Source organism: Ochotona curzoniae, unplaced genomic scaffold, assembly GCF_017591425.1.
Source record: "Ochotona curzoniae isolate NIBS_2020 unplaced genomic scaffold, NIBS_Ocur_1.0 contig_291, whole genome shotgun sequence".
Classification (NCBI taxonomy): domain Eukaryota; kingdom Metazoa; phylum Chordata; class Mammalia; order Lagomorpha; family Ochotonidae; genus Ochotona; species Ochotona curzoniae.
In genome coordinates this window covers 4,532,853-4,677,031 of record NW_024465649.1, presented here as the reverse complement: position 1 = coordinate 4,677,031, position 144,179 = coordinate 4,532,853, and the positions used below count along the sequence as shown (strand labels likewise).

Sequence of the window (144,179 nt, the reverse complement as noted above, 5' to 3'; positions counted from 1 at the left end):
TGAATAAACACAACTTGGGCACTAGGAGTCAACTAGGCAGAGGAGTGAAGGTAGGGCTAGAGAAAGTCAGGTCTGGAAAGCACCAAGCTTTGACACAGGCAGAATAATTTAGTGTGACTCTACAAAGGGTCACGCTAGAGGAAGGAACAGAGGGAAACTCTTTGGTGATCAGAATCCAATTTAAGAAGGGTCTTTCATGTTATGCTCAGGAGTTGGTTTCTTGGTAACTTAAAGATTTATTTTTAATTGGAAAGTCAGATATATAGAGAGAGGATGAGACAGAAAGATCTGCTGCCCACTGATTCACTCTCCAAGTGGCCAAAATGGCCAGAGCTGAGCTGATCTAGAGCCAGGAGCCAGGAGCTTCCTCTGGGTCTCCCACATGGGTACAGGATCCCAAGGCTTTGTGCCGACCTTGACTGCTTTCTCAGGGTAAAAGCAGGGAGATGGGTGGGAGACAGGGTGGCTGGGAAAGGAACTGGCACCCATACAGGATTCCAGTGCGTGCAAGGCAAGGACTTTAGCCACTAGGCTACAGTACTGGGCCCAAATTTGTTTTTTGTTTATATAATCTTTTCCTGTGTGAGAAATAGTCTCGGAACCCCATGTGGTGCGTTAAAATTAGATTCATTGCCAGGAAAGCCTTGGCCCTTCCAAATGTACTGAGAATCACAATTAAGTGTCTTCACACTGTGACAACCTGGAGTTCCTTTATGAACTGGGTTTCAATCCTGCAAGCCTCCTACCCTCAGTTACCACTGTTCTCTGGATGCAGAGCTGCCCTGGAAGTCCCTAATTTTATCACATTAACTGAGGCTTTAGTGAGTCCATTGTTGGGAAAAGGAAACATTTGTGCTTCAAGTACAGGAAATCACCAAACAATTAACTTCCCTGGACTCATACAGCTGGGTCAAATGCCTCAGTGTGATTGTCTTTGCTTCATGTAAAGCTATTGAGGAAATGTTTTGTAGGCATTGCTGTTTTTGTTTGGGGTCAGAGTAATAATGGCTACAGGAAGATATGAACAGAACAGTCAGAGGTCTACCGCAAGGAAGGGAGGTTTTCAGAGAGGGTGGAGAGGGTATGCTAAAAAACAGTGTAATTTGAGTATTCAGGGAGGGGGAGGACTAAGCATGGAGTGCAGAGAGGAGCCAGCGTGGGACGATGGGGCAAAGGAAATTGTTATTACGCGCCGAGGCCCGGGAAGAGCAGCCCGTTGGAAGCAGAGATGGCATGTGTAGGACACAAGGCCAGTGTCGGGGAAGGCAGAGGCGGCTCAAGGACACCGATCCAAAAAGCAGCAGCATAGAAAGCCTCCCCAGGAAAATCAAACATCAGATGAAGTGAAATGATAGGGTCAAACTGCCCCCATGTCACAGTATTTTCCAAGAAATTATTTTAGATGACTCATTTTATTGAATGAAGAAAACTACTCATACTCTGAGACAATGTTACCTATTTTTAAAATGGTGGTAACTTTTATTACTATTATCATTATGATTCTGAATGAGAAGGAAACTAGGAATTAAGGGTACAGGCTTAGTATTAGATAACAAGCTAGCTACAAATCCTGGCTCTGTCACACACTAAGGATGTCACTTTGGACAAGATGTTCAACTACTCAAGCCTTACTTTGCTTATCTGGAAAAAAAAAAAAAACATTTATTGGGCCCAGCGTGATAGTGTAGTGGTTAAAGTCCTTGCCTTGAATGTGCCGGGATCCCATATTGTCGCTGGTTGTAATCCTGGCAGCCCCGCTTCACATCCAGCTCCCTGCTTGTGGCCTGGGAAAGCAGTTGAGGACAGCCCAAAGCCTTTGGACCCTGCACCTGCGTGGGAGACCGGGAAGAGGCTCCTGTCTTTGGATTGGTTCAGCTCCAGCTCAGTGGTCACTTGGGGACTGAACCATTGGACAGAAGATCTTCTCGTCTCTCCTCCTCTCTATATCTGCCTTTCCAATAAAAATAAATAAATCTTTGAAAAAATCATTTATTTAAAAACATTTGTTGAATAGCTACTATATGAACAGAAAATAAAGTACTAAACTGTGCAAAAAAAAAAAAAAAAAATGGGGCCAGCACTGTGCCTGGGCCTCTGCCTGTGGTGCTGGCAGCCCTTATGGGCACAAGTTGGTGCTCCAGCTGTTCCACTCTGATCCAGCTCTATGCTTATGGCCTGGGCTCAGATCGGTCCAGCTCTGGCTGCTGTAGGTGGAAAGTTTCTTTTTCCTTTCCTTTTCTCTGTAAATTGACCTTTCAAATAAAAATATATCTTAAAAAAAAAAGATAAAAAAGAATGCTAATATGACAACTGTAACTATAACTATATAAGTTATTTAAGTGTTTTTAATGAGCTTCTTAATGTTAGCAGATGCAATGTGATTCTGTAGCTTGTGGTATAAAGATGGCCCCGCTTATCCTCCATTCCTGGTATGCATGCTCTGTGTTAGCCTCTCTGCCTGAGTGTGGGCAGGACCTGTGATTTGCTTGTAATCAAGTATGCGTGATAAAGGTAACGAGATGTCTAAGTGTGACTGCAGAGCCCAAGGCCATCGTTTTGACCTTACCTACAAACTTTACAGATTCTCACAGGATAGCGCAATCTAAGCCAGCGTGCGGAAAGGCTTCTGTGACAAGGAATTAAAGGTAGCTTCCACTGCACAGTGGAGGAGCTGAGTTTCTCAACTGGACAACCTGTAGGGGAGTGGATAAGTCAACAGCCAAGAGAGTTTGGAAGATCCTTCCCCAGTAGAGCTGTAGAGGAGACCCCAGCCCTGGCTGGCATCCACTGGAAGTCTTGTGAGAAACCCTGAAACAGAGGCTAAGCAAAGCCATGCCCAGATTCACAACTCAGGAAGCACCATGACATAACAGATGTCTGAAGGTTTTAGTGAGTGACGTTTTAGGCTATCCAGTTTGTGATAATGATGCTACAGTATTAATAAACTCAAATGCAGGAAATCACATTTCATTAATTTTCTACATTAAATTTAACCCATTGTTTTTACTTTATGCTTAAGAAACTCTAAGCCTGGAACTAGCATTGAAGTTTGATGGGTTAAGCTATCGCCTGCAGGTCCAGCATTCCATATGTGTGCAGGTTCAAGTCTAGCTGCTGTTTCTGATCCAACTCTGCCAATGTGCTCGGAAAGCAGCAAATGTTGGCGTAAGTCCTTGTGTCCCTGCACCCATGTGGGAGACCTAGAAGAAGCTCCTGATTCCTGACTTTGGCCTGGCCCAGCCCCAGTCATTGCAGCCATATGGGGAGTGAACCAACAGATAGAAGACTTCTTTCTCTCTGCCCCCCTCCTCTGTAACTTCAAATAAATGAATTACACCTATCGAATAAAATAAATCTTAGAAATCTGATGTGGGGACATGGTGTATAAAGGATCCTTAATCTGCTACTTGCTTACAAAAATGTATATTGTCCAGTTCTATGTGATCTGTTTAGAGGTGGCTGCCTCTGCCAAGGACATCACATCTACTGCTTTGGCCAAATTTGACAGCTGACACCCTTATTCTAACAGAAAGGTGCTCGATGTCAGGGACGTAGTACCACACCCTTCTGACCCCTGGCCACTCTGTTGAAGCAGACAGTCCATTTCCTCAGCCGAACTCCCACCACCCTTCTTCCTATTCTGGACACATTTCCCTGCTGCTGCTCCTTCACTCTTAACATTGGCAACTCTTTCCCCTTTGTCAATTCAGTGGATCCCCAAGAACCTAGATTTTACAAATGATATTCGACCTATGGGAAGGAAACCCGTATCTAGCCAAACTGAATACAAAGTCCTCCTAGTTCTTCTGTCCCAAGAAAGGAGGAAAAATGATCTCATGCTTTTGTGATGACTCTGCAGTAACCAGAAATTGTTTCATTACTAGCCACACAGTTGTCCAGGGCAAGATGAAAACACAAGCTCAATCATGAAGCTGTAATTACTGCGGAAGACTCGATTTCAACACACACACACACAAAAACAGACTCCCCTAGCTCTCAGTTCTCCAGGGAACTTTTCATTTCAAGAAATGAAATGTCAGAAGCACCAAGATTTCTAAGCTCTGATCTACTTAAGGTCTGGACTCAAGGGAAGCCCTCATAGTTGGGATCCTGGGCCCTGAGTATCAGAAACAGCACCCAAATATGTTTGAGATAAGGATAGGACTTAATATGTGCTAGAAAGTTGAAGACACGCGGAAGAGATGTATGAAAACTGAATCAAATGTAGACATTAGCATTTTCCTAGCTTTGAGAAAGCACACTGAGCTTTCATTTTAGTCTAAGCTGTTATGATTTCTGAGGTTTTTTTTCTTTTTGCCTTTGGAAAGCACTGGACAGCATTCCAGAGATCAACTATACCACGTCCAGATTCTTTCAAAGAGATACGAATTGATTTTTAGCTTCACAGCAGTTCCAGGACATTTCTTTTCTCCTGCCATTTTCTCTGATAATGCTGTATTATTCTTCCCACTCGGAAGCGAAGGAAGACTTTCCAAGTGTTTCCTCCCCCAGCACACTCACAGGAAAGAATAGAAACAATTCTATCAACTCCAGCTGGGACAGCACAAAAGCCAGGAAGCTTTTCTTACATTTCTGAATCCTGCATGGCTCTTGCTGCAGGTGCTTGCAGGTGCTTTCCAACAATTTGGTTTTTCTTTTTTTTTCCAAGTTTGTTGTTGACATGGAAGCCCTCCGTTGTCTAACCGTGGTGGCATTTAATTACCTGTGCCAAGTTGAATTCCAATTCTGTTGTTTGGAATGTTTCAGTGACCCTGGAAAAAGTTTCTTTTTAAGATTTTTTTATTTTTATTGGAAAGGCAGATATACAGAGAGGAAGATCTTCCGTCCAATGAATCACTCCCCAAGTGAGCACAACAGCTGATGATCCGAAGCCAGGAGCCTCTTGCTTTCCCGGGCCAGGGAGCTGGATGGGAAGTGGAGCCGCCAGGATTAGAACTGGCGCCCATATGGGATCCCGGGCGTGCAAGGCGAGGACCTTAACCACTGTGCCACCACGCTGGGCCCTGGACAAAGTTTTGTAAACCTTATTTTGTACAGTGGGAACTGGTTGAGGAAATGAGTCAGGCCCCTTACCTACCTGCCTTTCAGTAAAATTGGCTAATTTATTTTGTTTTATTTCAGAGTGGAAACCAAAGACAATCCAACAGACAGGAGCCTCACACTTGACCCTGCCCAGTTCAAGTCAAATCCGCAGCACTGTGGGAAGCTGCTTGCCTCACCAGGTGCGTGTGCTGCTCATACTCAGGCTCATTTTAGGTAGCAAACAGCCACAGATGTATTACATCTTGATAATTATGCACTGATTTTGCTATATACATATAGAAGCAATATAATAACATGTCGACTCAGTTTCATGGATATTCATGTTTACAATGAAACTAAACAAAAAAGATTCAATACAAATAGGAAATAAATGATTGTATATCATTATCTACCACTTCTAGCATGCAAAGAGCTGATGTTTAAGTAATATTGTCCAATCAAATATTGGAAATGTCTCAATACACCTTTTTTTTTTTTTTTTTTTTGGGAGATGACCTTTATTGAGCTTATCCACCTGGGTGGAAATAATGTCTGTACAAAACCAAATGTTTGTTACTATAACTTCTGCATCACAATTAAATCCCAAACAGTTTTTTTTAAAAACAGTCAACTCAATCAAAACCCACTACTTCAGAATCAATAGCTTCTTTGAAGCCACAGTTTAACACTTAAATATGGTTAAGACTTGAATGCAGAAATTTGGTTGGTTGGAAAGCTAATTAAACTTCCAACTTGCTCAAATAGAATTACAAAAAGGCAAAATCGTGTTTTTCACAGAGATACAGTCCACTGGAATCACCAACACTGGACAGTTGTTAGAGTATTTAGAGTCCTGAGAAAACAAGGAATCCAGGCAGCCTTTAGACAGTCTTCTGCTGTCCTTTCTTCCCGATCAGAGACTTGTGGATGTGCGGGATGACACCACCACCAGCAATGGTAGCCTTGATGAGAGAGTCCAACTCTTCATCTCCACGAATAGCCAGCTGCAAGTGACGCGGGGTGATGCGCTTTACCTTCAAGTCTTTTGATGCATTTCCCGCCAGCTCAAGTACCTCTGCGGTAAGGTACTCCAGGATGGCTGCGCTGTACACAGCGGCGGTCGCGCCCACACGTCCGTGGCTGGTCGTCCTGGATTTCAGGTGTCGGTGAATACGGCCCACCGGGAACTGCAAACCGGCTCTCTGCGAGCGGGAAACCGCCTTTGTCTTGGCCTTTCCGGAGTCCTTCCCAGCCTTAACGCCAGCCATTTCGAATTCTGCGGAAGCTCAACCAAGCAAGGCAGAGAAAAAGGGCTGATGCGACCCCCCCCCCCCCCCCCCCCCCCCCCCCGGCGAGACCCCAACCACCGACTCCTCCGGCGCACCGCGATTCAAACTGCCTCAATACACCTTTTTAATTCTCATATTTTTATTGAGTAATTGGGCACTTTTGATAAATTCACAAACCTAAGATTCAGTGTTTTCATTTGTAACACATACAAGCATAACTCCAACCTTATAGAGAATTGAAAGAAACAAAGCTACTGGATTTGAATCTGGGCTTTATATCTAGCATAATGCTTGCTCATTAAGTAAAACATTATCGGATTCTTCCTCCATTTCTTGTCACTTACCATAAGTAAAAATGTTGTAGCCTGGGCCCGGCGCGGTGGCGCAAGTGGTTGAGTCCTCGCCTTGCACGCCCGGGATCCCATATGGGCGCAGGTTCTAATCCTGGCAGCCCCGCTTCCCTTCCAGCTCCCTGCCTGTGGCCCGGGAAGGCAGTCAAGGACGGCCCAAGGCTTTGGGACCCTGCACCCGTGTGAATCATCGGACGGAAGATCTTCCTCTCTGTCTCTCCTCTCTGTATATCCGCCTTTCCAATAAAAAAAAAAAAATGTTGTAGCCACGAAGTAACTAGCCCTTCTGTGTAACATTAGTGACAGAAAATGATGATGCCCCTGAGAAACTGAAAGTTAAATGAATGAGGCACTGTTGAAGGATGTGGGCAATTTGGCTTTCTCCCTGAACTTACTGCCTAGGTGACTTCATTTACATCAGTCCCATGAAAATCAAACACGTGACTATCTCCTTTGTGTCTAAAAAAGTAAACTATTTCATTCGTTGTGTTTGATTGCTTGGAACTGCTTTCAGAACCAGGAGGCTGTGACTCAAGTTCAGGTCAATGTTTTTATTCAGTGCTTACTCTGTTTTAGGTCCTGTGGTAGGTTTTAGATATAAAAATGGAGAAGCTTTTGGTGCAATGATTAAGACCCTACCTCTGAGGCCTACATTTAAAATTTTTTAACATGAAAGTTATATTTACTTAAAGAGAACTTGAAACTGGATCATAAGCTCTTACAAAAAAAATTATAGCAAGACCTTTACCTCATTCACTTTTAGCTATTTCATAAATACTACAGGTGACAGTGGACGGTCTGTGATGAAAAGCATGCAGCTCTCATTTCCACAAAGCCCAGGGGTCAGTCTCTCCCCCTGGTTCCTCCTTCAAGGGGCTGAGGTCTGCAGTTCTTCCAGGCTTTGGGTTACGTGGGTGGTTTCCTCACTGAGCAGGCTCTCCAGGTAAGCGGTGCCCGCACAGGGCTTCCCCATCACTGGGTCTATCACCCTTCCCACTTTGAAAATTTTCTTGGCCAGTTTGTGCTTCACGTGCTTTGTCCGGGGCACAGGTAAAGCTTTCAGGAGCACAATATCCCCGACCGTGCACTGCTCAAGGGCATCGTGGGCAAAGTAGGTCTTTCTCTTATTGAAGTACTTTAATGGATAGGATCCAGGACAAGCCTGGTGACTCTCACTTTAGCAGTTTTCTGCATTTCTGTCTCAATCACCTTCCCCACAATCCATTTGGCATGGACAGATGAACGGATAACTGACATTATGTGGCTCTGGTCACCTCTCAAGCCCACAGCCCACAGCCCGGGGTCGCCCCACATTCTAAATCTATTTAGAGCAATGGCCTAATAACTAAAGTCCTCGCCTTGAATGCTGGGATTCCATATGGGTGCTAGTTCTAATCCTGGCAACACTGCTTCCCATACAGTTTCCTGCTTGTGGCCTGGGAAACAGTCAAGGACGGCCCAAAGCCTTGGGATCCTATATTTGCATGGCTGTACTTGGCTCAGCTCCAGCCGTTGGAGCCACTTGGGGGAGATTCTTATTGGAAAGGTTTATCTGCAGAGATGAAAGACAGGTATCTTTCATCCTCTAGTTCATTCCCTAAGTGGCTGTAATAGTGGGTTAAGGCCCAGCTGGAGTGGGTGAGGGGTAGCCTAGGAGGAGGCTGAGAAGGGTGGCTGATAAGGCTGCACCAGGGTAAGGCAGCCCCCTCCTCGGCCTCCTCAACCAGCAGTGACATACACTCTAGCAACTTATAAGGCACATTCCTTTGTCCCAACCCTTACGTTTACAGCTCCCTGATTTAAAATAACCCCTCAGATCCCCTGGGCGTGATTTCTTTGGCCCACTGTCTGTATCAAACCAGTGAACCTTGCCCGGGAGCAACTAAAGTCTGTTTTAAGCTGAAATCTATTCTGTGTGGATCTCTGGTTCTGAATATGTACTTGAACCTTATAGCCGGAGCTGAACTGATCTGAAGCCAGGAACTTCTGAGTCACCCTTTCAGATGCAGGGTCTCAAGGGTTTGGGTCACTCTTGAATGTAAGTGGAGCAGCTGTGACATGAACTGGTGCCAGTGTGGATCCCAGTGCTTGCAAGGTGAAGATTTAGCCAATAAGCCATGGTACCGGGCCCGACATCCCATATCTGTTTGCTGGGGTTTGGGTCTTAGCTCCACTTTTATGTAGCTTCCTCTTAACATCCAACTGAGGAAGTAACAGGTGATGATTCAAGCAGTTGGGTTGCTGCCACCCACATGAGAGATCCAACTAAGTTCCCTATTCCTGCCTTCAGCCTGGCTCAGACCTTTCTACCTTTCAAATAAAAGTATTTTTAGTAATGAAAGCAAGAAGTAAATAAGGATATATTTATTTACTCATCTGTTAAGTAGTTATGGGCAGCCTGCTAGGTACATAAAAAGTTTTAGATACTCAAATGGAAACAGGTCAGCTTTCATAGAATTAATTAAAGAGAAGGGTGGAAGTTGGAAAAAAGATATTTTGAAAATCAGTTCTCAAAAATAAAAGCAAAATTCTCCAAAAAGAATGCATATGTTAGGCCTGCTATAGTAGCCTAATTGCTAAAGTCCTTGCCTTGCATGCACTGGGATCCCATTTGGGCAACGGTTCATGTCCTGGCTGCTCCACTTCCCTTTCAGCTCCCTGCTTGTGGCCTGGGAAAGCAGTAAACGATAGTTGAAGGTCTTGGGATCCTGCACCTGCGTGGGAGACCCAGAAGAACCTCCTAGCTCCTGGCTTCAGATTGGCTCAGCTCTGGATGTTGCAGCTGCTTGGGATGTGAATCAGCAGATGGAAGATCTGTCTCTCCTCATCTTTGTGTATCTGCCTTTCCAATAAATAAATTTTGGGCCTGGCCTAAAGTGCCTAACGTATTCACCTTGCATGTGCTAGGATCACATATGGGCGCTGATTCTAACACCAGCACTCTGCTTCCCATCCAGCTCACTGCCAGTGGCCTAGAAAAGCAGTGAAGGATAGCCCAAAGCCTTGGACCCTGCACCTGCATAGGAGACCTGGAAGAAGTTCCTGGCTCCTGGCTTCAGACCTGCTCAGCTCTGGCCACTGCGGCCACTCGGGGACTGAATCATTGGATGAAAGATCTTCCTCTCTGCCTCTCCTCCTCTCTTATCTGACTTTCCACTAGAAATAAATAAATTAAAAAAACAAATCTTAAGAAAAACATTTCCTTAATTTTGGGAATTGTTCATAATTTAATCACTATAGGCAAAATAAAGTTTTAATTTGCATTATTACCATTTCTATCCATTACAAGAACAGTGTCAAATCCTTATTTGTAATGTCTTCTGATATTCATGGTATAAATTGTCTATAGTACTATGGCCACTTTTAAGTGACTAAATGTCTTAATGGGATGTAGAGCTGAAAATTATATTCATCTCATCATTGCTGTTCCCTCTATAAATATGATAAATGTACATAATCAAGAAGATAGATAATAGTTTCACTAAAATAAAGTGATAAATATTGAGTATTACTAATAAATATTTATAAAGTCTATTTAACTTAAATTTTAATAAAGTTTATTGAACAATTGGCTCACAAAATTATTGTAAACTAAGGCATTCATTCTTGTAAGCTAATATAAACTAGATACAGCACTGTGGGAAACATTAAGGTAATATTTTGAAATTTTAATATTTTTGCCTTTTAATTAATGTTTGTGTTTGATCTTTTGCCTATAATTTAGAACTATCCATGCTGCCATGAGATGAAGTACTATTGTTACAGCTGAATGGAGATAACCCGAGAAGTAGGCATTCAGACAATTTCTAACACTAATGAACACATCTGGGGCCCAGCATCATGGCTCAATGACTAAATCTTCACCTTGTAAGTACACGGATCCTGTAAGTGTGCTGGTTCGAGTCCCTGCTGCCCCACTTTCCATCCAGATCCCTACTTATGGCCTGGGAGAGCAGCGGAGTGTGCCCCAAAGCTTTGGAACCTTGCATCTTTATGGGAGATTTCAAAAGAGGCTCCTGGCTTCAAATCAGCTCAGCTCCATCCACTGCCGCCATTTGGGTGAGTGAAACAGCAGATGAATGACCCCTCTCTGTGTCTTTTTTTCTGTAAATCTAATCTGCCTTTCCAATTAAAAAGAAAAGTAAGTAAGCAAACAAGCAAAGAATAAGTTGTCTGTGTCCTATTTCAGCGTGCCTGGGTTTGATACCTGGCTCCCGCTCTTGACTGCAGCTTTATGCTGGTACAGAATATGGGAAGCATGGTGATGTCTGGAGATTGAGTTCCTTCAAGCCACAGGAGACAAGCGGGTTGCCTGCTGGGCTCTTGGCTAAAGGCCAGGACATTGCTAGCTATTGTGGGTGTTTGGATTTCTCTGTCTTTCTATTGTCTGTATTTATCTAGTTGTCTCTGTGTGTGCCTCTTAAGTGTTTTTTTAGAAAACAAATAGAAACAAATGTCCTGATTATATTCCCATGTGATAGTTTAACACATGTGATCACCACAGGTTCCTCCTGAAACTCTGGTAAAGTGACCCAGAAAAGGCAGAAGCCAAGAAGGACTCCAGAAACGGGGGCAGAGACGATATAATACAGTTTGAAGGTCGGAAGCACTTATTTTCCAGCCTAGCAAAAGTACAAATTAAAATTTACAAAGGAGCTCGTCCATCTGTGCTGTGGACCTCCTCCTCAAAAAGCTCAGGCATAGGGGCAATTAGAAGACATAATTAATTGTAGGACAGCTCTTAGAACGTATAACCAACATTTTTTAAAACTGGAAAATACGAGGCTGGCATAATGATCCATTTGGCTAATCCTCTGCTTTGCATGTGCTGGTATCCCATATGGGTGTTGGTTGGTGTCCCAGCTGCCCCACTTCCCATCTAGTTCCCTGCTTCTAGCCTGGAAAAGCAGTCGAGGATGACCCAAATCCCTGGGACCCTGCACCCACGTGGGAGACCTGGAAGAGGCTCTTGGCTCCTCATTTCAGATGGGCCCAGCTCTGACCATTGCAGCCGTTTGTCTCCCCTTTCTCTTAAATCTGACTTTCCAATAAAAACAAATAAATTTTTAAAGGAAAAGAATACGAATGACTTAAATCAGGGTCTACACAACAGAAACAAAAAAACCAGAGTGAGCTAATTAACAAATTTAGGAAACCTAGACCCAAAGGACATGCCTGTCTAGTGGGAGAACTCACTAAATGATCAACACAGTAGATTAAAAGCAAGCCACACCAAGGCACCCCGTGAAGAACAAGTGGAAGTTTCTAAACACTTCCCAGGAGAGAAAGAGAGGCCAAAGAAGAGAACTGTATATAGAAACTGGGTGTTCAACAGCAGCGCTTCACACCAGATGATGGAGCAGTGTCGACTTAAAATAGTCTCATTCTGCAATTCTATCTTCAGCAAAACGATCATTCAAGTAGAAAAATAAAATAGAGGTTTGCATATACTCATGTTCTTTTTTTAAAGCTTTATTTTTATTGGAAGGTCAGATATGTAGAGAGGAGGAGGAGACAGAGAGGAAGATCTTCCCTCTGATGATTCATTCCCTAAGTGACCACAACAGCTAGTGCTGTGCCGATCTGAAGCCAGCATCCAGGAGCCTCCTCCAGGTCTCCTATGCAGGTGCAGGGTCACAAGGCTTTGGGCCATCCTGGACTGCTTTCCCAGGCCACAAGCAGGGAGCTGGATGGGAAGCGGAGCTGCCAGGGTTAGAACCGGCGCCCATATGGGATCCTGGCGTGTGAAAGGTAAGGATTTTAGCTAACAGGCCCTATGTTTATGTTCTTAACATTGGAAATTACTGAGAAAAGGTACATGTTTGGACCAAAGAATGTGCTCCACCAAGCCAGGGAAGCAAACAAGATATTTGATCTAGAAAACAGAGGATCAGTACAGGGGAAAGAAAGAAATGGCTTGGATGAACATGAAGGAGATACCAGAGTATTACAGCATTGTTAGAAGGAAATATATTTACATTGGGTCAGGGGAGAGGCCTGAAAGAGAAGTTGTCACAAAATGAGACAATCTGATGTATTTTAAAAGATTATAATTTCAAAAAAATGTTTGAGGAATGGAAAAGTATAGGTGTATGGAAAAGCAAGCAAATAGAAGCTAATATTAATTTCAGGGAAAACCCCAAATAGTATAAGTAAGCACATGTAATCAAGTACTCCATGTTCCTGGTAAATTGATCAAAATTATGGCATAATGTAAACTCATGGGAAAAATGGAGGAAAAGAATGTATGTGAATGTGTGATGAGGGATGGGTTGGGAAAATTTTTTAATAATCAGTTTTCATCTCCCATAATATGAAGCCAGAAAAGGAAAAAACCTAACAATCTCCAAATGGTAGCAACACAGCATGTTGTTTAGGAAGACAAAGCAAATACTAAAAAGCAGTTAACATAATAGTAAAAATATAATGAAAAGCACTGCCTTTGAATAGAAAAGAAGGAACAGTGTACTGCTTTTTTCATTGTGAGTCTTATAGAATTATTTTACTTTTAAAACCCTGTACAAATAGAAACTTTCAGAAAGCAAGAACTGGCCAACATTCCATCCCTCCTTCCCCGGTATAATCTTTTGAAAACGAAGGGGGTGCTGAGAGGGAAGCCAATGGTTTCTAAAGAAAACTTCAAAGCCTGAGAGTTAGGTAGGACTGGAAGCAGTAATTGCCATCTTTGTTATAAAAATAATGACGCCGTTAAGTGTTATAAAGGAAAACCACAGGGAATGGTTACTTCTAGCAGGGAAACTGAATCTCATCTGTAGTTGGTGGAAGTTTCCATACAGCAACCAACAGTGCAGCCAAAAAGACAGGCTACAGTATAGACTTTCAACACAAACATAATATGTAGAAATGACAGGTATCTGCATAAGGGCACTGAGAATACATAAGAAGGGCTCTAAACACAGGTTGACTGGGTCAGGAAAGACTTCCCGAGGTAAAGAATGCCTAAGAATACAGAGGAGGTGGAGAAGGACTCCGAGCAATTGTTAAATCTTTCAAAAAGGCTATGAACCTTAGCATGCATAGATTGAAAGTTTCTAGACAAATGATTTTGACAACAATAAGAATCATAATTGGTTTTACTATTATATCATCCTTTTACAGATTTGGTAAAGAGAAAGGAAAACAGGTAGAATCATAGTGTTTGAATAAATAGTATAGGAGAAAATTTGTTTTCATCTTGGTATATTTCTTATCATATTCTTTGTATTGCTCCCTAGAAATATGAAAAAACAGCAAGTGGGAGGGATCAAGATATTCAAATTCTCATGTGATAATCAACATGGGTGGGGTTCTGAGTCCAGTGATCCAGTTGCCAGGGGTGGAGGAATCCCCAAAGAAACCTTGCCAGAGGTGACCCCAACCTGAATTCTGTGTGTGCCAACTGCGGCGGGATCCGGTTCAGTCTATCACTGATATCAGCCTACACAAACACACTGGTGGTTACAGTTACCTGGTCAGTTCTGTCACCAGCCCCGTCTTATACACAAATCAATGAATGCTGCAGTCCAGCTTAACCCTGGCCACCACACACTCTACCCTCATATACACCAGTAGGAACTCTAGCCTAGCAGAGCAATCCCCGGTAAGGCCCCAGTAATCCCCATTAGACCTGCCCATAACCCTGAATCCAGTTCATACTGGTATGTGCAGCAGACTAGTCCAGTCTGTCCCACATCCCATTCAGCTCCTATACATAGCAAAGGACATTGGAACCTAGCACAGCCCAACCAACCCTACAATTCAGCCAACACTCAAGTTGGCAGATACCACCGCCTGTCTAGCCAGGACTGCCCCCAGTTCTGGTTCTCATGCTCACCAATAGTAGTTGTGGCCCACAAGAGAAGTGTGTATAGTTTTCCTACTGGGCTACTCCCAGTCCTGGATCTTGAAGTTTCCAAGTGGTTCTTCGGTTTAGCTTGATGGAACTTGCCCCAAGTCCCAGTATTTGCTGGCTGATGCTGTGGCAAAGCCCAACCAGCTTGCACTTACTCTGGCTCATGCATGCACCAGCGGATATGGTCACTTAGCTCTGCCCCAACGCAGCACACATGCGGGCCAATGGGTTTGTAGCCTTGCCAAACCTGGTCTGCTCCCATTTCCAGCTTTCATGGCCCCTATCCTGGGACTTAAATGTATTGGTAGGAGATAAGGCCCAAACAGGCATGTCTTGGGTCATCTTGGCATCCACCAACAGGTGTTACAGCCTGGCCTGTATTAACCTGCCCCCAGTTCCAGCTTATGCTGCTGGGTACTACAGCCTAACCCAACCCAGCCCAGCCCAGCCCCGCCATCCTCGAGTCCAGGCTCTAATCTGAACTGGCTGGTGTTATGGCCCGACCCAGTCTGTCCTGTACCATGCCCTGGTTCTCACATCTACCAGTGCATGTTATCAACTGACCAGTCTGGCCTGCCCCCAGACATTACTCACGGGTACTGTAACTTAGCATGGTCTAGCCTGCTTCTAGCCTTGGTTCTTGCACTCAATTTCAGGAATTGTATCCTGCCTGAGGAGTCCCCCAAGCTCCTGTTATCAGATCACCTTCCAGTGGCAGATCTCACACACACTGGTGGGTCCTTGGTCTAATTTGATTTGGCCTGTCTCCTGTGGAAAAAACAGCCTTGCCCAACTGGCCTACACCCATTCTGCCTCTTACTGTTGGGTTTTACAGCACAGCCTTGCCTGGTTAACCCCATACCCAACTCTCATGTGGTTCAGTGGGTAAGGAAACCTAGCCCACCCTGTCCTATAGCACCAATGAGCACCACTAGGTGCTAGAGCCGAGCCCAGTCTTGCATACCCTACACCTAGTTCACACCTATGTTGAGGGATGCTGTAGGTGTGTCCAGCCCATTTTACCACCTCATTCCAGTTCTTGTACTCACTAGTGTGAAGTGCAGCCCAGCAGGGGCATCCCCTAAGCTCCCCAACTAAGCTCGCTCCAAGCCACAGGTCTTACACATGCCAATGGTTGCTCTGATCTAGCCTGGCATATCTTATCTCCCAGCTAGTCTTTGTTGTCAAATGCTGCAGCCTGGCCTGGCCTGCCCCAGGTTCAAACTCTGGTGGGTGCTGCAGCTTAGCCCTGCCTAGCCTGCTCCCATCTCTGGCTTTCACGCAAACTGGTAGGTGTGATAGCTTAGCCTAGCCCAACATGGCCCACACCCTATTCTGGTTCCTGCATATGCCAGTATGCTATAGCTTGGCCTTGCCCTGCCAGGTCCGCCTCCAATCCCCACATCTGCCAACAAATGAAGTAGCCCTGACCGGCCTGACCAACACCCAGCTATGATTCACACATCACCAGTAGGCGATGGCCCACCCAGGGAGTTTCCTAAGTTCTCCTGCCAAACCCACTCAAATGCTTGAGTGGCAGGGGTTCAAGCACTTGGACCATCTTCTGCTGTCTTCCCAGGCGACAAGCAGGGAACTGGATGGGCAGTAGAGCAGCTGGACATGAATCAGTGCCCATTTGGGAAGCCAACACTTCAGGGTGGAGAATTATTAGCATGCTGTGGCACTGTGCTGGACCCCATAGCTGTTTTCTACATTTCTTTTTAAAATTTGAAAGGCAGAGGGAAAGAGAATGGCCAAGACAGAGAGATCAATCTTTCTTTTACCCAAATAGCCTCCATTATCAAGACTGAGAACAGCAGCCAGGAACTCCACCTGTGTCTTTCACAAGGTTAGCAGTGAGCTAAGCATGGTCTGCCAATCCAGCAGGATGCTAAACTGGAGCTGGAACAGCCAGGAATTGAACTGGCACTCTGGTATGGGATTCCCATGGTTACAAATGGCAGTTTAACCTGTGGGGCCACAAGGCTGCTACGCCCTATATAGATTCTTAACATTTACAACGTTCGTTCATCTTCCTGATTCTGCTATGGCTACCACTGTATCAGCCTGCTAGGGTTAAGTGTTCCAAATATAGTGCTTGGGCAATTATCTTTTCTAAATTATATATAAAAAAAAGAATGTACCTGAATAAAAAGATTTTATTCAAATATAGGAATTCATTTTCAGGAAAATCTTCCAGAGATATGAAATAAAAATCCGATGGAGAAATACTCTGTTATGGAAAAACAGAAAAATTAGGTCTTTTTTGGAAAATCTGGGCCATTGAGTTGTTGGGAGTAACATGTATTACCCTAGGGACATAGGTCACTTTCAGTATTTGCCAAGCATTAGATCAGCCAGACACTGGTCAACATTTGTAAGCTTTAATAACTGAGCTGCTGAAACATGTTTTAGTACAAGTTTAAAACCCCTCTGGCCATTTTTAAAGCAAATATGTTTCTTTGGCTATGTAACATCTCTCTCTAATGATAGAAGAACTGTTATGGGGTGCGTGTGAGATCACACCAGACATGTCTAAGGTTTTATTAAGGAGTCTTTATTAACTAAGCTTGGTAATAACAGAGCATGCTAGAAATAGCAAATCACGAGTCCATATGGCAATCCAACCAATCATAATCCAACCAATCATAATCCAAAGGGGAACAAATGGTCATTATCCTTAAGTCCATCTATTAAGCTGAAAGCCTATGTCCCAGCTTCCCCAACAATATAAGTTATCCTAAGAGAGATGCAACAAATAACCGGGACACACTCACAAAGCTGCAGACATTCACCTTTCTTTGGCTTCTCTGCCCACATTCCATTACTGCCAGGCCTCACCTCTCCTGGAACTCCTGATACTACACAAACCAGAAACAATGCTAATATATCCATTGTCCCACCTAAGCAGTACACAGGGACCATGCTCAGGGGATTACCTGTTCTGGATCAGCCAAGGGTTGAGGTGCCAGAGTAACGAAAACACCTGACCAGAAAGAGAGTGAGCCCCTACTTCATGGGCCTTTTAAAGGGGCTTGTGAGGGGCGTGGTTACACAACAATGCAATTCCGTCCCCTCTCAGTTGATAGATGAGTCACAGGTGGGCAGGAGCAATACCTAAGTGTTGTGAGTTAAGGAGTTAATTGGCGCTCATTGGGATGGGCAGGAACAGGAACTGGGCTTGTAGCTAAAAAAGACTGATTGGACTCATCTGCATCCAACATCCCTGCCAAATTAGGACGTGGCGGGGAAAGTACAACATAACATTGCCCTCTTCTCTAACATTTTAGTCAAATCATTGACTCAGTCACATGTAGTGCAGAACACTGGCAGGGTCCTAAAGTTTAATTTTCAAATGCTTGTATCCCAGAGTTCCCATTCATACAAAATAGAAGAGGCATAGCTTGAGGTAGCTGTGCCTGGTGCTCTGTACTAATGCACTGCCCATCTCCAACCAACATATCATAAGTCAACTGATCTCCTCCAGGGTGTTGCTGACCTGATGCTCCCAAGGATCACAATTTTTTTTTAGTCCTATCACAGTACACAGTGGCTCTAGTGAATTTAACAAATTAGCACTCAAGTGTGACGTCAGTGATCACCTGAGGCTGTTGATGCACATGCTACACTGTGGAAGCCTCTTGAATCCACAACACCCCCAGAGTCCTTAGTCAAGGCCACACACAAAGTGGAAGTTCTCTCCTCCAGTGAGAGTAGCCCAACCATCTTTGATGGCTGTTTCTTGCACTTGGGCATGGACCACTGAGATTCTTCATGGAGGGACATTCTTTGCAGCAGTGTCCTGGCTTTCCACACCTGATATGCTCTCTCTCGTCCTGCCAGACCAGAATGCCTTTTGGGCTGATTCTAAGGCCACTGAGTGCTACTGAGATTGTCAGTCTATGAGTTTGCTGTAAGAACTGCTTCCCATGTTGAAACATTTTAACATTCCCTGATGTCTGAATTATCATTAACCACTTACCCAATTAGTTGTTCTCATACAAATGAGATAACCATGAGAACTTAATGAGACAGAATAAATATTACCTCAATAATTTAACAAACCTAAAAGTGAAGTAAAAAATAAACTTACTGGATCTGGCTGGGAAGTCAACAGTCATCAATTAAACAGAAACTTACCAAAACTTCTGAATAATTGCCTCAAAGGAAAGGAGCAAAGGGAAACATTTTAACTTTTACATTTTCTAAAAAATTAACTATTTTCAGATATTTACTATTACACCTACATATTAACATTCCAAAGAGCCTTTTTACAGATTTCAAATGAGACTTCTACCAATTCAGGTATTAGCATATCAGTAAAACTCATTCCTCAAATCTATTCCAGGGTAATAACCATTCTCCTGCAGAAAAAGCATTTAAAAGTCCCAACATTTTTTAGAACCCCTCAACCACTGATGAACCATATTCCATCTGCCAATATCCTTGATTTACAATTTGAAACAATCCTTCTAAATAAAAGCATGACAAATTTGCCCAATTTATACTTACTAACAGTATAAAGATGACCCAGGAAATATGCATAATTATGTTACAGAAAACTCCAAAACCTAGGTTGCAGCAATGAAAAGGTTTAACACTCCTGATCAGCAAACACACTCAGTCCACATGCTAACAATTTCAAGATTTTCCTAAAGCAAGTCTAGGTGGAAGAAGAGGCACAAGGATTGAGATTACAAATTCATGGCATCTTCGGTTTCAAAGAGTTCCGAAGCAAAGCTCTGTTGCTGCAAAACAAAACCTTTTCTTTCGCAAAACACACATACACTTAACAAAAAGACAGACAAGACAGACATGTGGCCACACAATCCAGAAACCAGATGTTGAGAGCCCAAAATTCGGACGCCCAACCCAGACGGCCCACACAACGTCTTACATGGTCTGGACTCAAGTTAAGCCGTGTCCAGCCTTCTTTATGAGTCCCATTGTGAGTACTCCCAGAAACAGAATCAGATCAGAACAGATGGTGAGCCCACTTATGGGTAAAAACTCACCAGTGGTCGTACAGAACTGAGTGACTCCTCCTAAGGGTCAGTGTGAATCCCGTGAACCAAAAAGCCAGGATCAGGTGCTAGGGCTGTGTTAACCTTCACGGTGGCCTCTCCAGTCTACCGAGCCAGGTTTGGAGCACAGGATGGCCACTCTCTTCTGACCAGGGATTTCTTATATTGCTGGGACCTCCAAATGCTATGGGGTGTGAGCGAGATCACACCAGACATGTCTAAGCTTGGAGATAATAGAGCGTAGTAGAAATAGCAAATCACGAGTCCATATGGCAATCCAACCAATCATAATCCAACCAATCATAATCCAAAGGGGAACAAATGGTCATTATCTTTAACTCCATCCATTAAGCTGAAAACTTATGTCCCAGCTTCCCCAACAATATAAGTTATCCTAAGAGAGATGCAACAAATAACCGGGACACACTCACAAAGCTGCAGACATTCACCTTTCCTTGGCTTCTCTGCCCACATTCCATTACTGCAAGGCCTCACCTCTCCTGGAACTCCTGATACTACACAAACCAGAAACAATGCTAATATATCCATTGTCCCACCTAAGCAGTACACAGGGACCATGCTCAGGGGATTACCTGTTCTGGATCAGCCAAGGGTTGAGGTGCCAGAGTAACGAAAACACCTGACCAGAAAGAGAGTGAGCCCCTACTTCATGGGCCTTTTAAAGGGGCTTGTGAGGGGCGTGGTTACACAACAATGCAATTCCGTCCCCTCTCAGTTGATAGATGAGTCACAGGTGGGCAGGAGCAATACCTAAGTGTTGTGAGTTAAGGAGTTAATTGGCGCTCATTGGGATGGGCAGGAACAGGAACTGGGCTTGTAGCTAAAAAAGACTGATTGGACTCATCTGCATCCAACATCCCTGCCAAATTAGGACGTGGCAGGCAGGGAGGGGAAGATAGAACCATTCACCTAGGGATTGTTATTGTACCTGTAGTATGCATGCAAGGTATCTTATGTAATAAAGTTGCAATGGTTATAGATTTGAATGAGGATTTGGAGAAATAGGGGTTTGTAATCTCAATAGGAAAGCAATGACTTATTTAACAGATTCAAAGTATATAATCTTCACTTCTTCAAAATTCAAATCATAAAACCCAAAATGAAAACTAGTAAGTCTGGTGTTAACTAAGGAAGCAGGCAGAAAAGATAAACTAGTTTGTTGTATTTTTATGTTTATAAACATTAAAAATAGCAAGTAGTCCTTTTTTATTGTTTAAGAAAGACAGCTTGCATATGCTGGCTTACTCCCAAGGTGGCTGCAACATTCAGAACTGAGATGATCCAAAGTTAGGAGCCAGGAGCTTCTTCTGGGTCTCCATGTGAGTGCAGGGGTCCAAGGACTTGGGCCATCCTCCTCTGCTTTCCTAGGCCACAAGCAGGGAACTGGATGGGAAATGGAGCAGCCAGGACATGAACCAGTGCCCATATGGGGCGCTGCACTATGAGGTGGAGAATTAGCCAGTTGAACCATTGTGCTGGCTCCCATGTTCTTTTAGTAGAGAAACAGAGAGAATGTGAGCTGTCCTCTGCTGGATTATTCTCTGAATACACACAACTGCCAGAGCGGCACCAGGTAGAAACCAGGAGGAAGGAACTCCGATCTGCTGTCTCCCATAGATGGCTGGGGTCCATTCATGAAGTGTTGTCTTCCAGGGTGCACACTAGCAAGAAACTGGAATTCAGAGCTGGAGCGTGCATTCATACTCAAGCATTGTAACACGGGATGTGGCCGAGTGTCTGCCCCATCATCCCTGCTTGTGTGGAGCACAAGATTAGACTGTGAAAAGGTCATGGATGGAGCTGGTTCCAGGACAGCACGATCCAGCTACATAACGCTGTGAGATGTCCGGTCTCTGTGTCTCTCTGTCTCTTTCTGTATCTCAGGTCTCTTTACCTTTCTGCTCATGGGTATCAATCTTCTGCAGATGAAATGAATTCAAGCAGAATACACAGCCAAAGCAACCTGGAATTCATTCTTTCAAACTTAGTAATTTTCAAGTTTAGTCATTTTAGGAGGAACTAAACCCCTTTCTTTTTCTTTTCTTTCTTCCCCTCAGCTGCCGTCAGTTTGAAAACTCTCTGGAAAGGAGCCCAGGTCCATGCGTTGGGTGAATCACTAGCAGCATGAGGACCTTCCTTTGAGCAGACTGGATCATGTGTTTTCATTCATGGCTCTGAGATCCGGCATCTCTCCAGACAAGTGCCACAGGGGAATCATCAGCTGATCGGTCATCCCAGTTTTTGTCTACAATCCTAGGCATAAGAATTTTTGGCATTTTGAGAACCACTCTGAAATAATTTTACACTTCGACCCATTCACCAGTTGTTAGTATTAATGTCAGATATGTATCCAATGTAGTGCTCAAAGAACCTGAAGTAAAAATAACTTTAACATTTGAATGATTATTGGACAGATAAACACTACATTACAGAAAGAAACATACTAGCCTCCAGAAAAATGAGAAACACCTCTAAAGGATAAAGAAGGGCTCTGTAAGCTTAGTTTTGGGGGAAAAATACCAAAAAAGAATCCATGGTGAATTCATTCATGGACCCAAGAGCTGCAAAGTTTTCAAATGTTTAGGTCAACTGTGTCTCACACTGGAGACAAAACTTTCATCTTGGAGTCATCAGTGCCTGGTACTACCATGGTTTATGGTTGTCAGCCAATTGAGTTATTACGTGCTGGCTACTACAGCTTTTAAGCATCACTTAAATTTGTCTTGGAATCTGCCTACTTCTCTCAGCTTTCACTGACTTCTCCATGTCCAGGTCATTCTCACTTGCTCATCTGGATTACTGCAAAATTCTTCTAATTGGCTCCTTTATTCAGGTTCTGCTTCCTGTGACAGATGTTTCTGTTTGTTGCTCAGTATCCATTTCTGATTTTTCTTGATAGTGGTATCCTAGATTTCCTTTAAAAATTTTTTGTTCATTTATTTTCTTTTTACATTATTGTTATTTTATTTTGATGATCTTTAAATAGTTGTTTAGGGCACAAAGGGTCAAGAGCTAGAGGAATATAGATAAGACCATTGTTTTCACATTCTCTTCTTTCCTTCGTGCATCTGGGGGAAGCAGGGGAGAAGCCACACCCACCATCCCTAACGTCCCAGGGTCCCCAATGTGGGGCATGCTCTGAGGACACTGATCAAGTGCTTTTGTTAGTTTAACAGTTCTGAATGTCTTCCAATATCACTATTGCAAGCACGATGAAATCTCGTGACAATTCACTGGCTGACACAGTCCACCTTAGAGTCTCGTTTGCCCAGATTTTTACTGCCAACACGTGGCTGGGGTAGTTGATCAATTTGTTCTGTCCTCTGTCCTCTGTTGTGGTACCAGGTGTCCTCTGCAGACTCCAGTGCACTGCCATAGCCTCCATGTGCACTTGGATATGCTGCCCAATGCTCCATCTGAGCCACTAAGAAGGCTCAGCTCTGACATATGCACTCCGTGGTCAAACCGTGAAACCTGCACTTCTCTTCATGATTGGAGTTCTGAGTCCGGCAGTTCAGTTGGAGGGATCCCCAAAGAAACTTCATCTGAGGTGATTCCAGACCTGATTCTTGTGTGTGCTTGCCAATACAGGGTCTGGCACAGTCCGTCTCCCCAGTCAGCTTATGCATATGCTGGTGGATGCAATTGCTGGGTCAGTTCTGATTCCAACCCTGTATTCTACACAAACTAATGGGTGCGGCAGTCCAGTTCGATCCTGCCCACCACACACTTGACCCTCACGTAAACCAGTGGGAGTTGCAGTCTAGTAGGAGTGACCCACAATAACTCTCATCAGGCCAACCCCCTGTCCTGGTTCTTGTGCTTGTAGATATGTACAGCAAACTGATCCAGTCTGTCCCACATCCCATTCAGCTTTCATACATGTCAATGGTCATTGAAACCTAGTTCAGCCCAACAAGCCACACTATCCAGCCCACATATGTGCTGGTGGGTGCCATTCTCTGTCTAGCCATGATTTCCCCAGTCCTGGGTTTCATGCTCATGAATTGGAGTGGCAGCCCAAGGGGGAGGTCCCACTATTGCCCTAATGGGCCCACTTCCACTCCTTGATCATAGACTCTCCAGGTGGTTCTGCAGTTTAATTGGACAGAATTAGCCCCCGGTGCCAGCATCTGCCAGCTGATGCTGCAGCAAAGCCCAATCAACCCATACCCACTCTGACTCATGCTTGCACCAGTAGGAACAGTCAGCCCAGCGTGGCTTTCCCCTGATCTAGTTCACATGAGGCCAACAGGCGTTGTAACCTGCCTGGTCTGGTCTCCCCCATCCCAATTCATGCTCTGTAGTGGGAGTGGTGGTCTAGCAGGAGAGTCCCATGCATCCCTTTACCAACTTTGCCCCTTCCCCCTCTAATTCTTACATGTTCTAGTTGGGTACTGAGGCTCAGTCTGGCATGGCCCCCCTTGCCTCGACATTTGCCAATGGGTGCTGTAGCTTGGCCAGGCGTGGCCCACCCCCAATTCCAGCACAGGTTGGTGGGGGCTACAGCCCAGCCCAGCCCAACCAACACCCAGTCCTGGCCCTCATGTGTACTGGCATGTATTGTGACCAAATCCGGCCTGACCTACACTCTATTCTGGTGCTTGAATTCTCCATTGGGTGATGTGAACTGGTTCAGCCGGGTCTGCCCCCAACCTGCGCCAAATGTATGCCAGTGGGTACCATTCCCTGGTGTGGTATGGGCTCCCCATTCCAATTTTTATTGTTGGGTGTTATAGCCCAGCCAAATCTGGTCCACATGGAGACACAGCACACAAATGGCTCAGCAGGGCCATAAACCTAGCCTAGCCTGTCCTACACCTACCCTACTCCTCATAAACACTAGTTGGTGCTGGAATATAGCACAGTTCAGTGTGCCCAGCCCCAGTCCACACTTGTGGGACGCCATAGCCATATCCAGACCAGAATGCAGCTCCCACCAGGCCTCCGCACTAACCAGTGGGAACCAAAACCCAGCCAGTGTGTTCCCTTAGCTATCTAACCAGAACTGTTCCCAGCCATAGAGCTTGCGTGTGCCAATGGCTGCTCTAACTCAGTTTGGCATAGTTCCTCACCTGTCTTTTCCTTTGGCTTTGGATGCTGCAGCCTAGCCTGACCTGGCTTGTCCCAAGTCCCAACTGTTGCTGGCAGGTGCTAGAACCTGGCCCTGCTCAATTTGCTCCCATCCCTGGCTCATGAAACCAGTAGGTGTTGCAACCCAGCCTGGAATGACCTGTGCTCCAGCTTGGTTTCTGCTCTTGCTGGTGAGCTAAGGTTCGCTCAGCTCTGCCTAGAGTAACCTCTTCCAAAAAACCAACCCAAACATTTTCCCATAGTTGGAGCTACTTTGCCTAACTTGCCTGACCCCAGGCCTGGACCATGCGATCACCAGTGGGAGTTATGACCCACCTGAGGAGTTTCCCACATCCCCCCCACATCACCCACGCCCAGATCCAGATCTCATACATGCCAGTGGGTGTTAGGCTCTTGCCTGGCATAGCCTGCCCCTCTATCTTCGCCTTATATGAGCTGGTGAACGTTGTGGCCTGCCCCACCCCACATCCTGTGTTAGAATGCACATGTGGGTGCTGCAGCCTGGACCTGTCCCGTCTGTTCTTGGTCCCTGTACCCGTGAGTGATGGCAGGTTCCATGATCACACCTAGTTTGGCCTATCCCAATCCAAATATTGAGCTAACCAGCAGGACTTGTGTTTCCCCAGGGTTGGGCCTACATATCCCCTACAGAATCTGTCCCTGGCCCTGATTCTCTTGCGTATTGGTTGGTGTCATGCCCTGCCTAATGTGACCCAGCCTCTGTTCTGACATTCAGTCAGGTACTAGGATCCATCCCTGCTAGACAGGTCCACAGCCCTAGCTTTCGAATGGACTGGCAATGTGGTCAGCAATGTTCCATTATACCAAGCCCTACTCTGGACTCACATGTAGGCTGGTATATTAGTCTGGCCCAAACAGTTTGTCTAGTCACTACCTTCAAACCACCAGGTTTCAGTCGCCTCACTTACCTACAAGTACAGTAACCCTGTTGTTGGGAGTCCCTCAGGATTTATTACTCACCTACATGCACAGTTGTATCCATGCTTGTCTCTAGGCAGCAATTCCACAACCCCCAAGACCCCATAGCTCTCTGCCGGTTGGCCAGTGTGCCTCTAGCTCCCAAGAGGCCCTTCTAGCTGCAAGATGATGGTGGCGGTGGGTAGAGCCAGGGCCTGCCTCTAACTCCCAAGAGATCCCTTCACATCATACTTACCATGAAGACAGAAACCTCTTGGGCCCAGGCAGGCCTGGGACTTGCTCACCGCATGGCAGTGGTGGCTATGGCAAGGGCCCCACACATTGAGTCTGACCTGCCAGGCTGCTGGAAGATCCCACCACTCAAGCCCCAAGGTTGAATTCCCCTAGTGTTTATTTATCTTCAAAGTCACAGTTACAGATAGAGAGGGAGAGATGAGAGAAATTTCCATCTATAGGTTTACTCCCCAAATAGGGTTAGTGCTGGACCAGGTAGAAGCTGGGAGCCAGCAGTTTCATTTGGTTCGTTCACTGGGGTACAGGGACCCAAATATTTTGGCCATCTCCTGATGTTTTTCACAGGTCATTAGCAGAGAACTGGTAAGAAAGTGGATCAGGCGGAACTCAAACTGGTGCCCATATGGACTGCTGGTGTCACAGACTGAGTCACAGTGCCAATCCCAACTCAAAAGTCATTTTGAGAGAGAGAGGAAACAACAACAACAATAACAACTCTTATTCTAGAATATATAATTTGAGTGAAATTTAACCATATCCTCAGTTTCAGGAATCTGGTTAACTTTGCTATCGAGGGAATTCCTATTGGATTTCTATTCACTTAGTGAATTCACTTATTCACTCACTAATACTCTGCTTTATAATACTGACTAGTTTAGGCCAATGAGACACAATAAAACGCTTACTAGGGGGCCTCTAGGAAGGCTTCTATGGGTTGTTTCAAGAGAAAAAGTTTCAGGCCCGGCACGGTAGCCTAGTGGTTAAAGTCCTTGCCTGAATGCACCAGGATCCCATATGGGCACCAGTTCTAATCCCAGCAGCTCCTCTTCCCATCCAGTTCCCTGCTTGTGGCCTGGGAAAGCAGTCAAGGACGGCCCAAAGCCTTGGGACCCTGCACCCATGTGGGAGACCTGGAAGAAGTTCCCAGCTTCGGATTGGTGCAGGACCAGACCGTTGAGGTCACTTGGGGAATGAATCATCGGACAGAAGATCTTCCTCTCTGTCTCTCCTCCTCTCCGTTTACCTGACTTTCCAATAAAAAGAAAATAAATCTTAAAAAGAGAGAGAGAGAAGCAATTTATTTTCCTACAGGACATGAATAAAGAACCAGGGAAACCTCTCTCTCTCTCTCAGTGTTGGAAGCCACTCTCAGATAGTGTGAGGAACCAAACAAATGAGAAAGTACACAATGAAAAGAAAAACGATGGTTCACCCAACCTCTAAGCACTTTAATCACTACGCCAATAGACTCCTCATCTGGGTAAGCCATCTTTAGCTAGTTTTCCTATAATTTACAGCCAAGAGCATTCTAACTATATGCTCCTCTAACCCATGTTCCATTCAGTATTCAGGGACCTGCTTACAACAGCACCCATCACAACACATCACATCAGTGTGTGAATGGCAGTTGGCAATGACATGTGTGCCTCACCAATACTGGACTTACTCTTCAAACCTTACAAAGCCTTCCTTCTGCCATTAGAGAACATCTACAGAACTCACCTGCGATGCTGACTTCATGGTGACAGGCTGCTAGCCCAAAGTTTCTACGTCCCTCCTTAAATCCAGCTCTACCTACCTCTTCAGACTCTGGCCCTGTAAGTTCTTTCACTTTATGTTGATTCTTTTTCTCTTTCTGGAGCTAGCTTCTGTCTTCCTTCGGGTTCTGTGGGAATATTCACTTTCTCAAGGACATCTCTTCTAACCTCACAGTTTAGGTTACCTAGCTTTGCTATGTCCTCCCGAAAGTTATATTTTGTAATATACATTGTATTTGTAATTACTTATCTTAAATCTGTCTTCAATTTTAAGTGCAAATTCTCCCAGGGGTCAGGACTTTCTGTCGTATTCTCAGCTATATTCCCGGAGTCTAACACACACAGTTTGGAACCAATTCCATGCCAACTGTATCAATAAGCCAAGAATGAACGTGGATTTCAGAATTATGGTGAAAATGAAAGTATATTTTGAGAGGAAATGAGGATTTAGTCAAGTCCAAACGCTATTCTAGAGGTACTTAATATCAAATATATCTGTTGACTCAACTTTTTTGGGTTAAATTACAATTTAAATCAGGCTTAGGGATGGGGAGGAATGTGACAAAGAGCCCAAATACTATGCCTTGAAAGTCAATTTTTGAGGATCCTTTTCTTATTTAATGAGCTCTGTGAACTCATCATGTGTTGTCTATCATTATGGAACTTTCTTATTTATTATTTCAACATATATTTAGTCACTATCTCTTTTATTTATATATTACTATGGGTGCTAGAGATGACAAACCATACATGAGAAATTTGCAATCAGAAAAACACACACGTAAAAAAGTAAGTTATAATATTCACACTGTGATAAGAGCTGAGTGTAAAAAAGCTGTGGTTATGGGCCTTCTTTTCTTCTTCAAAAGACAGGTTTGTTTTTTGTTTGTTTGTTTGTTTCTTTTTTACTGGGAAGTCAGATACACAGAAAGAAGAAAAGACAGAGAGGAAGATCTTCTGTCCATTGATTCACTCCGCAAGTGACCTCAACGGCCGGTGCTGCGCCGATCCAAAGCCAGGAGCCTATATCTTCTTCCAGGTCTCCCACATGGGTGCAGGGTCCCAAGGTTTTGGGCCATCCTTGACTGCTTTCCCAGTCCACAAGCAGGGAACTGGATGGGAAGTGTAGCTGCTGGGATTAGAACTGGCACATGGGATCCTGGTGCATTCAAGGTGAGGACTTTAGCCACTAGGTCACTGCGCCAGGCCCAGAAGACAGATTTTGAAGTGGTTTCTGAACTGTACCTCCCAGATGCCATCTGTTGAATGGAAGTACTAGGTTTCCTCAGCTTCTGTGAGATTCTTCTGCTAATGACTCAAAGTCTTAGTGAGTTACCCTTAGGTAACCCTTAGACAAAAGAATACCCCTCACTCAAAATCATGCCTCCTTCCTGGGGATGGCTTGCCTGCAAAGACTAATTGAAGAGGGGGGTACAAATAACATATTTTAAGAACTATCTCAAGATGTTGCTCTTAGCAGATTTGTCCACTGGAAAAAGGATAGAGTTTATCTTTTTATTCCAGAGATACAGGAAGAAATATTATGAAGCAAAAAGGAGGAAAAACAAAGTGAAACCAAAAGACTTCCAACTAGTGGAAAGACCGAGCGCTTGGCACAGTAATTCCAACCCAGAACCCTCTAGATCATCATCATCAGATGTGGCGGAGGAGGGAGGGAGGAGAGAGAGGGAGGAAAAGTGTTTTTGTTTATTGTTTTCTTTTCTTGCAGTGGAAGCCAGTGAAGTCCTCCCTTCCGTTGTGGACTATGAAAGGACGGAACTGAGGAGCACAGGCATATTTAGGAGTTTAGAGATGCAATTCAGAGGACAGAGGTTCTAGAACTTTGCAAAAGCAGTGGGTGTACTGTGGACTCTATAGGCTATAAAGGCAAAGCTGGTGAAGATACCTGTGTCTAAGATAGCAACAAATATCTTGGAGCACAAGGTGTAACATCACGAAACATTTGAAGAACTGGCAGTAAAACTAATACATACCAATGAAAGAGAGTGTGATAAAATAAAAGTCAAACATTGTAGGAATGGAAAAGTCCTGACCAACTAATGTGTTCCTCAAAAGTTAGATTTTTAAAAGTTATGGCTTCATGTTTTAATACAAAAAAAACCCAAACAAACAAACAAACAAACAAAAAACTAAGAGAGGAATTAGCTAGGTGTAAAACTACAATATAGGCCAGGCTCTAACTCTCAAGAGTAACAACTGAAATGTATGTAGGCCAGCTGAGCAACAACACTGTACCTGCCAGGACAAGAGGTAGACTAAGTTAACCTTGGCCAAGGACCCACTGGTGTGCATGAAATCTACCACTGGGAGGACACCTGATAGAGGAGCTTGGGGAACTCCATTGTCAGGGTCTCTGAAGATGAGCCAAGAACCAAGGCAAGGAGCAGCCTAGATTGTGCCAGGTTATAGTACTTGCCAGCATATATGTGAGTCAGGTCTAGGGCTGGGCCAGGCTGAGCAAGGTCATAACATCAACTGGCAGATCTGAGAGCCAGGTTGGGGTGCAGGATGGGCCAACTGGGACTGCAACTCTAGCCAGTCCACATTAAGGCTCTCAGTGCAGGCTGGGTCAGACTACGCTGTGGCACTCACCAGCAGGAGATGGAAATGGGAACAGGATGGATCAAGCCAGGCTACAATACATGCTGGTAGATGTAGAGATGAGGTGAGCCATGCCAGTCGGAGCACAGAGGGTGTTAGGTCTGTGAGCCTCAAGGTGCAGAGACTCCAACGGGGCCTTAGTTTGCTTGTGCAGTGGATGCCAGGTCCATGAGCCCCACGGGTGAGGGATCAAGCTGGGCCCAGGTTGCCTCGCTTGGGTCCTTGGGCCCACTTGCAAGAACTGTTCTCCTCAGGGGAAAAGATGGAGTAGTGGGCAGCTGGCCCAGATGCACAAGGAGGATATGGCAGCCCACTGAGGCCAACGGAGAACATCTGGTACCAGAAGACATCTGATGCAAGAAGGAGGGCAGAACGAATTGAGCAACAAATATAGCCAAATGATGATAGCAAATATCTGGGCAAATGGAGAATCTAAGGTCGACTATGTCAGCCAATGAAAGGGTTCCCTCATCCTTGGATCAGCGGATCAAAAGCATTTCAGAACTATCAAAACCTACCTAGACAGAACCCTCAGAGATTGTACCACGTTGGAACCCTGCACTGATATTGGGTGGCCATTCCCCAACCCCGGGTAGTGGGGTGGTTGGGAGGCTGGGTATGGCTTCTTGCTTCTGCCCTTATTCCCTTCCCCTCCAACAACAGCAATAAAAAAGAAAAAAAGGAAGAAGAAATAGAAAATTTGGAAATAATGATCACACCCACTTTTCCCTAGCCCTTGATTTTTCCCATCCTGATCCTGCCCTGATTATGTTAATGTCATCTAAAATTAAGTAAATAGCTATTTTAAAAGGCTACAATACAAAAAATGAGATAGCAAGAAAAACCATAAATTCACTGTTTTAGGCTTTTTTTTTTGAGGCTGACTTGGTGGTACAGCAGGTTAAATAGTCTTCTGAAGCAATGGCATGCTATCTGAGTGTTCAGTTTGAGTCCTGTTCTGCTGTTCATCCAACTGCTTTTCATCCAACTGCCCACTAATGTATTTCAGAAAGCAGTGGAAGATGGTCCAAGTGGTTGGGCTCCTGCACCCACGGGAGAGACTTGTATGGAGTTCCTGGCTCCTGGCTTCAGCCTGGCCCAGTCTCAGTTGCTGTGGTCAGTAGGAGGATAAAGCAGCAGGAGAAAGATATCTCCCTCTCCTCCCTTCTTTCATGCTGTTCGCCTCTTCCTTTCTCTGTAGCTTTGCTTTTCAATTAAAAAAAAAATCTTGGTTTTTTTTTAAAGTATATTTATCATGAGAAAATAGCTAAAGTCTTAAGCTCCAATTAAAACATTTCCAAAAGTGTTTCCTTGCATTTTATTAAGAACAACAACAACAAAACATAACTGAGCGGTAGCCGTTGTGTGGCAAATCCTACTGGATAGGCAAGTGAATCAGTTCCTGAAGAGCTGGGTCTACTCTTCACTCCTAACTTTCCCTTAATATTTTTTGATGGTGCAATTTGAAAAAGCACAAATCTGACCAAAAAATAAAATAGCAACTAAAGAGAGCCATCTACTGGCAGATCATTGAAAGGTATTTATTTAGTTAGATTTCTGAGTCAAATTTTCTTCCATAAATAATACTGGAAATGACTTTCAGCATAATTTAGTTTGTCCATCCTTCACGCATGAGGGAGAATATATTTCCTTCTTTTGAAGCATACACAATTAATTAATTAATTAATTAATTACATATTGTTAGCATAGATGAAGGATGCATGCTTATATGGGTTTCAAGGGTCAAGATATGGAGGAAGGCAGGTGGGCAAGACATCTCGATTTTTTTTCCTCCTGTGTCCTCAGTGGGTGCAGGGGAACTACTCATTACTGTCAAACTACATAAGTATCTGGGGCTAGGAGATGATCCTTTGATGATTCCTTAGAGACCCTGATACGTGGAAGAGTATTCCAAGGATGTTACTTGATTGGTTTTGATAGTGCTGAGAGATTATGGGCTTCATTACAACAGAGTTAAGAACATCTTCCCCAAGGTCTGTTGGCAGACTGGGTTGACCTTAGCGATCCACCGGCCTAGAAACATGCTACAAAGCTGGGCCCGGGAAGCGGTCTGACATGTTCTGCTTTCCACCCTCTGATGAGACACTCTTAGACATCCTCTGCTGACCTACATGAGCTGGCTGTCATGTCCCCTGTATGCATCTGGGCATGCTCTCCACTGGACAGGCATCAGCAACTGAGGAGGCTCAGTTACAAAACATACATTCTAAGGTCAGACCCCAGATCTTGTGATTTTCCCCTGTGGCTGGGATTTGAGTCCAGCAGTCTAGTTGGGGAGTTCTCCAAGAAACCTCATCTGTGGTGACCTTGACTATCATATATGCCAGCCAGTGCAGGATCAGGTTTGATTTGTTACTTGCACCAGCTAATGTACATACCAGTGAATGTAGCTGCCTGGTCCATTCTGCCTCCAACCTCATCTCTCATGCAAACTGATGGGTGTTGCAGCCTAGCCTAGCCCAGCCTGCCACAGGTCTGGTCTTCATGCCACAAGTGGGTGGCTCAGTCCAGGTGTCCCAGGTGACCCACACATGTCTTCTGGGTTCCCTCCTCTGTCTACCTGTAAGTGCAGTAACCTGGCTCATGGAAGTTTCCAGAAGTCATTCCTTCCCTGTCAAACATGCCCTCGGCCACTCTCACAGCAATCTGTAGCCCTCCAGCCTGAGGGACAGGTTGGCATGTCCTGTCCTAGGGTTCCCCACCTTCCCCACACATCTTTTTTTAAGAAATAGGATAGGCAACTATGCTAGCACACTGGCATAGTTAACACAAATTTGGCACTTTCCAGGCCAGCTATTGGCTGCCTTTCTCTCTCTCTCTCTTTCTCTCTCTCTCTTTTTCTCCTTCCTTCTTTCTTTACTTCCTTCCTTCCTTGTTTCCTTGTTTCTTTCCTTGTTTCTTCCTTTCTTCCTTTCCCTTTTTTGGGGGGGATACAAGGAAATGGTTCATTGACAATAGCACCAAAACAGGGCTCCAGTGGCGCAGTTACTGCCTGGTACTTATATGACAATAGTACCAAAAAAAAAAAAAAGTATGTATAGCTTTAACAAGAGAAGTATAAGATATACATGAAAACTCACAAAAATTAATGAATGAAGAGGATCTGGTACAGTGGTCTAGTGGCTGAAATCCTCACCTTGAACATGTTGGGATCCCAAATAGACGCCAGTTCTAATCCTGGCAGCTCCACTTCCCATCCAGCTCCCTGCTTGTGGCCTGGGAAAGCAGTTGAGAACGGCCCAAAGCCTTGGGATCCTGCACCAGCGTGGGAGACCTGGAGAAAGTTTCTAGCTCCTGGCTTCGGATCGGCGCAGCACTAGCTGTTGCACTCACTTGGGGAGTGAATCATCAGACGGAAGATCTTCCTCTCTGTCTCTCCTCCTCTCTGTGTATCTGACTTTGTAAAAAAAAAAAAAACTTAAAAAACAAAACAAAACAGAACAAAACAAAAAATCCCAAAAATCAATGAAGAAAATCACAGAACATTTAAACAAATGAAAAAACATCTAATCACGGATTAGAAAGTCTAAGGGGAGGACTAATCAATTGAGCTATCACACTGGGCCCTCATAAATATTACTTTTAATAAACATAGCTCATATATCTTCTACTTATTCTGCTTTTCAGAAAGAGAGTAAGTCAAATCGTGTTCATAAACATTTATTCTGTTAAATTTTATCTTATTCCAACTTTGGATTCCTCTGAATCTAAAAATAACATCTTGTTCCTTTTCTAGATTTAACAGTAATGATTTTTGTGATTTGGAATCCCTCAAAATTAGTGCAGTTTGAAGAGGAGGAAAGATTAATATTGGCAATTCTGGGCCTGGTGTGATGATTCAATAACTAAATCCTCACCTTGCAAGTGCTAGGATCCTGTGTGGGTGCCTGTTCATGTCCTTGCTGCTCTACTTCCCTTCCAGCTCCCTGGTTGTGGTCTGAGAGAGCAGTAGAAGCTGGCTCAAGACCTTGGGACTCTGCACCCACATGAGAGACTTGGAAGAAGCTCCTGGCTCCTGGCTTTGGATCAGCTCAGCTCCGGCCACTGGCGAGTGAACATCGCGGTTCTAAATGTGTGTATAGCACCCATAACCCTGCAGCAATGAAATAGTTTACAATACTTACTCCATATTTACATGAGTGCAATAAATGCTAAATTATATATATTAACAAACTAAACTTGAATCCAAACAAATAAAAAACAAACCCCAATGGAACAACAACAAAACATTGTATATAACAAAAAAACATTTCCAGAGCCAGAATTAGTTCAACGCAACAGACTTCACTAGTGTTTAGAATGCTTGTGCACAGACTGAGTCAGTGAGAGTTGATTCCGTTACTGCCTTTAGAAGGAAAGGCACCAGCTCCCCACTCTCCTGGAGTTGGACTCATCACCTGGACAGCACCTCTTGGTGGGCTGTGCTACCTAGAAACCGGTGAGTGATTGTTACGGTTGGAGCCGAGTTTGGTCACGGTGGTAAATGGTCCAGGTTTCTTCAGGAAAAGAAGCGCATGCATGCCCCGAGGACAGGGGGCTTCTACTTTTCTGTTTGTCTTCAGGGTGGTTGATTCTCACCAGGAGAGACCTCACAGAGGTGGAGAGAGGAAGAGAAAATAGAGGATCAGAAAGAAGGTCAAGAACCCTCAAGGATGGATTACAGTTTTACATTTGGCATTTTAGGTGAAAAGTAGAAAAAGGAAGTAAGGCCAACAGACTTGAGAGAACAGCCTTCTGGCCAGAAGGGGAGGGCAGTGCTCACGTTCAAGGTGGGAACATGCTTTCTTGCACATGTTATTATTCAGCAGTCTTGGAGGTTGACAGGCTCGCAGTGGCAAATGCCATGTTCTCATCTTCACATGTTTATCAGTAAAAATTGCCACACTGTTTCTCTTCAAGTAGCAGTTTCATACTATTCATTGCTTTAAAAATTAATTAATTAGAAACAGCAACAGGAAGAAGACACATGCAATTAGAGAGAGAGAGAGAGAGAGAGAGAGAGAGAGAGAGAGAAATCCTCCATTGTTTGGTTCACTTCCAAAAACGCTAAAATAGCCAGGTTCCAGGTTCAAATCAGGAACCAAGAACCCCTCCAGCCCTCCCACATAAATGGCAAGGGCCCCAACACCTCAACCATTCTGTACTCTGCTTACAGGCACATCTACCGGAAGCTGAGACTCGAACTGGCACCCCAGTAGGGGTGCCAGGATGGCAAGCTTCAGCTTAACTCACTGCACCACAATGCACCTCATCATCCTCTTTTTTCTTAAAAAAAAAAAATTACCTTTTTTTTTAATTGGAAAGACAGATACATAGAGAGAAGGAGATATCTTTCATTTGCTGGTTCATTCCCCAAGTGGCTACAACATCCAGAGCTGAGCCCTTCAGAAGCCAGGAGCCTGGAGCTTCTTCTGGGTCTCCCACGTGGGTGCAGGATCCCAAGACTTTGGATCATTCTCCACTGCTTTCCCTAGCCCACAAGCAGGAAGCTGGATGGGAAGTGGAGCAGCTGGCACCCAAACAGGAGCCCATATGGGATCCTAGTGGATACAAGATGAGGATTTAGCCACTAGGATATCACAATGGGCTCCACAACATTCATTTTTACATTCTGCCAAATGCCACAGTCTGAAAAATGCCATTTGCCTGTCAGATATGCTTTCATGTAAAAATGCATTCTAGAAAAAAAAATGCCTAATTTAGCTGTCAACTAATCATATCCAGACAAACTTCTATGTTATGGAAGAACTGCTTTTTTCATATTTTCCATTTGGGTAACCAAAATTCTTGCATGTAATAATTGAGACTCAATAAAGGCCACTGTTCTTGTTAGCATAGGAGGTGGCACCATCGACAACCCTACTGAACTGCTGAACTATCAAAACCACTTGAGCAGTGCCCTCAGAGCATGCCCCACATCGGGGACCCTGGGATGGTTGAGAGGCTAGGTGTGGCTTCTCCACTTCTTTCTCCCCTTCCCCAAGACACAGCTCACAAATGGCTCAGCAGGGCCATAAACCTATCCCAGGCCATCCTACACCCATCCTGGTTCTCATGATCACCAGTTGGTGCTGAAGTCTAGATAGTTTGGCATGCCCCAGACCCAGTCCACACTTGTGCCGAGGGACACTGCAGCCATGTCCAGACCAGACCACATCTCCCACTCTGACCCCCGCACTCACCAGTGGGACCCACAACGCAGTCAGGGCGTCCCCGTGGCTCCCCAAGCAGGCCTGATCCCAGCCATTGATCTTGCAGTGCCAGTGGTTGCTGTGTCTCTCAGCTTGGCACAGCCCCTCTCCTGTCTTGGCCTTTACCTTTGGAAGCTGCAGCCTGGCTTAACCCAGCTGGTCCCCAGTCCCAATTCTTGATGGTGGGTGCTGCAACCTGGCCCTGCTCAGTCTGCACTCATCCATGGCTCATGCAAACTAGTAGGTGTTGCAGCCAAGCACAACATGACCTACATTCCATCCTATTTTCTGCATTTGCCAGTGGGCTATGATTTGCTTGGCCCTGTCTGTCCCCTCCAAAACCAGCTCACACACTTGCAGACGAATGGAGCTACCCTGCCCAGCCTGCCCAACACCCAGGTCTGGACCATGTGCTCAGTGGAAGCTATGACCCATTAGGGGAGCTTTTCAGGCTCCCTGCTTGGGCCACTCCCAGACCCAGATCTCAGGCACGGTTGCGGGTGCTCGGCCCTTACCTGGCATGGCCTTTGTATGAGTTGGTACAGCCCGGGCCGCTCCACACCCTGCTTTAGGGTGCCCATGCAGGTGCTGCAGGCTTGGACCTGCCTCACTTGTTCCATCCTCAGCACCAGTGAGCATAAGGGAGTTAGGTGGCCATACTTAGTTCAGCCCATCACCATCTCAAATTCCAAGCTAACCAGCAGGACTTGTAGTTCCTTAAGGTTGGGCCCGCTTGTCCACAACAGAATCCAACCCTGGATCTGGGTCTTGTTAGATGATGACTACTGATTGCCCACCCGCTGGTGGAATAATATCAGCAAGTTGTCCATAGTTGTAACAGAAGCTTTATTGGAAAATCTGCTCCTGGGCCCCCTTCATGCAGAGCAGAAGGAATAAGGAGGCGAAAAGGGCAGATGAGATACGTGTCCGGGAGTTTTGTACTCCTGTAGACACGTGGGCTGGCAAAGAGGATGTCTATACCCCAATTATGTAAGGAATGTCCGTTCAGGTGTGCCATTGGTCTGCTGGAATCCCACCAGGCAGGTGACTTAACTGGCTCCTGTGGCCCCTCCCATTCCAGACTGAAGCCTGGGAGACTTGCTGGGTCTGAAACAGATCCAGTCCCTCACCTCCAGTGCCCTGGGTAGCCATCAGTTCTCTTGTGTGCTGGTTGGTGTCATGGCACAGTCTGATGTGACCCATCTCCTGATTCGACATTCACTGTCAGGTACTGGGATCTAGCCCTGCTGGACAGGCCCCAACCATAGTTTGCATATGCGCTGGCATGTGGTTTGGATAGTCATAAGCATGTGGGTCATCTGATTTTTTTTTTCAGCCTTATTTTAAATATTTGTTTTATTTTCATTACAAAGTCAGATATACAGAGAAGAAGATCTTCTGTCTGATGATTCACTCCCCAAGTGACCACAATAGCCAGTGCCATGTCAATCCGGAGCCAGGAGCCAGGAACTTCCTCCAGGTCTCCCACATGGGTGCAGGGTCCCAAGGCTTTGGGCTGTCCTCGACTGCTTTCCCAGGCCACAAGCAGGGAGCTGGATGGGAAGTGGAGCAGCTGGGATTAGAACCAGTGTTCACATGGGATCCCGCCGCTTTCAAGGTGAGGACTTTAACTGATAGGCCACCGTGCCAGACCGGGTCATCTGATTTTTAACCAGTAGGAACATCATGTGGGTGAGGAGACTGATCATTTTGTCTGAATTTTCTTAAGCCTTGTCATCATTTATAGTCCATTTAAGTTGACATCTCAATGTCTTTTTTACTATTTGAACTTGTCTATTGTATAAAACATATTTTCTCCACATATTTATAGAATCATACTCTGTACTACACAGGGTCCAAAATGTCCTGTGGCTCCATCAGGATCTTGTTATTGTAGGACCCTGGCACTTTCATAACCATTTCCCAGTGAAGTCTACCCTCCTCTCCTGCTCCCAGGCCTTTCATTTGCTTTAATAAGCAGCCACTGATGAGGACATTAATCTTATGCAATTATAGTGATATCAGCTCATGAATCAAGATTGAGTTCAAATTGCTATCCCTGAGTACTTACTGCAGAGTTACAGAGAGAGGGTGGGTTTGGGACAAGACAAGAGAGCTCTCACACTGCTGGTTCTCTCCCCAAATGGCAGCAATGGCCAGGGCAGGGCCAGCCTGAAGCCAGAAGCCAGGAGCTTCTTTTGGGTCTCCTATGCGGGTGCAGGGGCCCAAGGTCTTACATCACTCTATGTTATTTTCCCAGGCAATCAGCTGTGTCAGAAAAGGAATAGCTGGAGCTCAAACTGGTACCCATATGGGATGGTGGTGCCATAGGTGGAGTATTAATCCACTACACCACAGCACTGGCTCCTATCCCAGAGTGTTATGGCACATAGCTAGCCTTTCTTTGGTTGTTTGTTGGGTCCTATAAGCATGAGAATTGTCAAACTTTCATTGGCTATATGTACACACATACATAGTGTTTTCCTCAATAATTTTATTGGAAGAATGAGTTTATGTTATTTTATTTCAAGGAAAATATAGCTGGATTGCTTTTGCCATGGTCTTAAATTTTTTTCTGTATAATCTGAATTGATAGCTCCTGTGAATACAGAAAAGCCCTTGCAATATGCAACCGCTCTTTCCCATGAGACTCAGTGTCCCTAGACGTGATGGACCGACCACACACTCCAAGAGGTATCACCTGCATTTACTCCCCATTGTGCTCCTCACACTGAGGCTGGTGCTTCTTGAGCTGCCTTGGAGGAGGGTATCTACTGTGGGGTGGAGGCAAGACACACCAGAGAACCCTGGGATGGAGGTGGGATGTAAGCCCCCTGCTGCTAATGGGGCTGCGAAGGCCCATCTCCAGCTTCCCTGTGCCATAGTCTCAGGATCCATCCTTATGGAGTACAGATCTACACGGATTGGCCCAATGATTTCCCTTATTATAAAGCTGACAGATCCAGGCCCGATGGCATGACCAGAGGCTCAGGAACAGCAGGAGTCAGGCGTGCAGCTGGAGGTCCTTTCACTAGAGCTGTACACTGTGCACAGATGTGGCCTGTTTGCCTGCAGTTAAAACACCTTTGTGTGCATTCACTCACAGCAGTGGCCAGGGACAGACCCTGATAAGAGTTGCCCATAACCTGACAGGTATGTACTATTTCAACTAAAGTACCACTCCTTTTAAGGCATGCCATGGGCCTCGGGAAATACTTGTTGACATTTTCATAAGCAAGCTTGTCTCAATAGGATCTCTCTTGTAGGAGAGGTACTCCAGCCACAAAATTTGTAAAAAGGATCCTAAGGGCCTTGAAAAAATTTGTAAAGCTTCCTGGCAAGTCACCCTTGGGCAAGGCCAACCAAGTGGCCTGGCCATTCTCCCTGATGGTCCCCGTCCTCCCAACATGTCAAAAGTGAAGTGACCCCGGTTATTTCTATTTTCCCTATCTTGTTTTCATGCCTGTTCATGGTGTTTCCTTTTCCACAATAAGTAATCCTCTCCATCCAAGCAAAGCATGCCAAGTGCATCCAGTCAAGAGGCATTACCCAGTCTCCTGGCCTGGGTCCTGGGGCCTGCCTACTTGGTGGGTGTTGGGTTCATGAGCCCCAGGAGTGGGGGATCCAGTGGGGCTTGGGTTGCCTGACCCAGGGGTGGGGGATCCAATCATGCTTGGGATGCTTTGCCTGGGTCCTTGGACTCACCTGCAAGAATATGTTCTACTTAATGAAAAAGGTGGAGCAGTGGACACAGGCCCTGTTGTAAAAGAATATGGCAGTACATTTGATGCTGTAGCAGAAGGAGAACAGAACTAACTGGACAACTACCCCAAACAAACAATGACAGCAAAAAATCCTGGCGAATGGAGCCAATGGTCATTGGGAGGGTGATGTCATCCTTGGATCGGTGAAATAGGCAGCATTTCAGAACTATCCAAGCCACTTGGACAGAACCCTCAGAATACGTGCACACTGAGACTCTGGGTTGATATGAGGTGGCGATTCCTCTTCCCTGGGTGCTGGGATGTGCGGAAAGTTGTGAGTGGTTTCCCCCTTTGTGTTTCCCCTTCCCCCTCAGGAACAAGAAGAAATGGCAAATTTGGAAACAATGAGTTCACCCAGTTTTCCTTAAACCTCTATCTTTCCCACCCTGATCAACCATGTAATCATTATAAAAATTAAAATAAAAAAAAAACAGGCATTACCCAGCACACCAAGATCCTTTTACACAAGGGCAGTCATGAAGGCTGCATTTGCTCCACTCCATTCTCCTGTAGGCTGTTTTTAAAATTTATTTTTATTGGAAAGTCAGATATACAGAGGGGAGGAAAGACAGAGAGGAAGATCTTCCATCTGATGATTCACTCCCCAAGTGAGCCCAATGACCACAGCTGAGACGAACTGAAGTGTAGGAGCCGGGAGCTTCTTCTGGGTCTCTCATGTGGGTGCAAGGTCCCAAGGCTTTATAACATCCTCGACCACTTTCCCAGACCACAAGCAGGGAGCTGGATGGAAAGTGGGACTGCCAGGATTAGAACCAAAGCCCATATGGATCCCAGCATATGCAAGCTGAGGACTTTAGCAGCTAGGCTACCACACCAGGCCCCTCTATCAGCTTTTAAACAATGTCCAACCCAAACCTGTATAGTCCCCAATAATTTGGTTAGCATTTTGTGGAACAGGCCTCAGTTACTGGAACAGCTAATCTGTTGTCTCAATCCATCTTGTTAGCATCTTCCCTAACCACCTGCTGAAATGTGGTTTCAAAAAGTCTGGAGAGAAACGTGTTTAAGACTCAGCTCCTGCCTTTTAGAAAGTGTGTTCAACTATTACAGCGTCGCCGTTAACAAGCGCTTGCTGTGTCCCTCAGAGGCAGTGGCATACCTTTCCATCCTGGTAAAGCTCTCTTCTGGTTTCCGTTTTCCTTTGGACGCGTCTCAGTTACCAAAGCTGTGTTTCTAGCTGCTTCTGGCGCTGAGGCAGAGGGCTCAGTTCATAGTGCCACCGACAGGGCGTGTGTCGCACGGAGATGACCTCTTGGGAAGCTGGCAGCTGATCAGGAAATCTCAGGCAAATTTAGAGAAATCCAGTCGCGCATTACCACTCTAAGAATCTCTTCACAAAATGTAGCGTCTGTTCATAAGTTAGGTACTCCTTTAAACTCTCTCCTGTCTTCATTGAGCTGTTCAAATTCACAGTTGATCATTGGAACTGCTTTAAAAATGCATGAATTAAATATTTAGCATACTTCAAAAAGATTCTCTGATACTAATAAGTGAATGTAGGGCCTGGAGCGACAGCCTAGTGGCTAAATCCTCGCCTTGCATGTGCTGAGATCCTTCATGGGAGCCAGTTCGTATCCTGGCTGTGTCACTTCCATTCCAGCTCCCTGCTTGTGGCCTGGGAAAGCAGTAGAGGATGGCCAAAACCTTGGGATCCTGCACCTGTATGGGAGACCCGGAAGAAGCTCCAGGCTACTGGCTTTAGAAGTGGTCAGGGCAGGCAGGGCTGCAGGAAGTGTGAATGAAATCGAGTGAGTGTTAATACGGGGAGGGGCTGCAGTGTATCCGAGCTATACTCCTGTTGCGGCCACTCGGGGAGTGAACTAGTGCATGGACGATGTTTCTCTCTCTATCTCCTTCTCTTGGTATATCTGCCTTTCTAGTAAAATATCTTTTACAAGTGAATGTAACTATGTGCTTTTTTAAAAAAAAATTACAAACATCTAAGAGTACCAGGTAACCTAATACAATGTCAGCCTTGCCTTTGAATCATTCCAAAGGGACTGTCCCTTCGCACTAGAATCACATTGTTTGCTTTTTTACTATGGAAAGCAGCAGACTGTTCTCCATAACTGTAGATTTTAAATATTTACAGGCTAGTGCTGTATAACTTAGCACATTGGAATCAAAAAGCAGTTTGTATGGTAGCCGTCAGTGGCGTCCTGTCAGTGTTACAGAATACACTGTCCCTCCGGGATGTCTGTGTGAAGCGGCAAAGACGGGAGGTTATTCTACAGCCTTGGCCCAACCCATTAAGATGTGCAGTATACACGTGGCGATGTTTTTTTTAATATCATAGAGTAGCCTTAAGCATCCAAACACTGGTCCCGGTGCAGTGGCGTAGTGACTAAAGTCCTCAGCTTGAACGTGCCAGGATCCCATATGGGTGCTGGTCCTAATCCCGGCAGCTCCACTTCCCATCCAGCTCCCTGCTTGTGGCCTAGGAAAGCAGTTGAGGATGACCCAAAGCCTTGGGACCCCGCACCCGTGTGGGAGACCTGGAGGAAGTTCCTGGCTCCTGGCTTCAGATCGGCACAGCACCGGCCATTGTGGTCACTTGGGGAGTGAATCATCAGACAGAAGATCTTCTTCTCTGTCTCTCCTCCTCTCTGTAAATCTGACTTTGCAATAAAAATAAATAGATCTTTTAAAAAAAAAACAAGGTTTTTTTTTTTTTAAAAAAGAATCCAAACACTGTTTCTCGTGGCCTGCTAATGCACAATGCCAAGAATAATATATACATATTCATTCTTGTAGTTCAAGTCTATATGGAAGTTACAAAAAGGCAAGCAGATGGTTTGTTAAATACATGCTATCTCCTCTTATATAAAATCATAACGATTTCCGTATTTCAAAATACAGAGCCGCTACTTATACAAGTTATACAAGACATAATTTTCAGTTGCTCATAGTAATAAATGTTCCATTTATGACCCCGTCATACTTTTTGCTTGATTAGTTAACTGGCCTCCACCACATCAATAGGAACTGTTCTAGCTACCGGAATAAAAATACTAAAAATAATTTAATCACCGCATACACTGAAGAACGGAAAACCCAAAGTTTGTTTTTGAACTCCTTCATACCTCTTCCTTCTGGAATACTTCACTTCCACGTGGCTCAGTGCGGTACACAGAATGTGAACTGTTTACTGTTAGCTATTACTATAATGGACTGCACCTCAGTAGCAAGTCTCAGAGTCTGCTCGAACAAATATCCGGGGTCCCGCAAAAATGAAGAAAGGATTACACTTGCCAATAATTTATAATTTTCTTTAAGAATCCTTACGAGCGATGGTACGCTTTCTGTCATAAAGTCTGTAAAGGCTGTCGCTCCGTTTCATTCAAACCTGAATGTGGAGAAGCAGCCTGTTGTTGTCTTCCTACCACTCTGCAGCCTGCGGCCCGTGCCAATGAGGCTTGGAATACCTGCAGAAACACTCAGTGTTTCACTACCAACGTGCGGCTGGGCAGGAGGCGTCTGCGGGTCAGGGACAGGGAGGCATGGACAGGCGGTGCCTGCTGGATCTTGTAGTTCCTCGGACCCAAGCTTGCTCACGACTGCGCACGGCATGCTGGTAGTTGAAGTCCGACTATTTAAGAAGCTCTGAAGCCGCGCGAACGCGGCTTGTTCATCAGAGAAACCTGCTGCTCGACGCACGCTGTGTTGGGTGTCTGCGCTGGCCGCTCGGGTGGGTGAGGGCTTCTTGTGGCGGAGGGGAAGGTGGGGCAGCGCCGCGCGGAGGCCCGTGCCCGCCGCCTGCCCGCAGCCCCGGTGCCCCGGAAGTGGCTGCCGGCCGGCGCTCGCGCTACGGCGGCCGCGGCGCCGAGGTCTCAGGCAGCTGGTGGCGGGTGCGGGCTGCGGTGTGCCCGCGCGCGGCTCAGCGTTTCCCGGGCTGGTGGCGGCTCCCGCGCGTCGGTTCCCTTCTCCGGCCCTCCTGCGACGACGGGGAGGCGTCGAGCCGAGGCCGACGGGGGCGCGAAGGTTGGGCTGGAGTGGTGGGTCCCTGGGGAGCGGGAGGCTTCGCTGAGGGCCAGCTCCCCGGTTATCCGAGGGTTCTGCCCACTCCCTCGGCTGTCGGCTCAGGCCGCGGTGTCTTGGGACTGCTCGCCGCCCCGTCCTCCGCCGAGGGCAGCCGCTCTTAGGTGTCCCAGGCACGACCTTCAGGTCCCCTGAGCTGTCTGTCGCCTGTTGCTGGGTCACCCCCCACGACCCCTTTGCTGTGGTTTCTGTCAGCTCTGTCTCCTCCCAAAGCCTTTTTAAGAGGAAAATGCAGCAATCAGATTCCCAAGGACTTGATCATCTCCGTCGTAGCCCCTTCCTCCTTTCAGTCTTGGTTACTGCTTCCAGCGGTGACACAGGTGCGGCCGCCCCTCGTTGACTTCATTCACTCTTCCCGCAGCCCTCCCTGCCCTGACCACATTTAAAGGTTGGACGTGCAGAGGACTGCCTTTTCTTAGGCTGACTCTGAATTCTGGATTTCACCTGTCACCGCAGCCTGACTGCGGTTCTTACTTTTTTCCGCTCACTTTTTGATTTTGTGTGGTTTTCCCCCTTATGGGGTTCACGGATATCCTGTCATTAGGTGGTACCTGGGCCTACAGCTTTTTATAGTTGAATTGCATATACGGTTTCTTTTCTTCCTTTTTTTTCTGCTTGAACCACAAGTATTGTGTTGAATTTTTGTGATGATTTTGTGTCAGTTAATAGCTGAGAGACACAAAGAAATGATTGTTGCTTGCTTGTGATTTGTTGTTACATGTTATGTCAGTGAAAGTTCCCCCAGCCCTCAGGGATTGGGAAGGCTTTGGAAGTTAACTTCTGCACTTTTTGAGTTAGAAAATAAAAATCAAATAAAATAAGAATAAAGCAGAGTTTCTTATTAACCAATAATCTGATGTTATTTTGAATTATCAGCACATCTGCTATAAAACTTTGAAACTTAAGAGATAAAAAGTGACCAGTATCCAGACTTGCATAATTTAGTCAGGCATTTGAAAACCGTTTAATTATGCTCCTTTTCTGTAGAATGGATGCAAGTGTCTGTGTGGTAGCTGATTATGAAGTGTTGACAGCCGTGGTGAAGCGCATTGGACTGTATCCAGTAAAGTTTTGTAACCAGGAATTCTGTACTGTGTTCAGGGAACGAACGATGTACCACCAATGAGTTTGCAGTGTCTCGTCTGTTATTACTGCTCTGTAGAGATTCTAATAGTAAGATTATTAATCAGTAAAATCCCGAAATAACTTCTGTTAAGTTGCTTTTATTTCTAGTTAATCTGAGGTGTTTTCAGCTGTGATTAAGATTTGGCGCTATGTATAAAGTATTTCAGAATCAATTCAGTTAGGGGAATCTTTTTTAGAGAAAAGGATGAGAAGCTAGATGTGATTTGAACTTTTTCTATTTTTCTTGAGATTTTATTCATTGATTGGCATTTTTTTGAATACTTACTGGTATTTAACAAAATCACCAGTAACTTACTGAGTAGAGTGTCTGCTTGCTGTCTGGTGCTAGGTCCTTTTAACACGTGAGCTCAGTTAATCACAGCTGCTCAAACTGCTGAATATTGCATCCAGCTGGTAAGCAAGCAGGAACTCCCGAGTCTTCAAGTTGTTTCATCTTTTTCTTTCTGACTCGTCCTACTGTAAATGCTTGTTCTGATCTCTGAAATCTGTACATTCATTCAACAAAGGCGTGCCGGGTAGCAGTTATATAGCAGAGACCCTGAGCCGGGGGAGGAAACAGCAGCAAGCATCAAAGACAAGGCAGGTTTGTACCCTAGCAGAAGGCCTTCAGGAAGCAGGAAATACGGCCAGTGTGCAGAGGCCTTTAGTGTTTTATGGTGGTGGAATAAGGTTTCAGGAAGAAAATCAGGCAGACTTGCTTGGTGGATAAGGGTGTGAGGTAGGTGACAGATGATTTCAGAAAGACACACAAGATGAACCATGAGGGGGAGAGGTTAGAGGGAGGGCCGGGTTAGTAGACTGCTTTATATCTTGTTTTCTTACACATTGAAGGTGCACAGCATTGGTTGAATTTGAAAAGATACTGTTTAAATGTATAACTGACAAGAGCTCTGTTAGGAGATAGCAAGATGTTACATAGATCTAGAGTGATTATCCTGTGAATGGAAGACAGGAGTGGACTTGAGAGCTGTGAGTTACTGAGTGTTGGGGAGAGGTGGTGGCCATGCGAGGAACGAGGCCAGCTTACCTGGGAGTGGATCTTGTTTGATCCTGTGAAGTGGATTGGAGATTCAGCTGTCTCATTAAACACGACTCTGTCTTAATTCGAAGATGCACCGATTTTATCAATTACTCTGAGAAAAAATGCTGGCGATGAAATAGATCAAGGTTGTCAATTGTAAGATAATATGTTAATTTCAAACTTAAAAATTGTAAAATTGTGTGGTCTGGAATTGTTGACCTATTATTGCTTATAATGCATGGTGGTCTTTTAGGTTTGTTCTGGACTGCTGATTAAATTTGTAATCTTGGACAGTCATTTAATCATTTAACATTTATTAACTGTGTTGTCTCCTATGCCACTTGGTGTGGCAGTGAGTCGTCTACACTCACACAACTTACCCTGTAACACGGGAGGCAGGTACAAATCAAATAACCAAGGAAATCTAAAGCTGCAGTGATGATACGTCTGTTTAAAGAGACTCAATGCTGTTTATACAGAGGAAAACCTTGTTGACAGAGGGGCTGAGGGTGGAGATGAGCAGAAGCTAACTGGGAGATTGGTGAGATAGCCAGGATGAGAACTGGCACTATTCTGGATAAGGTAGTGGTGGACATGGATCAGTGGAAATAGATGGTTTCCAGAGAAGAATAGCAAGTGGAACTGGTTGATGAGCTAGACAAGGGGGATGCGGGAGAAGATGCCATTGGCTGCCCTGGGGTTTTCTGGTGAGGCAGTTCACTGAGAGAGGTCCAGACTTGGTGTGTATGTGTGTGTGTGTGAGGGGGATGGGCATGATATGCATTTTGATACTTTGTTTTTATTGTGGCAATACTTTTTAAAAGATTTATTTATTTTTACATATTTTGAGATCCCTGCATATATTCTGTAATACAGCTTTTTTTTTTTTTTTTTGTTCAGTGACTTCAGTCAGTGTTTGCATTGTTGGTTGCTGAAGAGTGATTTCCCAGGGCTGTCTTCAGAGAAGAATTGTTCCTCCTCACTCCTTTTATATTAGTGTCACTCCTTCACTCCTGCATACCTGAGATTGTCTAATCAAAATTTTTGCAGTGTCTCATCTTCATTTTTTGTAATTAAGTTATTGTAAATTTGGCCTGTGGTGGTCCCTGTAAGCTGTTTCTGTGGCATATAGAAGTGTCCACAGTGATATTTGAACATTTTATTTTTTTTCTGGGTGTATTAAGGAGTCTTTATTAACTAAGCTTGGCAGTGGTAGGGCCCACTAGAAATTAGCAAATGAAAAGTCACCCTAGCAGTCTAGTCTGAATGGAAGCCCTGAGAAGAACAAATGGTCAGTACCATGACACCCTTCTGTTAAACAGATGGTTTATGTTCCAGCTTCCCCAGCAATATAAATTATCTTAAGACACGTGCAGTGAACAACCTGGACAAACTTAAAAAGCTGCAAACATTCGCCTTTTCCTGGCTTCTCTGTCCACATGTTTTTGCTACTAGGCTTTACCTCTTCTGGAACTCTTGAAAAGCGCACAAATTAGAAATGTGAAACATGTTAGCTTTTGCAACTTCACTGATTGTCCCAAGCAATGAGCAGAGGGAGAGAAATCCAGACCTATGTGAGCCATGCTCAGAGGCTACCTGTCCACAGGAAGCCAGAGAGCAAGTGGTACTGGGCAGGCCTAGGGTCAGAGTGCAAGAGCTCCAGGAGTGTGTCACCAAGAGAGAGAGCCCCTCCATACGTGGGTCTTGATGGGGGCTTGAGAGGGGCGTGGTTATGCCACAGCCTGAGGCTGCAAATTAGAAATGAAGATCTGGTCATGGACAGGGTAATTGCTACTGGGGTAACATTGTTTCTCGGTGTTTTAAGTGGGCACACCCACACATTTTGAAGAGAATGAGTTAATATGGTGCTTTCAAATGAAATTCAGTGGTACAGAATTTTGTTTACCCTGCTTCAATTCATACTTGTGACTCCTTTTTCCCAAAGGGGGACTTTTGGTTCTTGACTGTCTCACTTATGTATTCAGTTAATCCATCCTATAACACATATTACGTAGTTTTGGAATTAATAGATTACTGCTGTCCCCAGTAACAAATCTACCAAATAAAGATTTCTTTGTTTTACATTTTTGGAATATATCCCGCTGAAGGTGTCTGATGATGTGAGTAGGGGTTCAAAGCTGTGTGAATTTTTTTCTCTGAATATGGTATCAGTTTTAAACAAAGTTAAATGTTTACTAAACTGCTTTTTAACAAGATTCCACAAAGTCATCTGTAGAACTAATATTATGAATATAATTAAGGCATTCTAATATATAGTTGTACAGAATTCTGTAACTGTTATATTAGCTGAAGAACTTATCATTCTAACTGTAAGGATTATAAATTTGTAGCTCTTTTCTCTAATTGATGTTAAATTTGGGATGACAAGAAAAATTACATTAAGTAGTTCCATTTGTCAGCCAAAACAATTGTGTTTGTGAGCATTTTAAACAATGCTTGTCGCCTGACTGATGACACAATTCAAGCATCAGTCTGTAACAATAGACTTAGTTGTTGACTTTAATTCATTTGTGATACTTAACTAATTCGTAAGTAATGTTTGATGTTTTCTTGTACTTATTTCCAGAAAAGGTTTCTTTTGTTTGTATGTTCTTATCCTTTTATTTAGAGGCTATTAGTTATGATTGTATTTTATCCTGCGATATTATTCGTATGTGGATATTCTCATTAGAAAGAGAAAAAAGTATTTCTCTTAATATTGCCACACTTTGTATCTGTAGGATGAGATATAATCATTTTACCCTTGTGTGTAGTTAGTTCTGTCCGTCTTGCTTATTAGACTGTGAGGGCAGGAACAGAGTGTGATGGCTCCTGGTGTCTTTTTTTGCTGCTGTGTAAGAATAATTACTTTGATGCTTTATGTTTAAGCCGCAGATACTTTGTTAGATTCAGTAAGAGACATTTTTCCTGGGAAGACTAACTGCTGATATGGGACTTGGAAAATACTACATCTTACTGATTACAAATTTCAAAATCGCTTTTTGTCCTCCTGAATTCCCTACAGCCTTCTGCACATGGATTCCCTGTCCCTGGAAGTGGTGTACTCCTGACTTCAGCCTGCAGGCTCCGAGACATGGTCTCCTCTCTGGGCATAGAGGCACACAAATGTTTATTGTCGGTTGCTAGTTCTGTCATCTTTTACCAGTACCCTGACTGAGGTCTTTTTACCCCTCCTACAGACTTTTAATTAGTTGGAGGAAATGGGGGTGATAATGTGGAGAATATTGTAGGGGAAAGGAAATGGGAAATATGAACAAATAGTTTCAGAAGGCACAGCAAGAACCAATTAGAATTAATAAATATAAGGAGACAGTTCTGGCTCCATAAAGTATATTTTTAGCAAGTATAGTTGTTAAAAGTATCAGGTATAATGTAGCTAATATGGATAATTTAGAACAGTTATTTTGGTGGAGCGTAAGCAGTTTAGAACATTGTCAGGTGGCAGGGATTGTAGGGCAGTGGTTGCAAAGCCTGCAACCTATTCCAGAGTGCCTGGGGTCAGTCCTGCCTACCTCCTGCCCAGCTTTCTGCTGACGTGCACCCTGGGAGGCAATGGGTGTTGACTCAAGTTCTTGAGCTCCTGCAACTCATATTGGCGGCCTGCGTGGAGTCTGGATCTTTGCTTCAGCCTGGACCAGCCCAGGGTGGCATGAATATTTGGGAGGTGAAGCCAGGCAGTGTAAGAGCTCTCTCTCTGTCTCTCCCTCTCTTTCCCTCTGCTACCTTTTAGACAAAGAAAAATAGATTTGAAAAATTATCAGATGTTTAAGCTTAACAGTTTTTCAACTTAGTGCAGCGCCCATTAGTGAGCTCCTGTTCAAGAATTGTTGAGTGGAAGATTGATAGATGCTTTTGGCTTCTTTTTACTGTGGGTAAGGAGGCTAGTTGAACCAGATTAATAGTGATTGATTAGTGAATCTGAACCAAGAGCAGACCAGATTCCTTGGGACAGGAGTGGGCTTCCTCTCCCCACCCCCACTGTTCTTCATCTGTGCACCATTGGTTAGGGGATTTCACAGACTGTTGGAATGTGCTGTGTGAGACAATGGTCAAGAATTACTGTTAAAACTTACTCGTTCCTACATGTTTTGTAAATTGCCTTGCAATCCTGAGGTTGTGGCAATCCTTCAATTCTTGTAGGAGTTGGTTATATTTTGTCGATTAGACGGTTTGTCCTGATGTGTAGCTTCTTACGTGTAGACTGCATGTTTCATTGCTTGGGAAGTTTGATACTTTAAAATATGAAGGCTTGTGGTTTCCTTGTGCTTTTTGGGAGTCTGTGTTAGAAAAATCAACTTTCTGTTCCTCTGTCTTCATACCCTTAGAATTCACACAGTGTGTGTCTGTGACCTCAAAATAAGTGTGTGGGTGGGGTGTGGGGTGTTGTTACCCCGCCAGTCATAAACAGTGGGTAGCAGCAGACACCTGTGGCTGTTGTCTGATTTAATGCAGGCAGACACTGTCTTCTTGTAGATCCCACAGACTAAGCGCCAGTGTCCAGGACTGCTTCTTGATCCCTGACCTCAGAGGCCAGTCACGATCCCATGCTGTTTTGCCTGAGCTTGTGTCTAGCCAGCTCTAATTTGGGGGTCTTCCAATCCTGATTAGGTTCATTTAATTTTCTTGAATTGCTTACAGAACTTGCGGAAGTACTTGTACTGGTTTGTTCAAGGGTATTACAAAGAATCCAGCTGGCGAGGTGTGAAGGAGGGGGCCTTGGAGTATCCACGGGTCCTTCCAGGAACCTCTATGTGTTGAGCTCTGTGGAAGCTTTCTGAACCCTGTCCTTCTGGGTTTACATATGCACTGTTATTTATAACAGTTATAGTTATTACATATGCTGGCTAATAGACCTGCTCACATTCTTCTTGGTTCCTTTGTGTGGCATTTCTTCTTCTGGGTTATAGAACATGACCTGTTCTGAAATGAAGTCTGATCTATCACTGGGCAAGGTTGGTCAGAAAATGACGTGGAAGATGAGTGTTTCTAAGAGCCACATTTGGGAAAAGAAAATGTAGATTCTGTCACCTGCCTTTGGGGAGGGAGTTATGAATTGGGTACTATGGAAACCAAATATAATTATAAAACATAAGTTAGCATTTATTTATTAAATCATACTATTATGTTCTTACAGATGATCTTCAGGCCTAAGACATTGTTTTGCTGGTCTTCCCTTCAGTGAGGTCATTTAGACTTTTTGTCCCACAGGGACTGCACAGCGTGTGAACCTGTGATGTGCCCATGTTGGTACCACCGGCATGTGTGAGGACCTTTGGAGAAGTCCTGTGTGAGGGTAAGAAGAACGCCTACGTGTTGTGTTACCTGTGGGGTTCTTTGATGCAGTGTCAGTCTGGGTAGCTGGAGAACCCTAAGGAGACCTAGGAACGTGTGTAAGATGTAGCTTTGGGACAAAGCTATCTTATTGGTGGCTTGGCTTCACCTTTTTAGTCCTCTTTTCAAGGTAGTTTCTGAACACGAATATACTGGCTTTATTGTGTTGTTCCTTTTGCGAATTTTTCCATCTTTATGTCTCATTGTCATCTACTTTTCCATAACCATTAGCTCTAAAAGTGTTGATCCACATAAATCATCATTATTCTTTTGTTTGTGTTTGCCAGTTTTGTTTTTGGTAAGTATACTTGGTTTTTGAGTAGCAGCTCAATGCATGAAGATAGAAGATGGGAAAGTATAGGAAATAGAGGAGGATATAAATGAATCATTAATTGATTTCTCTGTAGATAAAGAACTGAGATGCAGAGAAGACATAGATACTTGGAGTGATAGCCCAATGTGTTGAGAGACCTTCAAAATCTGATAATGGTTTGATATTTGTTGTAGAAGGTACAAGCAAGTAGAAAATGTTAGAATAAATTACAGCAGACCTCACAGTTCAGTTGATTTATTGATTTAGTTAAAAGCACATAAATTATTTTTGCCAATGGAACTGTGTCATGTCATAATAAAATTAAAATAATTATTTAAAAAGATTTATTTATTTGAAAGAGTTATAGAGAGAGAAAAGGAGAAATAGAGAGGGACTTTCCATCTGCTGGTTCACTCTCCAAATGTCCAAAATAGCCAGAGCTGAGCCAGGCTTCAGCCAGGAGCTTCTTCCAGGTCTCCCATGTGGGGTGCAGGACCCAGGGACTTGGGCCATTTTCTGCTGCTTCCCCAAGTGCGTTAGCAGAAGCCTGAATCAGAAGGGGAGTAACCACAACTCGAATAGTTGCCTGGATGGAATGCAGGCTATATAGTTTAACCCTCTGCCCTACAGCACTGGCCCCTGTTTCAGAAATTCTGAATGGGTATCTGTCTTTAAGCTTGCTACACAATATCATTTTAGGAAGATGTACACATAGATGCAAATCCCAGAAGTCTGCAGTGTTTTTATGCTTTGTGCTGCGTGACTAAGATATGCTGTATTGAATCAGTCTAACAGTGTGTCAGTTTATACTTACCACTTAATAACTTTGCTTTTCCATAAGAGCAGCTACTGTGGAGAGAAAGGGAGGAAGGAAGGAAAGGAGGGAAGAAAGGAAAGAGAGAGAGAGACATAGACAGAGACAAAGAAAGGAAAGGAAGAAAGGAAGTGTGAGGAAGCATTTAAGGGTGTGTGAGGGAGCGTTTCCATTCTCTGGTTAACTCTGTAAATGGTTGCAGTAGCCCAACTCTGCCAGGCTTGAATCAGGAGCCAGGAACCCCCATCTGTGTATCCCGCTTGGGTGTTAGGAACTCAAGTTCTTGGACCATTATTTGCTGCCTCCTGGGTGCATTAGCAGGAAGCTGGTCTGAAAATGCAGTTAGCCAGGACTGGAACTGGCACTCTGAGATGATATGCAGTCAGCTCTACCAAAAGACTTCCTTGCATGCATGGCATTGGTTGGAAAGGTTACTCTGGGGTGGGGCAGTATCCTAGAGGCTTAAGTCCTCGCCTTGCATGCTCGGGGATCTCATAAGGGTGCTGGTTCATGTTTTGGCTGCACCACTTCCCATCCAGCTCCCTGCTTCTGGCCAGGAAAAGCAGTGGAGGACGGCCCAAAGCGTTGGGATCCTAGTCTGAAGTGGGAGATCTGGAAGAGGTTCCCGGCTCCTGGCTTTTGATTGGCTTAGCTTCAGCCATTGTGGCCACTTGGGAAGATCTCTCTCTGTCTTTCCTTCTCTCTGTGGATCTGACTTTCCAATTAAAATAAATAAATCTTTAAAAAAAAAAAAAAAGAGAGGGCCCGGTATGATAGCCTAGTGGCTAAAGTCCTCGCCTTAAATGTGTTGGGCTCCCATATGGGTGCCGGTTCTAATCCTGGCAGCTTCACTTCCCATCCAGTTTTCTGCCTATGGCCTGGGAAAGCAGTCAAGGATGGCTCAAAGCCTTGAGATCCTGCATCTGCGTGGGAGATCTGGAAGAGGCTCCGGGCTCCTGGCTTTGGATTGACTCAGCTCCGGCTGGTGCAGCTGCTTGGGGAGTGAATCAATGGTTAGAAAATCTTCCTCTCTGTATATCTGACTTTGCAATAAAGATAAATAAATCTTTGAAACAAAAAAGAATAAAAAAAGGAAAGTGACTTTGAAAATAGTACCTGTGTTTCAGTAATTTTCTTATTAAATGCTGTAAGTCTGCTTTACAGAAAAACTAGTTTACACTCACTCTTTCATGTCCTTAGTCTTATAGTTTGGCAATCCATCCCACCTACTAGATTTATCTGGTTTTTTTTGCATGATAGAATAAGGTAGAGTTTTCTTTAATGCTGTAGCTTTGAATTAAAAATAGATTGTCAAAATCTCATCTAAACTATGAACAACAGCACTGAGGACGGTGGTCAGATCTGGTGTGATACGCATTGTAGAGAATTGTAGAGAATAGCTCCTTCAGAGTGCTGGGGTGGTGGCATGGCAGGGGAAGGGTCCCATCCCACAGTGCCAGGTTTGTGTTTCTGCTACTCTGTTTCTGGTCCAGCTCCTTGCTGGTGGTCTGGGATAGCGGTGGAAGATGACCTGAATGCTTAGACCCCTGTCAGCCACCCAGATAGGAGACCTGGATGCAGCTTCTGACTCCTGGCCGCTGTCTGGCCCAGCCTTTGTGCTGGGGGCCATCTGTTTCAAAAGTGAACCACAAGATGGAAGGTATCTCTTCCTCTTTATCTGTTAGCTCTGACTTTCAAATAAATAAATAAATCTTAAAAAGTGCCTCATTTAAAATGACTTTTTAGGTTTTTTAAAGTTGTAAGATATATACCATAAATAACTTCTAGAAAGTAATTTGTGGGGTGGCTTTGTGGCACAGTGGGTTGAGCTGCTGCCTGGGATGCGTGTGCCCTTATCAGATGACCTGGTTCTAGTCCTGGCTTTCTTGCTGCTGGTTCCACTTGCGGTGAATCTGTCTTGGAGGCAGCAGAAGATGGCCTGAGCGCTTGGGTTCCGCTGCCTGCTGAGAGAGCTGGATGGAGCTCCAGGCTCCTGGTGGTCCTGGGCATTTGGGTAATAAAGCAATAGGTGGAAGATTTTCCCTCTCTTTTTGCCCTCTTGTAAATAAATAATAGACATTTTAAAAAGGAAAGAAATGTTTGATGTGTAAAGAACGTTCTTTGATGCTTTTCTTGACTGACGCTCTGATATGTGTAGACTAAGTAAGAATTTTGGCGTGTCATTTTAATTGTGAGGGTAGTTAAACCAGGCGTTTTAGATATTACAGGGATGGAAATACACTGCAAAATGGTCACTGTGTAGACAAATGAATTCTAATAGATAGCTTTTAATCTAGGGAAGTTTTTTTGAAGGGGGGTTTCTCAGTGAGAATAATTTTAAAATTTTGTGTTGAGACTGTTACCCTTGAAGTTTATTGTGGTTTCCTCATTTGTAGTAGATTTTTGTTTTGTTTGTCTCTTATTTGTCTTGTTTTTCATTTCTTCATCTCATGGAGATATAAAGAAAATATTTTAAAGGACTGAGTGTGCTGAAATATTAGTTTGTTCTTTTCTTGCAAAGTCTCACCATACTTATTTTAAGGGAAAATTAAAAAATTGTGAATTAACAAGAAATAATCCTCCCTGTCATTCTGGTTAGCCTAAGCTACCCTGAGAAATTAAATTAAGGAAGTAGGTTTCCACATGACTACGTGGCTGAATCTGGTATCTAAGAACCACAAGAAAAGAGTTCTTCTTCTTAAAAAGGAAAAGAATTAAAGTGCCTGAATAATATTTTAATCTGTTATCTGTTAAGAATTACCATAATAGAAGGTCTTTCCTGTAAATTTCTTAGTTGAATACTTTTGGTTGTATTTTTAGAGTTTGAAATAACCTTGGGTGATTTGTAATTTTGAGTACTAAATTTTTCATTTGGGCATTGTAATTTTTGATAGTTTTGTTATTTTAGAAGAAGTTCAAGGTGAACAACTTTGTTAGTAACAGGAATTCACAAAACATCAAAATAGAAGTTTTGTTACTTAGAACTTTCCAATTTAACATTATAGGTATCACAGCTATTGTTTCATGCTAATTTGTGGGTGTGTGTGGGACTACACATATTATATACACATATATACATACACATAAAATTTATGCTTATGTGTGCATGAATTATATTGTTATTCTCTCCTTCCCTCCCTCATTTCATATCCTGAGTATTTTTTTAAAGATTTATCTATTTTATCTGAGAGGCAGATTACCCAGAGAGAGAGAGAAAGAGAGATTTTCCATCTGTTGGTTCATTTCCCAAATTGTTATTATGACTGGAGCTGTGCCAATCTGAAGGCAGAAGCTAGGAGTTTCTTCCAGGTTTCCCATGGGGGTGCAGGGACCTCAAGCCCTTGAGCCATTCTCTGCTGCTTTCCCAGGCAATAGACAGGGAGCTGGATCCCAAGTGGAGCAGCCTGCACTTGAACCAGCACGTATATGGGATGCCAGCACTGCAGGTGGAGGATTAGTCTGAAAAGCCATCATGCTGGTCCCACGAATATCATTTTGGCAGTGGTAAATATTGATGTAGTTCATCATAACATGCATGTGCCATAATTTAGGCATCAGCAGATAATTATGTTGCTGTGTGTCAGCTCTGTTAGGTGTGATAATGTAATAGATAGTTAGTGGTCAATACACATTCCTCGTCATCAGGAGTTTATTCTTTCAGAAATAATTATGGAAAACATGTGTCTTCTCAGCTTGTCAATTTTATCTCTTGAAAATGATGACAAAAGATAACTTTTTAAAACATGTTTCTATGGTGCCAAGATTTTCAAGTTTATTGGCCTTTTCCTCTTTCTAATTACATATTGTTTTTTCATTTGAGCTTGTTTTTCCTTATTGGTTTATGAGCAGTTTTTGTGTGCTAGGAAAATTGGCCCTTTGGATATGGTGATATGTATCAGTTTTTTTCCTGATTGATGGACTGTAACTCAGACTTGTTCGTGTTGTTTTTCTGCTTTTCCTACAGAAGTTTTTGTTGTTATGCGATTATGTTTTTCTTTCTGATTTTTGGTTTTTGCATACTATAAAAGACTTTCTTAAAGATTATTTTAAAATTTTGATCTATGTTTCTTTCTTTGGGTATGCACATGGTTATCTTGTGTTTGCATTTGTACCTAAATATTTGATTCATCAACAATTCATAATTTGTGAGATACTCATCCAGTTGTAGTCCTTAAACTGGCTAGCCTATCATTCCAGCACTACTGATTAAATTATCTATCTTTACTGTAATTTTATAATGTTTCTTTTAATGTGATAAGGAAGTCATCTCATTAGGAATTTAAAATGTATTTTGAAAGAGTGACAGAATAAGGAAGAAAAGGGGAGGAAGAAAGAGAAGGAGAGACAGAGAGGGAGGGAAGACCAGAGTTGGTGGGAGGTAGAGAAACTTGCATCTGCTGGTGCACTCCCCAGTGGCAGCAGCAGCAGGGCTAATCCAGATTGCAGGATGTGGTCGGGGAAGCCAGGAGCCTGGAACTCCAGCTAGGTCTCCCTCGTGGTTGGTGGGGCACAAGCATTTGGAGCATGTTCCACTGCTTTCCCAAGAGTGCCAGCAGGGAGCTGGATCAGCATCAGAACAGCCAGGACTCAGATTGTGCTCTGATATGGGATGCTGGCACTGCAGGTGGCAGCCTAGCTCATGATACCACAGTGCCATCCCTTCTTTATTATGAATTTTTGGTTATTCCTTGAAGCAGTGTCTCATTGTACAACACTTTCCAACATGGCTTGAAAATGTCTAATTAAGCTGAAGTTAAGATTTTTAGGAACAATCATTTGAATTTTTGTTATATAAATAGATTTAATTGTTTATGGAAGAATAGAACTCACTTTTCATTACATGAAAAGTAGCTATACTGAATTATTAAACTCCCAGCAGCTTATTTTTGGTTTATATATTGATAGTTTTATTTTTGTTATCCACTGTATAGAACAATGACAGCAGAAGTATTTTTTAAAATTTATTTTGTTTAAAGACATTTTTGTTGGAAAGTCAGATTTAGAGAGTGAAGGAGAGTCAAAGATCTTCCCTATACTGGTTCACTCCCAACTGCTGCAGTGTCCGGAGCTGAGCCAATCTGAAATCAGGAGCTTCTTCTGGGTCTCCCACGTGGGTGCAGGGTCCCAAGGCTTTGGGTTATCCTCGGCTGCTTTTCTAGAAACTATGCCCAACCTCCCAGCTGCCATGTTACCCCAGGGATGGGAACTGCCACCCAATGTCATCCCAAGTTCCCCATTGTGGAGCATTTTCTGAGGGTTCTGCCTATGTGGTTTCAATAGTTCTGAGATGCTGCTGCTCTTGCTGCTCCACGGATGAGGAAATACTTCCAAGGTCGATTGGTTGTCATTGTCCACCTTGGAGTCTTCATTAGCTCAGGTATTTGTTGTCAAGCTTCACTGGGGTAGTTGATCAGTTTGTTTTGCCCTCCGTACTCAGCAATCCAGTATGTGCTACAGCCCAGCCCAGCCCAGCCCTGCCCGTTCCAGCCCAACACATGCTTCACCTCCACGTGCCATAGTGGAAGTTGCAGCCCAGTTAGAGAGACATCTGGACTGGCCTTCCTGCTCTGGTTCCTGTGCCTGCCAGCATGTGCAGTGGACTGGTCCAGTCTGCCCCACATGCCATTGAGATCTCTTACACATTATTGAGCATTGAAGCCTAACTCAACCCAACTGATTCCACTCTCCAGGCTACACTCGTGCCACAGCAGCCAGGCCCGCCCCCAGTCCTGGTTCTCATGCTCACCAGTGGGCATTGCAGCCCATCAGAGAGGAGCCCACACCCTACTGTGGACCCACTCCCTGCCCTGGATATTGCATTGTCCAGGATATTCTGCAGTCTAGCTCGACAGGAGTTTCTTCCAGTCCCAGCACTTCCCAGCAACCCGCCTGCCCTTATTCTGGCTCATGCCTGTACCAGTAGATACAGTCAGATACCCCAGCCTGGCTCTCTCCCTAACTTAGTCCGCATGTAGGCCAACAGATGTTGTAGTCCTGCCCAACCTCTTCTGCCCCGAGTTCCAGCTCTCAGGCTCACCAGCAGGAGCAGAGGCCCAACAGGAGATCCCTCACAGCTCCCCCACTGGGGCTTGCTCCCCTTTAGGATTTTACATGTGCTGGTGGGTGCTGCAGCCCAAACTGTCATGGCTCATGTCACCTCGGCATCTACCAGCATGTGCTACAGCCTGGCTCATCCTAGTTGCCCCCAGTTCCAGCTTATGCTGGTGAATGCTACAGCCTAGCCCAGCCTAGCCCAGCCTAGCTCAGCCAAGCTGAGCAGTGGACCATCGGGGGCTCCCCAGACTCCCCTACTCCCCTACCAGACTCACTCCCCTGTTCCAGTCTCGTGTGTGCTGGTGAGTGCAGTGGTTCTGTCTAGCCTGGCCCATCTCACCTTTGCATTTGCTGGTGAGTGCTGCAGCCTAGCCTGGCCTGTTTTGCCCTATTCTAGCTCATGCTGGCTGGAGCTACTGCCCAACCCAGCCCCCAGTCCTGACCCAAATGTGAACTGGCTGGTGATGCAGCCAAACCCAGCCTGTCCTGCATCCCAGCCCAGTTCTCAGATATGCCAGTAGGTGTAATGAACTGTCCCAGCCTGGTCCACCCCCATACCTGAGCCACATGTATGCTGGCAGGTACTGTAGCCTGGTCTGCTACAAATTGAGCTGCTCAATTTGATTTTTGTGTTCACCTGCATGGTCTGTGCCCCAACAAAGGAGTTCCCCAAGCTCCTCTCAGTGGCAGATCCTGTGCACACCAGTGGGTTCTTGGCCTAGGTTAACTTATCTCCTGTCCTGGCAAGAACAGTGGCCTTGCGCAACTGGCCCATACCCAACCTGGTTCTTACTGTTGCATGTTACAGCCCAGCTAGTCCTTGTCCACACCCTGATGCAGTTCTTATCTGGCCCAGTGAGAGTGGAAACCCAGCCCAGCTCATTCTACACCCACACTGTTGGGCCACTGCTCCTGCTGGTGAGCCTGAGAGCTGGAACTCGGGGCAGACCTGGCCGGACAGGACTACAACATCTGTTGACCTACACGCGGACTAGTTTAGGGAGAGAGCCAGGCTGGGGTATCTGACTGTATCTACTGGTACAGGCATGAGCCAGAATAAGGGCAGGCGGGTTGCTGGGAAATGCTAGGACTAGGAGCAAGTCCCAGAGCCTGTCCATACCCATGCCAAGGGAGACTGCAGCCATGTTCAGTCCAGACCACCACCCCTATGCTGCCCTCTTGTGTTCATCAGTGGGAAGCACAACCTAGCTGGTGCATCCTCTTAGCTCCCCAACCAGGTCTGTTTGCAGCTCCAGATCTTATGTATGTGAGTGGATGCTGTGACCCAGCTCTGCATAGCCCATCTCCTGTCTTGGCCTTTGCCACCAGATGCTGCAGCCTGTCATGACCCGTCCCACCCACAGTCCCAACTCTTGGTGCCAAGTTCTACAGCCTGGCCCTGCTCAGTCCACTTCCATCCCTGACTCATGCAAACCAGCAATTGTGATAGCGTAGCCTAACCTAACATGTCCCATGTTTCAGCCTGGCTACTGCACTTGCCAGTCAGCTAGGGTTGACCTGGCCCTCCCTGGTTAACCCATTCCAAAACCACCCTACACATATGTGGACAGGTTGGGTACCCTGCCTGGTCTGACCAATACCCAGGCCTCAATCACATGCTCTCTGGTGGGAGCAATGGTCCATCAAGGGAGTTTCCTTAGTTCCCCCACCAGACCCATTCCTAGACCTTGCTTTCGCTCATGCCAGTGGGTCCTAGACCCTTACTGGTCGTAGACTACTCCCTCTGTCCTGCATATTATGAGGGGTGGATGCTGTGGCCTGGCCTGCCCCACACCATATTCTTGGGTGTCTTTATAGGTGCTGCATTCTGGAAAACCTAGACTGTGCCCAAGCCCAGTACCCAAGAGTGTCTGAGAGTTGCATGGTCATTCCTAGCCCAGTCTGTCACAACCCCCAGCTCCAAGCAAACCAGCTAACGTTGCAGATCATAGGGGTGGCCCCACATACCCCCACAGAATCTGTCCCCAGACCTAGTTCACTTGTATGCTGGTTAGTGCTATGGCCCAGCCTGACGTTATCCATCCTGTTTCAACTCTTGTTGGTGAGTAATGTTATCTAGCCCTGCCAGGTAGGCTCCCAGCCCTAGCTTTCGTGTGTACCGGTGAGTGGTATTTGGCATTGGTCAATACTAAATACCACAGCTCTGCTATCCCACAAGGGCTAGTGCTTTGGTCTGAACCTTAATGGTCCTTGTGTTTCCCCCTCAAGTTCCCACTGCCAGATGGCGTGGGCTCCAGTGTTGCTGGGTGAATCCCTTGGGCCACTTGGCCCAAGCTCTGCTGCCTGGGAGCTCAGAGCCGGGGCTAGCCGGCTCTCTCAGGCTCTGAGCACCCGGCAGGCAGATAGGCTCAGGTCTTCAGATCAGAGCCCCTGCCCTGGGACAAGCCGATCCACCTGGGTCCAGGCACATGGCAGGCTGATGGACCCAGGCCTCCATCCAGACCCAAGTCGCACACAGGGACAGGCTGACCTACATGACACAGGCCCTGCCACCTGGGAGCTCTGAGAGATTATTTGTTAATGTTTTTTTCAAAAGATGTGTTTTTATGTGAAATGCAGAAAGATGGAGGGAGAGTCAAAGAAAGAGCTCTTATGATGTCCACTGTTTCATTCCCCAAATGGCCACAAGGGCTGTGGGTGGATCAAGTGGAAACCAGGAGCCTGTAAGTTCATCCAGGTCTTTCATGTGAGTGACACGGACCCACGTACTTGGGCCATTTTCTGCTGTTTTCTCAGGTGCTTTGGCAGGGAGCTAGATTAGAAGTAGAGCAGCCACCACTTGAACCAGTGCCCTCAGGGGATGCTGGCATTAGGTGGCTCAGTCCACTCTACCACAACATTAGCACAAAATAATGCATATATTTTATAAGCTCTTTTCCTTCTTTCTCAGATTTCTTGAAATTATGTATGTAGCTTTCTTGAAAAAAATTTTTTCATTTCCATTGTCAGTTTAAGAAAATCTAATCATAATGAGAGTGTTGCTAGTAATATACCTCGCTTGAGTATTTTTGCCCAGTCAGTGACTCATGCCAGGTAGAATTTAATGACAGTAATAAAATTTAATATCAAGTTTATAAAAGAAGTAGTTACAATTTAGAGTGATAATATGTGATAGATGAAGACATACGTTTTTCTGAGAGCTAGTTTTGAGGTTAGGGGAGGGTAGTCAGGGAGACCCTAGCAGTCATATGGAAATAGTAACTTGATACAATTGTGACTTTCCGTTCTATAGAAAGTCAAGTTTTTTCTTTCTTTTTTAAAAATAAGATTTCAGATAACTTTCTCTAATTAAAAATAAGACAAGTCTTGCAAGTTCTTACTTAGATGGTCTTAGCTGTTGATGGGTTATTTGATATTGTGGGATAATTTTATTGTTAGATATTTGGTAGTGAGAGTTTCTTGTAATTAAAACTGTATCTTTCCTTATAAGATTATTGTCTATAAAGTTAGGATTCTGTTTTCTGTTTCTAAGAAATTTATTTGCTCATGTCCAGTTCAAATTTATATTTATTCCCTTAGGTAACTGTAGCAGTATCACACAGTTAATGTATCTGTTTTTATATTTTTCTTTTTTAAAGTCAGTACAAAAGATTAAACTCTGCAGAAGAATGCAATCAAGTGATGGCTTTTTCTTTAGAATGTGAATATGGAGGCCACAGGAACAGATGAAGTTGACAAACTGAAAACCAAATTTATATCTGCTTGGAACAACATGAAATATAGTAAGTAATTTCATGAATCTGAAGAAATATTTAAAGATAAGTGCCATCTTTTCTAAGTACCTGATAACAAATGAGATGCTTTGAAATATTTCTGTAAGGAATATAGGTAAGATTATTTTCTGACCAAAGAGCTAAATGTCATCATAAAGATTACTTGGAAAGTTAAGCATACTTTGAAGTATTCTTTTTTGCTTTTGACTTTTTTAAAGATTTATTTATTTTATCTGAGAGTCAGGGCTACACAGAGAGAGAAAGAGAGAGAGACACAGAAATTTTGTCTGCTGGTTTCCTCTCCAAATGGACTTGATGACTGTCCTTGGGCCAAGGAGCCAGGAGCTTCATCTGGATTTTCCATTTGAGTGCAGAGGTTCAAGCACTTGGCCACCTTCCACGGTTCTTCCATATGCATTAGCAGGAAGCTGGATGGGAAGTGAAGCAGCCGGAACTTGAACTGGTACCTATAGGTGATGGGCATCACATGTGGTCTCTTTTTTTTAACATTTTAAAAAAAGATTTATTTATTTTTATTACAAAGTCAGATATACAGAGAGGAGGAGAGCCAGAGAGAAATATCTTCCATCCGATAATTCACTCCCCAAGTGAGCACAACGGCTGATGCTATGCCGATCTGAAGCTGGGAACCAGGAACCTCTTCTGGGTATCCCACGTGGGTGCAGAATCCCAAAGCATTGGGCCATCCTTGACTGCTTTCCCAGGCCACAAGCAGGGAGCAGATGGGAAGTGGAGCTGCTGGGATAAGAACTGGCACCCATATGGGATCCCGGGGTGTTCAAGGCGAGGACTTTAGCCGCTAGGCCATGCCGCCGGGCCCAGATTTATTTATTTTTATTAGAAAGGCAAATATACAGAGAGGAGGAGAGACAGAGGGGAAGACCTTCTATCTGATGGTTCACTCCCCAAGTGTCTGCAATGGCTGGAGTCAAGCCAATCCGAAGCCAGGAGCCAGAAGCTCTTCTGGGTCTCCCACACAGGTGCAGGTCCCAAGGCTTTGGGCTGTACTTGACTGCTGTTCCAGGCCACAAGCAGGGAGCTGGATAGGAAGCGGGGCCACTGGGATTAGAACCAACGACCATATGGGATCCTGGCACGTGCAAGGCGAGGGTTTGACCACTATGCTGTTGCGCCGGGCCCCATCACATGTTGTCTTAACCTGCTCTGCCACAGCAACAGCTCTTATTTTTAAATTTGAGAGAGAATATTGATGTCTTTCTTCATGGCTCATGTACTTAACATTCCAGCCAAAGGAGATAGAATTTATTCAGGTGATGATAACTGCCTCAGCTGTTCAATTCGTTTCAGTTGGCTTCGTATCTGAACCAGGATATTAGCAAAATAGACTTTGGAATATAGAAAGCAGATGGTATAAAGTTTATGCACAGGTGCCCTAAATGTGCCCTCAGGCCCGTTTAGTTATTTCTTTGAGAGAAGAACACACAGAGTATGAATGTGAACTGTGATCTCCTGTCTCACTCTCCCATTGCCTGCCTCGGCTGGAGCCGAGCCAAGCAGGAGCCAGGAGGCTGGTGCAGGTCATCGGTAGGGGAGTCCAGCTGCTGGAGCTGTTACTGCTGCCTCCCGGGCTCTGCATTAACAGGAAGCTGGAACCATGAGTTGGAGACAGGGGTTGTGTGTAGGTACTTGGGTTTGCGCTGGGACGTGGCATCCTAACAGATTTCTTAACTGCTAAACCAAACTGTTTTCAGTCTGTAATTTTCAACTTGGTTCCTTTTGGTTTGCCAATAAAGCCAGTAAGGATTATGGGGTGACTTTTTTGAGACCCCCTTTCAGGCTGGAAACAAATTGGAGATGTAGAAACCCTCAAGATGGAAAAGTACTTGGGGAGAACTGGTTTCAACAAGAAGTGGTTTTTTTTTTCTTTTTTTAACAACAACAAAAAAATAGAAATAATAATAAAATTCAGTAGAAGCTTTTGAAAATGCAGATTAAGGTAAACATGGTTGAACTTGGCTACTGGTCCACTGGAAGTTGGGGCTTGCTGGTTGTGCAGCAATCTATAACTTGGCTATAACATGACATTGCCTTTTGAAAGTTCTGAACATTTTTTTTTAAAAATGAAATTTCACATACTATAAATGAACCCTTCTAAATTACTATTTCAACATTTCTGTCAGTTTGAAAAAACGCACAGCTCAGTGGTTTTTAATTTCTGCACTGTTGTGCAGCTGTCATCACTAGTTCTAGAGTGCCTTTCTTACCTGCAGAAGCAGCCCTGTGTCCATTAGCAGCAGCTTCCTGTTCCCTTTGTCCTTCCAGCCCCTAGAAATCGGTCTGTTTTCAAGGCCCACTCCTGTAGCATGTGCCTAAGGGTTTTTTAAACATATTGAGTAAGTGTTTAAAAAGTGAATGTTTGTATGGCAGGTCCCTATTTTGCTTACCATTTATCAGTTAATAAACATTTGAGTTGCTTCTACTTTTTAGCTGTTGGTAAGTAAAGTTGCTCTGAATATTTATGGACAATTTTTTGTGTGAATTGCTTTTATTTTTCTTGAGCATCTACCAGGAGTGGGAAATACCGAACTGCATGTTAACTCTTCAGCGTAAGTTTTTGAGGAATTATAAATTGTTCTCTGAAGTGGCTGTACAAGCTCATTTCCACCAGCAATGTTAGAAGGTTTAAATTTATCTACATCCTCATCAACATTTACTTATTCATCGTTTTTGTTAGAGCTAATGTAGTAGGTGTGAAGTGGTATCATGCTGTGGGTTTGATTTACATTTTCCTGGTGACTGTTACGTTGGACATCTTTTTATGTCCTTACTGGCCAGTTACATGTTTTCTTTGGAGAAATTTATATTCACCTCCTAATTTTTAATTTAATGTTGTGAGAATTCTCCTCATGTATGTTAGGTATAAATCCCTTAGCAATAAATGATTTTCAAATATTTTCTCTCACTTATGGGTTTCCATTTCACTTTCTTGATAGTGTCCTTTCAAGCACTAATTCTGGTGAAGTGTAATTTAACTATTTTTTATTTGGTTACCTTGTCATAGCAAATAAACTGTTGCCTAAATAGAGATCATGAAAGTTTTTACCTATGTTTCCTTTTGTATTTTTAGCTGTTATGTTTATATGTTTGATTCATTTTAACTTAGTTTATGCATATGGTGTGAGATGGGGGTCTAGCTATTCGTTTGTGTGAACTATTTAATTATCCCAGCATCATTTCTTGAAAAGAGTATTATTTCTTCACTATATGATTTGTCATTTTATCTAAGGTCAGGTGTCTGTGGATGTATTTGTTTATTCTTGGACTCTGAATTCGATTCCATTTGCCTGTATGTCTATCCTTATATCAGTTCCATATTGTCCTGATTTTACTATAGCTTTGTAGTAAAATTTGAAATTGGAAAGTGAATCTTCCAATTTTATTATTTTTCAAGAAAGGCAGCCAGCTGGATTTTGTTAGTGGTGCTCATTGAAACAGTGGGTCAAGTTAGATTGTTTTTTTTTTTTTAAAAAAGATTTATTTTTATTATTTTTTCATTGGAAAGGCGGATATACAGAGAGGAGAGACAGAGAGGAAGATCTTCCGTCCGATGATTCACTCCACAAGTGAGTGCAACGGGCCGATACTATGCCGATCCGAAGCCAGGAGCCTCTTCTGGGTCTCCCACGCAGGTGCAGGGTCCCAAAGTTTTGGGCCGTCCTTGACTGCTTTCCCAGGCCACAGGCAGGGAGCTGGAAGGGAAGCGGGGCTGCCGGGATTAGAACCGGTGCCCATATGGGATCCCGGGCGTGCAAGGCGAGGACCTTTAACCACTTGCGCCACCGCGCTGGGCCCAAGTTAGATTGTTTTTCAAGAAGTCTTCCAGTCCATTGATGTGAATGTCTTTGCATTTGCTTACATCTTTTAAAAATTTGTTCAATGATAATTTGTAGTTTTGAGTGTGCAGAACTTAACTCCTTTATAAATGTATCTATTCTTTTTCAGATTATTGTACAATGTAGTGTTAATTTCATTTTGGACTATTGTTGATGTATAAAAAAACAAATTATAAAACTGATCTTTATCCTATAACTGTAATGTACTTGTTTTTGAGTTACAATTTTTTTGGAAATTCCTTAGTATTTTTGTATATTCTATTAGGAAATCTTCCAAGACTTGTATTCCCTTTGAATATTTGAATCTTTACAAATGGGTTATGCAATTAAGATTTCAATAGTGTGGTCTGAAAATTACTGTATCAAGTATTCAATAACACATTTCAGTTGTATCCTGGGACTTGTTATTTTTAATCTAAACACGTTTTTTATATGTGGCTTTCTATATGTAGATATTTAACTATGCAAAGTGAAATTACGGTAATCTCACAACTCCAAAGAACAGACTGTTCTTAAACATGAGTGTTCTAGGTAACTTTTATTTATTTAAGATTTAATTATTTTTATTGGATAACTAATTTACAGAGAGAGAAAGATCTTCTGTCTACCTGGTTCCTCTTCAAATGGCTGTCATGGCTGGACCTGAGCCCATCTGGAGTGAGGACCTAGGAGCTTCTTCAGGGTCTCCTATGTATGCAGAGTCCCAGTTACTTGGGCCATCTTCTGCTGCTTTCCCAGGCCATAAATGGAGTTGGATTGGAAGTGGAGTAGCTGGTACAGGAACTGGTACCCATATGGGATCCTGGTGCTTGAAGGTGGAGGATTAGCCTATTGAGTTGTTGCTCCAGCCCAATAACTTTATATTATAGGGTAGTATTTTACTTTGATTTCCAATGGTGAAAATCATTCTAATTTTTTTTAATTTAAAATTTTTATTTTTGTTGATGCTTACATAGTTGATCAGAGTGGGAAAGATTGAGGGTTAGGGGAAAGTGGGCATAATCATTGTTTCCAGATTTTCCATTTCCTCTTCCTGTATCTGGAGGAGTGGGAGAGATAAGGACAGAGGCCACATGTAACCTACCAACCATCCTGGTACCTGGAGATGGGTAACGGCCACCTGATGCCAATCCAGGGTTCCTGAGGTGGCGCGTGCTCCGAGGATTCTGTCCAAGTGATTTCAGTAGTTCTGAAATGCTGTCAATCTTGTCGACCCAAGGATGAGGAAACCCTTCCAATGTCCATTCGCTGACATAGTCTCCCTTAAAGTCTTCATTCGTTCAGGTATTTTCTGTCAGTCCTTAACTGCGGTGGTTGTCCATAAAATGTGTTACATATAGCCTTTCTTAGAGCTTGTAGCATGGTGGTGTAGGAAGGACTAATGTTGACTGCCCATTCTCCACTGGAGTTTAGAGTAGACAATTTTTTCTCTTCTCATTATGTTTCTTCACTCCCTGAGATAGAGATAGATATTGCTGTTCATTTTTCTTAGACTAGGAAACTGAGATTAAGCAACATTGTAAGTGTTGTATTTTGAGGTAAATCTTGAAACTGTAACTAGTAGCCATTCTCCACTGATCCTCAATCTGTTCTCTGAATATACTGTAAATAATTTAGGATTAGTTTATATGAGTTCTTCATTATGACATTGGATCTAGAAATGGTTTACTAGGTAAAATGTAAAGTTGAATCTACTTTCTTGAAAAGGTCTTGTGGGCCTGGTGTTGTAGCTTAGCAGCTAAAGTCCTTGCATGTACTAGGATCCCATATGGGCGCCGGTTTTGTCCTTGCGGTCCTGCTTCTCATCCAGCTCCCAGCTTATGGCCTGGGAGAACAGCCCAATGCTTTGGGACCCTGCAGCCACATGGGAGATCTGAAAGAGGATCCAGGCTCCTGGCTTCGGATCGGCACAACTGTGGTCATTGCTGCTGCTTAGGGAGTGAATCAACAGATGCAAGACCTTCCTCTCTGTCTCTCCTCCTCTCTGTATATATAAATAAAAATAAATCTTCTTTTGCTTTCTTCCTTTTCCCTTTGTTTGCATAGCTTTTTTGACATATAAACTTCCTCTTTAAAAAATTAATAAGCAAAAATATGTCTGGCTATTTCTGATATTCTAGAAAATCTTCATCTTTATTTCAATACTTTTTGTTTTATTTGTGTGTTAAAAGCCTTAGTTGTGATTTTCAAATTGTTGAATTGATAAACCATGGGGTTTTTGTTTGTTTTGTTTTCCGTATGTGAGGTTCTGTGTGTGGTAGCAAGAGAGTGCTGGGTGAACTTCCTCTTGTGATTCTCTTTTCTCATTGAATCTCGGCTGACTCTGCCTCACACTAACTAGCGGAGTGAAACAGAAGTGATGCTGTGTCGTGTCCAAGCCTACCTGTTTGACAGGGGACTTCTTGTTCTGTTTTGGAGCTCTAATCAGTTCTGGTATTTTATTGGAGAACTCACGTGGAGAAACCACATAAAGAGGAAATTCTTTGAAAGTTCATGGGAGGGATCAGCTGACAGTGCCCTACTTGAACTTCTCTGATCTCTGCTACATAAGCGACTCCACCAAGTGTTGTGGAAAACAAAGCAGTTAAGCCCAGTCAGTATATAGAACTGGGTGAAATTAAATAACAGTAGTTTTTGTAAATTACTAAATTTGGAATGGTTTGTTAAAAAGGGATGGATAACTATAATAAGATCCTAATTCATTTCTAAACATTTTTCATGGTGGTTGAGGGGATATTCACAGAAAGTAAAATGAGTAATCTTGAGTTAAATTCTTTAGAGTTTGAAACTTAAACAATCCAGTCAACATACAAAACATTTCCTTTGTAGCTTCTTTTTGGTGACTTCCTAGCCCTCCTGGGAAGCCACTACTGTGTGTCAGTCAATTGAACAGCTGATTTGTAAGGGTCTAAATCGCTAAATATCCTAGCTTGCTTGTTCAGTTTTATTTTCTTTAGTTTTCACTTGGAAATTATAACTTAATTTGACCATTTCACGTATCTGCTATGTATTTGCATATGGAGATACAAAGGTTGCAGGGGGCAAGATTAAGGATCGGAATAAAAGCATTTTCCTAAATATGAAGAACTCTGATGAATACATTTTGTATGCATGAGGCATTAATACATATTGAAGTATTCATGAGGCTAGTTCTTGTACATGGCTTTTTCCTGTGCTCCAGGCTACATTATCCATTAGCTTCATGCTTTTGTTAGATGTTCTTTATTTCCCCGTTTCTGTTCTATGATATCCTGGTTCAGATAAGCAGAGATAAGCAACAAAATTATAGTGGTTTTGTAAATAGAACATGGAAACTAGTCAAATTTAAGTAATTGAAAGAAAAAGTACCCTATAGATTAGTCTTTTGGCAAGTTTGTGTGATTCAGCTGTCATGTGCCTCTGGGAATAGAGAAAAAGCCTGGGCCTAAAAGAGAAGTCGGGAGTCATCTAGTTGTGTGCCTAGCCTCCTGGAGTATCAGGAAGTCAGTCTGACAGGAAGAGTTAGGCCCTGCCAGGGTTGGGGCAGGAAATGGAAGCAGAAGAGAGCTGTCCCACTGACTGATGGGTGACCTTTAAGTCGCTTGCTGTACCCCTCGTGAGATGTGGACTGTCAGGGTGCCTCAGGCTCTGGCCAGATTGACAGCTCTGCTTTCTCGAGGCTGGCGAGGCTGGCAGGTGATGGGTAAGCGAGGAGGCAGATGGTAAAGCACAGAGAGAAAGGCAGTTGCTGTTCCTTTAAATTTTCTTAGTGTTCTGAAGATTTGCTTTGGAATTACATTTTGAAGATAAGAATTATTTCAGAAGGACATGATACTGTTGTTGAGAGCTAACACACATGATGAGAGAGTGAGCAATAACGAACTTGAGTGCTCCCATGCACTGGTTCACTCCCCAAATGCCTGTCTATGTTGAGGGCCAAAGCAGGAAGAGAGTTTAGATCTCCCACGTGGGTGGCAGGAACCCAACCACTTGAGCCATCTCATGCCGCCTGAAACCTGGAGCAGAACTGGGACTTGAGCCCAGGCATTCCTGTGTGCAGACATAGCCATGCCAGGTGTCTGCTGTAGGAGAACATGTTGGGAGAGCATGAGCCGAGCAGCAAGGCTTCATGTCAGTATAGATGAAACATGGTGGGCTATGCTGATCATTTGTGTCACATTGTGACAAATCTTAAGGATGACTGAAAGTTTACTGTAACTCTGTTAAGTGATGAGTGACTGAAGATTGGGAGCAGAAGTAAGTCATCGAACTTGAGATTGTTTTGGCAGCCATTTGTAGCATTTGCTTAAAGGACTGCCTGCAGAGAAGCTATTTAGGAGAGTATTATAATAATCCATATGGAGCTTAATGATGCCTTCCCATTTTCACTCAACATCAAAATCAGACTTTTTCTATCACCTGATAGTAACATATTATAAAATAAAATTTATTTACACAATACTTAAGGAGTATTTTTCATTAAAAAAAAAAACTCCTTTAAAATGTTGTAGTGATTCTGTTAAATATTTTGTTAAATATAAGGTGCAGATAGTCTACTGAAGTTCACACCCAGGTCTGTTGAATGCACATTTCAAGATTCTGTTACTATGCTCTTGCTTTAAGCTGCATTTACTGCTGGTATTCAGAAATTTTATATTCTTGGAATATTGAGAAATGTGGTGGGCACATGCTTTTCTCAGGAAATTCTAATGTGTAATGGCATCATGAAAAGTCACAAAGGTCACTACACTTTAGATTCTGACGGTTTGACAGGAAGAAAAATCAAAAGCATTAAAGAGTTTGCAACAGAAGTTGGGGTATGAATTGGGTTGTAGAGGCGGCCATACCATGGCTAATCCTCTGCTTACAGTGCCAGTATTCCATCTGTGTGCCCATTGGAATCTTGGCTGCTCTACTTGTGACCCAGCTTCCTGCTTTTGGCCTGAGAGGGCAGTGAAGGATGGCCTGTGTGCTTGGGCCCCAACTCTGCTTTTGAAGATAGAGAGAAAGAACATTGAATTGTAGAAAACTGTGTTAAGGATGTATGACAGCTTATATAGCAGTTGCAGACATCCTCGTTTTGCCACAGTGATGAAATGTGTATTTCCCTAGGAAGCTGCAGAGATCCACTTTTATCTAGAATGCTAGTCTACTGTGTGATTCTTTTTTTCCTTAAATGACTCAACTGTCTCAAGTCTTACTTTTGTAATATTGGTACTGTTTGTTATTTTTGGGGAGAGTTTCATGTTAGAGAAACTGGAGTTAAAGTTTAACTTTAGGATTTTGTAGTATGATAATGTTAGGACTGATGTGGAAGTAAATTAAAACTTGTTCTCATGGTTTTTAAGTGGGTAGAGTGTAGTTACAATACTGCAAAATATTTTTGCAAGTTAGCTTAAATGGCTCATATTTTCAGTTCACTGCCCAAATATTTTATAATTGTTGTAAATAATACATCTCCAGGACTAATAATTAGTGATTTGAAAATAAGTAAGAGAAAGTCATGCTAGAATTTTGTCTGAAATCTTTTAATTGAAGTAATTTCTTTTTGTTGTTGTTTAGGTTGGGTGTTGAAAACAAAGACATACTTTAGTAGAAATTCCCCTGTATTATTGCTTGGAAAATGTTATCATTTTAAATATGAAGGTAAGTGCTTAATTTTTAAACTATTAAAAAGTTGTTGGGATTTCATTGTGTAGCTTTTTATTATTTCCAGGTTTACCTACTTTTTCCATATATCTGTTAAGATATTTATATTTTGTATAAGATTATATGACTTTAATTTCTTACAAAATTCTTGAGATTAAGGGTTGTATTATCTTTGGCTGTATCATAGTTCTGGATTTATGAGTACTAAATAGATATTTGATTTGTAGTATGCCTTATCAAACCGATAATTTTAATGTCTGATAATAATGCAAATATCACTTTGGTTAAAATAAAAATGATAATCCCTCTAATTCTTAGATTGTTTCAATAATAATCTTAATAATTTATGCCACTTATGAAGTGCCGGGCACCATGTTCAGTTCTTTGGGAAATAGCTTGGATTCTCACAAAAACCTATAAGAGGTAGACTTAAGTGTCTTATGAATATGAAAAGAGGAGCTTAAAGAAGTTAAATAATATGCTCAAGGATACCTAGTAACTGAGCTGCAGTTAAACCAACACTGTCTCTCCAGTTCTGGTGCTTTTTATGGTAGTTTTTGCCTTGGTATTATGTGTTTGTATTTTTTTTAATTATTATTATCATTTTATGATACAGTTTCATAGGCCTTGGGATTTCCCCTACCCTCTCCATAAACCTTTCCACCACTGAGTTCTCCCATACTGTTTTTTTTTCTCCAGCAATGTTTTGTTTTTCTTTCTTTGTTTTTGAATTGTATAAATTTATTTTTTGATACTTTTTACATATTTGATTAGGATGCAAAGGATCAAGGGCTAGAGGAAAGTGGGTGTGACCGTTGCTTTGATATTTTCTTTCTTCATTCCTGTGTCTGAGGGGGAATGGAGAGATAAGGGGAGAAACCACACCCAGCCTCCCAACCATCTCAGGGTCCTTGATGTTGGTATGCTCTGAGGGTCCTGCTCAAGTGGTTTTGATAGTTCAACACTTCTGTATTGCTGCCGATCTTGCCACTCCAATCACGATGAAATTTCTCTAGACTCCACTGGCTGACATAGTCCACCTTAGCATTTCTGTTTGCCCAGGTATTCACTGCCAACACTTGGCTGGGGTAGTTGATAGATTTGTTCTGTCCTCTGTCCTCTGTTATGGTTTCAGGTGTCCCTTGTAGGCTCCAGTGAATTGCTGTATCCTCCATGTGCTTCTATATCTTCCATGCACTCCACAGTCAGACCATGGAACCTGCCTTTTTCCTCCATGTTTCGAGTTCTGAGTTTAGCGGTTCACTTTGGGGGATTCCCAAAGAAATGCCCTGTTAGGTGATCCCTGACTTGATTCTTATGTGTGCATGCCAGTACAGGGTCTGGAACAGTCCATTGCCCAAATCGGCCTACATGCACACTGTTAGTTGCAATTGCTAGGTCAGTTGTCTCCCGCCCTGTCTTTTACACAAACTAATGGGTATTGCAGTCCAGTTCGATCCTGCCCACCACACACTTGGCCCCCACACAAACCAGAGAGACCCACTGTAACTCCCACCAGTCCTGCCTCCTACCCTGGTTCTCATGCTTGTCAATATGTGCAGTAGACTTTTCCTGTCTGTACCACATCGCATTCAGCTCTCATACATGTCAGTGGGCATTGAAACCTAGTTCAACCCAGCCAGCTTCACTGTTCAGCCCACGCATGTGCCGGTAGGTGCCACTTGTGCCACACCACTGTTCAGACTTATCTGTACTCTACTCACCAACATGGCAGCTCTGGGCGGAGCCATGGTCCTGAGCATGCCTAGAGCTGTCTGAGATCCATCCACAGCATGGTCGCTGTGGATGAAGGAAATTCTTGCACCTCAGGCTTGGACAAGCCCAAGGCTCTCACCCCGACTAGCAGCATTGCATGAGGAGTTAAGTTCCCCAGCAGGAAGCCTGGCCTGGCACGGGTACCCCCAGCTGCAGCCTCGTGGTTGGGTGACCCAGACACCCGTGCTGCACTGCTGCTCAGACTTATCTGAACTCCCAGTTTCCCCATATCATTACAACTGTATAGTTCCTCAAAGTCCATCATTGCAAGCATGGACAATGTCAGAGAGTCCAGCATCCTGTTGTCATGACACATCCAACAGTTTCACTGGAGTCCATCTTCCATCTGGAGGTACAGATGCACACTGCACCATATCCTCACATCTAGACATGTCAGTCTCCATTAAACAGTCACTATAATCCCCCCAAGTGAAAAGCCACAAAGCAAAATCAACAACAAGAAGAAAAACAAATTTATAAGGCCATGAAGTTAAACAACATGCCACAGGGTATGATAGTCTCCATTACACTAACTACACATCCCCTTAAAAGAAAAGCCGCAAAAACAAAATGAACAACAGGAAGAAAAAGAAATTTGCAGTGCCATTAAGTTAAATAACATGCTTCTTAATGACTAATGTATTGCTGAAGAAATGAAAAAGAGAATCCAGAACCTTCTTGAAGAGAATATGGCTACTGTATGATCTATGAGTCATTGAATAATCATAAGAAAGTATTTTGAACAGATGAAAATAAAAACAAAATTATCAAGATCTATGAGATGTAGTTTCCGCTGATCTTTGTTGGTGAGATATGTCTCTTGTAGGCAACAAATTTTTTTTTTAATCCATCCTATTAATCTATGCATGATTGAATTTAATCCATTTACATTTGGGGTTAATATAAATAGGTGGTAATTTGTTTCTGTCATTTAGTAATGGTTTGTTCATTGATTTAGTCTTCTGTTGTCATTTTACTGGGATGTTCTTCACATTTGCCTTTGGTTTTAGTGGGTGTTATTCCTCTTCTCTGTCAAGAGAACATCTTTAAGTATCATTTGTAGGGCAGGTCTGGAAGAGGTGTTTTCTTTTAACTTTTCTTTACTATGGAAGAATTATATTTCATTTTCAAAGAAAAAGGAAAGCTTTGCTGGATATGTTGTGTTGGGCTGACAATTTTTTGCTTTTAGAATCTGGAATACATTGCTTCATTCTTTTCTGGCCTGTAGTTTTCAGTGAGAGGTCAGCTGTGACCTATTCTGTTTCTCCATATTTCAATTGGTTTTTTTCATGAGCACATTTAAGTGTCTTTTTCTTATGTTCGATTGACGAGAGCTTGATTTGTGTCTTGGTGAAGATTGCTTTTGATCAACCCTGTTGGGAGTTCAGTGCCCCTCCTGGATGTTGTTCCTCAATTTTTTCTCTGAATCTGGAAATTTTTCTTGATTATTTCATTAAATGCATTTGTAAACCCATCTTCTCTTGCTGCACCTTCTGGGACTCCCTTTTTTTGTTATATTTTTGACAATCTTTACATAGTTAATTAGGGGAAAAACATTCAAGGGCTACAGGAAAGTGGGCAAGACTATTATTTCCACATTGTTTCTTTCATGTATCTGAGGTAAAGGGGGATTTTAAGGGAGAAGCCCCACCCAGTCTCCCACCCACCCCAAGTCCTTAATGTGGGGTACGCTCCTAGGGTCTTGATCAAGTGGTTTTGATAGTTCACCAGTTCTGAATTGCTGCCAGTCTTGCCATTCCAAGCACGATGAGGTCGTTAAAGAATCCACGGATTGACATAGTCCATCTTAGAGTCTCCATTTGCTCAGTTTTTCAATGCTGACATATGGCTGAGAAGGTCAATTGACTTGTTCTGTCCTCTGTCTTCATGGTTAGGGTTCTGAGTCCAGCAGTTTGATTGGGGAGATCCCCAAAGAAACTTTGTCTGAGGTGTTCCCAGACCAGATTCTTGTATGTACTGGCAAGTACAGGGCTCGGCACAGTCCATTGCGTCAATCAGCTGGTGGTTGCAGTTGCTGAGTTGGTTCTGTTTCCAGCCCTGTCCTCCACTGGAACTGATGGATGCTGTAGTCCAGCCTGGTTCTGCCCAGCACACACTTGGCCCTCACATAAACCAGTGGTAGCTGCAGCCTAGTTGGAACAATCCACAATAACCCCCACCAGGCCCACCCCCTACCCTGGTTTGCCAGTATGTGCAGCAGGCTAGTCCAGTCTGTCCCACATTCCCTTCAGCTCTCATACATGTCAGTGGGCATTGAAGCCTAGTTCCATCTAACCAGTTTCACTATCCAGCCCACACAGATGTTGAGTGCCTTTCTGTCTAGCCACCCCAGACCCTGGTTTTCATGCCCTCCCGTGAGAGTGATAACCCAAGAGGGAGGAGCCCACTGTTTCCCTTCTAGGCCACTCCCAATCCCAGATTATGCACTCTCCAGGTAGTTCTGTGGTTTGAATTGACAGAATTAGTCCCCAGTGCCAGCTCTGCCAGCTGATGCTGCGGCTACGCCCAAACAACCCTCACCCACTCTAATTTTTATTTGCACCAGTAGGAACAATCAGCCCAGCCTGGCTTTTCCCTGACCTAGTCCACATGAGGCACACAGGTGTTGTAGCACTGCTAGTCTGGTGTGCACCCATCCCAGCTCATGCTCTCCTGAGGGAGTAGCCGTCCAGCAAGGGAGCACTCCCATATTCCCCCTGCAGGCCCCGTCCCCTCCCTCCTGGTTCTCACGTGTGCTATTGGGTGCTGCGGTACAGATCTGGTACAGATCACCTCACCTTGGCATTCCATAATGTGCACTGATTTTTGTTGCGAGTGAACCTGGCTCAACCCACACTCTTTTTTTTGCTCTGATTTGCCAATGGATGATGTGAACTAATTCAGCCTGGTTTGCCCCTGATCCATGCCAATTGTATGCCAGTGGGAAACTTTCTATGGACTGTTCTGGGTTGTTCCCAATCCATGCTTCTTGCGCTTACCTGCCAAGTCTGTGTCCTGCCAGAGGAGTTGCCCAGGCTCCTCCATCAGAACCTCTCCCAATGCCAGATTTCACGCATAACAGTGGGTACGTGAGCCATCCCTACTCAGTTCACCTCCTGTCCCTGCAGGAACAGTGGCTTTTCCTGACTGGCCTTCAACCCAATCTGGTTCTTGCTGTTGGATGTTTCAGTCCAGCCATGGCTCGTCCACACCCACATACAGCTCAAACATGGCTCAGTAAGGGCTGAGACCTAGCCTAGTCTGTCCTGCATCTACCCTGGTCCTCCATGACACAAGATGGTGTTGGAGTCTAGCCCGGCTTGGTGTGTCCAGCCCCAGTCCACACTTGTGCTAAGTGATACTACAACCGTATCCTGATCTGAGCATAGCCCCCATTTCAGCCCTGTGCTCCTCAACCCAGCTAGGGTGCTGGGACTCTGTTTTAGTAGTGTCTTTTAATTTTTCAATACTTGTTTTAGCTTGACCAGCTCTGCTTCCAGGTTTTCCTGGTGACAAGAAATATCTTCCAATTCTGAGATTCTTTCTTCCACTTCCACTGGATTTTTAACTTGCTCTATCGCGTTCTTCATTTCCAGTATTTTGGCTTGATGTTATTTCAGTGTTGCTATTTTCTGTATGATATATGCCTTACATTCCTGTGTGTGCTGCTTGTTGTTGATAAGAAGCTTCATAACAAGTGATTTAAATTCTGAATCCCCCATTTTCTTGATGTCTTCCTTAGTTAACTCAGAGGTTGGCAAAAGCTTTTGCTCCTTTGCAGGGGAGTCTTCAGTAATACTCACTGTGCCTCTGGCTCCTCTTCTGTTGTTGATCATTGTACTTCTGGTTAGCACATTCTTCTCCTTGGGGCAGGTTTCTAAGCTGTGTCACCCACAGGTCTTCAATTCAATTTTACTTTTTGCAGTTAGTACTCGGTTCTTTGTTTGCAGTCACTTGTGCCTCTCCCGTGAGCCAGTTTCATATCTTAGCTCTTATGTCAGACTTCTACCACTATCTCTGGAGTCCCAAGTCATGGCTCATCACTTTTCCACCTGCTGTGATCCTGTACTGAGGCTGCACTGTTGTCTGTATAACCTTTCTCCCACTTCTGGTTCCCAGGATTAGGGAGACACCTGGTGTCCTAAATAGCTAGGTTTTTGGTGGTGCTGATCTTGCAGGAACATATTGGCTGTTAGGTCTGGCAGCCACATGGACCTATTTTGAGTTGTAAGTTGCCAGCGTCTCTGGTATTATTTTTGATGTGGGACCAGTGCAATGCACTTAGCTCAGTGAGTTCGGTCCCAGCTCAGCGCATGCTCAACTCGCTGTTGTACCTACAGTCTTAGAGCCTGTGCCATACTGTACAAAATGGCACCGGATGCACCATTCATGGAGTTCTTGATCTGCTGGCTGTTAGGTCTGGGGGCTACCTGGAGCTATTTTGGGTGGGCCTTGTAAGATGTCAGGTCACTGCAATTCACTAAGCAGAAATGAGTTTGTTCTCAGCTTAGTGCATGTGCAGTTCTGTCTCACTTTTCCTTTGTCTCCCTATATAAGATGACACTTGATTTGGTTCTACTGAGGGTTTCCTCTGTGAAATCCACTCTCTTCCTGCCCTGCCTGTTTGGTATCTACTGCTTTGTCTCTGTTCCTGCTCAAATCACACAGATCAGCAGGACGGGCAGTTCTTTGTCTGGGGTCACCTCCTGAGCTCTTGGTGAACTCTTCTTCCCACCTGGTTGCTGGTGGAGTTCTGGCTGCTAGTGCAGTTTAGATTGCCGCTGGTTGAATGCTGCTGGGATGTCTGGTCACTGCAACACTACAGCTCTGTCTCTGCTGCTTTCCTGTATCCATCAGTCTCCAAGTACCCCCCTGCCATCGGTCTGTCCTCTCCTATTTCCTGGAATGTTTCCTCTCTGCTCACCCTGGCTAATGTTTCTCCGTCTGTTTAAAAGTATACTTACCTATTTCCGTCGTGTTAATTTTTCCTGTTATTTTTGAGTGAAAGAAAGTGAATATACATGAGAATATGCTATTAAGATTTTTACTCATTTTTAGCTTATGTATTTTTGTCATTTATCAGTGATTTTCTAGAGCCTTTTTAAAAAATAGTTTATGATAATAATGGTTAACATTGAGCATTTATAATGTGCCAAGTAACATCCTAAGTAGTTGACATGTATTAACTCAGTGGATTATCACAAGAGTGTTGAAGGATTAGTAGGATGTTGGTAGGTGAAGAAGTTGAATAAATGATGAAAGCAATAGCTTCGAGATATTAAAAAGCACATTAAGGAATTAGAGGGATGTTCAGTTAGTTGTGGTGGGGATTAATTTAGAAAAATGATCCAATTATGGAAGAGAATCTTCAATGTTATGCTTATTAAGTGATTTTTAAAAACTGATGACACTATGAAGTATGATAAAGAGTATGGGATTTGAGTTTAGGTGTATCTGAGGTTGAATTTTGACTTTCTTGTTTTATTAATCAATTCATTTTATTTTGGATGATGTTTACAAAGCTGAGAGGATGCATGCAGATATGGACCACCAGTTAGGGTGGGGGAGGGTCACAGAATGGAGGAAGTAGATGAGACAGCTCTATTTTTCTTCTTATATCTGAGGAAAGTGGAGAGAGAAGTGCCAGTAGGTACTGTAACCTGGCTTGGTTTGGGCTGCTTCCAGCCTTGGTTCTTGACTTTCAGGAACTGCATCCTGCCTGAGGAGTCCCCAAGCTCCTATTAGCAGATCACTTCCCAGTGGCAGATCTCATATACACTGGTGGGTCTGTGGTCTAGTTTGATTTGGCCTGTCTCCTGTATAGGCAGGAACAGCAGCCTTACCCAACTGGCCCACATCCATTCTGCCTCTTACTGTTGGGTGCTGCAACCCAGCCTTGTCTGGTCAGTCCCCATACCCAGTTCTCATGTGGTTCAGTGGATATGGAGACCTAGCTCAGTTTGTTCTATACCTAACCTGGCTCTTGTGAGCACCAGTGCCAGCCAGTTCAGGCTCATGTTTGGTCCATTTCACACCCAGTCCACACCTATGTTGAGGGATACTGTAGGTATCCACCTCATTCCAGTTCTTGTACTCATTAGTGTGAAGTGCAGCCCAGCAGGGGCATCCCCTAAGCTCCTCAACTAAGCTTACTCCCAGCCTCAGATTTTGCACATGCCAGTGGTTGCTCTGAACTAGTCTGGCATATCCTATCTCCCAGCATGGGCTTTGTTGTCAAATGCTACAGCCTGGTCTGGCCTGCCCTGCCCCAAGTCCCAACTCTGGTGGGTGCTGCAGCTTAGCCCTGCCTAGCCTGCTCCCATCCCTGGCTTTCAAGCATACTGGTAGGTGTGATAGGTTAGCCTAGCTCAACATGTCCCATACCCCATTCTGGCTCCTGCATATGCCGGTGTTATATGGTTTGGCCTTGCCCTGCCAGGTCCAACTCTTATAGAGCCAACCCACACACCTATTGACAAATGAAACATCCCTGACTGGCCTGACCAACACCCAGCCCTGACTCATGTGCTCACCAGCAGGTGCTACAGTTCACTGGGTAAGTTCCCCAAGTTCGCCCATCAGGGCCACTCCCAGACTTAGATCTTACATGTGTCGTCAGGTGCTAGGTCCTTACCTGGCATTGTCTGCCCACTGGTATTGACTTTCATGTGTCAGTGGATTTTTTGTTTGTTTGTTTTACTTTTGTTTGTTTAACTTTCTAATAAAAAATATTTTTTTAAAAATAAAAGAAAGTCAGGTATCAGAGAGCAGAAGAGACAAGGAAGATCTTCCCTCTGATGATTCACGCCCCAAGTGGCCACAATGGCCAGAGCTATGTTGATCTGAAGCCAGGAGCCCAGAGCCTCTTGTGGGTCTCCAACGTGGGTGCAGGGTCCCCAAGGCTTTGGACCCTCCTTAACTGCTTTCCCAGGCCACAAGCAGGGAGCTGGACAGGAAGTGGGGCAGCTGGGATTAGAACTGGCAGCCGTATGGGATTCTGGTGTTTGTAAGGCAAGGATTTTAGCCACTAGGCTACTGTGCTGTGCCCAGGATATTGACTTTTTTAAATTTAAATTTTATTTTTAATATTTCTTACATAGTTGGGAGGGATGCGTGCCCTTTTGGCCTCTGTAAGATGGGGAATGTCAAGGTATAGAAGAAAGATGGTGGAACAGATGTTTCAATTATTTTTCCTCCTTTTGGGGGAGGGGACTGCTCCTTGCTTTCAAACTAAGTCATTACTTGATCATGCCTTAGAGACTCTGATGTCTGGAAGTGTTCTGAGGGTGCTACTTGAGTGGTTTTGATAATTCTGAAAAGTTGTAGGTTTCATTGCTCCAGGGTTGAGAAAATTTTTCCAAGGTCTGTTGGTTGACCAAGTCCACCTTAGTGCATCTATAGATGCACCAGGAATGTGCTGCAAAGCTTGGCCAGGAGAGTGGTCCAACCTTTTCTGCTTTTCATCCTCTGACGAGGCACCTGACATCCTTTGCTGTCCAAGATGATTTGTCTGCCATGTCTGTCACCTTAGAATGGCCAGTCCTAATACATTCACTGCAAGGTTGAATCATAGATCTTGGGATTTTCCTTGTGGCCAGGGTTTGAGTCCAGTGATTTAGTTGGGAAGTCTACCAAGAAACCTTGCCTGGAGTGACCTCAGACTTGACCAGCACATGTGCCAGCCAGTTCAGGCTCATGTTTGGTCCGTTATCTGCACCAGGTAACACATATACCAGTGGATACAGCTGCCAGGGCAGTTCTGTTCCCAGCCTCACATCTTCAGCAAACTGATGAGTGTTTCAGCTCAGCCCAGCCCAACACAGGCCTGGTCTTCACACACACCAGTAGTTGCTATGTCTTCGTTGGGGTGACTGCTAACAACCCCCATAGGCCTGCCCTAGCCCCAGTTTTTGAGGTGGTGACATGTGTTGTGGTCAAGCCTGCTCTGTCCTGTATCCCAGGCAGCTCTTGTGCATACCCAGTGGGTGCTGCAGCTTAGTTCAGCCTGAATTGCTGCAGACCTGACCCAATGTAGGCTAACAGGTGCTGCCACCTTGAGCAGCCTGGCCCACTCCTACCCCTGACTCTCATGTTTACCAGCAGGAGCTGCAGCCCACCAGAGGAGTGCCCACAGTTCCCCTACCAGACTTGCTCCTAGTCCCAGATCTTGAGCTTGCCAGAGGGTGCTGTTGTCCAGCCTGACATAACTTACACCCAGTTCTGGCACTTGCCAGCAGGTACAGTAGTCTAGCCCAGCCTGCTTCGCCCAAAGACCCAGCCTATATACTGGCTGATAGGTGCTTCAGCCCTGCCTGGAATGGCCTTCCAGTTGTAGGTCTCATGCTCATCAGTGGAAGCACTGACCCAGTGGGGGTTGGGGGAACCTCAAATTCTATTAGCCTTGCTCCCAGCATTGGGTCTTGTACTTTCCAGCAGGTGCTGCAGCCTAGTCTAAGAAGGCCTGCTCCCGTTTCAGCATTTGCTAACAGTTACTGCAGTCTGACTCAGCCTGGCCCAGTCCCAGCCCCAGCTTTCACTGGCAGGTACAGCAGCCTAGCTCAGACTGGTCCGCTCCCAGCTTAAGCCCCCATGTGAACTGGTGCTGTGGTCCAACCTGGCCTGATCTGCACCATGTCTTGGCTCTCACTTGGGCCAGTGTGTACTGTAGACTGGCCCAACCTGGCCTGCCCCCAGACCTGTTGTACACGTATGCTGACAGGTGCTGCAGTCCAGCCTGTCCTAGCCTACCTCCAGCCCTAAGTCTTGCATTCACCAGTGGGAACTGTAGCCTAGCTGGGGAACTCCCCATGTTTTCTTGTCAGGCCTGCTCCCATCCCTCGTTCTAGGGTACTGCAGCCTAGCTGACATGGCTGGCAGCCAGTCCTGGTATTTATCAGTGGGTACTGCAGCCTAGTCAGAATGGCCCACATCCATTCTGGCTCTCACTGGTGAGTGTTATACCCTAGTTCAGCCTGCCTACTCTGAGATCTGGCTGTCATGTGAACTGGCAGGTTTTGTGGTGTGGCCTGGCCTGTCCCACACCCATTCTGACTCATGCAAGCTCTAGTGGAAGTTGGAACCTAGCCTAGTCTGGCCTGTCTCCAGACACAGTCTACAGGTATGCTGATGGGTGCTATAGCCTTGTTCAGCCTGGTCTGCCCACAGCTCCAGCTGTTACATTCACCAGTGGGAGCTGGAGCCTAGCAGGGGTATCCCCCAGGTTCTCCTACAAGGCCTTTTCCTAGCCCCAGATCTTGTGTGTGCTGGTGAGTGCTGCAACCGTGCTTGACACAGTCTGCCCTCAGTCTTGGCCTTTGCATGTGTGGGTGGGTCCTGCAGCTTGGCCTTGCCTAGCCTCTTTCCAGTCTTTCCATGAGAGTTGGGTGAGTTCCTGTCAGGTGATTTTCGTGGTCCAACCTGGTTCATCTTGTCACCACCCCCACAGCTCTCATGTAAACTTGCAGGTGCTGCAGTCCCACAGAGGCGAAACCATAAGTTCTCTGCAGAATCTGCCCCTAGATCTCATTCTCTTGTGTTCTGGCGGGGGCTGTTTTCCAGTCTAACATGGCACATCCTCTGCTCTGATACTCATAGCAGGTACTGTGGTATAGCCCAGCCGGGCTTCCCCTCTAGTCCCAGCTTTTGTGTGTGCTGACAGGTGGTAGATGATACTACTTGGCCAAACAGAGGTTTACCACATGGGCTGGTGCCTTGGTCTGACCTAGATATGCTTTCTGATTTCCCTCCACCAAGCCACTGCAATTCAGCTCTTTTGCCTACCTGTGAGTGCAGTGGCTTGGACTGTGGAAGCCCCCAGAAGCCATTCCTTGCTTGTGAAACAGGCTCTCAGTTATTCCCACTCCAGTATGTTTTCAGATCCCCCTGCCTGGCCAATCAGGGGTCCCCTCTCATTTGGGTGCTGGAGTGGTGCATCCTGGCCCAATGTGACCCACCTTTCCCACATATCTTAAAAAAAAAAATAGAATAGGGAACTTGCTGTCACACTGGTAGAGTTAACACAAATTTGTGTTTAAGCGTGTCCAGAATGCCTGCTAGCTTTTGGCTGCTTTTCTCCCAGATGCATAACACTTCTAGGTACAAGATAACCAAGGCAGTTGCATATAGCCTTGGCGGGGGAAGAGGGGAAATGTTGACTTTTATCAAATACTTTTTTTTAAAAAGATTTATTTTATTTTTATTGGAAAGCCAGATATACAGAGAGGAGGTGAGACAGGAAGCTCTTCCATCCGCTGATTCATTCCCCAAGTGACCACAATGATGGAGCTGTGCTGATCTGAAGCTAGGAGCCAGGAGTCTCTTCTGGGTCTCCTATGCAGGTGCAGGGTCCCAAGGGTTTCGAGCTGTCCTCTACTGTCTTCCCAGGTCACAAGCAGGGGGCTAGATGGGAAATGGGCAGCTAGGATTATAACCGGCACCCATATAGGATCCCATTGCATGCAAGGCGAGGACTTTAGCTGCTAGCCTTTTGTGCCAGGCCTTATCAAATCCTTTCTGTGCATCTGTTTGATGATACAGGTTTTTAAATAAGTTGCTATTATTTTTAAAGATTTATTTATTTCTTTTTATTGGAAAGTCAGATATGCAGAGAGAAGAGACAAAGAGGAAGATCTTTGATTCGCTGTTTCACGCCCTAAGAGGCTGCAGCAGCCGTAGCTGAGTCGATCTGGAGCCAGGAGCCTCTTCTGGGTCTCCCATGAGGGTGCAGGATCCCAAGGTTTTGAGCTGTCCTTGACTGCTTTCCCAGGCTACAAACAGGGAGCAGGATGGGAAGCAGGGCTGCTGGGACATGAACCATCGCCTATATAGGATCCCGGTGCTTACAAGGTGAGGACTTTAGCTGCTAGGCTACAGTGCCGGGCCCAGAAGTTGTTTTTATTTTAAAGGCAGTGTGATCCTGAGAGGGCGGGAGAGATCTTTCATCCATTGCTTCACAGTTCAAATGTCCATAATAGCAGGGGTTGAGTCAGGCCAGAGCCAAGAGCACGACATTCTATCCAAACCTCCCATTTTTGTCGTCACCTGCTGCCTCGCAGATGGCATTACCAGGAAGCTGGATTAAAAAGGCTGTTTTCTAGATATGTGTTGAACTCTGGGTTGAAGGATTTTTTTGTTCTATAGGTTAAAGATGTTCCTTCATTTTGTTACTTTATTTTGTTTTCAGTGAAAGATCTGATAGCACTTACTCTTCTTTGTGTGTAGTGTGTTTTCACAAAACTGGTTTTAAGCTATTCTCTTTATCACCGATTTTGAATAGTTTGATTCTGGTGTTCTTTTGGAGTATTTGTCTTTATTTAAAAAAATGTTTTATGAACGTTTTTGGTTCTTTTGTCTTCATGCATTTTTTTCCCCCTTTTTATCTTTTTATAAATTTTTAGTTTACACAAATGTGCCATGGCTCATTAGTTGTATTATTTAAAGTTTTCTTTTTTTTTTTTAATTAAAAGAAATTAGCAAGTCATCTTACAGGAAAGGCTGAAAGAAAGAAAAATAAGACACAGAGACAGTTTCTGTATGATGATTCATTCCTCAGACCTCAGCAGTTGCTAAGGCTGTGCCAGGCTGAAGCCTTGGAATTCCATCCTGGTCTCCCACGTGGTGGCAGGGACCCAAGCACTGTGCTGCCTCCCCACGTGCACAGCAGGCAGCAGGACTGGAAACGCGGAGCTGGGTCCGACTGCAGCAGGGGCACAGGCACTCCAGACGTGATAGAACCAATGGCCCTTTGAGGATATCTTCTGGTCTCATTGCTTTTAGTTGTCATTTATGTATGCTTTCATTATATTACCTGTGCTTTTCTCCATGACTAGCTCTTCTGCCTTTCTGAATCCCTTTTTTGGATATAAATGAGTGATGTTTTCATCTACTCCTTTAGTTGACTTTTCATTTAATTATATTTTTTGAAGAGCATAGTTTTTTAAGATTTATTTATTTGAAAGTCAAATTAACAGAGACAGAGAGTGGGAGAGTTCTTTCATCCACTGATTCACCCACCAGTGACCGCAATGGCTGGAGCTGGTCTGGTCTGAAGGTAGGAGCCGGGAGCTTCGTCTAGATTTCTCATGTGGGTGCAGTGACTCAAGCTCTTAGATCATCATTTGCTGCTGGGAGCTAGATGGGTAGTGGACTGAAAGGGAGGTGAATGAGGACCCATACTGGCTCATCCTCTACTGCCTTCCCAGACCATAGGCGGAGAGCTGAATTGGAAGTAGAGCAGTGGGTGCACAAACTGGCGCTCATATGGGATGTTGGTGGTCACAGACAAAGGATTAGACAGTTGAGCCATCACGCCAGCCCCATGTATCTCATAAATCTGTTAGATCTTCTTGATGTCTTTTACATTTTTTTTTCATATTTGCTGTTACTTTGTCTCTGCACTATATTCTTAGTAATTTCTTTCTTCTGATTCCCTAAGTGTGTCTTGAATTGTGTGTAATTTGATGCTTATTCTATTGAGCTCCTATCTTCTGTTATTTTTCACTTCTAGAAGTTCCATTTGGTAGTATTTTGTATGCAACTGGTGTATTTCTATTATTTGTTTAACTTTCCATAATCCCCTTAAAAAAAAAAGACACATACAAGCTCATTTTTTCCCATGTCTAATATGCACAATAGCTGTATTCTTTGAGGTTTTATTTTGCAATTTCTTTTGCTCTTGATTATTTCTCATAGTAGCTGGTTTCATAGTGATTTTTGATTGTGAAAATCAGCCTTGACTAAACCCTTAGTATTACTAGTTGTTTTGTTATATTTCTGTTATCAACTTTCTTTCCCATTGTTTGTAGAGGTTCTTTATAACTTTCCCTATTTTCCATAAAACTGTAATCTTATTTCTCTCCACCATAAGAAACAAAAGCAAACAGAACAACAAACAAGGGAAAAAAACCCTATCTTCTTTGGTTCCATTGATCTTAAATTCACTGAAAAAATGTTAATTGTTTATATGTGATGTGAATGGGCTGAACTCAGGTTGGTGATGAAGATAGAAGGATGCAGAAAATAATTACGTTCTATCTCATCTGGAGCACTTTAAGTCTGGAGGGGTGGAAAATGTAGATAAAAACTGAGAATATAAATAGTTAACATTACGACAAAATACTCAGTTGAAGAGTAGAATGTTGGGGTATTATAGTAATTCTATAGGCTAAAGAAACAGCAAAATTCATACAGTGCTAGCAGTAGCTGAAAAATGCTTAGAGTTAATATTAAGAAGATAGGAATTAAGTGCTTCTCTAAGGCAGATTAGGAGGTATATGTTTTGCAGGTCACAGGAGATGTCAGTTATGTTATAATTGTATTAAGTTGAAAATTAAATGTCTAAAATGAAAAACCTGGACTGATTTTTAGTGCCATGTTCAGTCTAGATTCTGTGTTTTTTGATATTTATTTTATTTGATAAGCAAAGTTAGAAAAAGTGGCAGAGACACAGAATGGTGTTTTTATCCACCGGTTCGTTCCTGAAATGACTGTACTGGGTGGCCCTGAGCCAGGCCAAGGCCAGGAGCCAGAAGCTTCTTCCAGGTCTCCCACTTCAGTGTGGGGGCCAGCAATTAGGTTATCCTCCACTGGTTTTCCAGGCACATTGACAGGGAGCAGGATTGAGAGTGGAACAGCTGAGACTTGAACTGGTGTCCTTATGGGATGCCAGTGTCACAGACAGCAACTTTACCCAGTGAGCCACTCCATTGCTCCCAACCCAGGTGCCTTTTCTTTTTTTTGTAGATAGCTTTAAATTCTTTATAATATTGCAAGAAAGACCTTGTTAATGGAAACTTAAATCGATTTGTCTGATATCTATATTACATGCTACAACTTAAGTTTCGTTAAGCTGTCTACAAGTATCCAAAGTTGGAGTTACAATAATTTTTTTTGGAATGAGCTTTACAAGCAATGGTGGCAGGAAGGGTGAAGAATAGAAGTACAATACAAACTTTGTTGTTAGTGTTATCATTCTGTAGAACAGTGTGAGATTGGAACCCTTGGACCTGAGAGCAGTAGGCAGGTGTATTGTTTACCCACATTTATTGGTGTTTCCTTGTAAAGATGACTAAGGCTTTCTTTCTTTAGAGTAATAAAGGACTGAGTTTGTTCTGAGCAGTAGTATGTTTTTTTTTTCTTCAAACAGAAAAGTTTATTTGCAAAGGGACCAGGTGAGCAGGGAAGGGAGGGAAGGGGAAGCACCTCTGGAGAGAAAACCAGGAGGTGGGGTGCCTCTCGAAAGAGGAGGGAGGGAGAGACACTTGAGCAGTAGTATGTTATACATCATTGGGCAAATGATGGCCATAGCTTTTACATAGAAATTGTATTAGAGGTGATCAATTTGGAAAAGCCTCTAAAAATGGTGTTAGTGGTTGGCAAGAATCTTTAAAAATTGTATTTGAGCAGAAAAACATAACTATTTTAAGAATTTTATGTTGTGTAATTGTTTTGATCTTACAATGTGAGTAATATTTTAATGTAAACAATTAGCTTATGTGATTAAACATATTGACAAATATACTTTTTATTTGCACATTTAGTATCAGATTTTTTTAGTATCAGAGATTTCTGATATGTATATTCTGAGCCAAGTGAAGTAAAATAAAATTTTTGTATTGTTTCTTCACAAAATGGTAGATTATATATATATATTATATATTCCTGAGACTGTGTTATGTTCGTTACCTCTACAGTGTTTAAAACATTTCAGCATTCATTCTCAGCTGATTTTCATTACACCCTGACAGGATAGGATTTATCTTTTACATTAGAAAGACTAGCAAAGTTGTCACATCTAATATTTCAATACTGTCTTAAAAATGGTGAGATATTCTGGATATCAGTACTCCTATTTTATCTTTAGACTATAATTTGTATTTTTAATTTATAGATGAAAATAGAATGTTATCTGCGATATCAGGATGTACAATAGAAGATCGCATAATTGCTGGGAATGTAGAAGAATTTCGTAAAGATTTCATTTCTAGAATATGGTTGACCTACAGAGAAGAATTTCCTCAGATAGAAGGCTCAGCTTTGACAACTGACTGTGGCTGGGGCTGTACATTAAGAACTGGACAGATGCTGTTGGCTCAAGGACTTATACTACACTTTCTTGGTAGAGGTAAATTACATCCCTTTTGTTTAGTTTAAACTCCTGTCTTGTGTACAGCATAAAATTCCATGGTGTTATTTGATAGGCTCTGACATCTTCTGAAGTTGTAACTGATCTAGCATATTACATTTTATTAAGTGAACAAGATATGACTTCATGACTCTTTCAAAAATAAGGTATAAATGCACCTGTTTATTTTTCATCATCACTGTGAAAATAAGTTAGTTCAATATTTGGGATATTAGGTCATTATTTTCCTTGTAGATGAAGCCTAGATTATCTTCAGTGAATCCTGCGCAGATGAACAGCTGTGATTTTGGTGAAACAGTATATCTATGTATGCATATGATATATTATATATACTATTATATATTATTATATTATAGCATATATATTAGAATATCATACTTTATATATTATATTACACATTAGATATATTATATATACTATAATACATACATATATAATGTATAATAGTATATATATAATATATATATATATATAATTTATTTTCATCTTATTTGAAAGACAACGAGAGAGAGGCAAAGACAAAGTGAGAACTTCTGTTTACTGGGTCACTCTCCAAGTGCCTGCAACAACTGCATTGAAGTGGGAGGTATAGATCTTACCTTGGGTCTCCTGGGTGGGTAGCAGGGACCCATCTGCCTGAGCCAGCATAAATTGGGCATCACAGGACAGTGATATGTAGCAGAGCTAGACTTCAAACCCAGGTATTCTGCTGCAGGATGTAGGTATCCCAAGTGGCATGCTGTATTCAGTATTCACCCAGTTAATATTTTTAAAATATTGAGTTATAGTTTATTTCTTTCCTTACCTATTGATAAAGCTTATCCAAAATTATCTTTATATGTATGACTATAAATATATGCATTCAGTTGGTTAAATAATTCTTTAAATCCTGAAAAATTTCATTAATACTTAGCAAACATATACTTCCTAATGCAACACCTGCTATTAGTCACATTTTATAATGTGTATATTTGTAGAAGGATTTTAGTTTTTTAATCTGTGATATCTAGTTATTGCCACAATATTCTCACAATGAATGGCAGCTAAGCCTTCTGTAGGAATTACTGAAGAGATTATAGAGAGAATTTTTTTGAAGAATGGTATAAATAATATAAGGAAAGGAATTTTAGACTGATTTCTAGGTTTATTTGTAGTTTTACACATCAAGGGCAAGGATTGGAATCATTTTTAATAGTGTTTGAATGTGTAACTTGTTAACTTAAAATTATGTATTTTTAAGAACTTAATATAAACTTGAAAAAGTGATTTGATGGGTATGTTTGTTTTTTTAAATCTTTAATCACTCAGGATTTTGTTACCTTTTCGCTTACTGGAGAATCGGTATTTTAAAAAATGTATAGTTATTTTCAATGTGTAAGAAAGTACTCCAAACAATATTACAATTTCTGTAGTTAGATTTCTACTCTAACATATACTGGAAACACAATCCACTTATCAAAGATGCTTAGTCATGAGTTGTATATTGTTAGCAAACATCTTTGTCATGCTTTGGGTAGTCAGGATTAGATGTCTGATAAGTAGTCTTGTCATGGAATACAAATGACTTTATCTTAGCACTGTCAGAGTAAAGCATATTACCAAATTTCTGAATGTAGCTGAGTTTACTGTCTTTTCTTTTGTTCTTCATTTTAGTATTTTCCCCTGATTTTATATATTATCATTTTGGAAATTTTAGAAACTATAGAAAAGTGCAGAGAATAATAATAGCACTCAGATATTAAAATTATTTTGGTTGAGATGTATTTTTCTGTTTGTACCTTGAAGGAGCTTTCTTATTTGAAACCATTATTAACTGATTAATTGATTTGGGAGGCGGAGAAGAGTGCTGGAATGTATCTGCTCCTGTCTGCTGTTTCTCCCTTCAAATGCCGCTGATGGCTGGGAGTTGAGAACTCCAACGCGAGTGGCAGGAAGCCAGTTACTTGAGCCCTCATTTCTGCCTCCCAGAGGCTGTAACTAGAAGGAAGCTGGAGGCAAGAGGCAGAAGTGAGAATTGAGCCCAAATACTCTGATAAGGAGTGCAGGTATCTTAAATCTAGACAAAGTATCTACCTCGAAGCAGCTTTGTTGAAATATTCTATGTTTCCTACACTCACTCATTGAGTCAAAAATTCATTGATTCTTAGAATATTTAGAGTTTTGAAGCTATTGCTCCAATCTAGTTTAGAACATTTTCCTTTCTCCCTGAAGAAACCTATGTACATTAGTAGATATCCCAGTTCTTAGGTAGCCATTCATCTATTTTCTGTTTGTGTATTTACCTATTCCTGAGTTTACTATTTTAGTTTAGTCCATGTAACTGTAAATGCTACTGACGTATCTTAGCTGATTGTTGAAGTCTAACTAGTTAAAGATCTGAACACTTTGCTTTGGAACTACTATAGCTTGGACCTGGCCTGATGCTTTGAACATTGAAAATTCAGACACTGAATCGTGGACTTCTCATACCGTAAAAAAATTTACTGCGTCATTTGAAGCGTCGCTTTCAGGGGAAAGAGAAGTCAAAACTCCTCCAACAATTTCTCTGAAGGAAACAATTGGGAAGTATTCTGATGATCACGAAATAGAGAATGAAATTTGTCATAGGAAAATTATCTCTTGGTTTGGTGACTCTCCACTGGCAGCCTTTGGCTTACATCAGCTAATAGAATACGGAAAGAAGTCTGGGAAAAAGGCTGGAGATTGGTACGGACCAGCTGTAGTTGCTCACATATTAAGGTACAATTGTTTTAAAATTCTTATGTTTTTACAGAGGTCTTCAAGGTCCGAGTTACCTAATTTTTGTAATGCCTATATATAATTGGGACTTCAAAAGTATAACTATGTGAGAATGTCCATAAAGCAGCTTTTCTAGTGGGGGAAACATGGGTTGTATTCTGTAACACTAGTTACAGTTAATTTATCTACTGATCAGTTTTTCTTCTCTTGCTCTTTAGGCAGATACCCAGTGTTTCATTAGAATAACTTATGGATATATTCTGAAAAGAAGTAGTGTCTCTTTCCACCTTTGAATATGCAATACCAGTTTTTTTTCTTTAATAGTGTAACATGGGGCTATACTGTATTAATAATATGATAAAGAGTCAAGGGCTAAAATCAGTGTTTTAGGCACTTGCATACATCAGATTCTTGTGAATTGTAAATGAATGGGATCGTTATAATCACTGAAAAAATACAGGGTCTTTGACATTCTGGGTGGTAAGAAAAAGTGAAACATTTAATTTCACTATATCTTTTCACTTTTTCATGGCATTTGTTTGGATATTAAGACTTAAAAAGTCTTTTAAGTCTTATTTCTTGTGTGTCTCAGTATTATAAGCTGAATATTTAATAGGCCAGATAATCACAACATGTTGTAGTGAATTTACTTCGTTTGTAAAAGTCTTTAAGTTTGAAATTATTACAAAGTACTTTTCTGTTTTAATGTGCTCAATGTGTTATAGATCAGATGCTTACAGTTGAGAAATACTTGCTTAGTGTTATTACTAGAATTATTAATAGCAGTGACAATTCCAGCTTGTTGTGACATTTATAAAAACATAACTTTTAAGGCACAGCTTCAATCATTCCAGATTTTTTTTTTTGTAAAATGCAAATAGTAAATATTGTAGCTTTCAGGCCATATAAGATTTATGTTGCTTATTTTTTTTCTTTTTTTTCCTCCTTCAAGCCTATGAAACTGTCAGAAACATTTTTACCTTGCAGGCTGCACAAAAACTGTTTATAGACTTGTCAGTCTCTTTTTTATATTGACATAGGAACATTCATAATAGATTTATTTTAAATTAAGAATTATAAAGACACAGTGAAATACAAATTTGAATTTCCCCAATTTGCATTTTTATTTTACAAATTCTGTCATGATTTTTTTTTTTTTTACTTCCTGTGTACTATTGAAAATATTAAACTCGCCAAGAATTTTTCAGTTTGCAGTTGTACTTAGTGTTCCTAGACTTGACATTGGGAATATCTCAGCATCTGAATATACTCAGATCATATTAGTTGTTGAATGAAGAGAAGCAAATCATGTTGCTGTTTGAAGAAAACTAAAACCGATCAAGGTGCCAGAGATCAAACATAGTAATTTACTTCTGATCGATAATAGAAATAGATGTGAAGCAGATCTTGAAGCATGATTATGAAAATGTTTAATATGTCCAGTTGATTGATTAGGAAAAATTCATGTTTTTTGGTGGGAGGGGGAGTATGTCTTTATACTCAAGCTTTTTTCACATATAATTTAGTTTTAGTGTTCTTTTGGTACCTTAGTGTAATATTTGACTTTGAAAAATTAAATCTAATTTCTAAAATCTTATAGATGGTAGTTTTTTCAGAAGATACTATAGGTTAGTTAGGGAAGTCAGGAAAATGATGATTGATTTTTCTCATAAATGACACCCTTAGTTGCCCACTAAGATTAAAGGATGATACTTGCTGTTTTCTTAGAAAAGCAGTTGAAGAAGCAAGACACCCTGATTTACAAGGAATAACTGTTTATGTTGCACAGGATTGTACAGGTAAGGAATGTATGTAATACTAATTCTTACCTGTTTATTTGATTAAACTTTTCATGTGTTTAGTTTGTCCTCCCGTTTATGCTGTAAATGATTATGATCGTAGGGATCTCACTTTATAATCCTAGGTAACACCCTTTATGTAGGAGGCACTTAAAGAAAATGTTTTGATTGAATATATTCTCTGAGTTATTAAATATAATGTTAAAATAATCCCTTAAAGAAAATTTGATGTTTTAAAATAAGCACTTGAAAGATGTGAGAAAATTGAACGTAGGCATACACTTGGGTAACGTGTATCAGCTACCATCTTATTGGTGGGTATGTTTCAAGGAAAAATAATTTTTGATTTATCTTACGAAAACTGAGTATGTTCTTCAGTATTTAATACATAATGATTCAGCTGTTGTTCAAGTTTAAACATTAAAAAAAAATGAGAGGCAGAGAGCCAACAGAAAAGAGCTCCTGAAAGATAGAGAGAGAGAGAGAAAGTTTTCATCTGCTGGTTCATTTCTCAAATGCTTGCGGCTAGCCAAGGCTGGGCTGGAGCAGAAGCTGGGTTCCCATGTGGGTTACAGCAAGCCATTTACTTGGTCCATCACACACAGCTTCCATCCAGGAGCTGCATCAATTGAAAGCAGAAGTCAAGAACTAGAGCTGGTAATTGAATCCAGTTTCTCCTGTAGGGGATATGAATTTTGTTCTTAAGATTTATTTATCGTTTCTAGGTCAGAGTTAGAGAGAGAGAGGAGGGGAAAAAGAGAAAGTAACAGAAGAGAGGAATGTTCCATCTATAGGTTCACTCCCTAGATGGCTACAAGAACCAGAACTGGGTGAGGCTGAAGCTGGGAATTATGAGTTTCTTCTAGGTCTCTCACCTGAGTGACAGGGCCCAAGCACTTGGGCCATCCTCTGCTGTTTTTCCCAGGCTGTTAGCAGGAAGCTGGAACAGAAGTGGAGAAGCTGGGACTTGAACTGGCCCGCAGTTCTATCCATTGTGCTATAATGCCAGGACTGGGATGTTGGCATCTTAGCTGTTGGTCTAAATGTCTGTCCTTAAGGTTCAGATTTTTACCTTTGTTTGTTTTGTGTTTTCTGATTGATGATCAATGTGCTAAATGCCTCTTACACTAAGATTTTTAAAATTACATTTCGGGCCTGGCACAGTGGCCTAGTGGCTAAAGTCCTCACCTTGAATGTGCTGGGATCCCATTTGGGCACCAGTTCTAATCCTGGCAGCTCCAGTTCCCATCCAGCTCCCTGCTTGTGGCCTAGAAAAACAGTCGAGGACAGCCCAAAACCTTGGGACTCTGCACTTGTGTAGGAGACCTGGAGGAAGTTCCTGGCTCCTGGCCTGGAATCGTAGCAGAACAGCCATTGTGGTCACTTGGGGAGTGAATCATCAGACAGAAGATTTTTCTCCCTGTCTCTCCTCCTCTCTGTATATCTGCCTTTCCAATAAAAACAAAACAAAACAAAAGAATAACAACAACAAAAAACCACCCCTCTACATTTATAGTTTTGTTTATGACATAACTACTGCTCTTCAAATATCCCTATCTAGATATTATACTAGGACTTCAAATTCAGCATTTTAAAAGCTGAATGTAGGGGGAGGCTGGTGTGTTAGCATCATAGGCTAAATCTCTGCTTGCTGACACTGACATTCCACATTGGCCCTGGCTCATATCCCAGCTGCTTTTCTTGCCAGTCCGTCTCTCTTATGGCCTGGGAAAATAGCAGAGGGGTAACCTAAGTCTTCTTGGGCCCCTGCACCCAAGTGGGAGACATAGAAGAAGCTCCTGGGTCTTAGCTTCCATCAGACCCAGCTCTAGGTTAGTATAACCATTTGGGGAGCAAAGCAGTGGATAGAAGATATTTTCCTCTTTCTCTCTGTAACTGAATTTTCAGCTAGAGTAAAATTCTTTTTTAAAAAAAAAAACCCTAAATGCATTATTTTCTTTTATTGTACCTTTCTTACTATTCTCTTTCTGTCACGTCCACATACATACTCAAGGTAGAACCCCCTCGTTCTTTCCTTATTGTTAGTATGTAGACATTTAAATACATATATTAAAATATCTGATATGTTTTCAGTCTCATTGATTCATATCGGAGCCTTATATCTAACTTGCCTTTAACTTAATTTCTCTGCATTTTTCTCTAATGAAAAGAGATTGATTGTATTCCTTAATTCATAATCTTGTGACTACTCGTTTAATTTCAAGTTCTCTGACCATGGGAAGCCCGTGAAGTTCATAATTTGTCCTGATTGGCAGAGTGCTGTCACCCTTGTGGCCACTCCTTGGCCATGCTGTTAAGCACTGCTGTGTCCTTGTGCAAGTGCGCACTCTAGATTCTCTTCTTGGATGCCCCTTATTACTAGACTGCCTCTTGGTAGCTCCTACTCAGTCTTCAGGTACGTGCTCAGAAGTCCCTCCTTTGGAGAAACTCTTGCGAGCTCACTTCAGGTGTCATCAATTTATTTTTCCTTTCTATGTTTTAGAAATTGTTTTATTAAATAGAGTACTTGTAATTCTTTGGTGATGGCATCATGTTAGTAGCTCTTTCTCCCTCTGGACCAGTGATGGCTAAGGTAGTTGGGGTAGAGGGAAGGTATCAGAGTAATCTGACAGAATCATCACCATGAGGAGCCTCTGGCAGAATTTGCTAGTGATGTCTTCGAGGAATAAAAAAACTTGGTTAGATAGGAAATGTGTGAATGTTCAGTTGTGAATAAAAACATATTTTGGGCAAAACAAAATAGAAATTTTGGCCTGTATTTGTTTCTACCAAATTGTATTCTCTTTAACTGTCCGCTTGGGCTGTCATACCTGCAACTCTCTTATAAAAAAGCAACTGCTCTTATCAAAAATTTGAACTTGCTAAACCCAGTGCTCGCATTTCAGTCCCACATCGCTCACTGGTCAGTTGTCCACTTCTTCTTTCTCCTGGTAACATTTTGTTTACTTGCTTTCCAGAACTCTTCTCGTTTTGCTTCTGCTTCCTCATCTACTTGTTCAGTCTACTTTCTTGGTCCCTCATCTCCTTGCTCTTTAGAAGTATTAGTGGTTTTAGTGCTCACAGCTTTCTAATACTTTCCAAGTCCTGGCAACACAAAATGCATAGTTCTATCTTGATCCTCTTGCCAAATTCCAGCCATTTACTTCTGCAGAAGCCCACTTAGCCTCTACTCACGTGCTGAGTGTCTTGAACTTACCATGTCTAAAACTAAATTCCCAGTCCTCTCTTCTGTATTTCCTTCACCTCAGTTTTCCCTGTCATTTAAATGGTAACTCAGTTTGCTTAGACCAAAGCCTTGTTACTCACCTGTAACTCTTTCTTTTTTTTTTTCTGCTCAAATAACACATTAAAAAAGATTTGTATGTTTACTTGAGTGGAAAAGTGAGAAAGAGAGGGAAAGAGTGCTAGAGCATGTGTGTGCAACTGCTGGGGCTGGGCCAGACGGAAGCCAAGAGCCCGGTTCTCCATCCAGCTCTATCTCATGGGGGGCAGTAGCTCAAGTACCCGCATTGTCATCTACTTCCCATGTGTGTTAGTAGGGAGCTGGCTTGGAAGTGAAGCAACTGGGATTCAAGTGGGCAGTCCAGTTCAGAACATGTGGGCACCCTAAGCCATGGCTTAACCTGACTTGCCAGGATGCCTGCCTCACGTAGGTTTTGCATGTGACAATCCTTACTTTATCTTCAGGTACGTGACCTCATCACTTTCACCACCTTCTCAAGACTGTCCTATGACCATTTTCTGTTTCTATAATAACTTTCAAGCCACCATCAGCTCTTCTTGGATAATTGCAATGTCTTTCTAACTCGTCTCCATACCTCAGACCTTGCTCCTGAAGTGTGTTATCAGTACAGGAACTAGACTGTTCACATTAGCTTAAGACATTTCTTTGCTACAAAACAAAACACAAACTTCTTCATTGACTTACCATTGCACTCAAAACCTGAAGCTATCTGGTGACTTCGGATTGTTCACATAACCTGTCTTCATTCTCTTCTCCCAGGCTCATTTCTTATTTCTGTACCCCACACTTATTTTTGTGGGCTCTTCTTTCTCAAACCTGCTAGCTATGTTTCTGCCTTGAGGCAGTTACTCTTGCTGATCTTTCTACGTGGAATATGCTTCCTTTGGTATCTGCATTACTTACTTTCTTACTTTTTAAAAATTTTGATTCAAAATTACTTTCTCATAAAGACATTTCTAAATTTGAAATTGATCCTGTCAATCTTTTTTTATTGTTGTTCTCGTCAAAGTACCTGTCACCATTGGATACACCTATTTTATATTTGTCTGTTTCTCCCTCATTAGGATGTATATTCTGAGAGGCAGCAGTGCTGTTTTTTTTGTCTACTGATGAATCCCCAGCACTGCACAGTGGCTACTCAATAAGTATCTGTTCAGTACATAAATGAGATGGTTCTTTGGCATCAATGCCAAAGAGACCTTGAGACCTTGGCATTGATATTGGAGGTCAGATGACTGGCTAGTGCTGGACTTGTGGGAGTAAAGTACTGAGTGTGAAAATGTTTCTGAGAATCATTTTTATACTATTTAACATTCATCCTGTTTTTCTCAGTTTATAGTTCTGATGTAATTGACAAACAGAATGCTTCCATGACCTCTGGTAATACAGATGAGAAAGCCGTTATTATTCTCGTTCCTGTTAGACTTGGTGGAGAAAGAACCAACACTGACTACTTAGAGTTCGTAAAGGTATGAAAGAAGTGCTCAGTATTTAAGGGCAATACAAAATGATGTGAAAAAGTTCAGTTTGCAGTTGTTTTTCTGTTAAAATAAGGTAGTTGTATGTTGCCCAATGTAAAGTTAGACATTGTAAAGATCTTAAATTTCAAGATTAGTTGTAAGTTGGTCCTATACCAAATTAAAAAAGCTAGTAACTTTTGCAGTTGATCAAAAGGGTACAAGTGCAATAATAATCATGTATAATAGGGCTACAGTTCAATTTTTTTTGTGATTTCTAAAAGCATGTACTTTTGTTTATTTACAAAACTAACATAAAATTAATTATTAGAACAAATGGACTTTTCTAATAGTACTGTATTAGTTTATATTTTGTTGATTGGCACCATCGTGTGGTCAGTTAGAGGTAAGATTATTTATATAGACCAAGATAATTATGATAGTTTGAGGTTTCTAAATTTGTTTTCTTCATATTAACCAGGCTAAAATCTGTTGTTTTTCAAAATGCATAGTTCTGTTTCTTTTGTTGTTTTGGGTACCAAGACATTCAGTTATGATGAAATAATTTTTGAAATACTTTGTTTCTGATGATTATAGCTTTTATATATTATTTTCATAGTTCTAAACAAAATTCCTAGGTTTTAGTATTCTGTTTTCAAGGCCAGATTGGAATTCTTTTTTGAGTCAAGCATTATAGGGTATAGTAATGGTGAAATAAAGTCTAAGTTTGTCTTTTATGACTCAGTAATAATTTATTCTCCCACCTGAAGCATTAATCCCTTATTATAGATCCCCATATATATAGGTCAAATGTATCCTCAGGTTGGGTTTTGCTGATTGTAAAAATTCAGAACAGGTGTTTTTGGCATGATACATTTCTAACTGGTGTGCTGGCTTTACTGAAGTTATTAAAATTTTGAAGGAACCAAATAGTAAATAGTTACCAGTAGTAGATACTATAATATAATGATAATCTGAATTCAGCAAATTAGGGTGTGGTTTTGATGTCTGACAAGTGGGCTGTTTGAGCTGTTGGTGGAATGTGAGAAGTTGTGAGCCATTTCATCTAGCAGGTCTGTTGAGGGTTTCTATAATTTGTGGCATGTTGTCGTCTCTGAGTGGGTTCTGAACAAATTTGTACTATATTCTTCCTGCCATTCTCTGTTGGAATGGGAAGATCAGAAGTTGAAGTAATCTTGGGGCAGACTTCTTTAGCCAAAACCCTTTCTTGGTGACATGGGTTTCAGCTGGGCTGCAGGCGTGTTTCACCTGCTGGAGGGCTTAGCTCTCCAGTGCTGTTATTAGTATTCATCAGATGGCTGCACTGCCTAATGCTCTTGAGTGATTCATTGGAGCCTGAACGGTGGTGAAACAAACCATGATTAAGTGGTTAAAGTGATCCATAGTGCCTAGGATTCAGGAGCTATGCAATAAGTATTTGTTAATACTCATTTGTGTAACACTCTCTACCTCATTTAAATAAATTGATTGGACTTGCCAGCCTCCAGGACTGTGTGAGAATAAATTTCTGTTCCTTATTTATTACCCAATCTCAGGTATCTGTTATAGTAGCACAAAATGGACTTAAAATGCTCTCTCTAGAGCAACCTTGTATATTCAGTTATGTGAAAATGTCATAGAGGTTTGTTAAAAAGGAAAGCTGCAACTGAAAAAAGAAGACATCTTAGGTTCACATTCTAGAGCCAGCTGAAAAATGAAGATGACATTTTGGAAAGATAAATCTACTTTATCTTATTTTGCCTTTGATTGGGATTTGATTATGTGTAAAAATGTAAATGATGTGGAGAAGTTAAGTGATGAGTTCAAGTTCAAATAACAAAGGTACAAAGACTGGAACTTTTTTGGTTCATTGTTTCTCATGTTTTTCCTTATAATAAATTTTTTTCCCTTATAATTTTTTTTTAATGTATAACATTTTTTTTAAGATTTATTTTATTTTCATTACAAAGTCAGATATACAGAGAGGAGGAGAGACAGAGAGGAAGATCTTCCATCCAATGATTCACTGCCCAAGTGAGCGCAACAGCTGGTGCTATGCCAATCCGAAGCCAGGAGTCAGGTCTCCCATGCAGGTACAGGGTCCCAGGGCTTTGGGCCGTTCTTGCCTGCTTTCCCAGGCCACAAGCAGGGAGCTGGATGGGAAGCAGAGCTGCTGGGATTAGAACCGGTGCCCATATGGGATCCCAGCCCATTCAAAGTGAGGACTTTAGTCACTAGGCCACCGTGCCGGGCCCTAATGTGTAACATTTCTTTGAGTATCTGCTAACTTGGTTAGTTAGAATGGGAATTACTGAGATATTTTAAATTTCCAGTTATCATGTACAATGGCTGAAATAGTTGAGTGAAGTAGTTTATATGATTGGTATGATGCTTGCCCGAAAGTAAGTCAAAACCAATATGGACGATAACTTAGAAATGAAAAAGCAGTATGTCTGATAGCCTGAACAGAAAAATAATTTTCTTTTTTTTATGTGTGTGTTTAGTGGTTGTATTTTTTCCTGCCAAACCAATATACATAGAACTCTTAAATTCGACATCTCAACATTTAGCTCAATTGTCTTCAAGTATATTTTTTGTGACATATTTATTTATTTTTATTTGAAAGGCAGATTTATAGAGAGAAAGATCTGGTTCACTTGCCAAGTGGCTGCAATGGCTGGAGCTGCTCCAATCCAAAGCTGGGAGCCTCTTCCAGGTTTTCCATGCGGGTGCAGGGTCCTAAGACTTTGGGCGGTCCTCGACTACTTTCCCAGGCCATAAGCAGGAAACTGGATGGGAAGTGGAGCAGCTGGAGCACGAATCAGCTCCCGTTTTGGATCCTGGCACTTGGAGGTGGAGGATTAGTCAGTTGAACTATTGTACCAGGCTCTTCAAATGAATTAATTTAAGTAAGTCTACAGTATGTGTAGGATGGTACCATCCTAGCATTTTGTTATATTATTTGATGAGAAAGAAATTTGGCATATGCTGTATCAACTCTTACCTAAGAGGTTTGCTTATTTTTTTTTAAGGGACTGAAATGAGGAAAGTCCAGTATGTTCTATTTGTTCAGCAGGGCAAATGAAGACTTTGGTTTTTGTCTGATTGCATCACTCTTACTTATTGCTTCCTAGATATAGCTTGATAAATTTTGACCACTAGATAACTAAAGAAGCTCTTTTAGAAACTAAAACGTGATTGAGGTTTCCAAAGGTGCACCCGTTTTATGTGTGATGACCTGCTAGCTTCTGAGCTGCTCCTGAATGTTTGCTGCTGGATCTGTCCTAGTCAGCTGCGAAGAAACAGATGTCAGGGACCGGAGTCATCTTTCTGTTACCTGGATGGTCAGTGCTGATTCTGGCTATCTGTATTTTGTTTTCTTTTTTTGGCTCTTTATCTTTAGCTGTGAGAGAAAGATCTCACATCATGAGATAAACATTGTATTTCAGCTAACCAAATTACCACAAATTAAAGTAAGGTACTTTTTAGTTGCATAGGCGTTTTATTAGAGAATAGCAATCGAATGTTTAATGTTAATGTTAAGTAATTATTACTATTTCTAAAATGTGACATTTATGGGGCTGGCATGGTGGCATACCAAGTTAATTCTTTGCTTGCGAATACTGGCATTCCATATGGATGTTGGCTCATGTCCCAGCAGTGCCACTTCCAAAGCAGCTTTCTGCTTATGGCCTGGAAAAGCGTCAGAGGATGGCTCAAGTCCTTGGGATTCTGCACACGAATGGCATCCTGGGGAAGAAGCTCCTGGCTCCCAGCTTCCAATCAGCTCAGCTCTGGCCATGGCAGCCATTTGGGAAGTGAACTAACAGATGAAAGAATTCTTTGTCTTTTCTCTGTAAAAATCTGCTTTTCAGGGTCTGACACAGTAGCCTAGTGGCTAAAGTCCTTACCTTGTATGCACTAGGATACCCTATGGACACCAGTTGATGTCCTGGCTACTCCATTTCACATGCAGCTCCCTGCTGTGGCCTGGGAAGGCAGTGGAAGATGACCCATAGCGTTGGGATCTTGCATTCACCTGAGAGACCTGGAAGAAGCTTCTGGCTTCAGATTGGCTTTAGATCAGCTCAGCTTTGTCCGTTGTGGCCACTTGGGGAATTAATCAGTGGACGGAAGGTCTTTCTGTCTCTGTAAACCTACCTTTCCAATAAAAATAAATAAATCTGAAAAACATTGCCTTTCAAATAAAAATACATAAATGTTTAAACAGTTGGCATTTATTTTTTATTTTATTTGTAAGGCAGAGAAACAGAGGCAGACATTGAACTCTTCCTTGGTTTACTCCAGTGCACACTTCAGGGCCTGGGCTCTACCCAGGAGCCCAGAATGCACTTGGAGTCTCCTATGTGAATGGTAGGGACCCAAATACTTAAGCATCTGCTTCTCAGTGGGTCCGTCAACAGGAAGCTAGATCAGAAGTGGCAGCGAGACTGGAACCGAGGGACTCTCATGGGGGTTGTGGATCCCAAGCGGCATCATGAGTCTGTGCCAGGTGCCCACCCTTGCATTACTAGTAAGTAGATTAAAAAAAGAAATAAAACTTATTATCTAGTGTTATTTAATTTTTTGTGTACTTGTAATTTTTAAAAGGTTTATTTATTTGAAAGGTACAGTTAGAAGGTAAAGATTTTCTGTTTTCTGGTTCACTTCCCACATGGCTGCAATGGTTGGGGCTGGGCCAAACTGAAGGGGACTCTGGGTTTCACAGGCAGTCAAGTCCATGGGCTGTCTTCCACTGCCTTGGCAGGTGCCTTGGCAGGTGCCTTGGCAGGTGCCTTGGCAGGGAGCTGTATCCAAAGTGGAGCAACAGAACTCGAACCAGCACTGATTGGGGACGTGGCTGTCACAGGCAGCGGCTTAAACCACTGTGTCATCATACTAGCTCCTGTATTCCTAAAAAATTAATTTCATCTTAATTTATTTCTTAGTTATCTAAGATTTCAATCTAATATGCTTTCTCTTATTTCTTTCAGTTGTAGCTTCCTTTTCAGGAAAATCTCTGATATTTTTATAAGACAAAATTTGAAAGATTGTTCTCTGAAGGATGTTTTATTCCCTTTAATGCTAGCATAACAGAATATTTAAGACTGGATAATTTATAAGGAACAAAAATGTCTTCCCTGACAGTGGAAGCTGGAAAGTCCACTTCAAGGTCCTGGCTTCCGACGAGGGCCTTGCTAAGGCGTGTCCTTGCATGTCAGAAGAACCGGGAGCCCAAACTCTCTTCCTTGGCCCCCACTGTTACTTGGTAACAGTGCTAATCCACGCATGCCCTCCCGACATAAACGCCTCCCGAAGTTCCTCACTTCTCCACACCGTTGCTTTGGGGATTAGGTTTCCAACACATGACTTTTGGAAGGGAGAAAACATTTCACACCATGGCAGAGGGTTATTTATTGCAGTGAGAACCTTAAAGATTCATAATGGAAATCTTAAAGCAAATTTTGTTGTTGTCGTAAGCTGGAATATTTTGTATCTGTTAGATATTATGAAGAGAATATAGACCTATACTGAAATGAAAAGATATTTCTGACACTTTAAGTGATGGTTGTTAAGATTGCATATGTTGTATGATGCTAAATATGTAATATTTGTAAATCTAGATGTGAAGGTATGTGATATAAAAGAATGTTAAGGAATTGTTATTGATTAGTGAGTTCTGAGTATTGGAATTTTGGGAAGTTTTTACTTTTTAATTTTGTACTATGATCACATTATTTTTAAGAAAACAGGATTGCTTTTTTTTTCTTAATGAAAAGATCTTTTACAGTTTCATTATATATTCAGAGAAATATTTGTCCATATACTCCACATACGTACATTTCTTCAAATTACAATCGGATTACATCCTCATTAGCCCATCATGAATTGAAAATATCATAAACTGCAGTGCAGTAGCTGTGTCTGACCTGCCGGGCACTGTAGCCCAGCAGCACACGGCCCTGAAAGGTGCTGGCTTCTGCTTTCCTGATCCCCTGGTTGTCTGGGGCTGTGTGTACTGCTACACTGCAGCGCCACAGGAGGGTACCATGCTGTCCATTGGTGGCCTGGACAAAGCGGCAAAATGTAAAATGAAATACAGTTTCTTACCATTGTGTTAGAAAAAGGAAGTTGAATCATTGTAAGTTGGGGTTCATCTGTATTCTTCATTGTTTTATATTTTAAATTTTAAAACATCCTCTCATTTAAGAGATGGGAAGTTTGTATGTTTTTGTCATTAGTGTTTATAAAATGTCAAAATTAATGCAGGAACCGTTTATAAAATATTAATTGATCCCACTAGATTTTTTTTTGTAATGTAAAGAATTATATAACTTAAATACAGTTTCCTTAGAATGGATGCTGATGGATGGTCTAAATAATTTATTAGGGTAGCTTTTGTATTTTATGATCAATAAATTAAGTTGGCTTTAGATACAATAGAATTATCATTTTCCTAGGATTAAATTGTTTCCATTATTCTTCATATTTATTCTGAATGAGGTTGTATAAAGTTTATCTGATAAGTATTGTTGATTATAAAAATGGTTTTTAGTTTGGAATTCTAAAACTCATGTCTCAGTGAGAATGAGTAGTAAGGTCTAAGAATTGTTGCTGTTTCAGAAATTTGATGAAAACGTTACATTGGTCACACTAAGACTGAGGTAATTTGAAAGGTCACACATTCCCATTTTGACAGGAATCTTGTTGCCTTGTGTGGTACGTTAATTATCTCTATCTGGCAAATAGTAATTATGGAATGTTATTAAGCATGCTGGTCAGAGTATTTGATTAAGTGTAATAGTGTTGAATGATTTGAAGAAAGTGAAGTGGGTTTGAAGAATTTCAGAACATGGCATGAGATAAAAAAATAATGCTGTACAATGAGAAATTTAGGAACTACTAACAATGTTACATAATACAGATTTGATTATCTTAGATAATTACCATTTGTCTTTGGATTCTGAATATGTCTTATTATTTTTTTTGACAGGGTATTTTAAGCCTTGAATATTGTGTGGGTATTATTGGTGGCAAACCCAAGCAGTCATATTACTTTGCTGGATTTCAAGGTTAGTGATTCAGTGAAATATATCTCTTAATTGTTTTCTTTTAAAAGTCAGGAAGTTAATATAAGATCACCCTGACACAGGATGGCTGATTAGCAGAGTAAAATGAGCACCTTATACATTCATCAGTCTTACCGCCGGCAGTCATCTGTCATTTGGTCCACACATAATTGGATTCTGTAAAATGTATGTTTAATTTCTGTTGTTGCATAAACAAGGCATAATTTATTGGTTTCACTAAACTTCAGAAGACATTCTGCCACATTGTGGCAGTTGCTATTTACATATTTACTTTTTACCAGTTTTAGTGGTGTTAGTTGATGATAAAATGACAAGCAATATGTTCTTCCTGTCAGGATAAAGAAAGGCAATACATTTTTCATATGCAAACTGTAGAATATAATTGTGTGTTTGTGAAAGTAATTTTATCACCAAAAATTAAATGACAGTCTCATCACTTTATAAAAATTCTGCTTATACAAGCATATTTGATTATGCAAAAGTTAATGTATCCTGTGCAAACCTATGTTTCAGTCAATGAGTATCAGTCTGGCAAGCTGTTATGGCTTGATTTTTTTTTCAGCTGTTCTACATAGAAATTGGATTGTAAGCGGTGTAATAATAAGGTGTTTTTTGAATTACTTGTCTTCTGTTTTGTCCTTGTAGATGACAGTTTGATTTACATGGATCCTCATTACTGCCAATCTTTTGTAGATGTCAGCATAAAGGATTTCCCTCTTGAGGTACTGTGGGGAAAGAGCTGGTCCTGTTTCTTCTGTGCGGAGCAAACTATGTAGGGGTGTGCTGGGGAGTATGCTTTTATGGTACTTTAAGTGATCAGTATTTTACTGATTTATAAAATGATAATCAATGCATTGGTCAAAGGCTGAGTGCTTCAGTGCTGCATTTTAATTTATGATACACTTTCTTCTTCATTCATCTTTGTCTCTAACTTGCTAGATACCCTAGTCCCACTAAAATAAATGATCAAGTCTCCAAGCAATTTTGTAGAAAGGCAGCTAGCCAGTACTGGAGGGTTTAAAATGTTAGGCATGTGAAAGAAAAGAAGAAGAAAGCAGCAAAGAAGAGAAAGTGACTCACTTGGGTTAGAGTGACAGTGTAACTTAATGAGATTTTCTTCTAAATTATTTTTGTCTTAAGCACAATAATTAAATCTTAGCCTCATGTTAAGAAGCTTCCAAGAGTCTAGTTAGGTTTCTAGTATTTATTTTCTTTTCTTAACCCCTCCTTTTCCTTTACATAGGTCCTTTTATGATCCAGTATTAATTCAGGAAAAACTTGAGAGTGCATAAGTGAGACATGTAATTATTGCATGGGTTTGATTCTTGTTTTCCCAGTTAATATTTTTGCAGACTAAAGTAATTTTATAGAACAAAATAATTTTTAAATGCTTTTATTTTTCCATTATTGATTTCAATTGAAAGGCAGGGGCACAGAGAGCACAGACGGGGGAGATCTTACAGAGGCTTGTCTGCAGTACCAGAAGTGGAGCTGCTACCCGAACGCAGTGCCTGTGTGCGGTGTCAGTGCCACAGGCAGAGACTTAGCCTGCTGTGCCATGGTGCTTGCCCAGAATACAGCAGTTTAGTCAACTTGAGCGGCATCACTAATGCTGAGTTAGAAATGTACTTAAGTACTTTGTTTTGATAATAGCTTGCTAGTTAATATCAATACCTATTAGTATTTAAGAGATTTTTTATGAATATAGATTAAGTGCAAGATTAAGAATTACTTTGGAAAAGTATGTTAAAAACACCCTAGAATTTTTTATAAATTGTTACTTCTATTACTTCTACTAAAATATAAGTGTCTTGAGTCTAGAGATCAGGTACTTCCTTCTTTCATAATATCTAGCATGTCAACTGTAAGAAATATTTTCTAGGTACTCATAGCGTTCTGCTGTGTGATTTACATTATAATTTTGTTGGTGTTGCATTGTGGCCTTTTTACTCTTCCTGCTAAGTTAAATTTTCTGTGTAGCTATCAGATTGACTCCTTATAAACCGCAGGTACCTGAGATTCAGAACTGAGCCAGTCCGAGGCAAGGAGCAAGGAGCTTCTTCCATGTTTCCCACACAGGTGCAGGGTCCCAAGATTTTGGGCTGTCCTCGACTGCTTTCCCAGGCCACAGCAGGGAGCTGGATGGAAAGTGGAGCGTCCAGGAAATGAGCTGTCACCTCTATGGAATCCTGGGAGGACTTTAGCTACTAGGCTGTCACGCCAGGCCCTATGATTGGATAATTTTATGAAAGTAATTAGATATCAGATTTTTTGAGACTGAAGAAGCCATTTAAACAGATTATAACTTTCTTTTTTTTTATTCAATTCTTTCTAGAGTTGAACTTTTTTGAAACCAAGGAGTAGCTTCATCTTTTTAAGCTATCATTTATTGAGCTCTTTCTGGGTACAAAGCAACAGTTCCAAGCTCTTTAGAGTCTTCTATTAAACTCTCGCTTATAGTTCCAAATGCTTTACATTTTAAAAAGATACTTTTTTTTATTGCAACGTCAGATATACAGAGAGGATATGAGAGAGAGAAAGATCTTCTCTCTGATGATTCATTCCCCAAGTGACCACAACAGTCAGAGCTGAGCCAATTCGAAGCCAGGAGCCAGAAACTTCTTCCAGGTCTCCCATGTGGGTGCAGGGTTCCAAGGTCATGGGCCGTCCTCGACTGCTTGACTGCTTTCCCAGGCCATAAACAGGGAGCTGGAAGGGAAGTGGGGCCACTGGGATTAGAACTGACACCCATATGGGGTCCTGGCGTGTTCAAGGCGAGGACTTTAGCCGTTAGGCTACCACGCCAGGCCCTGCTTTACATTTTAATTGTTAATTTTTGTGACATTTTCTTGTAAGATATATTTGTTTATGTTAATTTCTATATAGACTTTGAAGAGATTTTTCTTGGACTATCTTCCTCATTTATAAACATGTTGTGAGGTGAATGTAGATAACCATATTTAGGTCTTGGCTCTGGCCGTGAGGAGCTAGCAGGGAAGTCAGGACTGAGGAGAGAAGTACATGGTGTGTGAGGGTAGATTATAGTGTATAAATTCACACTGTGTAATTTTCATGGAGAGAATGGGGTTCAAATGAGCCACCAGCACAACCTTCCAGAATACGGGTCGAGAACGAGCAGCTTGGAGTTAAGGGAATGGGCTTTAGCGTTGAGGGTGTGTGGAGTTGTCATTTGTTAGCACAGGACAGAGTGTCAGTTATTGGAGTGCAAAGATTGATGGGAATACCTGTGTATGCATGTAACATGTATGTATATGAAATATGTATGTAGGACACACATTGGCATAGTTATATTCTTAATAAATTAGTTCTAAAAAAGTGGAGACTTTTGTGTAATGCTGTTAATGTGCTTGAGGAATGATAGGCCCTAACTGTTACAGTACCAAATCCTCAGCAGTAGCGTAACCTTGTTAATAGACATGTTACGTTTATTCTGATTCCTAATTCCAAGTTTCATACTTTAGCATGCTTATGTACAATGTTATTTCATCTGTCCTTGTGGATTCAGAAAAAGTGACTGTGAGTCTGTTACAATTATGTTACCTGAGCGTCCAGATAGATTAGTGAATTTGTCAGTGAAAGATCCAGACCCTTTGTGGGTTAAATGTGTGAACTGTGCTTAGCGGGAAGCATGTTCAGTAAGAGTGTTCAGTTATCTTGGCCTAGCTTCATCAGCATCACTGATATATCCTAGCTAATTCCTTAAATATTTTTGTTTCAGAGTTTGCATATTTAGATAATAAGATACATTGTTTGAAATAATAAGCCAAGAACAGTGCCTAGCATTTAATAGGTGGCTATTAATTATTTGCTGAGGAAATGAATAGATATTATATCTAAAAATGAAGTGAGTGGGAATTGACTCAACATGGTCCCATTTGTTCAGAAACATAATTCAGTATCCTGGAAGTGTATCTAGTGAAAATGCATTTGTGAGGTGGAAGTGTCAGCTGTTAGTGAGCATCAGAATTTTTTAAAATTGAAAAGCAATCATATAAGTATGTACCTCAAAGAATATTGCTGAGTGAATGTAGCCCTGCAATGCTATTTGGAAAAATATCCGAAAGCCTAGTTTAATCTATAATAAGCAGAAATGATTCTAAATTCCAAATACATGTGGGTCTGACCTGAGAGTCTTCTTGGGTGAATGAGGCGATAGAATTTGAAGTGATAGAAAATGCCTCTCTGTGTGTCCTAGTGTTAATGCAGTAACACTCAATGGCCACTGGGCCTCTTGCGCTGTTTGTTCCAAGGCGCGTGAGCTGGGAGCTGCATAGGAGGTCAGGCAGCTGGGGCTCCCTGATGCTGGTGTGAGGTGTGAGCGTTGTTGGCACTTGTTTAACCCACCTTAGCGTCTGCTTTTCCAAGAGCATTTTGAAAGACTGCTTAAACTTAGTGCCAAAGAATGGTGGTGAAGAACAAGAAACTGGAATGACTTGTTTTATATTCTAGTCTTCCTGTTTTTGCATTCCCTGCCCATAGCAAACCCTTTAGAAAGGGTGGAGAAGCCAGGGCAGCCTACCAAGCCCATTTGTACCTGTGGCACCTGGACCACTTGAGAGAAACAAACTGAAGGGACAGTTGTTGCTGCTTCCAACCTGCGCCATGATTGAGAGGGACCAAACAAGAAATTAAAGCACCAACACGGGTGGATAGGAAAAAAATCATTATTGTTTCTTATTCGTAGAATATGCAGTTATATTAAATTTATCGATTGCTAAACTCTCAAGTTGACTTCAGTATAGAACATTTACAGGAATATATTTAAATAGTTATGTTATTTTGTAAAGTGTCATAAGCATTATTAAAAAAACAATTTATGACAGGCTTCACTGCAACTTTGCAGAAATGGCGAAGTTTCTGCTAACTGAGGCATATTTCCTGTTTCTGCAAGTACTAGAAACGCATGACGCCTCGACTCACTTCCTTTCTCTTACCGAGTGGCACTAGTGTCACACGTGGGGGAGATTTGGTAAGTGCTGGCTCTCACGTGTTACAGCTTTGGCGGACAGGAAGTGGGAAAGCAGCAGTTGGAAAACATGTTGGTAGTTTTGAGAAAAAGCAGCACATTTTAAGAAATTATGCTGTATATACATAATAACATCAAATAAAGGTGAATTAATCCTAAAGTGCTTTAAAATTACAGACATTCCACTGCCCTTCTCCCAAAAAGATGTCGTTTCGAAAAATGGATCCAAGCTGTACGATTGGATTTTATTGTCGGAATGTTCAGGACTTCGAGAGAGCTTCTGAAGAAATCACTAAGGTACTTTTACTTAAGACATTGCAATAATATTTACAGATGATTAAGTTTTTATTAGACACAGGATTTCAGAAGATAAAAATATGTGAATTCTAATATTGTAAAATTGTCCTTTTAGTTTCAAAAGGAGTGCGAAATCAGCCTTTTAAACAAATGACATTAGTAACCAGTTGATAATATTGATTGCTCCACTAGGTGGCACTGTTGAAACAAAAATCCTGTTGCAAACTGTGGACCTGTGCTGGCAATTAGGTTATAAACTATCTGAAGAGGATTTTAAAAGGGCAATCCCTTAGGGGCAGAAAAAATTAATGAAGTATTTGATCAAGCCAAATTGTGCATTATTTCTTGTTAGTCCAAGTGCTTCTTTTATTTTTTTGTTAAGATAAATGGTAGTTTTTGAATTTCTCAGAACTGCTTTATCAAGTGAGCTGTATTGTTACTTCCCAATAAGCTTATCTAATCTGATCTGATACTTATTGGATCTTTGAAGTAGGTTTATTTAACTTCTTCATTACCTTAGCTGCATTTTTTTTGGTCCTTCAGTACTGCTAAAATATTTATATAACTTTATCTGTGCATATTTAATATTTTAGAAAATAAAAAGATTAGTTACTCAATAATTAAACATATAGTTGGACGGGTCTCCTTATTACTCTCAGTAGTGATAGGTTATTATTTCATGAGAAAACCAATGCTAGAATCATTTTTGGACAATCTTGAGTTTATAAAATAGTAGTTCATTACTGCTTTGCTTCCAGCTGACTACCTAGATGGATATGAAATGTTGAAATTTGATTTTTACAATGTTAATTATGTTAAAGTATGAAGTTGTATATAGACTCGGCTTGGTTTACTTGATCTCACATGTAAAAGAAGAAATTGGACAGAAATAGGACAGAAAAATGAGTAAGAGGAGAAAGTGAGATTATGTGAGAATCTTTCCTTATTTTCCATTTTATGTCTTTTCTTTTTGCTTCTCAAAATGGAAAGTTAAGTGAACAGATCGAATTGTGTGTTTTCTCATTGCCCTCTCCTGTTATTCCAAGTTAGCGTAGTATTTGTCCGTCTTAGTCTGAGGGTTCTTTGTCTTTAGTAGGGTCCCACCTACGCTGCAGTGCGAGACTCTTGGTGGTGTTGTGATCCCCACTGATGCTCACGAGCATTTGCCACTAAAGGCTCATTTCTGTTTCCATTCATTATCTAGGCTAAAATAAATATATTTAAAATGCTAAAACAATCTATTCCTGGCCTAGAAACAAACCAAATTATTCCAAATTAAAAATAAACAAGATTTGCAAATGAGTTTATAGTGATATTTTCTGATGAAAAAGGGACAGCAATCATGATTCTTATACTGCAAAATTAAATTAGTAGTGATGATGTGCATTATTAAGGCAAAAAGAGGCTATTGAGATATCTTCTGGAACATGCTAGGAATTTTGTAGCAGTTAGCTTTGTTTTAATATTATTGTTCTTGATAGCTTTTGTTGCAACAACAGAAACTGATTTGTCAGTGAATAGCGAGTATATGTATTTTTATCTGGATAGTTACAAGTTAAGCTATTTTTGTTTCTTGAAAACTGGATTTGGTACTATTACTTAAATTTTTTTTCTTTTGAAAAATTAAAGCAACTTAATCCATTTTCTATATGGATAGATTTTTGTTTCTTTCACTTTGAAAAATGAGGCTAAGTGGTCTTATGTTTAATTTGTAGTACCCCAGGAAAGGATATTTGAATTCCTTGTGCTATGTAATTTATAAAATATTAGTGAAAGTCATTAAGTTAACTGGTTAGTAGAATTTAGTCCAGTAGATGCTTGAGTAACTATCATATACAAAGCATGAAGTGATGAAGGTACAGTCTCTGTTTTTGAAGAAGGTTTGAGGCTTCTGCTCTCAAGTAACGTTATGTTAGCGGAGTGGGAAAATGACAAGTAGACGTACATCACTTGGAATATGGTAAGCATCCACACGGAAGTAGAAGTAAGTGGATTCTGGAAGAAAGAGCATGGAAATGAGAGCAGTGTCCCTGGCAAGCCAAGGAGCCTCACTGTGATGGTGACATTTAAGATGAGCTTTAAAGCGTGCGCTTAATTTCTGTTGGTTCAGGGAAAGGGAAGAGACTTTAAGACAAGTAAGTGCAGGAGAGAAGGTAGGGGAAGCAGAATATAGTGCGGCCCAGTGCCAGTCTGTAGGATTCCTGCCTTCTGTCTGCCTGGATCAGAATCTCTAGGGAGAGGGCCAGGGCATCTCCATTTTAAATAAATCTCTCCAGTGGGCTTGTACACGAAGCCCGAGAGCCACTGACTTAAAACAGTGCAGTCCAGAGTGGGCACTCGATGCTTTTCAAATGATACTCAGACATTTTAATATTTACGTATTTTTATGTTTGTATTAGAAAAATGTAACTGGCCTTTTACAGATGTAATTTCCCTTTTATTATTGATTTGTACAAGGCTACTTTAAATGGTGAAAACTCAATGATCGCGACAGAGATGGCACACGGAGCAAAAGCAGTGGAGTAGGTGTGTCAGTGTTCCGGGATCGGCAAGCACTGCCTGGGGAGGGAAGGGTGGGGCAGCTGTGGAGCAGCTGGAGCGCCAGTCACGAGGGGTACTGCACTGAAATGCTAATTTTATTAAATTATTTAAATTCCACTCTATCTCTTGGAATGACTTCTGTTTTGATTTCTTTGCGGGTTGTTTATTGGTAATAATTCTGTTTTTCTTTGAATGCATGTTCATTTTGCCTGCATTAGAATATTGAAATCGTTCCAAAATTACAGAAAAGTTGAAAATATAAATGTGTTTTCCTGAACTGTTTGAGAAGTTTCTAATGCCCTATTACCCATAAGTCCTTGAGTGTGCGGTTCTTACAGTGACATTCTCCCGTGTGTCCACAGTGCAGCCCTAACCAGCCAGTCCTCAGAAATGCTTTCTATTCCAGTAATGCTTTATGTAGCCACGGATCCAGTTCAGAAGAATATGTTGCATTTATAGATTTTGAATCTCCTTTAATTTAGAACTTTAAAAAATCTTTCTTGACTTTCTTATGATTTTAACATTTTTAGACAGCAGGACACCGTGGGGTGTTTTTGCAGGTTGTCCATATGGTTTGGGTTTGTCTGGCTCCTCCTGTGTCAGGCTCTGCACCTTGGTCAGAACCATGGCAGAGTGCTGCGTGGCTTCCCATCACAGCCTGGAGGTTGGCACCTGCATGTGATTTGGCTTTACTAGTGATGCTAACTGACTTTGGTCACTTGCTGAAGGAGGTTTCTACCAGGCTCAGTACCAACAGGCCAGAGAAGCTTCTTCCACACCGGTGTAGATGCCGGCTTTTCCCAGCCCCACACAGGGTTCTACAGATGAAGTGTTTGAGAGGGGAAGGAAGAGGAACTTGCCTTTACTGTTTTCTCTGTATATAGAATTCTGGATTAGCATTGTTTTCCTTCAGTACTTCAAGGATTGTTTATGCCCTTCTCTTCTCACTTCTGTTCGTTCTTAATATTCCTCACCTCACTAGGATTTTCACTTCTCTAGATATGCTTGTCTGGATTGCTTTCACATTCCTCCCAGCAGTTGTTTTATACACATTCTCTATTTCCTTTGCTTTCTTTTTTAATTTCAAAGTCAGGTATACAGAGAGGAGGAGGAGACAGAGAGGAAGATCTTCCATTCGATGATTCACTTCCCAAGCAGCCGCAGTGGCTGGAGCTGAGCCGATCCAAAGCCAGGATCCCAGAGCCTCTTCTGGGTCTCCCATGTGGGTGCGGGGCCCCACGGCTTTGGGCCGTCCTCAGCTGCTTTCGCAGGCCACAAGCAGGGAGCTGAATGGGAAGTGGGACAGCTGGGATTAGAACCAGTGCCCAAATGGGATCTCAGCATGTGCAAGGTGAGGACTTTAGCCACTAGGCTACTGCGTGGGCCCACACGGTGGGGTTAATTTGATATAAACTACTCCATCATGTCCCTTTTAATAATTATGTTTAAAAGATACTTGTTTCTTTAAAGCTTATGTAGAGTTTGACATTAAGGAAAAAGATCCAGTTTTCAAATGATCACATAAAAATTAGTTTTCTCTATTTCATTGAAAAGCTTACCACTTAAATTTATAGAAAGATTAAAGGATTGTAATTTTATTTTGCATCCATCCAAGGAAATTTTGGTACTGAAGTAAATTACAAAAGTCAGACAAAATTACTTTGGTTCCTGTATAAATAGCAACTCCCTTTTCCTGGGTGCTCAGCATAAAAGCTGGCCATGGGCTCTATGTCACGTCTTGTGTCTGATGCATCAGCAGATCCTGTCATGTCTCCTTCATATATAGAAGTTGATGACTTCTCCCCGCTGTCATTATTTACCTGGTTCATTATGTGCAATTATTGTAGGAGCTTCCTAACTGATTTCACTTATTCTGCCTAGAATATGTTGGCAACACAGCCCCCAGCGACTTGGCTGCATGTGTAATAGCCAAGATTGTGATGGCTTGTACTCAAGCCCTGGAGTTTTCTGATATATTCAGAGTAAAAGGCTGAACCCTTACAAATGCACGGGCCTTAAGGAAATGAGTCTGCCAGCCCGTTCTCCCCGACCCCCGTGAGCTCGCCTGCTGCCGCTGTCCCCTTCGCCCTCTCAGATCCCCTTACTCCTGCTGCTTTTCTGGCCTGGAGCTTTCCATGGAAATGCTCTTGGCTCCCTCCCTCACTTCAGCGGGTCCTGGAGTTTCACCACCTTCTACCTTCCCTGGTCATTCTTTGTGCATTGGTAATTTCTTTTCTTCCTTATGTTTTTCACCTTAGAACATGTCAGTTTCATTCAAGTAACACACGCACACACTCGCTCACTGTCTGCCATTCCGCTGTATCATATCCATGTGTAGTCATGCTCGCTCTTTCTCACCTGTCTGTTCTACTGCTGTCTCCACAAGGATAAGGATTTATTAGCTTGATTTGTTGTTGATTTGTTGTCAGTACCTACAGCTGCCTGTCGCATTCTAGGTGCTCCGTAAATATTTTGTGAGTGAAGGGACGAATTAAAGAGATTTTTGTTAATAGTTTGTCTTACTAGTTAACCATCTTTTTCTATTAAGTTATTGAAAATGTGATTGGGTATAGAGTTTTTCCTGTGAATTTTAGAGACATTGTTCTGCTCCCTTCTTGTATTAGTTTCAGTTAAGAATTTTGATGTCATTTTGAATTCTTTTCCTCTGGAAAAAAAAAACCCTCTTTTTTTTAAATCTGAAAGCTTCGGCTTCAGCTCTATTTACTTGTTTATTGCTTTGTATCCATGGGCACCCTGCACGGGCTCTCTGGTATCCATTTTCTTATCGAATGAAAATGATTGCTACCTCTTTCTGTGGCATCAGGATGAAATTAAAGACTCAGTAGAAACCTTGCTTATAGAAACACTAAATAAAGTTAGTTATCCTCATTATTCTGAAGCTTGCTTGCGTGTCTTAGTCTGTGCCCTTTTCACTCATTTTCCTATTTACTTCTGTTAGGGGAAGTTATCTTGAAGTTTAAAAAGTCCTCTTTTGGTTTTAGTGTTCTTTTTTTCCATAACTCATTGTGCCATGGTTGAACTCTTTAAAAATTCTTTCTTTCATTTGCCCGTCTGTTTTCCATATCTCTATGTGTTTGCATTGAGAAGTTTCTTCTACTTTTATCTTCTAATTCTCTTATTGTTCTTACATTTCAAGGAATTATTTTTATTTTTCTATTAGTTCTGTTCTATAGGGTTCTTGCTTTTTTAAATGGCTATATTTTTTTCCTGTGGAAATTAATCTTAGTAATGTTGAGGGTTTCTTTCTTTTGCTGTCTATCTTTCCATCTTTCCTTTGAGGCTCTTACTCTGCATGTTTTTTTGTTTTTTCTTTTGATTGCTCTGATTTTCCATTGGCTGCTTCTCCCCACGTGACTGTTGGTCTTCTGTGTCTGTTTGTGTTTCAGAGTGGGTCACTACAAAGTTGAGCAGAAGCTCATGTTTGGGCATGGCCCTTTAGCTGGTGACTCTCATAGTAGGATAATTATGTAAGGAGCTTTGTTCTCATTGGATTATCTCTAGATGTTAATAAGTGATGGTCTTTTCTCTAGGATTGTCTTGCATGCTCAGAGAAAACTTATGCCATTTCCTGCCTATGGAATACACCTGCTAGTGTGTAGCCAGTAGTTTCATCTGGGTCTCCCTTATGAGTGGAAAGGGCCCAAGCACTTAGGCCTTTCTGCACTGCCTTCCCAAATGCATTAGCATGGAGCTGAATTGGAAGTGAGCAGCCAAGATTCAAACTTGTACTCCTATGGGATGTGTGTGACACACTTAGTGGCTTAGCCAGCTGTGCTACAATGCTGGCCCCTTTTCATGTCTATTTTATACTATCCATCATGAAAGGACTTTAAAGGTTTTGACCATGTAGCAATTCTTGTAAAGGATACTATACTGTTTTTTATAAAAGTTTTCAGAATCAAGTTAATAGTTATTCTTTGAAAAAGAAAGCATTCTTAATATGGTACTCAGAGCTGTGAACAAGTATTTGAAAGGCACTTTTAGTCATTGGGGTTTCATATTCTAATCAACAAAAGCTTTGGCTTTTGTCCCTTTGTTTTTAAACTTTCATTTTATTAAGTATTTATTTGAAAAGTGGGTTGGTGGTGAGGAGAAACAGATCTGCTGTCTATTAGTTCACTCTCTGGATGTCCACAGCATCCAGACCAAGCAGGGAAGACTAGAAGTTAATCCGGGTCCCCAACCAGCTGTTTCCTAGGGTACCTGTTAGTAGGAAACCACAATCAGAAGTAGATTCAGGACTCAAACATAGGCACTTTTATATGAGATGTAGGTGTTCTTAGTGGCATTTAAAAAGTATATTTATTTATTGGAAAGTCAGGTTCACAGAGAGAAAAAGTGACAGAGAAAGATCTGTTGCTGCTTGACACCTCGGAAGCTGCTACAGCTGGAACTGAGCTGATCTGAAACCAGGAGCTTCTTCCATATATCCCACGCAGGTGCAGGTCCCCAGGCTTTGGGCCGTCCTCCACCGCTTTCCCTGGCCACAAGCAGGGAGCTGGATGGGAGGTGGAGGAGCCGGGAAGAGCTGCCGCCCGCCTTCAAAGGGCCCTGTGAGGCAGAGGTGGACTACAGACCCTTCCTGTGTAAGGCGTGGCAACAGGTGGTCAAACAAAGGATCCTTTTCTCCAAACAAGATGGTTCTAAAAGCAGCAACCAGTTTTCACTGGTGTCACAGCATTTGAAAAGTACCAGATTCAGGAAACTCTTTTTTGTTATTACAGAAAGTGGGGTGAAATTTTGTTGAGGTATCTTATAAAATAACCTTTGATCCTGAAACCTCAACTTCTGGGGGAATTTCAGCACACAGTGCATTAAACTGCTGCAGTAGACCTTCAGACTACTCTGCATCTACCTTATTGAAGATCACATGATAATTACAACTGTGTACTAAGCTTTTTAAAATAAAACTGAATAAATAATACACATTATTGCAACCTTAAAAAAACAAAACACCACCCATATGGGATCCTGGTGCATGTAAGGCGAGGAGGACTTTAGCCACAAGGCTTACGTGCCGGGCCTGCCGCCCCCCCCCCTTTTTTTAATAAGACTGAATAATATTCCACTGCTTGAAACTGCAACATTTATCATTTACCTACTTCTAAAGGATATCCTGAGACAACATAGCTTTTAAGTCATCAGAGTAAATGCTAACATGTTTCATTTGATAATCTTTTTTTTTTAGATTTATTTATTTTTATTGCAAAGTCAGATATATAGAGAGGAGGAGAGACAGAGAGGAAGATCTTCTCTCTGCTGCTTCACTCCCTAAGTGCTGCAACAGCTGGTGCTGTGCTGATCCGGAGCCAGGAGCCAGGAACTTCCTCCAGGTCTCCCACATGGGTGCTAGGCACCAAGGCCTTGGGCCGTCCTCGGCTGCTTTCCCAGGTCTCAAGCAATGAGCTGGATGGGAAGTGGGGCTGCTGCGATTAGAACCTGCGCTCATATGGGATCCTGGCGTGTTCAAGGCGAAGACTTTAGCCAGAAGGCCACTGCACCAGGCTCTCATTTGATAATCTTTAAAGATTATTTTAAAATGGGTTGGTGAATGTGGTACAGTGCGTTAAACCGAAGCTTGGGATGCCTGCATTCCATATCAGAGGGCCAGGGATTGAGTCCTGCCTCGTGCAGCCCAGCTCTCTGTGAGGCCACATATGTCCAGGTCTGACCTGCCATCCCTGTTGAAGATCCACGTGGACTACCTGGCTTCTGGTTTTGGCTATTTTGTGCATTTGGTGAATGAGGCATCAACTGAAAGATCTCTCTATGGCACTGTATTTAAATACATAAACAGTATATAAACATTTAAAAGCAAAATAAATCAGAAAACTTGTAGAAGTCAAAATTCTCAAGCTGAGTCAATGAATATTGTACATAAGGGGGATTTATACTGCAAGAAGAGTTGTGAAACTTAGGTGTGTTTTATGACTTTTCCTGGGCATGAATTTGAGTCTTCTGTTGTTGAACAGCTTAGTGTGCTAAGCTAATAAACTACCGGTGACTTCTTTCTTGATCTTGAAAGAGAGGACGAAGCAATGATAATGTTAGCCCCTTTATGATGATTTGAAAATGGTAAAAGGTGAGTACCTACCCATTAGATGTTGCACTTTTACAGGTGACATCAAATGAATATAAAATGGCAAACAGTTTTGAACTGTATGCCAGCTGTTGGCTGGCAGTGGAAGGTGCCAGCCCTCTGTTTTTCACATTGTTGCCCTTCTCCCTCTGCCCCTTTTTTTTTTAATAGGATGTAAATCAATTTAAGCAGTATGTAAATTAGAAGCACAATTTGAATGATCAGATCTGATTTTTATCACATTTGGATTTGTAAGTTTTTTGAATGATTTGTTTTTATGCAGTTAAACAATATGGATTTCATAGTAATTGTCTTGTTGAAATGTTTTAGACTTATGCTACCCTTATGCTAGGCCTACCCATTTTAGCTACCTTCAAGAGAATCTGTAAATGTAATGTGTAAATCTCTGTTGGTCTTTCTCTTGAATGTCAACATTTGGGAGAATTTAGTTGGGTCTGTGGACTTAACTGTTAAAAACAAATTATATTTAACTGTTTATAATTAATGATCTGTTGATTTTTTTGAGCATTCTCTGTAACCAACACATTCTTTTAGAGTCTTTTGTTCATGGTTCTAATTACTAACGAAAAAGTTGGTTTTACCAAAACATCATTCAAAGTTTTCATTCACTTTTTATGAAAATCATTTAAAATTTTAAAAATAATTGGCAAAATGATTTAAGTTTGTTTAGAATATTTGTGAATGCAAAATTTATAGCTTATAAAGTTGTGGCTATCTCCACAAAATGATTGTTGCTTTTTTTATATGTGATACAACATTAGAAGGCAGTATATACAGTGTGGATTACAGTGTATGAGAACAGAACATTCCTGTTCATATACTGAAGAAATTTTGGTCAAGATACTTTAAAATGTATAAGTACCTGGAAAGATTAAGTTTAATTCTTAAAATGACTTTATATTTTTGTTTTTGATCTTAATAATCCTCCATGGCAGGAAGATTAGTTGTATTTTGCCATGTTTTGTTGATTTTACTTAGGTGGAGTGATTTGTACAAGGTCATTACCAAGGTAAATTGCAGAACTGAGGTCAAAATGGACCAAAATGGCTTTGTTTCTGTATTGGGTTACCAAATAGACTTTCACAATAGTTTACCATATTCAGTGATGCTATTTTGCTGCATTATCTTACAACCAAAATAAGATAAATCACAACTTATTTCTTCAGTATACCTTCAAAACAGGTCAGGTGACTCACTTGTTGGCCGTTGTGGCAGCAGGGGGAGATGAGTGAATAGGTACTTAGTTTCTCATAATCTAATCCTAATGTAGAAGCATGTACTTACTTACAGTAAGCTCTCCGATACTAATCAACTTATGAGTCTTAGCCAGAGCATTCAAACGATAACCCTCGATGAATGTGAACGGAGCAGCTCATGGGAGATTCAGCACTAAAACGTTACATTTGGTGATAGGAACCTGATGCGCACTATTAAATGCAATAAGGATTCTTTTGTACTTCCTTGTTACAGATGCTGAAAATGTCTTCTAAGGAGAAATATCCCTTATTTACTTTTGTAAATGGTCATTCCAGAGACTATGATTTTACATCCACTACAGCCAGGGAGGAAGACCTTTTCTCCGAGGATGAAAAGAAAAGATTCAAACGCTTGAGCACAGAAGAATTTGTCCTGCTTTAAAAAGCAGCACGTGGAGGACTCCCTGGAAGCAGGGAAAAGGAAGATAAACAAGTGTATTTGAAACTGGTTTATTTTTGCAAAAATCTGTTTTGTATGTTCTTTTCAAAAAGAACATTTCAAACATACAAGTTTAAAGATATTTTTTCCTGAAAGAGAAATGATTTAATGAACTTTACTTTGTAATAAATAATAAATTGAGTGATTCTGATTGCATTCCTGTTTCCCTAAGACTTGCTAATGATAACTCTACCTTTAAATAAATGTTTAGTCTTCAAAGCCTGCCCTCTGAGCTTGTGGGTTTCCTGGCGGTTCTATGATAAAGCATGCCCTTCCTTCTTCCAAAGATTGGGATCACCAAGCCGTTTCATCCGCCTCAGTGCGTATTGATAACCAGAGGGCGGGGACTGGATCTTCAATGCTGCTCGCATCCTGCTGTAAGTGCAACCAGAGGATACTTTTGGATATATCTTCATCACTAAGTGGCATTTGTAAGCTGGGACATACAGGTAATTACCTAAGCAGAATTGTTCCTAGCAGTAAGATAATACAGTGGCTACTCAATATGCTTGCTGTTGAGCCCTCCATGAGGAGTGAATTCCAAGTGTTATTGGGTCCTTCCAGCACGTGTAAAGGTTATGTTATTCATAGTAACTGAAACCATTCCAAACAGATGAAGGCAGCTATAAAATGTAGTAGTGCTTCTCTTATCTCAAAGACAAATTTAATGCAGTTTTTTTAAAAAGACTTATTTATTTTTATTTGAAAGGCAGATTTACAGGAAGGAGGAGAGACAGGAAGTTCGTTGATTCACTGCCCAGGTGGCCGCAGCAGCTGGAGCTGAGCCAATCTGAAGTCAGGAGGCAGGAACTTCTTCTGGGTACCCCCCTCAGGTACAGGGTCCCAAGGCTTTGGGCTGTCCTTGACTGCCTTCCCAGGTCACAAGCAGGGAGCTGGATGGGAAGTGGAGCAGCCAGGACACAAACTAGTGCCCATAAAGGCTCTTGGCACATGCTATGTGAGGAATTAAGCCACTAGGCTACTGTGCTGGGCCCGAATGCAGTTTTTAAATCTAAAAATAAGCACCAAGGAAAAAAAATCGACAGATGCTCCTCTGTGTGATTTTTGTTGTTTGTATTGAGTGCTGTAGTGGTGTGCAGTTGGTGAGGTTATCTGTAAGGTAGATCTGTCTTAAGTGTATTTATGTGTAACTTCAAGGCAAATTTGTGACATATACGAGTTATTACTGAATCTGAGTAAGTAAATACTGTAATAAAGGTGAGAACATGAGAGGACTTTGTTTTTGTTTTAATATTGGAATGATTTTAATCCTTTCATTTGATGAATTGTGTGAAATTCTGTTAATAATGAAGGCAAATTATATTCTTGCTCTGAAAGCAAAAATTCATTTATGCAGAGCTTCCAAATTTCGATTTGGAAAGGTGAATTATTCTTAACATACACAATTGCAAAACCATCTGAAGCCATTGTTCTCTCCCATCAGTGTTTGTTTAGAGTTACATGCAAAGCTGCAACAGAGTATGGGCAATTGCTGTCGTATGCCTAATAAGGAAATTAGGTTTGGCATATCCCAGGGAAAATAGTTTACTAAATTAAAATAAATAGTCTGAAATGTGAAGTTTTCCTGTACTTGATAAAGTCTGGACAAATCAACAGTAATTTCCCTAGACTGTCAAAGCAGGCTGGGAATAAGAAGGCAGTGGTGTGCTGCCTTTCCTTTCATGCTTCAGCCCTCTCAGCCAGGCTGTTCCCATGGTCTGTTCCTGCACGTCTGCTGAACTCATAGTGTCCACCAAACACATCACGTCAGTGCTCAGGGTTTCAAACACACCAGAACTGGCTGGAAGTGTGCTCTTCAAGGCTTACAGTTACAGGATGCCTCGAGTTTCCCCCAGCATATTTGAGGTCCATTTAAAAAAAAAGATTTATTTATTTTTGTTAGAAAGTCAAATATACAGAGCGGAGGAAAGACAGAGTGGAAGATCTTCTGTCCCCAAGTGGCTGCAACGCCTGGAGCTGAGCCGATCTGAAGCCAGGAGCCAGGAGCTTCTTCTGGGTCTCCCATGTGGGTGCAAGATCCCAAGAATTTGGGTTGTCCTTGACAGTTTTCCCAGACCACAGGCAGGGAGCTGGATGGGAAGTAGGGCCACCGGAACACGAACTGGCACCCATATGGGATCCCGGCAGGTTCAAGGTGAGGACTTTAGCCGCTACGCTACCACGCTAGGCCCTAAGGATCATTTTAAGGTAGAGTTGTGGATTAAGACAAAACTATATTTGGGCAAAATTAAGATGACAGAAGGCAGAAACTTACCCGATTTTGAGCTGTATTGAAAATGCTAAGACTATTGTCCTAACAAAGCAAATCTTACTGCACACAAATCATCATGACTCGGAAGAATGTTTATCATCAAAATAATTAGCATAATAATACATAAAGTTATTTAGTGCATATGGGGAAATGAATGCAGAGATGCAGATTGCAAGAGAGAGGCTGATAATTTATCTTACCTGCTTACTAATTGAACTTTCAGCTGAGGACCAGTCAAAAAACATGCTAATCTTTAATTGGAAAGATAGCAACAAAACTGTATGGTAACATTTGGAGTAGAAGTATTGTATGTTTTAGATACAGACTTGGTTTTGAATATAGATTTCAAGTTCTGATAGGCAGGAAGCTCTGACAGTAAAGCCAGGGCAGGCTCCTTCCCAGCCTGGGGTGAAGAACAGAATTCTGATGGTGTTCTGCTGGCATTACGCTGTCCGCATCCTCCATTGGACATCAGAGATAAGATGCCAGGTGTTATCACTGACATTTCAGAAATGAATTCTTAAATTTCTTGATGTGACTTTTGGGTGGTAAAGATTTCTTTTGTCTTTTCATGCAGTTTGACACCTTGAACTCCCCTTTGTCAATGTAGTCGCCCCGGTAGGCAATCTTGGGAGTCATTTGCTGGAGGAGTGAGTGCAAAAAGAGCTTTTTATAGTATAAGCATATACAAGGATGGTCTCCCGAGGTATTCGTTTTTCTGTTTTTCATTAAGCCAACTCTGTTAAACTTGTAACAGAAAATTGTTTTAAAATATTAAAAATTTAGGTCATTTGCGTGTGCTGTTGGCCGAAAGTATAACATTATTTAAAATCAAACATATCTAAAGAATGTTAATTCCATTCTGTTTCGACAAGAGTTAGGAACAGTAAAAATAACTTGTCTATGTAATTTTGAAATTTTACGTTACAGATATCTGTTTTCTAGAGGTCATTAGATGCTTCCTTTGATTCCATAACAGAAAACACTGTGTCTGGCCAAATCACACAGATCTGTCTTTGTTCTACTCTGCATTTTCTTTCTTCCAGGAAGAAGTTTCAATGTTACCATAGGGCACCTTCAGAAACTTGCATTTGGAATTTTCTGGGGCCTGCAGAATGCTGTAGGAGGCTAAGCCTCTGCCTGTGGCACCAGCATCATACATGGGTGTCAGTTTCTATACTGGCTGACTTCCAGTTCAGCTCCCTGCTTATGGCCTGGGGAAGCGGTGGAGGATGGATCAAGTCATTGGGCCTCTGCACCCACATGGAAGACCTAGGAGTTCCTGGCAGAAATACAGGGAGTGAGCCAGTGGATACAAGATCTCTGTCTCTCTCAGTCTCTTCTTTCCTATATAACTCTGCCTTTCAAAAAAATATAAATCTTAATAAAGAAAAGAAAAGCTTTTAAGAAAAGGAATCAAGAGGAAGGACAGAATTTGAAAAATCTGAAAACATGAGACTATATGGATTCTTACTGAAACAGATGTAAGAGCTGAAATGTAGGCAGGATATCAAGAATATATGAATGAGGCATTTTTTAAAGGATAAGGGATTATTCTATAAAAAGAGCAACAGTGTCTTCCAAGAATGTATTAGCAGAATATTTATCGTGATATTTACCATAATGTCAGTATTGTCATCCAAACCCAATTCAATCAATCTATGTCAGTGTTTATACTAAGTACTCTAAGATACTGAATTGAAAAGGTGAAACATCTGGAAAAACTGGAAACATCCTATTGATTCTAAAATATAAACTTTATATCATTTTAGAATGAATTTTAAGTCTGTTTTCATGGTTATTTAAAGTCTTTCTCCTTGGCTATAAACTGTGAAAACTGTTGGAACTGATACTGCAGACACATTTTTGAGTTAGCATTTTCCTTTTCTTCTCTTTACCATCCTTCTTGACATTATCGGTGGCAAGCAATGGCCCAAAACATTCAGAACTACAGTTATAAAATTTCACTTATTCTCTTCCAGTGATAAGAAAAATATGTTAAATGTGGGGAATGCATGTTTGTTACTATGTAGAAACAAATTACTTTTTAACTCTGCCACCCTTAAACCAGTTTTCCAGAAATTTGCAAACTAATCTTAATCATAAAATTATATTACAGAGAATTACCTTTCATTTTATTAAAATGATTATATTCATCTTTTGCACAAGGATAGTAGAAATGAAAAAAATGAGAAAATCATAAAAGCTTTTTTTAAGCAGGAAGAGCAAACAAAGGAGAAGTGGAATTACAATGGAAATCTGATGCACAAGGCTGGGGAGAGTTCTGGACAGTGAGTTTATCCAGGTAATTACATCCTGGTGAGCTGACACAGATAAAAATACACGAATAAAAGACTTGTAGCTGATGCTGATTTAGAAGTTGGATGTAGACATGGAAGAACGTAAGTACTGGTAGCAAAAGGCAGGTACAGGGCTGTCATGTCAAGTACAGGGCAAGTACATTCCTGTGGACACTATGTTGAAGCTATGTGAATGGTACTCCCTGGAATTGTGCTGCTCCATGTTCCTAATATCTGCCTTCTATCTGCTATATATTCAGTACTGTTTTGACTGATTCATTTCTAATAAAATACAGCTAATGAATCTAAAATAGCACATTAGATCTGGGGTTAACAAGACAATTAGTATGAATCCTGGGACATAAATAGTCACATAATGGAGAGTTCATCCACAGTCAAGGGACCAGATAGAGTGGAGCACTTTGCAAACATGTATATTTCAATTACTTCCAAAGTGCTCAAACCAGATCTCACAGAAATTTGATCTACCCAAACTCCTGCTACTTAAACCTACAAGCCCATTTTTTTATACTTGCTTCTAATTCAGGTTCATAGTCACATTTCTGTTGAGTGTGTTCAGTAGGTTGGATTTGGCTTCCTCTTGGTATTCTGTTGATGAAGTTTTCCATCACTGTGTCTGTCTTTACATTTTGGCTTATATATCAACATTGTTTTAGGCCTCTGTCTTGCATGGTAGTCTTTGCTATGAGTTGTGACTGGTTCTTAGACCTGACTCACTGTAATTGGCCAGTTTTGTGGCTGTCAACCCATTTCTGCATCTAGAGGGTCTTATTTTTCTTTATGATTTGTTCCTGTAAATTCTTGAGGCAGTTGAATGTGAGGATATTAGGTACTAATTGGTATTGTACACAATATTATGAGGATGATGTCCCAAAAAGTTTAAAATATAAAATATTAAACACATTAGATAGTTGATCTTAATTGTATAGGCTATACATGATCATTGTAAAAAGATTCCTTTTTATTTTTAAGACAGAGTTTCAGAGAAGAGAGACAGGGACATCTTCCATCTGCTAGTTCACTCCCTAAATGGCCCCAATTGTCAGAGCTGAGCCCATCCACAGCCGGGAGCCAGGAGCTTCCAGATCTCGCATGTGGGTGCAGGGGTCCAAGGACTTGAGTCACCTTCTGCTGCCTTCCCGGGCCATTGGCAGGAAGATGCATGGGAAACGGAGCTGCTGGGACTTGAATCCACAGGGGGATCCGCCTGCTACATCAATGTGCCAATGCCTAGGCATCGTACAGCTCCTAGCATTTCATGGGTGCACTTGATTCTTTTACAGTAGATCGTGTTGTTGCCTGGCATGAAGTTGACTCTAGAACACACTGTTGTTGAAGCGTTTCATTGGGGCTTATGATTATTTTAATTTTTACATTAGTTAACTTAGGAGACTTATATCTCTCATCCCCAATTTTAACATTTTAATTTTGTTTTCTGAATGTTTTCAAGTTTGCAGAATAAAAAGGAATTAAATAGGACATTTAATGTTTATATAGCCTGATATGCAAAGAATGTGATGCTGGCTGGCTGGCAGCATCAGCTCCGAGAACAAAGTGCATATTTGTCAGCTGAAACGAAACTCAGAAGTCTAAATTTTAGGACTGATGTTTTTAACCTGGCAGCAGTGACACCAACATCCCATAATGGCACCTATTGGAGTTCTGGCTGCTGAACTTGTGATCCAGCTCTCTAGTAGCATGCTTGGGAAAGCAGAGGAGGATGGCCCAAGTAATTGGACCCTTTCACTCACATGGGAGACCCAGAAGGAGTTCCTAGTTTCTGGTTTGGCTTGGTTCAGCTCTGGCTGTTGCAACCCTTTGAAAAATGAAACAGTGAATGGAACATCTCTCTCTAGCTGCCTTTGCAGTAAAGTAAATAAGTCTTCACTTAAGAAAGTCTAAATTTTATAATGTTTCAGGTGGTTTAGGAGTATTAGATTACACATCTAATGCCTACATGAGTCTAATTTCTTTCATTTTTTTTAATGCCCATCATTGTGGGAATGAAGTAAGTTCTTAAGGTTCTCACTTTTAATTTATTTTTATTTTATTTGAAGGTAAAAAGGGAGAGAGAGATCTCCACTGGTTCATTGCTCAAATTTTCTGCAATAGCAGGGCTGAGCCAGACCAAAGCCAGGAGCCAGGAATTCAGTCTGCATCTCCTGTGTCTCCCATGTGGGTGGCACGGACTGGTGCCTCCCAGGATGTGCAGGAGCAGGAAGCTGAATCAGAAATGGAGCCAGCATCAATCAGGCCTGTCATTACAGGGTGTGCATATTACAAGCAGTGTCTCAACTGCTATCCCAAATGCTCACCTCTCATTTGTAAAAATTAACTTTTTGAGATATAATTCACAAGCTGGTTATTCTTTAAATTTGTAGTTCAGTGATTTGCAAAATATTGACAAAGTTACACAAGGATCACCATTACTGAATTCTAGAACATTTTTGTGACTTTGAAACCTTTTGCCTGTTAAAATGCCTTTCCCTTTTTCTACTTTGGTACTTTCCCTCCCAGGCTGACAAGATTAATCTCTTTCTTGAGGTACTGGATTTGCCTATTCTGGTCACTTTGTCTAAACAGAACCATGCAGTAGATGGAGGATCTTCTGTGTCTGATTCTTTTTACTCAGTATTTTTTGAAAGATCAGTTATATTGTCACAAGAATCAGCATTTCATTCTTTCTTCCTTGAGATTCAGTAATATCTGTTAGATGAATATACCACATTTTATTTATTTATTGGCTGTGAAAATTTGTGTTTCTACATTTTGGTTGTTATAAATAATGCTGCTATGAACATGCATGTACATACTTTTGTGTGATCATGTATTTTCATTTTTCTGGGTATAAGATATTTTAAAAGTTGTGGAAAAACAAAACTTAAATACATAGTGATAGAATTAGGGGTGGAGATAAGGTGAGAGAGAGAGAGAATCTATCTGTTGATTCACTTCCCAAATGTCTGTAACAACCAAAGCTGGGCCAGACTAAAGCCAGGAGCCAGAAGCTTCTTCCTAGCACCACATCTCCTACGTGGGTGCAGGAGCCTAGGTACCTGGGCCTCTTCCACTGCTTCCCGTCCATATTATCAGGGAATTGGATCAGAAGTGGAGTAGCTGGCACCCGCCTGGGATGGTGGCACCACAGTTGATGGGTTTGCCCACTAAGCCACAGCCTTAGCCCTGGTAATGGATAGTTTCTATGAACCTTTTGAAGGCGTGTATATGTATACCTAGGATTATATACAATTGCTGGTCATGTGAAAACTGTTTAACTGTGTGAGTTCCTATCACATAATTTTCAAAAGGCTATGCCTTTTTCTAATTCTACCATTAATGTTTGAGGGTTCTGTATCTGGTTTACCTACCTTCTTTTTAGTTCAAATATCCTTGTGGAATTTAGCAATTGTGGTTTTAATTTCATGCTATTCATGTCTGTTGTTGAACACCTTTCCATGAATTTTTGGGCCATTTTTATATCTTTGAAAAATGTGTATCCATTTTCTTTGATAATTTTAAATTTGGTTATTTGTCTTTATATTATTGAGTTGTAAGAAATCTGTGTATGTTCTAGATAAACTCATCTGTCAAAAACATGTTTAACAAACATTTTCTCCCATTTTGTGGGTTATCTTTTCACTTTCTTCACTGCATTCTTTGAAATGCCAAAGGTTTTAATCTTGTAAAGTCCAATTTCTCAATTTCCAGTTTTTTCCCCTTGGTTGGTTTCATGCTTAAGAAATCATTGCTTAATCCACAATCACAAAGATTTACACCTACATTTCTTACTAAGAATTTGTTACGATTGCAGTTTCCTTCATAAAAGTCTTTTCTGCATTTTAGTTGAATTTTTAATGTGGTGTGAGGCAGTTGTCATACTTTTGCGTGTGGATATCTAGTTCCTAAAGCACCATTTCAGTGATGCCAGTACTCTTTGTTGAGTCATTGATGGTTTGTTTCTGAATTCTCACTGCTACTCCATTTTTCTGACTTTATGCCAGTACCACACCATTTTGATTACCATAGCTTTGTAGTAATTTGAAATTTGCTAAGTATGAGTCCTCCAACTTTGTTCTCCTTTTACAAGATTACTTTGGTAATTCTGGATCCTCGTATTTTCATATGGATGTTAGGATCAGCTTGTCAATTTCTGTGAAACTTGTCCTCATTTTTTAAACATAAGATGGTGTTGAACTTTTAGACAGAGTATAAATGGTCCCCCAAACACTTCATGTATTTCGAAAGTAAAATATACAAGCTGTATCGCTTATAATTATATATATATTATGCATTGTGTAAGAGTTTATTAAATTATAGTATATTGCATTATACTGTATCACCTACCAGAATAAGTGCTCCACATTTAAAGCTTTGCATATTCATTAAGTACTATTGGTTTAGAAAAAAAACAATGAATCCTTATATTTAGGGTAAGACAAGGATTTCATTTCTTGATTAAATTCCAGTTTTACACAGTAAAGATGGCATAATGAATTGGCTAAATTGTAGAGTCAGACTGTCTGAGCTGAAGTTGTAACTTGAGCACACGTTAGCGACATGGCTGTATGAATTACCCAACATCTAGAAAGAATAGTGGTAACTATCATAGTATAGCGGCAGCTTGGAGTTCTGGTGAGGATTGCATCAAGAAGCAGGTGCACAAATTTTGGAAAAATGCCTGGCACTTAATGATGGCCTTTAAAGGTGTTGTCAAGATTGGATTTACTTCTGCCTTTTAAAGCTTGAGAAGATTAAAAAAAAAAAAAAACCCAAAACAAAAACCTCTGGCATTTGAGTACCAGAATCAGAAAGAAAAAACTCCCAAATGTATCAATTCCATTGCCATATTGAAGGCTCTACAGAGAACACTGAAATAAAATTTAAAAAGTGATACCACTTTTTAAATTTTAAAGGTCAGGGACCTTAGCTATTTACTTCAAGATGGGAAAACACGGAGAAAAAATGACACAGATGGTAGGGAAAGAGAAGACTTACAACAGGAGTTCTACAGAGTAAAATGATACTTAGTTTCTAAAGACAGCTCCCATCTGGTCATGGGGATCAGGAAAGTCTTCATGGAAGAGGTGGCATTTGGGATGAATCCTGAAAGTTGGTAGGATTTCAGACAGGAATGAGATCAGTATCTGGGTTAATAAGAAACGGTGGCAAGATCCAGAAGTAGGACCCATAGTAGTGCTGTCTAAATGAAGGGGTTGCAACCCCACAGGAGGCATGCGAGGTGTACAGGACCGGCTTTGGTTGTCGCCCTGTTAGGGAGTTCTACTGGCATTTAGTACGGTGGTAGTGCTAAACATCCTGCAGTGAGGTGGAGGTGATAAGAACAGAATGTATGTCAAGGCCAGTTTGCCAAGGGCCACGAGCATCGGGCTGTTCCATTCCTGAGATTATGTGCAAGGAACAATGTGATATAGGGAGAGAAAAGGCATAGAAATCAGAGGACTGGAGCCTGGTTTTGGCTTTTTAAAATATGAAGACTTAAAATTGGAAGAGGATTTCTCAAGCTTTCCATTTAGATCAACTTTACCTGGATGTAGGTCCATAGCTTGAACTTGAACTTAGATGGGGTTGAGAAATAGGTAATTTATTGCAGGGGTTCACAACCTGAAGAACCTAGAAATAAAACAGGGATCCATGAACTTGGATTGGAAAAAAAGTTTCCATCTTTATTTCAACCAACAAAAGGTAAAAACTACCAAAGTACAAACCTAGTACCTTGGCACTAATACAAGTCGTGCTTATTTTCATATCACAGCAAATGCAGATCTCTTCAAATGTATACTTTCAGTTTCCATAGGACTCGCTGCTAGGACTTATTAATGTGTTGATTTACATTACAATGTTCCTATATATCATAACTTTAAAAATAATAACGATTCCCTTTGCTGTAAGCATGTTCATTTACATTTAAAATGTTCTTCCATGGAATCCCATTAGGCTTTACCACACTTAGGAGTGATTTGAAATCCAAGGATTCAAAGGAAAGGGGTTAGAGAACTAGAAGGTCATGTGAATGAGAGGAAGAGTAGAGTTGCCCACTTGAGTTGCAGCATTCTGAGTGTTTTGGGGGGATGGAAGGAGCCTCTGGCACAGAGGGTGGAGTGGAACCAGAGCCAGCCTCTGACAGAGGAGAGCAAATGAATGGAGTCTGTTTCCTGGTTTAGTAGGGAATTAGCATCATCAGGAGAAAGGAAAGTTTGAATCAGTATGAAGGAATGGAGTACACCAATGGAAATGACTACTGTTTATTGGGCATTTAGCGAGCATTTTAGAAAATACTCGTTCTGTTGTTTCATGGTACGTAAATCCTGGGAAGCATATACTTGTTTCATCTCTGTGTTCCAGGTGAGGAAATAGAGGCTCTGCTGCTAGATGGGCACTCGCCAAGTTAGCACAGTTTATAATTTTCAGTTCCAGGATTCAAGGTTCTCCTGATTCCAAAGCCTGGTCTAGCATTCCCTACAGTACCACACTGCATTCAAGGATCTGGAGAACCAAGAGAAAGAGGCTAGGAAAAGTGGCACACAGCATGGAGGTGGTGGAACACTCAGCTGCACGAAAATGAGAGGCAGAGAAAGCTGGGAAGGGAAGTCTCCCCAAGAATGTTGGGGAACAAGGTGAAGGCCACAGGCAGTCTGGGTAGCAGGCTGTTTCCTGTCTCCTGCTCACCTACTGCGGCCTGCCCAGCCGTAGCCAAGGAGCCTGCCCTTGGGAGCATCATGGGGAAACATTTTGAGCCTTCTTTTCTTTGCCTGGCCTTCAGACCCCAATTTCCCAGAGGCTCCACTTGAGAAAGACCTTTTGTTACTGTACAACAGGGGGAGAGCTCCTAATGGCATAAAACAGACTGAGGACTTTGCAAAATATAGCAAGTTCATGTCTGCTAATATGTTAAGTTATGTGGTCTCCTGAGTTTAAGTAGTGATTTGTTGTTTTCATGCTAATACAAATTCTTGTATTAATAGGAGCATGGCCCTGGGTTTCTTCATCCGCCTGGGAAAAAATTACTTGTTTCATGGTCAACAATGAACAGAAGAATTGATTCACTGTCCTGCTTTAAAAAAAAAAAAAAAGATGGTATGAAGCAATAGTGGAATAATTTTAATTGTAACCATCTAACACTTGCAATCAGTAAGATCATTTATGTTCTGTTTTTAGGAAATGGAGTACTAAAGAGGACACAGTACATTAGAAATTCAAAACATGAGCACATGTCCTCAGGATTTTGTCAGCGTGGCATGAAAGAGCACTTGTATGGGGATGCTCTGCTCTGAGGGGGTGCTCTGTTCAGTGTGTATTTACAGAGATGTATGAATATTTGATTAATGAGTCATGGTCTCTGGAGAAATTTAATAACTGTATTGCTGTACAAAGCCAGGCCCTTAGCTGTTAACACAGCTGCCAATAGTGTCATTGACACTGTGGCCCTTTCTGAATCCAGTATATTCTGTGGAGTAAATTCCTTGGCTAAAAAGGGATCTGTGGGAGACATTCAGTTATCTGTTTTGAACTTGACTCAATTTCCAGGGTCTGATTTGTAAAGATTTTTCCAGTGAAAGCAAGCAGTGATCAGGAAACTTAAATACGACTTTCAAAAAAAAAAAGATTTTTTTCCCAGAAATTAGTTGGAAAATTACTGTATTTATCAATGTAATACATTATCCTCTTCAAGATGATTGGTTGGAAATTTGGTAATAGTTTTTGTCTTGCTTGTCATTTAAAAAATCTATAAGGAATAGAAAGAGAATATCTAGTTGTGCTATAGATATGCAGAGCTCTTCTCTATTTGAATTTCATAATCTACATTCACTATTAAACATAATTCAGTGCTTTTTCAGCAATAATTGAAGGCTAATTTATCCTTTCCTCATCCTTTTTTTTTGTTTTTAATATCTATGGAGAAATCAATTTTAACTTTCAAAGTTCTGTAGGTATTTTAGTAATGTTACCTCCGTTTAACTGCTTGAGTAACAGGGAGAAATGTCAAAAAAAGATAAATTTAGTGCAAGAGCTTTCGCTGGAAGCTGTAACTGCAGGTTGGAATTATCCATGCTATGCAGAATTTCCTGCAACACTTCTCCTTAGGGCCACAATGCATTACAGCAGACGTATAATGAAGCTGCTATAAAATCTCTGGTAATTAAGGGGGATTTGACAGTAATTGCAACAGTGAATCAACTTAATTATTACCTGCTTCAAAGAGAGCTAACCTGATGTTATAATCTAACCTTTTCTACTTTTAAAATGGGAGATTAAACAAGTATATGTAGCATTTAAGAATTAAATCTGTTGAGATAGAATGGTATTAATGCACTTCCAGTATACAGTCTATGCCCGTGGACACAACAGCTTCTCGAGAACCAGCATGCGGCTGGCTGTGATCCATTAAAGGTATTTGGTATACTCTGGAAAATAAACTACACACACATCTCTTATTCCAGTCAGCCCCCTCCCAAGCCACACACAGACCAGACTTCCACAAAATACAGGCTACATTCTTCATATCAGCATATACGGAAAAGAAACATCAAAATCCCTAACACTGTTTCCTTCAGTGACAGCTAAGCAGATGGACATGAAGGTGGTTGTCCGAGAGCCTGACCATAGGAGTGGGGTGCTCAGAGTCCGGACTGAGTCCTTGCTGTTGTAATCCTCCTTTCCAGAAGGAGAGAGGGAAGGGAGAAAGCAGTCAGTGTGGGTCTGAAGTGACCATATGTCACGTTAGCAAGTCGCTAGAAAATGGCATTCATAGCAGGGTCTGTGTCTGTGGTTTTGTTCCCTATGTGGCAGATTTCCCCAACTATCTGTCTTCCTTTAAGCCTTTTCATATCTTTGTCTTCAAATCAGCTGTGGCGATTGTGGTAATTTTCTGTAATTATAGAATGATTGATCTGCTGTAAATGTCTCTGGATGTGCACCTTTGTGTGGTTTTTTATTGACTGTCTGTGGGACCCCATGGATTGGATCCTTTTGCAAGAGATGATTGGTAAAGCAGAGGTTTGGAACAATCTCATCCACAGTTGGTGTATGCTGCACTAAACATATGTGCAAGAGGAAGTGCGTCAGGATGGAGTCTCCGTGTGGGACCGCAGGAGGTTGCCTGCCCCCCACTCCCAGGCAGACTTAGCTCCCTGATCTTTGAGATCCTTCATCTTCCATAATTTCTTCTTCTAGTGTGTTGCTCTTGCAGCCAAGGGTTCCCCAAAGGAATTCTGAGAACACACAGGTTTCTAATGTTGCTCCATCTCTCCTGCTAAGGGAAACACATATGTATGGTCGCTAACTGAAGAAAGGAACGAAGCATTGTGGATTCTGAATTTGTTTGGTCTCTGGCTGTCTTTGGTGACCTGGTTGTCTAGAACCTCTTTGTTTTATTCTACTACCAAAATGATAGCTAATCCACAGTACTGAAAAGCTGATTCCATTGTTCTTTAGGAAGCTTTTACCAAAGCAGCAGCCTTCACAAGTTAGTGCAACTGCCAAAGGTACCCATTTTATGGCCAGGGATTCTCTTATTCCATGTGTGCCACAGTTGAATTAAATTAACATGCTTAATTTTTAATTTACCAGTGACCTTTGCATGGATTATACCTCTGATTGTGTGTGTGTGTGTGGGGGGGTGTGTTTAGATGGTTCGTTTCTTGTTAGTCATGAGCAGAGGGTAAAGGGTATGGAACTCAAGCCAAGTGATTATTCTTACGAGAATAGTCTAACAAGGCCCTAGGGAGCAGGTGAAGCTGTTGGTCTATGTAATCTTTTACTTACACGATTTGACTACACAATACAGAGGAAACTCAAACAGAACAGGCAAGGCTCTTGCTGCCATGTAACTCACATAACTCAAAGCACTTACATGCATTATCTCATCGTTAGGCCATATGCGGGAAGCTTTGCTTTACAGAGGAAAACCTAGACTTAGAGTGAGCAAACTGCCCAAGGGGCTGCGCCATGGCGTAGTGAATTAGGGCCTTGCCTGCAATGCTCACATCCCATATAGGAGCCAGTTTGTGTCCTGGCTGCTCCACTTGTAACACAGCCCCTGCTTGTGGCCTTGGAAGAGCTCTGGAAGATGGTCCAAGTGTTTGGGTCCCTGCTACTCATGTGGGAGACTCTATAAAGCTCCTGGCTCCTGACTGTGGCCATTTGGGGAGTGAACCAACAGATGGGAGATCTCTCTGTCCCTCTCTGAAACTTTGATTTTAGTAAATACATTTTTAAAAAATAAATTGCTCAAGGTTACTCAGTTGGTGAATGATACATTCAGGATTCAACCCCAAATCTGTTTGAGTCCATAATTGATTGAGACTACTAAATGTTGGAATTTTGCCTGTTGAATTCATGAAACACATTGTTCCTTTCCTAAGAACAACAGATAAAAATGCCTGGGTGGGGCCAGGTGTGATAGCCTAGTGGCTTAAGTCCTCACCTTGAATGTGCCAGATCCCATATAGGCATCAGTTCTAATCCCAGCACCCCTGCTTCCCATTTAGCTCCCTGCTTGTGGCCTGGGAAAGCAGTCGAGGACGACCTAAAATCTTGGGACCCTGCACCCATGTGGGAGACCTGAAAGAGGCTTTGGGCTCCTTGCTTCAGATCAGCGCAGTTCCAACCATTGCTGCTGCTTTCTCTCCATCTCTCCTGTTCTCTGTATATCTGACTGCAATAAAAATAAATAAGTCTTATAAAAATGCACATGTGAATAGGTAAGTTTTCACTAAAGAGCCCCTGAAATGCAAAATGATTTTCAGTGTCAATATTTTCAATATCAGAAGTGAGACTATGTGAGATTGGAAGCATCATCATAACCGCCCCGGAAGCCTTCTCTAAGGGCTCCTTGGTTCTTTCCTCCAAGCAAACCGTGTGCTAGCTTATAAACTTGGTGAATGACATCACTTAGACATCTCATGGTAAAGACAAATTGTTCTACTTCTTTGTTCTTATAGAATAATGGAGTGAAAAAATAGGATTGTACTTTAGAGAAAGTTAATTATGCAACCATCTCAATTATTTAGGGACATAATATTAGACTAAGGATCTATTCTATTCATCCCTGCCAGGGGCAAGGGAGAAGGGCTTTTCAGTTGATACTAAGGTGATCATGATATGGGATTAAGAGAGAATTGGGGTCATCTAAAAGAAATGACAGATGACATTGAAAGGTGGCAACGTTATGAAGGCCCCTAGGGACTGTTTAGTCCAGTGTCTTCTCTTTACAGATGAGGAAACAGATGAGATGCGAAAGATGAACTTACTTACCCAAGTTACACAATTATATATAACAGAGCTACTGGTAGAATCTAGCTTGTTCTGTTAGCTTAGAGCAATTTTGGTTTCAAAAGTTAGTATACACTGGTAAACTTTAGAACATCTGCTGATGTCTTCTAATGACTTGTCTGTTAATTTGAAAAGAAAATTACAGAGAAAAAAAGAGATGTTTAAATCACTGGCTACATTCTCCAAATGGCTGCAACAGTTGGAGCTGGGCAGGTCAGAAGCTAGGAACTTCCTTCAGGACTCCCAAGTGGACATAAGTTTTCAAGTATTTGGGTTGTCCTTCCCTGCTTTCTCAGGCACATTAGCAGGGTGTTAGATGGGAAGTGGAGCTTCTGGGACTCTAACCTGAACCCATATGGGAAGCTGGCATCTCAGGCAGCAACTTTATCCACTATGCCACAGCACCTGCCCCAAGGCTAGAGTTTTCTTTTTTTTTTTTTTTTAAAGATTTGTTTTTATTATTTTTTTTTTATTGGAAAGGCGGATATACAGAGAGGAGAGACAGAGAGGAAGATCTTCCGTCCGATGATTCACTCCCCAAGTGAGCGCAACGGGCCGATACTATGCCGATCCGAAGCCAGGAGCCTCTTCTGGGTCTCCCACGCGGGTGCAGGTTCCCAAAGCTTTGGGCCGTCCTCTACTGCTTTCCTGGGCCACAGGCAGGGAGCTGGAAGGGAAGCGGGGCTGCCGGGATTAGAACCGGCGCCCATATGGGATCCCGGGCGTGCAAGGCGAGGACCTTTAACCACTTGCGCCACCGCGCCGGGCCCGAGGCTAGAGTTTTCAAAAGACAAGTAGGAAGCCCAAATGAATCTTTGGGTTCCTGACTTCAGCCTGTCCGAACCCTGCCTGTTGTGACCATTTGCAGAGTGAACAAGCATGTGGAAGATCAGTAAATGAATGAATAAATAAATCTTAAAAACCAAAAAGTCTAGGCCTTTGAGGCAGCAGTTAAGATACCACTTGGGAAGCCTGTATCCCAAACTGGAGGGCCTGGGGTTAAGTGCTGATTGTGCTGCTGATTCCAGCTCACTGATACTGTGCACTGTGGGAGGTAGCAGGTGATAACTCAAGTACTTGGTCCCTGCTATTGATGTAGGAGACTCAGTTTGCATCCCCAGCACCTGACTTTGGCCTGACCTAGTCATGGCTATTGTGGGCAGTTACGGATGATCCACTGGATGGAAGATCTCTATCTGTTGCTCTCTGCCTTTCCAATAAAATGAAAATAAATATATATTTTTAAAGTTTTCTAAAATCACTGTTTATAGATACTAAGCTTGTGAGTTGATTTTTAAGATTGTAGCCCTGAAATGGGATGGGGATCTTGGGATGTTTTGGAGTGGGAGTGCTGAGGGCAGTGTTTGACAGGGGAGGAGTGATTTCTGGGGACTTCCATGGACTGAGGCACTGTGCTTGCAGGTAGATGAGGGAGTTAAGATGGAGAGGTTTAGAAGGAGAAAACCAGAAGACATGTTTGGGTCACACCAAGGTACCTACTCACATGGGAGTTCTGGACTGGGCTATGTAGCATTGTCCACTGCCCGTCAGCACGTGCAAAAGCTGCGGTTGGGTCTGCTAGGTTGCAGTAACTGCCTGCGAGATCAGGGCAGGGAGTGGGCCCCATCAGGCTGGGCTGCAGCATCCACCAGTGTGCAAGAGAACCAGATCCGGGGCACAGATTCTATAAGCGACTTGTGGGCTTGCCTCTGTGGGACTGCAGCACCTGCTGGTTTGAATGAGAGAGAGGGTGGTGATGAGCTAAGCCTGAACATGGAAATCACCTGACAGGAACTCACCTGACTCATGGGAGCTAGGGCTGGGAGGAGGCCAGGCATGTAAAGGCCAGGACTGTGGGCAGACCATGCCAAGCAGGGCCACGATACCCACTGCACATATGGGAACCAGGACTGGGAACAGGTCTGGTATGGAAACTTGGGGAACTCCCCTACTAGGCCACAGCTCCTGCTTGTGGGTGTGAGAGCTGGGACTGTGGACATGAAGGGCTGGCCTGTGTCAAGCTGGCCTGGGCTATGCCGCAGCACCTATCAGTTTGTGTGAGAGATGTGGCTGGGGACAGAATTGACCAGGCAGCTGTATCCACTGGTATGTGTGTTGGTTGGCACAGGTGACAAATTGAACCTGACCCTACACTAGCTGGCATATATACAACAGCCAAGTCTGAGGACACCACAGGTCACCAAGGTTTCTTGGGAGACTTCCTAACTAGATCACTGGATTCAAACCCTGGCCATAAGGAAAATCACAAAAATGTGGTCTGGCCTCAGAATGCATTTATTGAAGAAGCAGAAGCTGAGCAGCGACGAGAACAGCAACCCCAATCTCTCTGGAGACGAAAATGATGATGCCATCAATATAGAAAGTGGCACAAACACTGAGTGCCCTGATACATCTATAAATACACCAAATGCACCCGGAAGGAAAAGTTGGGGAAAGGGAAAATGGAAGTAAAAAAAAATGCAAATATTCTTTCAAATGTGTAAATAGTCTCAAGGAAGATCATAACCAACCATTGTTTGGAGTTCAGTTTAACTGGCACAGTAAAGAAGGAGATCCATTAGTGTTCGCAACTGTGGGAAGCAACAGAATTACCTTGTATGAATGTCACTCACAAGGAGAAATCCGGTTGTTGCAATCTTATGTGGATGCTGATGCTGATGAAAACTTTTATACATGTGCGTGGACCTATGATAGTAATACAAGTCATCCTTTGCTGGCTGTTGCTGGATCTAGAGACATAATCAGAATAATTAATCCTGTAACAAGGCAGTGTATAAAGCATTATGTTGGCCATGGAAATGCTATAAACGAGCTGAAATTCCATCCAAGAGATCCAAATCTTCTCTTATCAGTAACTAAAGATCATGCTTTACGATTATGGAATATCCAAACGGACACTCTTGTCACAATATTTGGAGGCGAAGAAGGACACAGAGATGAAATTCTAAGTGCTGATTATGATCTTTTGGGTAAAAAAATAATGTCCTGTGGTATGGATCACTCTCTTAAACTTTGAAGGATCAATTCAAAGAGAATGATGAATGCAATTAAAGAATCTTATGATTATAATCCAAATAAAACTAACAGGCCTTTATTTCACAGAAAATCCACTTTCCTGACTTTTCTACCAGAGACATACATAGGAATTATGTTGACTGTGTGAGATGGTTGGGCAATTTGATACTTTCCAAGTCTTGTGAAAATGCCATTGTATGCTGGAAACCTGGCAAAATGGAAGATGATATAGATAAAATTAAACCTAGTGAGTCTAATGTGACTATTCTTGGGCGATTTGATTACAGCCAGTGTGACATTTGGTACATGAGGTTTTCTATGGATTTCTGGCAAAAGATGCTTGCATTGGGCAATCAGGTTGGCAAACTTTATGTTTGGGACTTAGAAGTAGAAGATCCTCATAAAGCCAAATGTACAACACTGACTTATCATAAATGTGGTGCTGCTATTCGACAAACCAGTTTTAGCAGGGATAGCAGTATTCTTATAGCTGTTTGTGATGATGCCACTATTTGGCGCTGGGATTGACTTCGATGAAATTCTTTCCTAATCAAAATTAGATTGTGTTTGCCTTTGTAAACTAGAATTAATGTATCTTGCTAGTAAGGGCACATAGAGCATTTAGAGTTGTATTTCAGCATTCATTCAGGCTGAGCTGAATGTCTTCCTGCTCAGACTCTACTGCTTTTAATACAAAATTTATTTTTGTTAAAAAAAAAAGAATGCATTTATTGGGATTGGACCTCGACATTTGCTGATATCTGTGCAGAGGAAAGCATTCCAGATGCACAGGGGGGACATGATAACTAGCTCAGTTAGGCCACTAACGAAGGTTGTGTGCCACTTCAGAGGATGGAAAACAGAACAGGTTGGACCACTCTCCTGACCAAGCTTTGCAGCATGTTCTTGGGTCTGTAGATGTACTGAGGTACTTGGTCAGCCAATAGACCTTGGGAAGATTTTCTCAACTCTGGTTCAGCAAAACCAACAATGTCTTGGAACTATTAAAACCACTCAAGGCACACCCTTGGAACATTCTTTCCCATATTGGGTTCTCTAAGGGGTCATCAAATGACCATCCCCAATCCATAGGTGCTGTTGTAGTTTCGCAGCAAGGAGTAGACCACTCTTCTTCTTTCCTCCCCAGAAGACCAGGAGAATAAAGAAAAAGAACTGAAGAAAAAATTTAAGAAAGGAAATGGAGCAGCCAGAACACAAAGTGGTGTCTAAGTGGGATTCTGGTATCCCAGCTTTGCCTGCTACATCACAACACTGGCTCTGGAAGGGATTTATAAAGTTCATGGGAGGGCCAGCATGGTAGCCTAGTAGCTAAAGCTCTCACCTTGAAAGCACCAAGATCTCATATGGGCATTGGTTCTAATCCTTGCAGCTCTACTTCCCATCCAGCTCCCTGCTTGTGGCATGGGAAAGCAGTTGAGGACAGCCCATAGCCTTAGGATCCTGCACCCGCGTGGAGGACCCAGAAGAGCTCCTGACTCCTGGCTTCAGATTGGCACAGCTCTGGTCATTATGGCCACTTGGGGAGAGAATCAATGGATGGAAGATCTTCTTCTCTGTCTCTCCTCTTCTCTGTATATCTGACTTTCCAATAAAAATAAAATGAATCTTTTTTAAAAATTGTTCATGGAAAAGCAAACATCTTTTAATTCCATTTTCCATGAACTTTTTGAAGTCTCGCCTAGCTCAGGAAAACGTCCACATTGTGATGTCAGAAAGTCTTCACTTACAGAAATCACAAAAGGGTTCGGTGTTCTGCCTTGTGATTGACACACCCTCTAGGCTGCCCATTTCCTACAGCAGCGTACTGGAGTTCGATTCCAGCCTCTTGCTGCTGTGCATCATGCACAGCAAGGGTGGAGATGCGGGTTGCTGGGTGCCGGCTAGCCACACGGGGGAGCGGCATGGAGTTCCCATCTCCTTGCTTCAGGCCCTTGGCAGGCACTGGGGGAGTGAACTAGTGGAAGGGAAATTGCTCTGTCTCTCCACTTCTCCAATGAACTTTTGTTTACGAATATCCCTCTGGGTTAGAGTTGAGGCAGTTTCTGGTCTCTTTCACTTTTAAGAGTATAAACAGCAGGGCTCAAGCTCTAGGGATTTAAATTTTGGAATCAAAAGAAATATGAACAAATGAGAGGGAGCTGGGGAGAAAATAATGGCTGGAAATTGAGATGAGTAATTTGATTCAGGTAAAAAAAAAATCCGTTTTCCTGTTGTCTGTTCAATTCTCATTTCTCTAATAGTGGAAATTTAGAGAATTGTCTGACCAGGTACTCCACTGCCAGAGAGCCAGCAGATGCCAACTGCCTGCGCCGGGAGGGCCAGTGTGACACAGAGACGTGGAAACAGGCACGAGGGATTGGCTTTGATTCCCCTACATTTTGTTTATTTAATACTTACGGATGATCCATGCACAGGCAGCCGTGGCGGCCATGGCTGCTGAAGGTGCAGACACTGGAGCAGCACCTCTTGCTGAGGCCTTTAGACAATGGTGGGAATGGGATTACCCTGGAAACACAGCCGTGGGATGTGGAATCCCCGAAGGTACTAGGACAATCACCTAGAGGCAGCCTGCTAGCCCTCCGAAGAGATACAGCCGTTTATCATGTCAGCCGCTGCCACGGAGCCGGAGGCTGTCAGGAGCGGATTTCATCTTGGAGGCCCCGCACCATCTGCAGGGAGCCTCAGAAGTTCATCCTGCTCGGCCATTGTCTGCCGTCTCACCCCGTTTGCCATCCCAGAGTCCTCTTGTCCCAAATCCAAATGGAGTGCGAGTAAAATAAGCAGCCTCTGATTTTCCTCTCAACCAAATACATTCAGGAAAGAGAACTAAGCAAAGGACAGTTTTTTTTCTTTTAATTTACACGCTTAGATCTGCTTTTTCGAACTTCATTCTCTTAACCCTTAGAACGATTCAGTGAAATGAATTCTGCTGAATAGAGACAAAATCCATGGAGCCAGGATCATGAGAGGAAAATATACAGTCCTAATTCTTCCATGGAGCCACTGAATTGAGATTCCGTTCACAGCTCTGATTTGAGTCCATTGCCAACCTGGTTCTGATTTTTGTACGCAGTAATTGTTTCATTGTAAAAATCTTCGGTGTCTATTTTCTGAATTGCTATATTGTCTATAAATATTTACTGATCATTCATGATTGGGTTGTATTTACCCGTGTAGTTATGTATTACAAATGAAATGACAGCATCTGCTGAAATTAAAAGTGGCCACATTTCCACGGGAGCTTAATTAAATGCCAAAATTTATCTACATTAACAACAAAGTAGTGAAATTTATTGATCAATTCACATGATGTAAGTTGACAAATGGCTGGAGCAATTTCCATAATTTTCTACACGTGTTAAAATTTGTAATGAAAAAGAACACTATATTAACATGAAATGAGGGCTGAAAGGGAGGTTTGTAGTGGGACCCGTGCCCTGGAGCAGTGTACTTTGTTTTCTGGGCCTTGTCCAGCTCTGCTGCTTGAGCTGTGTACAGATGGGTCTCTGACAGTCCTACAGCTGTTCTCCTAATTGTCCATTAAGTGTTCTATTGATTCTCTGATTCAAAGTACATGTCTTTCAGCTCAAGCTTTCGTGTGAAGTGGCAGACACATTCCTTGTAGAATGACAGAGCTGCTTGAAACCTAAAAATGTGGTCTGCCAGTTTCAATTGAGGATGCTGCTTTCACAGGAGAAGGCTTGGTTAAAGGCGCTTTGTAATCGCTGGGTAGGTTGTATTTTCTAAACTTTTAGCATCAATCAATTAAAGCAGCAGCAGCGTGAAGAGTTTTAATTCCTGCCTAGGCATGTACAGATTGCACTGGGCGGTTACGGGGCCAGGCCAGTGGAGCAGGGTGGGGTACCAACAGAAGAGCAGCCCAGGTTGGCTCTAATGTGTTTCCTTCCTCTCTGTGCAACTGACACACGCAACGTCATTTGCATCTGACTTGCAAGTTACCTTTTAGCATATTATAAAAAGTTGGAATCATCTGCAATTCCAGATTATGCCAATCAGAACCCTGTTTAAAATCATCCCTCTTTAATCTGGTAAGTGAAAGATAAAATGCATATCTGTTGGAAAGACCATAAATCTTCAGAGAAACAAATAACCAGAGATCAAACCGTAAAAACTATTTAGTTTCTCAGCTGGAAGAGGTGGATTGGTCTACAATTTCCCGTCCATGGTGCTATGATTTGGTTAGCAGCCTATATCTCTTTGTGTGCCACTGGACCTTAAGCAAAGGGTTGATCTCTTTGGAGTTTGTACCTTATCAGTGATGGAGCTCAGTTGTAGTCAAACTCCAGGCATTAAACAAAAGCCGCTATCCAGCCATAGCCCAACAATGA

General features: G+C 42.1%; 2 protein-coding genes and 2 pseudogenes across 9 annotated transcripts; 2 read left to right on the top strand and 2 right to left on the bottom strand.

The window, feature by feature from the left end:
- Nucleotides 1-5,887: 5,887 nt before the first annotated feature.
- LOC121155345 (histone H2A.Z-like) lies at nt 5,888-6,400 on the bottom strand. Of its 2 annotated transcripts, none has more exons than XM_040978643.1 (2): nt 6,117-6,400; nt 5,888-6,047 (listed from the first exon to the last, which is right to left on the bottom strand). In XM_040978643.1, exons 1-2 carry the CDS (start codon nt 6,309-6,311, stop codon nt 5,925-5,927), a joined length of 318 nt encoding a protein of 105 aa, XP_040834577.1. In that variant the 5' UTR covers nt 6,312-6,400; the 3' UTR covers nt 5,888-5,924. The 2 variants fall into 2 exon arrangements, with proteins under 2 accessions (XP_040834577.1, XP_040834578.1); XM_040978644.1 differs by having other exon boundaries at nt 5,888-6,116; nt 6,225-6,326.
- A 951-nt stretch (nt 6,401-7,351) lies between these two features.
- Nucleotides 7,352-7,970, bottom strand: LOC121155344 (annotated as a pseudogene).
- Nucleotides 7,971-43,617: 35,647 nt separating this feature from the next.
- ATG4C (autophagy related 4C cysteine peptidase) lies at nt 43,618-121,044 on the top strand. 7 transcript variants are annotated; one of them, XM_040978433.1, is made up of 12 exons: nt 43,838-43,984; nt 51,438-51,522; nt 62,341-62,484; nt 71,892-71,975; nt 88,642-88,875; nt 91,302-91,635; nt 93,364-93,434; nt 98,032-98,168; nt 105,151-105,229; nt 105,893-105,969; nt 110,412-110,531; nt 120,664-121,044. In XM_040978433.1, exons 3-12 carry the CDS (start codon nt 62,409-62,411, stop codon nt 120,829-120,831), a joined length of 1,380 nt encoding a protein of 459 aa, XP_040834367.1. In that variant the 5' UTR covers nt 43,838-43,984; nt 51,438-51,522; nt 62,341-62,408; the 3' UTR covers nt 120,832-121,044. The 7 variants fall into 7 exon arrangements, with proteins under 7 accessions (XP_040834369.1, XP_040834367.1, XP_040834368.1 ...); XM_040978435.1 differs by lacking the exons at nt 43,838-43,984; nt 51,438-51,522 and adding an exon at nt 43,618-43,691; XM_040978434.1 differs by lacking the exon at nt 51,438-51,522.
- Nucleotides 121,045-139,062: 18,018 nt separating this feature from the next.
- LOC121155304 lies at nt 139,063-140,346 on the top strand (annotated as a pseudogene).
- The last annotated feature ends 3,833 nt before the right edge of the window (nt 140,347-144,179 follow it).

Excerpts from the sequence above, each read along its gene's own strand:
- LOC121155345 (XM_040978643.1), bottom strand. The coding sequence starts at position 6,311 with ATGGCTGGCGTTAAGGCTGGGAAGGACTCCGGAAAGGCCAAGACAAAG. Across the intron at positions 6,048-6,116 it reads TGGAGTACCTTACCGCAGAG|CTGGCTATTCGTGGAGATGA; the intron begins GTACTTGAGCTG and ends CGTCACTTGCAG.
- ATG4C (XM_040978435.1), top strand. The coding sequence starts at position 62,409 with ATGGAGGCCACAGGAACAGATGAAGTTGACAAACTGAAAACCAAATTT. Across the intron at positions 98,169-105,150 it reads ACTACTTAGAGTTCGTAAAG|GGTATTTTAAGCCTTGAATA; the intron begins GTATGAAAGAAG and ends TTTTTTTGACAG. Across the intron at positions 105,230-105,892 it reads TTACTTTGCTGGATTTCAAG|ATGACAGTTTGATTTACATG; the intron begins GTTAGTGATTCA and ends TTGTCCTTGTAG.